The sequence below is a fragment of the Netta rufina genome (genome assembly GCF_964035555.1).
Source record: "Netta rufina genome assembly, chromosome: 1".
Lineage (NCBI taxonomy): Eukaryota > Metazoa > Chordata > Aves > Anseriformes > Anatidae > Netta > Netta rufina.
In genome coordinates, this window is record NC_140123.1 from 126,451,599 (window position 1) to 126,594,685 (window position 143,087).

The 143,087-nt window shown below is 45.8% G+C and overlaps 5 protein-coding genes across 5 annotated transcripts in view; 2 read left to right on the top strand and 3 right to left on the bottom strand.

Moving 5' to 3' along the window:
- Positions 1-7,749: 7,749 nt before the first annotated feature.
- Positions 7,750-24,431, top strand: NRIP2 (nuclear receptor interacting protein 2; the record flags this gene model as incomplete). Its single annotated transcript, XM_084291923.1, has 6 exons — positions 7,750-7,980; positions 14,020-14,196; positions 20,487-20,569; positions 21,456-21,580; positions 23,522-23,574; positions 24,339-24,431. The coding sequence occupies 6 exons, from the start codon at positions 7,750-7,752 to the stop codon at positions 24,429-24,431; spliced, it is 762 nt and encodes a 253-aa protein (XP_084148049.1).
- A 3,719-nt stretch (positions 24,432-28,150) lies between these two features.
- Positions 28,151-43,164, bottom strand: ITFG2 (integrin alpha FG-GAP repeat containing 2). Its single transcript, XM_084291282.1, has 12 exons — positions 42,984-43,164; positions 42,397-42,492; positions 41,928-41,969; positions 41,051-41,222; positions 39,681-39,820; positions 39,175-39,323; positions 37,840-37,934; positions 35,276-35,329; positions 33,040-33,131; positions 32,415-32,532; positions 31,651-31,824; positions 28,151-31,503 (listed from the first exon to the last, which is right to left on the bottom strand). The coding sequence occupies exons 1-12, from the start codon at positions 43,077-43,079 to the stop codon at positions 31,358-31,360; spliced, it is 1,374 nt and encodes a 457-aa protein (XP_084147408.1). The 5' UTR covers positions 43,080-43,164; the 3' UTR covers positions 28,151-31,357.
- A 2,461-nt stretch (positions 43,165-45,625) lies between these two features.
- On the bottom strand, positions 45,626-60,890 carry FKBP4 (FKBP prolyl isomerase 4). Its single transcript, XM_084282160.1, has 10 exons — positions 60,422-60,890; positions 57,864-58,008; positions 56,432-56,574; positions 53,634-53,754; positions 52,935-53,091; positions 51,521-51,611; positions 51,091-51,174; positions 50,155-50,340; positions 48,759-48,998; positions 45,626-46,507 (listed from the first exon to the last, which is right to left on the bottom strand). The coding sequence occupies exons 1-10, from the start codon at positions 60,503-60,505 to the stop codon at positions 46,409-46,411; spliced, it is 1,350 nt and encodes a 449-aa protein (XP_084138286.1). The 5' UTR covers positions 60,506-60,890; the 3' UTR covers positions 45,626-46,408.
- An 8,121-nt stretch (positions 60,891-69,011) lies between these two features.
- TCAF2 (TRPM8 channel associated factor 2) lies at positions 69,012-83,807 on the top strand. The gene is made up of 8 exons (XM_084305908.1): positions 69,012-69,653; positions 70,270-70,903; positions 72,608-73,578; positions 75,484-75,578; positions 76,582-76,795; positions 77,583-77,822; positions 80,704-81,041; positions 82,666-83,807. Exons 2-8 carry the CDS (start codon positions 70,287-70,289, stop codon positions 82,909-82,911), a joined length of 2,721 nt encoding a protein of 906 aa, XP_084162034.1. The 5' UTR covers positions 69,012-69,653; positions 70,270-70,286; the 3' UTR covers positions 82,912-83,807.
- A 56,567-nt stretch (positions 83,808-140,374) lies between these two features.
- Positions 140,375-143,087, bottom strand: part of LOC311216964 (C-type lectin domain family 4 member D-like) — a gene marked incomplete at both ends in the record, with an annotated part of 7,707 nt that continues 4,994 nt past the window's right edge. Inside the window, 3 exons of the mRNA XM_084298665.1 lie at positions 140,375-140,522; positions 141,265-141,398; positions 141,625-141,776. Coding sequence (XP_084154791.1) covers positions 140,375-140,522; positions 141,265-141,398; positions 141,625-141,776 — 434 coding nt within the window. The remainder of the gene's footprint in view (positions 140,523-141,264; positions 141,399-141,624; positions 141,777-143,087) is intronic.

Here is a 143,087-nt window from a genome sequence, read left to right on the forward strand (position 1 = left end):
GACAGATAGCTTGATACACAGTTTACCAATACAAAATAACAAGCAAAAGATTATGCAAAGCAGATTCAGTTCCATGCCTCAAAGTTTGTGAGAAGTCATTAAATAGAGCACAATGATTAATTGCATTTTTTAAAAAACTTGGAATTCCAGGATTCTGACATTACATGCTTGTCTATGCATGATATTATTTTGGATCATAGAACAGTATGAAATTCCAATTGCAATTGCAATTTCTATTTTGGATAATGGCTGTATATTGTTAATCTCTGAAACACTTGATATAGGTGTAATTATATGACCTCTGCAGTATAATCTGTCCAGAATTACCAACATGTGTTTTCTACTTTAAGCTTCTGTTTTGAAAAGATTTTCTTCAGGGCAGTTAAAGTTTTGTCTGCCTAGCTTCTCATACACATACAGATAACGAGAGAAGGAATTGTGTCTGGCATTGTCAAGACAGCAGTAACCGAAACTTTAATAAAAATACTGATTTTCAAGAACTCCAACCTCTTAGGGCCACTTTGGGGAGGCTGGAAGTGACCATATGTGCTCTATACTTCTGCTGTCTCTATATTTAGACACCCCTCTGTTCTGTCTCTTGTTTAATGTGTTTTTATGTGTTTCTATGACCATACCCTATTTCCTCTTTGCTCTGTGTTTGCCTTCTCCTTTACTTCTCCCTCTCTTGAAGTGGGGAATGCTACAGGTTAGTGTTCAGATGCTGGGAACATCTGTGATGTCCCATGATCATCAATAGTCCAGCCAGTTCTCTGAAGAGGGCTTTCAGGTTTACAAAGTTTCTGTTGGGAATAGTCTTACAAGAGAGCAGCTGGCTCTACATTTCCCTCTGCAACCCCACCACCAAGACGATCCCCAGCCTCCAGCCCCTAACCTGTCATCTAGATAACTTTGGTGCATACACTTGCTTTTTATAGAACTACACCACGTCTTCTCATGCCCTGTTCTCATTTTCTATGCTTATTAATCACTCTCTTTTTCTTTTTCAAAGGCTACTTGGGACCTTTGTCATTCCTTCATGTCTATAAATAGCAATATTGCCTTAAAACTTTGGATAGTGTTTGATTTATTTAGGATCCAATAATAGGAGGGGGAGAAATGTCAGGAATGCAGCAGAATTGACACCATAAACTCATCATCTGCAGGGTGTTAGATCATTGAAGATGCTTTTGGCATCACTGTGCTTTTCCAAGTGTTTACAAATAATGAGATCAATGTCACTGAATGGTCTGATCTTACAAGCTCCACCCTGTAACTATTATTTGATAGCAAGCATTCTGCAATGCATACCCATGGGACTGACACATTGCAGTGATAAAAGCGTTTCTACCACTTCCCATAAACGAATCTCAGTTTTGTTCGTTTTGCTGTTTTTATTAAAATCCCAATTGCTGGAGTTAGGAGATCATAATATAACCTTTGCTGTCATTCAAACCATGCTATGGCCTAGCCATCAAGAATGCAAAAACCAGCTGGATGGCATGATATACAATTGCAGCCTAAAGGCTAAGAAATGAAAGGAACATGGTATTTAAAATCAAATTTCACTGTTAAACTAACACTGTTATCCATCAAGTCCTTGGGGTGATGACACATACCTCTGCCTTCCAGCCACTGTGTGCGCATTATCTACACAAAACTGGCTCTGTACTAGCAACTACCAAGGTGGGTGATTCCATCACAAAATACTGAATTATTTGAGCAGAAAATATCCATACAGTCTCAGGCAGATTTATTCTTGTTCTACTGGGGAAAGAATGAGAAGGGAACACAGGGAATTCAGTTCAAACAACCCAATTGCTTCTATAATTGAAAGCAAAATAATGTTTTGCTTAGGTTATAAAAGCATTTAATACCAAACTTTTTGTTGAAAAGATCTACTTCCTGCTGTGCAGTAAATGCTTGAAGTTTATCAAGGTATCATTCTTGGGTTGGATGTATTCCTTTTTTTTTTTCTGAATTTAATGAAAAATTTCCAATTTTTGTCTGAGTTATAAGTCCTCTAAAAATCTATTTCACATCTTTAGAAGAGACATAGGTGGCAACTAAAATCTGAGATTTTTTCAGTATGGATTGTGCTTCAGCACAGACATGCTGAGGTGTATGGAGATTTTTTTCTGACCTGACTCTTCATGACTGCCAGGAGTTAAGCATGAGAACATGAGCTCTCTTGTGTTGCAGGGTCTTCTGCTGGTCTTTAAGGAGTGGGTGATAGGAAGGAAGACCTTGTTGAGAAGTGATTCAAGTAGCCTAGTACAGATGGGAACTGAGAAACAATAAGGAACAGGAGGAGTTGGATAAGGGCTACACTGGTCACAGATTCAACAGTCGTCCAGATTAAGGCTTTGGCAAAACAATCAGTCTTAAGGGATGGGTTTTACTAATGTTTGAAGTATAAGCCCAGCACCCAATACCCATAAATAGAATACACAATGGAGAAAAGATGATGATTCACTGAGCAGGGCTGAGGTGCTGTTCTCAAACCATCCAAACAGGATAATGCAGTCATGTCTTTGTAGATTTAGCCATTGAGCACTAAGACTTCAATTTCTGTATTTCTAGATGAAAGTCTGCCTTAAAAAAAGCTTGTGCAGGCTGTAACATCCTTTAGAGTGGCTCACTTTCCCCAGACTGGAGTGTGAGTGTCTGAGCAGTCCGATAGAACTGTTACGGTCGAGGTGTTCACAAAGCATCACAGTGCAGGAACCACAAGGGTGCTACAGGTGCAAATATACTTGGCTTAAACTGTGCATACCAACAAATATACCTGGTTAAAGTGATTACAGTTAATATCAGCAAGTTATACTGACGACTGATCAAGAATCTGATGGATCTCAATTGCTTTAAAATACAAAACAAGCTATTAGAAACATCACAGGAAACACTGCAGTAGTTCTAGCAAGTGTTGATAGCAAAGTTTTACAGAGTCTGCTGGTGAATTTTAATAGTAACACCTGTCCCCAAAGGAAAGGAGCCTGGAGGCAAAGATAGCCAAAGAAGAGATGCTTTACCTTGAGGACTATATCCAAGACTAAACTGGGACTGATAAGGACTACGCTGGGCTTCATTTTGAGCAGAAGATATTTGTTCTTTTTCTACAGGTAGCTATTACACAGGGGGGGGGGAAAAAAAAGTACTGGTATTTTTCATTTATTTTCCAAGGCTTCATAACTGCTTTTGGTAATACACTCACACATTAAGCTTGCTGAAGCAACTTTAACAGTGCTGTGGATTTATTTTTATTTTTTTTTTCTGTGTGGGTGTTCATCTTTTAGGACATTCTTTGAAAGGATCCTTAATGATGTAAAAAAATATTTATTATTATGGCTGGATGTAGAGACTTAAAAAAAAAAAAAATCCGTGTCAGAGATAAGTGAATTCTTAGCCTTAGATGAAGTGGATAATGGAAATGTTATTCTCCCTACAGATGGGAAGCAGAGAGACATTGAAATGAAAGTGAGTACTCAGAGATGTACACAGGGGACATCTTTCAGACTGCATGTTTTCAACTGCTGGGCTACTGGCCTTAAATTTGCAATTATCCTTGATCTCAGACTTTTGCATCCTTTTACTGGTGAACATATTTGTACCAGAAATTTTCTACTTTAAACATCTTCATGAGCACAGAGAAGCCCTAACCTGTGCAAGACTGTAGCCACAGTAATATGCATTAGAACTCTTTAATAGAAGAAGATATTCTTTCCCCTTGTGAAAACAAAGCCAAGTCATCTATTGTAATTAATGTAGCCATGTAACAGAAGGTGGAATTTTGTATTGCCTGCTGCATGATCAGTATCTGCTCTGTGGCAGCACTAATTATTCTAACCAAACAAAGAAGGTCTCTTTGCATACAGCTTAGTTCAAGCAGTGAAATCAATAAAGGCAGGACACAACTCATTGCAAGCAATATTTATACAGCAGGGGATATTCATATTGGACAATATTGTATGAAGTTTGCCTCACTGTTTTCATAAAACCAGCCCCTGTGTCAGATGATTATAGACTTGACCATAGAGGTATACCTAGGCAAACTGAAGTACTTTCTGAATGACCTTACTGATAGGACACACTTTGCTGCAGGGCAGCTGAGCTAAAATGTTACATATATTTGAGATCACAATTATCTCAAGAAAATTTGCCAGACATTCACAGACATAAATACTGTAACAGGTTACTCATTACTTGAAGAATAGGAATATATTTTGTTATCCAAATTGACAAATTGGAGAGAATTCAAACCAGAAGAAGCATTTTTCATGCCTTTTTGTTTGTTTCTGGAGATGGAAAGAGAGAAAGAAACACGCATAATTTGCCTGAATAAAATTTGTGCTCTTGTTCTTCCTCTGCACCATCTGTGCATCCACAGATTGTGCACAGGTTGCAGACAGAATACTAGAGGTTGAACAGAAAGTCTTCTCATAGAGATTTTATACTGGGCCACCACAAGGAGTCTGCTGGCCCTGGCATAGTTGCTTAACCCTGTGGCACTACCACAGTAACTTGCAGCTTGCTCTACCAAACTGAGACAGTGCCTTGGAAACTGGTGTAATGTGGAAACAACCTCTGGGCTGGCTACATTATGTATGGGCTGTTGTTGAGCTCTGTAACAGCCCTACTTGATACAAAGGAAATGTAAAGCTCTTTATCTACAATCCACCCTCCCAAATACACTGTGTTGGCTCTACAAGAGGACAAACTAGTAATCTCCAAATTGTTGAAAGAAAGAAAATTCAAAGTCAGAAATAAATCTCTAAGAAAGTGACAAGTATTAGAAGCTTCAAAAGCAGCAGAATACTTTAAAGAGGAGCGATTAGGTTAGGTAAAGCTTCCCAGAACTGAGATACAAAAAATATCTGTGGTGAAAGACACTCAGCTTGTGAAATTCAAAGTCAAACCATGGAAAGTCTTCAACACAGCAGCTCTTCAAACAGCTGGGATATTCCCTAATGATCCTGGCAGTGAGATGTAAAGTCTTAATTTTGTGTTTTTATTTAATTTGGGAACTACACCTTTCAGCAAAGGAATCTATTACTACCCTTCAATATTCCAGGCAGTATTCATTGGTTGATTCAGCAACGGTATAGCTGGTTAGAATATTACCCTTGTTGCTTGGATGCAAAAACTGATTTTTCAGCTGGCTACTGGAAAATTCTGTTTTCCAGTGCCTTTCTTCAGAAATATGGGCACCAGTTCTGAATTCTTCAGCATTTCCAAGGGAAAGGCATAGCCACTGGGAATAAACTTAAGTTTGCTACACTGTGGTCTGGTTCTTCGTTAGAAAACCTTTAAGAGTGTTGATTCTGGGAAAAAAAAAAAAAAAAAAAAAAAAAAAAGAGAGAAAAGCTGAAAGTACCTAATCTACTTAACAATCAGGCTCTTTTTAGCAAGAATGGGATGGAAAAAGTGAAAAGCTGAATAGAAAAAGCCAGAGATATAGAACCCAACATGCCTCTGAAAGGAGAAGATATAAACATAGATGAGTCCACCTCCATAATAATGCTAGGGTTTTCTTTGCCAGATCTAGGAACCAGCACATCACAGGATACAAAAAGTCAAGTGACCCACACTTTGGAGCAGAAGGGATGAAGGAGAGGAGAAAGCTTTAAACAACATTTGAAGAATTTTCCCCTATGAGGGACTAGGAGAGAAATAGTTTCTGAGTTAGGGGACAAGGTTAGGGGTCTAGACACTGAAGCAGGAATACTCCAGCAATAGCAATTGCAACAGCTGCAATGCAAGACAATTTTAACTGGGCTTCACCAAAGCACAGAACAAGAATAAGTTATAAAAGGGTGGGATATGTCCTACTTGAAGCATATAGCTAGCTATGAGGAGGAACTGGGGCTTGGAACTCTGAGTGCCTGCACACTCTTCCAAGGTGGTCAAGGATCTTATAGGAAGCTGTGTAACTCTGCCCATAGGCTTCAAGGCAGGGACTGGGGGGGATCTGGCTGTAAGATGTTATATTCTACTTTGCAGTTTTAAGGCCCGTTCTGAGGCTTTAAGAAAATTGGCACTGCCATTTCTGCCAGCAGAAGTTGAGCTACCTAGTAGAACATATTTCTACTCCCGTTCCTGCTAAATCTAGTTCTGTCAGTTGGTGCTGAGGGAACCATGACAACCTGTGTGAAACAGCATACTGGGAAACAGCAAGGTAAACCTGTTCAAATTTTAGAATTACTCTAAAAATGACCAGCCTCCCTTGGAACATTTGAGGACCAGGGATCCCAAGAGAACTGCTAACACTGTGATAACTACCAGGGAGCTAAAGGTATGCAATGTGGTTTGTTTTGCACTGGGGCAACTTTGCAGTTTATGTGACCACGGTGAGGTCTCACAGTGGGTGACTACACTCATCTCTTTACACGGACTTTTGGATTTATTTCCTAACATTGTATAGTCAGTGTTATATTTTTATACACAATCAAGAACATCATAGAAATAATTGGTATCAGTAATGTTGCAGTGTTACATATAACTAAGCTGGAAAAAAAATAGACCATCATAAAATCTCCTTTATCTTGAACTTTCACATTCTGTTGCTGCTATTCCTTCTGTGTGTATGCAAGAGCAGCACCCCTCACTTGCTAAATCCAGCTGTTCATTCATGGAAATGTAATGCTATGCTCAGCTTCATAGCTAAGTAAAATGGTTTCCTCCTCAGTACATGGCATCAGAATTAGTGCCGACTGGGGTAAGCTACGGTATCAATCAGGACAAAACGACAATGTGGAGGCAGACGACTGAGAAAAGGATTTCTGTCATGTCCTCTCTCCCCTGAGAGAGAGACACAGCAGCAATGTCAGCATAGTTTATTCAATGTAAATGGGGAGACAAGTCCACTGGTCTCAGCAATACAGTAATCTTAGTCTTATGCATCCTTGGGGGAGCCGCTTTAGATGGAGAAGGGAAAAATGGAGGCGGAGTCAGGCCCAATAAATTTGCCCTGCCCAGAAGCAAAAATCAGGCCTTCAGCATTTCATTCAAGCTGCACAGTAAAATCCTTCAGCACAGCCTATCTGAAATTCATGATGACACTCTCTGCAGAAATGAGACTGGGCATGCCTGCCGGGAGCCCTGAGGTGGATGCTGTATCCCATTTACCAAGGCACTGCATCATCTCATAGACTGAACCTTGCTTTTGCCAGTATTTACAGATTCACTGAGATGCGTCAGCGTTCCCCAGCAGACACTGAACTGCACAGCCTGCCACAGATATTTACTGTCTCTTCAGCGTATCAGTGGGGAACGAGGCGGTGTATTCTCTCTCTCTTTCTCTCACACACACGCACACAGACACTGAGGGAGGTAAGTCCAGCCCCCAGCAGTGGGGCCATCCCTCTGCTGCTGGATTTTTCCAGCCAGAGCATCTTGCCAGCTCTGCTGTAATTTATGGAGATTGGTTTCTGATGTGGGGCTTCTTCTGTTACGACAAGGACCTACTGCCTGGCGGGGGGAGAGCTGCAATCAGGGCAGGAGAAGAGAAGGAGAAGAGGTGAAGAACAGGAGAGGACAAAAGGAGAAAAAGGCACATAGCATTTAAGAGATGGATGAGTCTTAACTAAGAGAGGAGGAAGGAAGGCAGAGAAAGGGAGAGGAGGACAGCTGTGGGGAAGGGAAACAGAAGGGAGTTCAGAGACTGAGTCAGCTTGAAAAGCACAAACACCAGGAAACAAGTGTAGAGAGCATCCCAGCATACAAAGAAGGACCTGTTTTACCTGAGTCTTCACTATGAGCACAAGAAAGAGCTGCCCCCTGTCACCGGAGCAAGAAGATGGGGAGCAAAAACTGAGTGAGGGTACTCCTGACCCAGAGCGACAGGACTGTGAAGTGGAGCTGAGGAACAAAGCTATTCTGCAACAGAAGAGGCGCCTTAAACAGGCCACACAATTTGTACACAAGGACTCTGCTGACCTGCTGCCCCTGGATGGCTTGACAAGGCTTGGCACCTCCAAGGATCTGGTGAGTCCACTGGGAAACCTTTTGGGTGTGGGTCCTCATCCTAATAGCTCCCTGTCTCAGCTGGGAAATGCTGCCAGGCTTGTCAAAGGATCACAGGTTCAGCAAAAATTAAAGTGCCCCTCAGCATCACCTAGAAGCAGGTTTGAGTGGAAAGAAAGAATAAATCCCCTACTTTTTGCATTCATCTTCCCATGCATCCCCATAAGGAATAAACTCTTCACAGAGGCAGGCAGACATGGAGTGCAAGGACTCCCCAGAATCCAGCTTTCTGCTCACCCTGTATATAAATATATTCATCTAACATTTACATTTTCATGTGGGACTTTTCTGAAAAGTTCCACATGTTTCTGTATGGTTCACCTCAAAAGCAAACACACTCCTTCCTGGACTCAGCTGGCAGGGAAGCACAGTTCATAAAATTCCTTGAGGATTTTGTTTGACCTTGTCACCTTTTTGTATTTTTCTCTTTCCCCCTACTCTTTGGATTTATGGAGGGGTAAGCACATGGCAGGACTGATAGCCTGGAGTGCAGGCAATTTGAGTGATAAGCAGCTATGGATGACATCTGTGGGGAGGAGGCATGGGAGTGAGGCCTTGGGACATCTCCCCGTGGGGATGTGGAGCAGGAGGCATCAGGGAGGGATCTGCTCCAGGAGACCAGGCAGAATCTGTGGTCTGGAGGGTCTTCCCCAGGGAAACATGGCAATACAGGGATTCAGTTCCTGTGGAATCTCTTGATAACTTCACTGCATGCCCATGGGTGGGCCAGGGGCAGGCTCAGTGTCAGGAAGTTCCCTTATTTCAGCTATGGCAGAGGGTGCCCCTCCTTATATCCAGTGCTTTCTTCTGTATTCTTAAACCATTGGAGCAACATCAGGCTTGCTTGTGTGTGTCTGTCCTCAGGTCATTTTCCTTCTGTTTTCCCTGCTCCCTTTGCAGGCCACACCACTGCTGGCAACAGGGCACTGCTTAGCACTAGGGCACAAGTCTGTGGGACAGGCAGGGTCCTGGGTGTGTGGGTCTGAGTGGAAGTCATCCCCTCTGCTGAGACCTGAGACCAGTAGCTCTGCCACATGCAGGTGAGGGGTCAGTGCTGTGGGCTCTGTGCTGTTAGGCTCTCCTATTCCCACCACACTTCTCACATCTGCCCCAGCTGCTGATGAAATTCCCTGGTTCATCTGTTGCAAGGGTGGCTCCTTAAAGTCACCCTGAGACTTCACTGCATGCTGTCCCAGCCTTTCAGAGCAGCATATCCTGCTTTCAGCATTGCAGAATGGTTAAGACTGGAAGGGATCTCTGGAGGCCATCTGGTCTAACTCCCCTGCTCAAGCAGGGACACCCAGAGCACATTGCCCAGGATCATGTCCAGACAACTTTTGAAGATCTCCAAGGAGGGAGACTCTACTACCTCTCTGGGCAACTTGTTCCAGTGCTCCATCACCTGCACAGTGGCAAAGTGTTTCCTGATGTGTAGAGGGAACTTCCTGTGTTCCAGTTTGTGCTCATTGACTCTTGTCCTGGCACTGAGCACTACTGAAAAGAGCCTGGCTCCACCTTCTTTGCACCCTTCCATCAGGTATCTATAGGCATTGCTAAGATCCCCCTGAGCCTCCTCTTCTCCAGGCTGAACAGTCACAGGTCTCTTGGCCTCTCCCCATAGGAGGGGTGCTCAGTCCCTTGATCATCTTGGTAGCCCTCTGTTGGTCTCTTTCCAGTATTCGTATGTTTCTCTTGTACTGGGGGCTCCTGAACCAGACACAGTGCTCCAGGTGTGGCCTCACCAGTGCTGAGTAGAGGGGAAGGATCACCTCTCTTGACCTGCTGGTGATACTTTGCCTAATGCAGCCAAGAAAGCCATTACCCTTCTTCTCAGAAAGGGCACATTGCTGACTCATGTTCAACTTGGTGTTCACCTGGACTCCTTTTCAGAGACTGGTCCTTTCAGAGACTAGTTATGAGTATGCCTCAGGGTCAGAACACAGTCACTGCCTGAATTGTAACAGGGGAGTCACAAAGATGACCCACTGGCAAGGAACAAGGCCTTTCCTGCCCTGTGGAGATGCAGATCCAACCAAGCCGGAGTCTGGAATGCTCTATCCTGTCTGGCAGCACAGGCAGTCTGTCAATGACCCTGTGCATAATGCAGTGCTGCAGCTGGATATCCAGACCACATATTTCACTGTTCCTTGTACAGTTTTCAGCAGGGAATGGGTTGGGGAAAATTTGAGTGTTCTACTGCATGTTTGTTTAGCCCAGACCCAAAAGCAGAGAAAAACATGTCTATCTGCTTTGCTTTGATATCGACTCCTACCACAACATGCCCCAAAAATGACAACTGTGTTGCCCTGCATATTAGAGATGACAGTCTTGGTGTTAGGATACTGGCAGCATAACATCTGAAGTGCCAAATACTTACCCTAGTGAGACAGGCATTGTTAGAATTTCCTATTATAACCAGCTTTGCTGGTTAATCTTTAATCTATACATAATCTTTTTAGACATGAAAATCTCTCACATGTGAACAACAGTCAGCCACTCAAAAACACAGCATATTTCATGCATGGTCTGTAACAGAATGACTGAAACATTTTTACCATGGACCTAGCAAGCAGTAAATAAAGCGTAACATCTTTTATGCTACGGAAATTTACCACTGGTGGTAGAAGGCACAAAATAAAGTGTGATACCTGCGCAAAGTTCATGCACATAATGCAATACCTGGGGTGAATGTGGTAACTGTGTTACCTCCATTTCTGCCTTGCCTTGAAGCAAGAGAAGAATCAGGCTTTAGATTCCCAAGAGCAGTGTCCCGCATTCAGCAGTCCCTGCAACTTGATGGGCCACAGTGATATTACTGACATTTTGGGGGCTGAAAATTAGAATCCAAAATTCTTCTGTTGAGCTCATGAATACTGTAGGCTTTATAAATGATCTTCATATTTTCTTCCCCTTTCGCACTTGGAGAAAATGTGAAATAAAGGGAGATTGCCCAAGGTCACTCCACAGGCCTCTTTCAGGACCAGAAATAGAGCTGAAGTCCTCTTGGTCCAGTGCTCACTCCTGCCACAGTCTCTGCCATATCCTGCAGGAATGATAAAAGGCAGTGAAGAGTCTTCTGTCATATGCTAGTAACCAGAGCCAGAGGGCTCTTAATAGACAAGAGGACAGAATATGCTTTCAAACACTCCATCAGTCCCATGCAAAACTCCCCCCTGTTGCCAAAATTCATCTGGCTCCCTTCTGGATGAAAAGAAGGAAGCACTGAACACAGAGCAGCAGCATTACTGGAGAAGTTGATCTTGGGGGGAGTGAAAAACACCCTGGAGTCCAGTTGCACTTGTATAGGGAAGTGATTTTAATTTCCCAAAGCATGTCTCCATTGACAATGTCAGAGACTCCTGCTGTGGCAGCATTCCAAGTCCTAAAATCAGGCCCCCAGTCATTTCAAAAATGACATGTTTTCTTATAAACACAGGCGGTTATATTTTTTCCAATCTTTTCTGTGTATTGAGGTTGTGCATTCAGGTTATGCAATGCATTCAGCAGTGTCTGGAATTTGATGCAACCATCACATCTCCAAAAAAGAGAAATTATACTTTTCAGTGGAGACCTCACATTTTCAGCTTTATCACAACTACATGTGATTTTTTTTAATTTATTTTTTTTTTTTGGTGGAAAAAAATAGCTGCATGAATTAAAATATTTTGAAAATACTAAGAAAGTCTGAAGACCTAGCTTCTCCCCTCCCCAAAATCAGGACCTCCAGCTCATATCACTTCACTAATCATAGCAGTGTCTTGAGATTTTACACTGGAGAGGCTGAAAATGATGAGTTGCACTGGGAACCTCCTCCTATCCTCCTGAGAGTCTTCAGAGGGTATCCTTTCCTGCTGTCTGCCACAACTCCCTTCACATCCTCCCTCATCACCCTCTTCATCTCATAGTTCCTTACCAGCTCAGGAGAAATAATGTTCTCCATCTCTCCATCTCATTGGTGATACAGAAGTCAGGGAGAGCCCCAGAAGTCTGCTCTTGAATTAAATGTCTTTCCAGTCCCTAAGCGTATCTACTCCCCATCAGTGCTTAGCCTCTTCCCATCCTGAGTGACAAGAAAGGGACAGAGAGATCAGCTGCAAAGGGCCTGCTTTTTCTGTGGGAAAGGTTGCAGGGAAACGGGAAGGTCATTCACATGCCAGAATGTGAGAGAAAACAGAGGAAGGAGTATGGAAATTTATAGAGCTGCTGGTGATTCCCTGCCCTTTTCCCATGGCCCAGACATTAGTTGGCAGCCCAGCTGGCACTGTGCTCGGAGTATTTAAGGAGTGCAGTTCAACAGCCAGATGTGCTGTGGACCTGTGCAGTGGGCTGGGAAAAGACCAGGAAGAGGAATAGAGGGATATCTTTGCTTCACTTTTTCAACTATTACATTGCTTCTCAAGCAGAATGTGAATGATCTGGCTCTTGCCCCTTGGGTGGTGGAGAAACAGAAGCACAAGGGACTTAGCACCTTGCAAAGAGTCATGTTGAACGTGACCAAAAAGCCTCTAACAGCTGCTCCAACCACTGGACAAAGCTGACGAATCAGTGTGCAGTTCAAGTTGCAATGCATACACTTCCATGGCCTCATCACTCTAGCCAAGTGTAAAGGTAGTCTGAAGCATACACACCCTGCAGGGTTACAACAGCCCAGCCCATTGGTAGGTCTGGTCTGGCTCAGATGTTTTGCCTGCACATTGATAAACTCCTACATCAACCTGCTGCACCATCTGAGAACTGATCTTTCTCTGTTTCTTTCTCTGTTTCTCTATTTCTCTCTTTCTCTCTCTCTCTTTCTCTCTCTCTTTTTCTTTCTCCCTCCCTCCCTCCCTCCCTCCCTCCCTCCCTCCCTCCCTCCCTCCCTTCCTTCCTTCCTTCCTTCCTTCCTTCCTTCCTTCCTTCCTTCCTTTTTTTCTTTTTCAAACAATAAAAGCAACTGATTATGCTATAGCATATTATTAGCCGCTTTAGATTCATTGTCTTTCTTCACATTTCTGCTCAGTTGCTCTGAGAAAACAGAGAGGGTCCTAGTACATGGAGAATGGACCAAAACTAGCTCCAACACGTATGATTAATTGATGCTGCCTGTTGTTGATTCCCTGTGTTGCAGGGACTGGAGGCATCGGAATAATATCAGGAAAAATTAGAGCATCAAAGGGAAATTTATTTCCAGAGCAACACTTGGCTGCGTATGTATGCAATGTCAGAACAAAAAGGTTTTCACCATTTTCCTTCCCTTTTCATGCATTGCCCCTTTTTCAACCCAGTAGAGAGGAAGGTGAAACAGCTACTTCTACATGAGCTAGGAATAAAGCAGATCCTCAGCTGTTGATCTGGTTGGTGGCACTCCCTGTAGCTATGAACAACATAGGGCTTAATAGATGCTCTCCCAACTATGAAAGGAATCAAAATAATATCTCTTGTGATGGAAGAAAACAGAGACAGACTCTGAATTACATTAGAGGCTAGTTTTATTTTCCTATGCAGTGAAAAATTCCTGTTTCACTACAAATAAATGCTTGTACACCTAAGGTTTCTGGAATCCTGCCTTCTTATCACAGGTGCATTACACACATGCTGTCATTCATCCTCCTTTCCCCCCATTAGAAGGTGTGAATGTGTCTGGTTGGGTGTCAGCATACACACACCAGGTAGTGTATTTGCATACCTGCACAGGTATGAGCATGCAGAGTGCATGTTCAGCTGAAGGAACAGATATATGTGGGGAAAGCATACATGAGATGTTCTTCTCCTTCAACAACTGCATCCCAGAGACCTGCCTGTCACAGACAGTCCAATACTTTAAAATCATCATAGGGGCTGCAGAAAAAAACAAAATAAATAAAAATTGGGATTTAAAGAATATTTCTTGGGATAATCCTGTCATGAATAAGGACGATCAGGTGGGCCAAACATTTGCAATCTGCTTTCCTGGGCTAGCAAATGTCCTAGTCCTTAGCACTATACTTAGCTGGGATTTCTCTTTCTTTGTGATGGAGACAGCAGCCGCATAGTGTGGTCCAGCGGCGCCTCATGGAAGGCAATCTGAACAAGCTGCGGGGCGAGACCAGGGTTCGGTCTGCATGGGTTCAATCTCCACTGGCAAAAGACCGGGATGAAAAGATGGAAAAGGGAGAGGACAGGACAAAAGAGACCTCAGCCCTGCTAATACAGTGCCAGGTAAGGCAACAACACGGTGCTGCTGATTTCGTAGTGATGGCAAATGCTCACTGAGTTCCCACTCCCAAGGGCCATTCCAAGTTATTAATAGCAAAGCCAGTTGAAGCTGATTTCCCATGTGGTCTCTCCTAGAGCTCAGATCTTGTTCTTCCAGCAGACACAGGAAAGCATTTCTACCACATACATTCTGGTTGTCCATATTTGAAGATAAAAGAAAATAACTTCTTCACATCTCCTTGTTTGGTGCTCAGCTTTCCTGTGATATGAAGTGTTGCATAACTGCGTACAGAAACAAGGAATGTCTCTTTATCACTCTAAGACAGGTGCCCTTAGATGATTTACATGGACTGGATCCAGTCTGGTTAGATCCTCACTGGTGTCAAAGGACCTTCAAAGAAAGTGACTAACAGTATTTTGAATTAGCACTGTTGGATTTATCAATGGAAGCAGTATTTTTATCTCCCTTTTCTTCTTATATCCACCAATACAGCAGAATACACACTTCCATGACCCCTACAGATAAAAGAGCATGTCCAAAACCTGTGTCTCATAAAAGTGGGTTTTAATGCTGCCTGATGTGCAGATATGAGACTCATCAAAGATATACAGAACACTGACCTGATATAAAAATCCATTTTATAGCTGTGTCTTTTTCAGTACTTTGTCCTAAAAAAAATTATCACATGGTAGACTGCAAAGCTTTCAGCGAAAGCATATACACCTTTAAAAGTTCAGCTGGCAAAATTAGTTATCTTATGAACACATCCTGATGCTTTCTGACATGTTCAGGTCTCAGGTCTCAAAACCATGCAAAATTATTGCATAGTTTTTTTTCCAACCTTTACTGTTGCAAAAAGTCATTGCTTACCCTGGGTTTTAGACCCTGGGGTAGCTAGGTTAACATACTTGGAGTAGGATGAATGGCATTCAGTACAATTTCTCCAAATAGCTAGTGTCTTTTTTGAACAAATGAAAGTGTTTCTTTTAATTTAGTCAACCCTCTACATTGCTCATGAAGAGGAACATCAGTGATAAATGGTGTTTTTGTCAGGCATGTATCTCAAACAAGGACAGCCAGGCATAGGCACAGGAATCACATACCAATGGCAATAGAGTCAGAATCCACTAATCATTCCTCTTTTGTGATTCTAAGGACTATACCTGTGCTGTCATACACATTACATGTTTCTTTATGGAGGTAGGTTAACACACATCACAGTTAAGGAAATAGGTCTAATATTTCACTTAACTCTCCCTGAACTAAATACCTTTTGCACAGGTGTTGTCTCTTTTCCTGCACTTCTCTTTTTCTGCCCTGGACTATTCTCACAGAGCTTCCCACTTCCCCCCTCCCTCCCCGCAACACCCCCCCTTGCTACTAAACCCTTGCCAAGACTGAGTGTTTTCACTCCAACAAGTTGTAGTTTCCCTGTGCCTAAGGCCTTTTATACTTCCAAAGATCACAGATCACAGTCTGTAATAATTTTATTGCAGAGTTGCTCACCCTCTTTACTTAGGTAAGCTACTCACCTGGTACTTCAGCGGTATACCTATTTTATGGCATTTTTTGTAAAGCAGTTTGGAAAGCTTGTCACATGAGTGCCATCTGCACAGTAGAAACAAGCTGTTATTTTTATGGTGGAGCTTGTGTCTTGACTTGGAAATAGATGCTGAAAGATTCCACTGCTTCCCAAGGCTGCTTTTCCTCCATGTGAAAGTAATGTGGGGATTAACCAATATTAGTTGCTAAAAGCAGTTTCTTGACCTCAGAGCTGACATTATTTCAGAAAACTGTTTATAAATGATGATCCTTACTGATTCCTCTCCCTCTTTATTTTTTGGAAATCTACTCAGTTGACCTTTAAATAAAGACTAATGGAAACTGGTAGTAACAGCCTAAAACTTCTGGGGGAGGAGATTAGAGTAAGCAATGTGATGAAAAGTCCTATTAGTCCAGGAAGGCTTACGGTGCTCATGACTTCATTGTGTACGCCTTACCTAGTCTGCATCACATTTCTGGTACACTGGGCCAAGAATTCTCCTCAGTCCCCAGGTGAGTTCTCTGGGTAAATGATTAGTGGTGTAATAGGAAGGTGGACAGCTTTCGTGAGGCTGCTGGAGCTGGTATCTGCAGGGCTGCTTGCCACCAAATGGGAGGGTCTGAATTGTTCTTTTCTACAGAGTAATCACTGTCCTGTTATATCCTAGCAAGTTTTTATCTTGCAGCTTTCCCAGCCTGCTTTGGAGCAAAACACAGGAGCCTGCCTAGTGATACAGTTCAGGTTATTATCACAACAATGATAACAGCTCATCCATCTCAGTTCTGCCTGCTCCCACATTTGTTAGAAATTGCTGCTCATACTCTGGGTTTTCTGTTTTGGAAGAGCTGATTTAATTCCTTTTCTGTAGCTGAGCCATGTAGAGTTTGCCTCTGTGAGCAATGGGAATGGTCAACTCCTTCTCAGTAGAATCCATTTCTGTTAATGAGAAAGTGCTAATTCAGCTGGACACCGTTGGCAGGCTGTAGTCTGGACAGATGCAGCAGCATGCCTGACCTCACACTCATGACTAATATGCCCATTCAGATAATGAGGAGGCACAGGACAGAGCAAGGAGAAAGATGTATCTTAGCATCTGCAGTTTATGCTTTATTCTGTGTCTCTTAACCCAGCTGTAATCCTTCCAGGCTGGGCTGGTATGTCTGTGAGGGTCAGGCAGCACAGACATTATAGAGCTCCAAAAGTAGACAGAAGAGGATACATTTTGTCCTCTGGGTCCAGTCCATTTCCAGACTGTTCTCTCTCTAAAAGCCTGAGTTTTGTATTACTACTTCTGCCACAAACAGGTGCTGTCATGAGGTGAGGTGGGATATTTCCAGTTGGCCTTGGGGATCTCTATGGGCAGGCACAACTCTTAGTCCAGATTGTTTAAACTCAACCTGCCAGACAGCCTGGAGCCGTGATGGGTATTTTTATTTAATTTTTTCTTAAGCAAGCAAAAGTATTGGCAAAGTCAGTAGTTTCTAAATAGAGTGCTTTGGAGCTGGTCCCCTTCTGTGAGGCTCTAGCATGCTCCCCCACTTACATAAAGCATATTTGTGCCAAGAAGCAGGAGGCATGTTCATAATAAAGAGCAACAGAATGTGGTGTGTTCTGGGAACAGGCATCAGCTGGTCTGTGTCGCCTACTAGCTAGATCATGCGTGATTTGTATTACCATGGGACAGCAGTTCAAGCTGCTCAGGAGTGCAATAGGACTGCTCATTTGTGAAGGAGCTGGAAAGAATATTCCTGTGCGAATGTGCAAAGAACTGCAGGGAGAGCTGCTGGGGGTTGGGTTTTCTGTGCTCTGGTTCTGTTTCATGAATCTTCCAGCTGGTATGAGGTCATTTGAGTTCTTCCAATGTATGACTCTGTAGGTCTCTGGCAATTTCCATATCATGTGCCAAAGAACACCCTTGAATTGAATGTAGCTGATAGTATGGCTGAGATGGCTCAGATTGTGGGGAGGGTGCATAATGGAGAAGGCACGGTACTGGCAGCCAGAAGTTTTTGAGATCTGTTCTGGTTTCACTTTGCTAAGTATTTAGCATTACCTGCTAGCATTACCTGCCTTACTTTTGTGTTGTAAGGAGTCCTAAACGTTTGCAGCCAAATGGGTTTGTTAACCAACTGGACATAATACCTTATGAATAAGATATGTTTTTTTACATTAAAAAGGAAAATGTATAATAACCAAAGTAGGAGCTGTTGAAATATATGTCTGTGTAGATACAACTGAGTACTGCCCTCCTTGTTCCTGGATGAGACCACACGTGGCAAATGCTCATCCTTCTAAAACCACCAGCATTTTTTAAATACACATCATAAGTACATCTATGAGTCTGACATGATTCTTGGTGAATTCTATAAAACAAAATAGCTCAAGATCTCTAGCTCCAGTGGCCTTGCAGTTACCAGAGTGATGACTTTCTCAACTAAATGACCCTTCTAAGAATGTGGTTCAGGATGATGAAATTCTCTATGCTGATGTACTACAGATGTGTCTGGGCATTTAGATCACAGGAAGAGCTCCGAGGCAAAACAGATTTGAAGTTTCCAGCATGTAACCTTTGAGGTTTCCTTGAGTGCAACTAGCACTCAAGCTACTAATGGCATTGTGTGTTTGCAGCATTACAGTATCTCTCACAGGAGGTGATTTCTCCTTTCTCTTTGTAATGACTCACCAACAGAACACTGTTGAGAATAAAACCTTGGAAATACTAGATATAGCTCTTGCTGATGTAATAAGCATAAACATATTTAGTTAAGAAATCAGGAAATTTAGACAGTTTCCTTGACCCTACTGATGATGTGTTGCGAATCTCTGCTAGCCATACTGATCCACTTAAAGCATTTAAGCTGTTTTCAGGAGTGAGCATAAGGGGGGGGGGAGCTATGACAAGTGTGTTGCTGCTTCTGAGTGGCTCACAGCACTGCGTGCCACAGTGGCTGGAAGAGAAGCAATCACATGCAAAACATTAACAACAGCAGTAGGATAATAAGCCTCCCAAGAGGAAGATGCTACTTCATTATTTTAGTATTGGTGAAAGAAGACAGAGCCTTGAAGAACTGAGACATTAAGAATACATATGGTTAGGCACTATAAGTAGGTGCAAGACATATTTTGCAGGTGGCAGTTACTCCATCTTTTCCAGTTCCTTTACTAAGTCATTTTCCTCCTTTTTTTTTTTTTTTTTTTTTTTTTCCCCCCCCCACTGAATATAACCCATATTAATGTATTTGCCAAAACTATTTTTTCAGGCTTCTACCATATATGAAAGCTGCTGTTAATTCAGCATCTCTGGCCTGTCATTTAGGACCTCCTTGCAGAGGGGACAGAAAATAGATAGTATCCATATTTCCTGTTCTCTTTCTACTGCAAGTGGGTGAAGAAATAAATGGACAAGGCAGTGGGGATTGTTCCAGTAAGATCATGCAGTCATGACTTTGCTGCATGGCATTCAGACTCTCCTGATCATAGATCACAGTCAGCTGTGAATATTGAAGCTGTAGTGCTGCCTTGTTTTAACCTGGCAGGCAGCTAAGCACCACACAGCTGTTCACTCACTGCCCACCCAAAAGTGGGATAGGGGAGAGAATCAGAAGAAAAAAAAAAAGAAAAAAAAAAAAAAAAAAAAAAAGGTAAAACTCATGAGTTGAGATAAAGGCAGTTTAATAGGACGTAAAGGGAAAACATTAATAATATCATATATATATATTATTTTTTTAAATGGTGCACAATGCAATTGCTCACCACCCACCAACTAATACCCATCCCATCCCTGACATCCCTGAGCAGAGGTCCCTATCCCTGGCCAACCCTCCCAGTTTTTATTGTTCAGCATGATGTCATAGGGTATGGGATATCCTTTTAGCCAGTTTGGGTCAGCTCTCCTGTCCTATCCCAGTTTCTTGTGTACCCACAGCCTTCTTGCAGCCTTCTGGCAGTATGAGAAGCTAAAGTCCTTCACTTAGTGTAAGTACTGCTTTGCTAGAACTAAAACGTCAGTGTGTTATTATTATTGCTTTTCTCCTAAATCCAAAACAAAACACATACCAGCCACTATGAAGAAAATTATCTCAGCCAAAACCAGGATAAGTGCTTGTGTCGTGTTTCCTTAAAGATCAGTCTAAGAACTTAAGTCTCATACAAAATAGACACCTCTTGATCAGATTGTTTCTTGAATTCAGGAATCATGGGTGGGCCAATTATCTTGTGAACTGCCTTAAATTTGGGGATATTTGTCTGGATGCTTCTGCTTCTCCAATGGACATCTTCTGGAAGATGGAACCCCAAAATACTCAACTGAGAGCAGACATTTAGCCCTAGAACATTGTGCCCTGTGACACCAGACGAAATGGAGAGAGGAAGCCTGTAAAGGATGTACCACATGGTTGTGTTTATTTAGAAGCTTTCATTATATCAATTATTGCTCTGCTAATAAAATCCATGCATGTTTTCTGAACAAAATAATAAGTATGTTTTTCTTGACTGGAATGCCACTAAGTTAAAGTTGCTAATAACAGTTAAGTGCCCGGGCAGATATTTGCAGAGCACCATGGAGACTGTCATTGCCTTGGATGAGTCTCCTGCCTTCTGACTACTGCCTAAACACCACACCTTTGGCTGTGCTGCTAAGGAGAGTCTAAGGGATTGTCACACTGTTGAAGGAGTGTGTATGTCTACTTTGAGCCTGAAGTAATTATCTGGTTTTATGTGTTTTTTTTGTTTTTTTTTTTTTTTTTCTAGTGCCAAGGTCAGGTATTGAAAGCCACTGTTAATACTGGATGTCTGCCAAATCTCATCTCCAAGAGATGTTTATACCAGTTGGGGTAAGTCTCTGCACACCAGAAAAGGAGAGATGGCTAAAAACAAACACAAAACCAACCAACCAAAAAAAAATAATCACACAACCACTTGAAAAGGACTTAGGGTACCCCTGATGCCTAATCCTATAATGATAATTACTAGTAGCATTGCATGTTGTGGTGGTTTTACCCATCTGGGAAGCGGAACTTCACCACAACTGTTCTCACTCCTCCTCAGAAGAAGAAGAGGGGGGAGAAAATACAATGTAAAGGGTTCAAGGGCTGAGATAAGGACAGGGAGATTGCTCAACAATTGTTGTCATAGGCAAAAAAAAATCAGCATAGGGAGATTAATATAATCTATTACCTATTACTACCAGAATATAGAGCAGTGAGAAACTAAAAGCAAACTAAAAACACCTTTCCCCAATCCACTCTCTTCTATGTGCCCCCGCTGAACAGGGCAGGGGAATAGCGACTGTGGTTAGTCCCTGATGCTTTGGCTCTGCTGCGCCTTCACGGTCACTCTCTGTTCCTGCTCCCTGTGGGGTCCCTCCCACGGGATGCCATCCTTCCCGAACTGAGCCTGCGGGGGCTGACCCGATAGGGCAAGGCATCAGAAGCACTCAAAAAGTTGTGTGCAGACCCCAGACTAGAAGGAGGAGCTGTGTCATTCTGTCTGTGTGCACTGCATGGTAAAGCTGACCAGCTAATATCAGCCTTACTGGGGAGGAACCCAACTGGGTACTGCATTATAATCTTTTTTTTGGAATCTGCCTACAGACATGCTGCATGAAAGATTCTTCCTCTTGTGGGATTGTTCACAGTGAGACCAAGCACTGCTATCAGTGAGAAGTCCTGTTTCTCCTTTTTCTCCAGTTGCCGCAATAACTCCTCTTGTGTCCCACAGGCTGGAAGTGTCTGTCAAGGACTGTGGAGACCTTTCTCTTCCCATCCACAACATTGTTGGCCGAGTAGAACATATGGAATTGCAATTTGGCCTGGAGAAAGTGCTGTGTTCAGCACTGGTTGTAGGTGAGAGTGCCAGACCCTGCTCTCTCTCCCCCAGTTTCCCATGTTCTTGTTGCTCTGCCAAGGGTATTTAAATGAATCTCTAGGAAAAAGGTAAGGTGGTAGAAGGTTGGTGACATGGTAACCTCCATTGCTGGCTAAGCTCATTACATTTGTGAGTCCCTTTCAGCTGAGGATATTCTTTTATTTGTTTCTATCTGCTGTGTATATCCTCAGCATAACCAAAGGCAAATTATGTAAGAAGAGTACAGGGAAGAGTCTGATGTTGAAAGAGGGGAGAACTTTGGTGCTGTTTGGTCTCAACCCAGGATGTGGAAAATTATCCATTTATTTTAGGTCTCTAAAATGGACCTTTCATAGATTATCCAGACTGCTTGATAAATTCTCTGGTGCCCTTTGTTCTCTGTCTCAATGGGCACTTGTGCCCTTGGCTGGATGAAATTATCAGAGAAACTGGCAGAGGATACAGCTTATATCTCAGAGTGTTTGTCCACGTGCTCCTCTGCCTCTGAGGCAGGTGCTCTGCAGGGAGCACCCTGGAAGAACCAGAGTAGCTCCAGTGTGCTGAGTCTCCCCTGTTGTCCTGAGGCAGGACCCTTTGAAGGCAGGAGCTGTAGGAGAAAATGTCCCATCAGTAGCCACTGGCACACATCCAGAAAACAGCCTTTCCAGATGCAGCAAAGACCTCTTCCTACTCACTGACAAGATCAGCTTTAAGTGTGCTATCAAATTACAAAAATAAACATACATGCATTCAAGATTAAATTAACTGGGGAAATACGAACACACCCAAGTCTTTATACTTAGTGGCTTCTAGACCTCTCATACATATGCTTGTCCTCTCCAGGTGCTGGCTTATAAAATTCTGGGCCCTGTGACCCTGGTTACAGCTGACACTCTGAACTCTCCTGCATGAGAATCTCTCCAATTGCTGGCACCTAGCTCTACAGGCCCTGTGACCCATAGTCCCTTCTCCAGTTGCTGGAATTCAGACCTTCCACCACACATCACAGTTCTCCCAGTTGCTTGCATCCAGGCCTACGCTCCCTTCCATAGTTACCAGGCTATAAGCCTTCCTAATTTCTTCGAGGTTCCCTTGTTTTCCCCAGTTTAGGACTACACCCAGACCTCTCTTACACACTGGTGTCTCTAGTAGCTGACACCTGGGCCTATGGGCCCTGTGAGCTGTATCCCTTTCTTGCAGTTGCTGACACCTAGACCTATCGGCCCTTCGACTTACAGCCTCTTCTCCACTTGCTGGTACTTAGACTTGCAGCGCTCGCGCATAGGATAGTTATACAAAAAAAGGGTATTTAATAAGAAGATAGGATAGATTGCAATCACCAGGGGCAGGGCTCAGTCAGACAGGTGAACTGACAGATAGCCTGCTTACATATGACTCGTCCCCATATCCCTGCATCCCTCTCTCCATTTTCCCACTCTTGTTCCTCCCTGATTCACCCTGATTCCTACCGTCTCCTGCCCTTGGCCCTTCCACTAAACATCCCATAGCAAGTTTTACATGAACCAAAAAGCCCTTTCTACCTTTCTGGTATCTCATAATGAGTTTCAAACAATCCCACAAGCCTCCTCAAATATTCTATAATACTTATGTTAATGGTAGTTCCCTCTTATCAGCTACAAAGTTCATTTTGAGCCTTTACAGGGCTATGTCTAAGTTACTCCTTTAATGGCTCAACAGTCAGTGGTAGAAAAGTGTTGATTTTTGGTTTTGTTACTGTTACCACCTTCTTGTTAATGTTTGCATGTTTAATTCATCATTTTCTTTGATATTTGTGATTAAGTTTATACTAAGAAGTTCTTAACCATATAACTTAATGAACCAGATGCTCTCATATTTCACTTCTAGTAGGAGAGGGATACTTTCTTTAGAAGGGCAGTGTCCATAGTTTTGAGCCTAATCAGTCTCTTCTTTCTTCTTAGATGATGAAATGCTGGAGTTTTGCATTGGTCTCCAGACTTTGTTGTCTCTCAAGGTAAGGAACAGCTTCTTGCAGGCCTCCTCTCACTGAGTCCTCCAGATTTGGTTGCTGGAGGCATCAAAAATTCTCATGGTCAGGCCTTCCAGAGTGCCACTCGCAATGCTTGTTGCACAGTTACCAAACACACAAGCTGCAAATGGGAAGAGGAAAATGAAGAGGAAACTGGGAAAGGCAGGGCACACTATACCACTATATGTCTATGACTATATGTATATGACTATATGTGTATGTTGCCTTTTGAATACAGACGGGAACAAGCCTTGTCTTTGAGCCAAGTGAAGCTGTATTGCTACATTCAATAGACGTTAGCTGGGCACAGATGGAGAGAGTCCTCTCCTTTTGTCAGCTCAGAGCTCAAGATCAGCGCTCTGCTGAGCTTGGCTTCTGCGCCCCTCAGAACATGGCTGCAGGAAGCTTGTGCCTGCCTGTCAAATACCATGGAGCCACATGGTTGGATGCATAAAGCAGGAAAAGCACTGGACTGAAAGGCTGGGTGATGTGAGGACGTCATCTCAAATGAGGTCAGATGAGAAGAAGGAAGGTGGACAGGTGGCCCTGTGAAGGGTTTAGAGTTGAACTAACTGGAGGGAATAGGAGCAAAGAGGCTGCACAGGGAACAGGGAGGGGAACTGTGAGGTTGCTACAAATCCAAAGTGGGGTGCTTGATGGTTATACAGGTTTTCCCCTGTCAGACATCATAAGACTGAGGTACTTGCTACCGGGAATGTCCAACAAGTAACCAGCTTTCCCCTTCTTAGTGTTGCATCGACTTGGAGGAAGGAGTCCTGAGATTTAAAACACTGAATCAAGATTTGCCTTTTCTACATGCTTTTGAAGAGCCTGGTCAGTGACTGACTGCATCCCCCGTGTCTGGGGCTGAGAAGACTTGCTGCCATATGAGAGAGATGAGGGTGAGGCTCACGTGCCCCTAACCTTGCCAAATTCTGGGTTGATGCTTTCACCGTGGAGGGAGAAAAAGACAAATGGGTGCTGGGAACTGTTGTTACTGGGAGTGTCTCACCTTGAGAGAGCTCTCCCTACTTTCATTAGACCTTCTGCTTGTCCCCATGTGCTGAGTGGGCTTTTCCTTGTTTTTCTATCTGTCCCTAGTCCCCTGATTTCTGTTTCTCTCTACCCTTTTAATGACTTTTTTTTTTTTTTACAATACCCTCTGTTCATGAGACAAGAGAGTCACTGTGAACAGTCTGCAGTTGTTCTATGGACAGGACAGTGCTTTTTCCAGAAGCTTCCAAAGATTGCTGTGTATGTTTCCCTTAGCTCTTTTCCTTAATGTGAACACACTCCACTCTCCTTTCTTTGTGGGAAGGGCTCTGTGGCCAGTCCCCTCACCTGCACTCTGGGAAGCTGGATTTTGTTACTTCTTCGCTGGCTCAGAGCAGAACAGGATTTTATTCGGGGAAAAATTGCAGCAAGAGCACTTTTAGAGTTCTTAATTCTAAGAAACCTTTGAAAAAAAATACTGAACTTAGATTTGTAGAGTATGGTAGACACCAATGGATGCTTGGGCTTTATTACTGCATCATTGGCTACTAGGCTATATTGTGTGAACAGCAAAGCTACACATGGTAACCAGGCTGCTCCTCTCTGCAATTCAGCTCCGAGAGCTATATTCCTATCACCTCTGCTGTATCACCAGTCTGCAAGCCTACCACTCATGTTAAATGTTAAGATGAATTATAATACCCAGTCTTCTGCTCTGTTAGCAACTTTCTTTCAACATCAGATCTAGTGATTGGACATAAATACATCATCAACCTCAAGTCCTGGCATTTCACAGCCCATCAACTTTGCTACTATTGCAGGAAATGAGAACTAGACTACTATGCAGAATCAGCTCAGATCAGACAACTCTGAACTCATCTGGGATGAACAGTGGTTATGAGTCACTTCTTTTTTTCCATTTGCATCCTAGAGCATAACTGTATGATAAATTCAAAGTCTATTCTTTATTAGCTATAGGAAAGATGTACCACATCGGGGCTTGTTCCATCTCACAACTATCTATTGACTATCCAAACTTCACCATGTCCCCTCATCTGCCCATAGAATGTCATGATATCCTCATTTTGCCTATCCTGCTGGTTAAACACCACTGGCTCTCTTCCTCTCAAACACTTATAGAATCACAGAATCATTAAGATTGGAAAAGATCTTCAAGATCATCTGGTTCAACCATCCCCCTACCACCAATGTCACCCACTAAACCATGTCCCTAAGCACCATGTCCAACATTTCCTTAAACTCCCCCAGGGATGGTGACTCCACCACCTCCCTGGGCAACCCATCCCAGTGCCTGACTGCTCTTTCTGAAAAGAAATGTCTCCTAATTTCCAAACTAAACCTCCCCTGGTGCAATTTGAGGCCATTCCCTCTTGTCCTATCACTGTGAGAAGAGGCTGACCTCTTGTCCTATCACCTGTGAGAAGAGGCTGACCCCCAGCTCCCCACACCTTCCTTTCAGGTAGCTGTAGAGAGCGATAAGGTCTCCCCTGAGCCTCGTCTTCTCCAGACTAAACACCCCCAGTTCCCTCAGCCGCTCCTCACAGGACTTGTGTTCCAGGCCCTGCACCAGTTTCGTAGCCCTTCTCTGGGCACACTCCAGGGCCTCGATGTCCTTCTTGTACTGAGGGGCCCAAAACTGCACACAGTACTCAAAGTGCGGCCTCACCAGAGCTGAATACATGCATTTCTGTGTCTGTTTTTTGTTGTTGTTGTTTGTTTGTTTGTTTTTCCCCTGAACCAGCTGTTGGATTCTGTAGTTTAACATAACACTATAAACAGTGGAGTTACAGCCTGGCAGATACAACTTGTGACGTGTTTACCAGTATCAGTTGGCATGACTGGCAAATACTTCTCCTACAAACATTAGGCTAATGACTTCTGTCATTAGTCACCATATCTTGCAGCTTCAGATCATACTTCTTTGATATTCTTCTACTTGTGCATCTGATTATTTCTCGCTGTGAACTGCTTTGCATGAATCTGCTGAATGACACCAACAGTTTACAGTATTCTCTCACTTATGTCAGGACCAAGTATATTTGATGATCCCTTCTTAAAAAGGGCATCCACATACACATACATGGTTATTTTTTAAGAATCTTTTGATGTCAGGGAGCACATTAAGTCTTTTTTTTTTAATTGGGTTGGAAAGGCTTAAGACTGTTTCAATTGTAGTTTCATTTGGAAAATACAAACTTCCCTATTCCCAACTCTAGTCATCTCTATTCCTTTGGGGGGCAAAGGGAATGAAGGAAGTCTTTCACAAGAGAACAAAACACACTAAAGTAGAAATTTAGTATGAACTGCCACCTTAGAGCAGGACTTAGGCATATCTTGTGTGGCCAACACTGGCTTCTTCATGACAAGTCCTACCCCTTCAACGTAGACAATGGCATTTTAGGGAGAATCCCTTTGAATTGCCTTGGTGGTCAGCTCCTGCTAAGGCTACTTTTCTGTAGAGTGTATATAACACTTGCAAAACTGTCTGCAGGGAACTATCAAAACAAGTCTGTGGAACAGAGCAGCAGGTATCACATTTCGGGCATGAGATCCATGTGGCTGACCCTGTGATAGGGAAATGGGCTGTATGACTGTATGAGGCCCTTCCAAGCCTTATGTGCAAGAGGTAACACAATCCACAAAACGTGCACCATCCTGAAGCCATAATCACATCAGTTGTCTTGCCAGGAGCTTGGAGGCACTTGGTTTTGAAAGGAATGGAAGCCCTCTAGTCATCCATATTCCCAGAGGCTCACTCACTAGCAAGTGAATTATGGAACTGAATAGCACTGAGATGCTACATACATTTCTAAGCAAATACCAGGATACACCTGAAGAGTAATCGAAATAACTGCATTCAGCAAAGAGATCACAAAAATGGGAACAGGGATGGCCAGCAGCATTATTATCTCTCAGGTAAACCAAACAAACCCCTCCCTTTATTTTCTTGATAGTAAATTGAACCTCACAACCAAAGCTGTGAATAGTTTGTCTACAAACATCCCCATTGTCTGAGACTGTTGGACTCCTCACTTGCTGCGTGCTGTAACTAGGACACACAAACATAGCTTGCAAATCATGCCCTGTTACCTGGTACCAGTTACCTGGCACCAGTTGCTGCTGAGCAGGATGCAGCAAACAACATTTGCTGCTGCATGGAAAGGAACAACTAATTCCAATGCTGTGAATTGCAGTGGCTGGCAAGGATGAACAGGCAATGAGTTACAATGAAAATATAACTGCACCACTCCAGAGACAGAGCATATGTGGCTCCTTCTCTGAGCAGCTGTACACTTCACAGAAAGTTGACAGCACTGGAAATAGTCTGAAGCATTGACTGTAGCTGCCAGTCTATTGATTGTCACTTTGAGGGTTCAGGGCATGAAAAAGAACAGAGAAGTCATCTTTTGCCCAAGGAACAGTACAGAAGTTCCAATTAACTCTTTTGTAGAGGTTTCATTTTATTTTGTGCACAAAGGGAACAGGAACAAAACATCTGCAACTCATGTACTGTACACAAAAAAAAAACTGTCAGAGAAAACCCCCAAACACTACTGTCTTCCTTCTCAGATGCTTTCACGATTGGATGGTATATAATGCCCATACCTTCTGATCTCTGTTCTTCCACAGTGAAGCATGCCTGGGCTTGCACAGCACACAGCAGTGTTAACCAGCAGAAGAGGGCTAGGCTGTACGGGTTTGCCCTGTCCAACATTACATGTTTTGTCCCATTTTCTTTTAAAGATGGTTCCTAGGAAAATACTGTTTTTCTCCACTAACACTTTCCTGTTTCAACTAAAATAAATCAAGTTTGACTTACTTTCTTCCTTGGAAATCATTTGACCTGTAATGCAGTTTGTTTGACATAAATCAGTTTCAGTCATACAACTATTTGTGTCCCCTTTGCGCTTGTGTTGCTAATAAAGGTTTCCATTTGGCATGGACTGTGAGCATTGAGTTGTTCTCTGTTAATGAGTGTAGGCAATCCTGTTTTGCTGTTAGGCCTTGGGAAGGAACTCCAATGCAGTAGCACTGCACTAGCCTGTAAAACCCAGCTAACAGATCTGCTGAACCCGGCCCAACTCTCAAGCAAATGAAGTGCTCCAGGCAATTGCTTGCAGGAACCTCTGGGATCCCAGCACTGGATCAAGCAGAGTAATTTGTGGAGAATGCCTGCGCTACCAAAGCCAAACAAGATGCTAAGTGGGGCTACAGCAGGCACAAGTTGTGGTAGAACTTCAATTATATTCATCAAAGCACACACAGCAAAAAGAATCCAACACCTCTGCAGCAGTACACATACCAGGTTGTCTATGCCATGACCAAGAACTCAGGCACTGATACTATTTGTACTCATACTGGTTCTGTCCCCAGTGTGGAAGACAGCAGTCACAGTACAAAGGGTGTGGGGGTAAAGGACAACAAAACACACAGCCCAAAGTAGATGAAGATCCGCATTCTGTTTTCAGGACAGAACAGCACGTGTCAAGATACATGCTCTTTGCTCAGCCCAGGGATAGCTATAATGTCATTTTGTTATTTATTTCTGGAAATCTGCTCTGCAGAGCCCTGCTCCACTGTGGTCCCTCTCAGTGTCAGGTCCTAATTCTGAAGTGCAAGATTAAAATCACGTAGCAACAGGGCTAGAAAAGTACCTCAGAATAGAGTGAAACCAACCTATTCACCCCACCTGTACGGTTCTCTGCTTCTCCCCAACTCAGCTGGGCCCCCAGAAGAGGAAAGAAGGGTAGTAGCTGCTACTACTTCACCTGAAATTCTGAATGAGAAAAGTGAAAATACTCATTTGTTCTGGTGATCAGAACAGCAGCTCTAGGTCTGGGGAACCACAAACCTCAAAGTGGCAGGAAAACAATTTACTGTGATCTAGTTAATAGCCAGTACAGGATTCATCTTCATTAGGAAAGCAAAATGATAAATGAGAGCCCACAGTGTCACACAAACTAACCACCAGCAGCTATGTTCTGTAAGGTGATTGCCCAGTGGGACAGGAGGCTGTATATCCCAGCATCATGAGAACTGCTGGAATTTCCTGAGGTTACTTCACAAGCCCAGAGATGACAAGCCTCAAGACCACTCCTTGCTTTATCCCATCAGTAGATGGTCCTTACACTCTCCATGAATGACAAATTCAAGCCTTACTGCTCCCAACTTCCAGTAATCTGACCAACACTGTCACCAAAGCACTATCATGATTGGAGAGTTCTTGCCTTGAGGGTCTAGTCAAACACAAGCACTTAGTATTACAAGGGAACATGCAAATATGTTTCTCAGAGGTCATGAAAATGGAGAGAAACTTCCACTGTAGTTACAGAAGCTGCCCTCTGTAAAGCTTTTATACACCTGTGAATGGGAATTGCAAGGAAAAACTACAAGCCCTTCTCCCACATAGGGCCTACTCCAGCAATGGACCTTTTGACCCAAATAGCAGGACACTTCTTTCCTCCATACAAAGTTCATTCTTCCTGTTAGGGCTGCTCTTGGATGTTTTGCAGAGCATCGCACACCAGCCTTTCACAAAACAGCCTGCAAGACCTTTAAATGTCATTTACTAACAGAAGACCGCTGAATTAGTTTTATTTGCTCTCATATCCACCCTCTTAGGATGCCATAAGGGTGAAAGACTGCTCCATCCATTATACACAACCAATAAAACATTACAAAAATGTGAAAGGGTAATAGATGCAACACAACAGGTTGTTCCCATCCTAATAAGCTGAAATAGGCAAGAGGCAAGCTGAGGGGAAAAGCAGAACACCAGCAACATGTGGAAAGACACCCCTGTGCCTCTGAATATGAGCAGCCTGGGTGAGCAATAGCCTTTTCTAGATTCTACATGTACATGCAAGCAAGTAGAACACACCTCACTCCAGGCCACTTCCTTCATTTGTGCAGGACTCAAAAAATAGCACTGCACTCTCCAAAGACAGAAGAAAGTTTCACATTCCCACTGCTATGGAACAGACAAGCCATCACAGCACCACAGATTCTTCTTATTACCCAGTTCACAGGTGTTTTACTAAGTCACAGACATCTCTGTAGTCATTCTGCCCAAGAGAATGGAGGCAAGCAAGGCTTCTTGAGTACAGCTGTGGTTTGCTGGAGCTGTTCTCTCTTGACACTTTACATGTGCAATTTGTGGTTCTTCTCACTCATGTCCCTAGCTCCTCAGAACAGGAGGTGGTTTGTGAGCAACTTTTTAATAGGACAGCAGCAGAGCAAAAGCAAACAATGCTTGGGCCTACCTTAAAGACAAACCTAATGGTGGAGAAGGGAAAAGCCCCAGCCTGCTCACTCCCTAATTCAGTTCCTCAGTTTGCAGCTCTTTTTATGAACTAAGAAGTAATCACTAAAGCAGTTGTAAGAATAAGCCATAACCAAGATGGAGCTTGGCCATTTTCTCCTATAAATGTCCTTAGTACTCCTCCACAGTCACCCATAATGGACTTTCATTAGTAGAGAACATGGAATCTTACTACAGAAGGCCAATGAGCAACACACTAGATTCCTGCTGTCCTGGTAGCTTTCTCAGCTAAAGTCAAATCAACTTGCCACCTTCACTGAAGCCTACAGCCAAGCGCTTCCCTCCATTCAACCTGGCCTGTACACCCTTTGCTGAGCAGAGGCCTTGACAGAGGGAAAAAGAACAGTCTAATCTTCCTGAGGTGTGAATATTCGATTCCAGTCAGAGAAGAGTTTGTGTTGGGATGGAAGATGTTAATCTTTATGTGACTTGTTATAAGGAATCCAGGAGGGCAGTGTGGTAGGCAGAGTCTGTTCCAGCAGGGTCCTGACACTGTGCGGAGACATTACGCTGATAGTGCTCAGGAAAATACAGTGTTTTGTGAATCAGATCTTTCACTGCAGAAACGTCATCTTTATCTACAGAAAAGAGAGAAAATTAATTGTCAGGGATTCTCAAGAGTTAGTAGCCCCCCTCCTCAAGAAGTACCTAGAACCCTAGTTCTCAGCATCTGAGAACTTTCATCTTTTTTTTTCCTGTACACCCCTCACCCTTTCTGCACTCACCCACACCTAGCTCCTTCAGAAGACTGGCAAACTCTGGGTCATCCTCCAGGATTTTTAACAGGTTGGTGGACTCCATTCTCTCCAGCTGCACATCCCAGTAGATGTAGATCTTCTGATTGAAGCTGACATAAACCAGGCAGGGGCTGTTGCATCCTCCTTTGCATGCATAGAGGCCTATGAAAAGCAGAAGTATGGAGAATGTGGCTACTGCCCACAATACAGAGAAAGCAAATATGCAACTTCTCACGATGAGAGAACAAAGATGTTAGCATAAAGCAGTGAGCACCCTGGGGGGAGAAGCAGAGGCATGGACTTGGCTATGTTAAGTTGCTTTGAGACAATCCGAGTAGGTGTCTCTAAACTATGTTATTAATGCATAGAACCTGGGGATTTGTGAGCTGCTTCTTGCAAGTCTGAGAGAAAGGAATTAGCAAAGTCAAGATTCAGGCTGGTTCCATGGGGTTCCTTATCTTCACCTGAGAACAGCTTAGAAGACCACAAATTAAAAAGCAGTGGGGAAGAGAACACTGTAGCACTCAAGTAGGACAAGAAAAAAACAACAACGCTAAACCAATCAGAGGCATACCCCTGCTCACCCCTGATTATCCTAGATCCCATCAGATGGAAGACTGTCAGGGCCTCATGCAGTATACACACCCCAGGGAAATTCCTCTGCCGACAAAGGATCCCAGGTTCCCCAGAGGACGTCAGTAGCTTTGATGGAGAAATGCTGTGAGGGCTGTCTTTGCCACCAGGATCCTCACCTGCACAGAAGGCACTGACATTTTCATCTGCTTGAAATCTGGCAACAGTTCGATTGTGGTCAATGATGTACGTCTGACCATCCCATGCACAGGCAATCACCTCCTCGTGCCCATTGCCCTGCAGGAACCATAAAATCTCTTATTAGCACAAACATCAACAATTCACAGAGACAGCCTGGAATCTTTCCTGCTTGTTCAGAGACAGAACACTACTAACTGAACAAGTTACATCATTTTTCATTTTCTTGGAGACCATCTCCTCTCTATCATAAAGATTATGCATCCTAAGAGCCTGCAGACAAATTGGGGCATTGGCGGTTTGCAAAACCATTCACCTTTGAAATGAGACAAAAGAGCGCTAGGGGATGTAAAAGTTCATAGCAAGGTGCTGGGTTCACTAGGTCATACAGGCAGCCACAGCTCAACCTCTTGCAGGGAGACAGACTGACATGAGTGCAGAATGCACTGGCACAGTCAGAACCACTCTGTGTCACCCTGAGATAATCCCAGCAGTTCTTCAGCTGAGTCATGCTCCCTCTGCCCTTTCTAAATTCACACACACAAAACCATGTTGAGTTTTTGTCTTCACTCCTTCCCTCCCAGACCTATTCACAGAGGTACTCACAGTAACATCCAGCTTTTCCAGAGCAAACAGCTGGTGATCAACCTGCACAGACCAAAGCAGCTTGTCTGCCCCTTCCATGAGTTTCAGTGTCCCTGAATGGGGAAGGAAGAAAAAAAAAAAAAAAAAGATTGCCTTGAAAATATTAAAAGGTAGCACAATTTCTGCTAAAATTAGGTCCTCCACACTCTTCCAACACTTGAGGTCTGTGTATGGAGGGGAGGGCATGGTACCGACTGTGGCTGATAACAGACAGTCTCATTTCTGGGAAGGATGGCAGTCTATTATCTTGTCTGCAGTAACAGAAAACAGAAAGGAAAAATGGAAGCAGCAGCCCTGATAACTGGATGCTTTCTAAAACAATAAAATTGTCCAAAACAACCTCTCCCTGAGTACAATATGCCAACAAGTCTCACATGAGACTACGTGAACTAGAAGCTTCTCAGCATGTCCCACAATTTCAAGAGAGCAGGTAACAGCTGAAAGGTCACTGAGTAATAGTATACACACATCCTCTTAGACGCTAAAACCATGCTGGACACTTAGATCATACAATTTTCCTACTACCCAGAGATTCTGTGATAGTGCCAGAAAGTGTGTTGGAGGGTGGGGGGAAGTGTGTATCTGTGAGACAAAGTCTCATATAAGATAAACACCAATCTATCCTCACAGTGCCCTCCAGTCTCATTAAGGCTCGTGAAAGAACCACAGCCACAAAATAATCAGAAAGTTCCTAGCAGGACAACATATGGCAGGTGGACATCTAGCCTGAGCAGGCCAGCCTGTCTGTCTGGGAAGAGACAAGCACAGCACCTTGACTCCACACAGTTGGACAGAATCCCTCTGTTCAGCTCATTAGATTAAGTCTGTCCTATCACTGGGGAAGGATCTGGAACACAAATCTTAGGAGGAGTGGCTGAGGGAACTGAGATTGTTTAGTCAGGAGAAGAGGAGGCTCAGAAGAGACCTTTGACAGTTGGACCAGATGATCTCAGAGGTCTTTTCCAACCTTAATGATTCTACGATTATTGTTCTCTACAATTACCTGAAAGGAAGTTGTGGGGAGCTGGGGGTCTCTGGACTGCTGGAGCGGCCTCTTCTTGCAGATAACTAGAGATAGGACAAGAAGGAATGGCCTCAAGCTGCACCAGGGGAAGTTTAGGTTGGAAATTAAAAGACATTTATTCTCAGAAAGAGCAGTCAGGCATTGGGATGGGTTGCCCAGGGAAGTGGTGGAGTCACTGTCCCTGAGGGTGTTTCAGGAAAGGTTGGGCCTGCTGCTTAGGGACATGGTTTAGTGGGTGATATTGGTGGTAGGGGATGATTGGAGCAGATGATCTTGGAGGTCTTTTCCAACCTTAATGATTCTGTAATCCTCAGTCAGTGACACAGCATGAGAACTTGGCTCAGGTTTGTAGTCAGCCTACATGAGGCCAGCTCTTCTTTACCAACACTTGAGTTCCAGCATCCATTTCCTTTACTGCTTTTGGAAATAACCCAAGTCTCTTCAAGTACAAGGACACATCTCTGCTGTGGTTTATAGGCTCTTGTTTACATGAATGGCACTGCTGAACTGGCATCACAAACAAATGTTTAAAGTAAGCAGGCAGCTTGAGAGTAAGCAGATATACATGTAAGTTCTAGTCTCACCCTCCACCTCAAGCATGCCTCCACCTCAAAGCATGCCTTTGGGCCAATGACCTAACCTTTTCATTCTCCAGCCTGCTCACAGCAGCAAGGCTTTAATAGTTCTATCCCCATAGGCCATGGGGCCAAATGAGTAATTAATGTTTGTAAAATGCTTTGGAATCAACAGAGGAAAGCACTGCAATAGGGAAAGAAAAAGGCAGATACTAACAGATTGAAAAAAACAAGAAGTTTCCCAGAAAGCACAAGCCTGTGCAACATGGGACCCAATTCAATAAGGGACAGAAAGACATGCTCAACTTGAAGATGTTTCATCACATCCTCAGATACAGGCATGTGATCACACACCTGGTTTAAGTGGGGGGCTTGCTTACAGTGACACTCTTACATTCCTGTCTTTGCTTTCATGCCTAAAGCATGTCAGCTAAAGGAGCTGTGGTAGAGTCTCTTGCCTGCCTCAGGAAGCACTTCTGAAGCTCTGTTCCCTCTCCTTTCAAAACCAAAAGGGCTGAGCACCTGTCTCCTACCTGGAGTTAGTGACAGGCCTTGGCTACCCCACAGGCCCACTTTCCAGGACAGTGGTAGGACTTACCATCCAGAGTACAGAGGGCAAAAAGACCCGAGCCACTATTCTCACTGGAGCAGCCTGCAAATACAAAAGAGAATTAAAGGAGTTGATACCATTTTAAGAGCATTGTCCCCTCCCTCTCTTGAAAAAAGATCCAAAACAATGAGCTGACTCATACTGCCTCCTTTTTTACCCAGCCTGGACATTTTGCATAACAGATATCTGCAGTCTTGCAACCCATCCTGCCTCATGATAGCTTGTATTTGTGGGGCACTACTGTCTCAAAACCCAAGAATCTAAACTCTTTGGTTTGCACTGACATAGGCATATCTGGCTCTGCTGACTGCTTCTGCAAGTCTATCAATGCCATGCATGTACTTCCAGGCCCTTGGCAGTTCTGATTGTACTGAACGGCATCACATCCTCTCCAGGCTCCAAAAACACACAATCAGAGGCAGGACAATCACTAAAGTACAACATGGAGAACAGCCTATGTCAATTGAGTGTTACACCTGTATCCTTACTGTTTTCTTCAGGGGCAGGAATGTGGATTTTGGCTGTTCCAGGAAGAAATGCAGAGGAAAAAAAAAAAAAAAAAAAAGAGAGAGAGATTCTGCTAGGAGGACTACAGATCAGTCACATTAGCACAAAAGCACCTCCTTTGCAACTCCCGAATGAGACTGTGGAGATGATGCTACAAACATTATTGTTTTCACTAGAACAAAATTGCGCAGAAACTGAGGTCCATTCTCACCAAACACTGGTTAGATGCTACAGAGCCCTTGCTTCATGAGCAGGTTAGACATCTGCTTCCATGCTCACACATCCAGCCCTGGCTTTACTGGGTTATGCCCCTACAGCTGTGAACTTCCTGCAAACAGTATCCTCTCCAAGACCTGTAACACACGCAGCTGGGTGCAGGACAGCACCAACAGATGTGACTAACTGAACCTGAAGGAAAGACTCCCCTGACCACCACTTCAATATACTCTTTACCCGTCCACCAGTAAGAAAAGACACGGAAGGTCAGGTTTTGAAATACAACACCCGGTCGGGGAAGATGAGCTGTATTCAACTACAGCTGCATTTTATCCTTGGAGTGACAATGTGGAAGGAAACACTGTCTCCCTAAGATCTAAGATCTTCCTACACAGGAAATCTGTCAGTCAGGGGCAAGCCATCAGAGCTGAAAGCAGCTTAGTGCTTTCCACAGGCAGTTTCCTCAGAATGTCACTATTGCAAACTTACCTCTGCCCATGCACAGCTTCAGGCTACACCCTACACACTCCCAGAACACAGACTACCCTATTTCTGCAGATGAACTTAAGGTGAACAGTTGGATTGTTGGGTGCTCTATTACCTCTAACTAACATCTATCCAGACAAGCTCTGTTCCAAAAGATCTGCCGTGCCTCCTTTACGAACTGGTCAACATTGCACTCTTTAGTTGCTTCACTACTACTGGGCCCAGCACTAAGGGGCTTTTCATAATATTTTCCTCATCCCTAATTCTGCATGCCTTCATTTTTTACAGGCTTCTCTCATTACATGCAAGGTTTTGTATGTGTGAAATAATTGATTTCATGCTCTGTGACTACGGTGCTTGTAACAGTATCTGAGATGCTGAAAAAATGACAAGCTTAGGAACTGGGTAAGAAAGGTACTCTGGGGAGGGGGTGAAAGGCGGGTTTTCAGTGGGTTGTCCTTCTTCCCCAGCTCTAATCACATTGGACAGCCTAAAATCCTCCCCAGACAGCACTGTAGGGGATAATACTTGGACAGAACAAATGCAGCTGAATTCTAGCCAGCTGCAGACAAGGACGGAAAGTGATCTGTGCTTGGAATCTTCTTCTTCCTTGCATTATGCTCCAAGCACGGGGTGATACCTGCATTCTCCATAGGTATCAAAACAGGGTTCAGTATGTGGGCCAGGCACAGGCCACGCCACAGAGCAGTTGCACAGGGGAAGTGTTGGCAGAGTGTAAGACATGTCTGGATGTAACAGCAGTGTGTTAGGGCTGAGAGAAGACAGCAGCTGTGGAGACTTTAGGCATGATAGCTGAACAGAATACATTGAAAGGAGACAGAGGACAGTGATATAAATGAAATATGGAAGCAGCTCTGCAGGGGTTAGGACTGCATAGATAAAGGAAGAGCAGGATCTAGCTGCTGGAGGACAGGTAATTAGGAATCAAGTGCTGTAAAGCACAAAAGCAAGAATTAAAATTAGGCTGTGGAAAGAAAGAAATGCATCTAGGGAGTAAGAAGGGTGTAAGCTGCAGACATGCAAAAGCAAGGATCAAGGACAACTGCAGGGCATAGAAGCCATTCAAGATGAATAAATGAAAGCCAGTGGAAGCTGCAGAGAAACTATTGTGCTGGATGAAGAGTAAGCTAGGGAAGGACAAAGGCTATAAAAAGCTCAAAAGCAACCATTTGGCTGTCCTTTGGAGGCTGGCCTCCTGTTCTTGCAGCTACCTCTCAAAGTTATTACTTTTCAGCCACAGGCTGATTTCATGATGGACTGACGTATTGAAAAAATATCACAGACAACTGTTGGGCTAAGATCCCAAGCTTCAAGCCTCTCACCTCGGCCAATGCTACCAATCAGATGAGTAGAAACATTCTTGTTGTGAATTCGGCCAGATGTTTGGTGGAGAATGACATCTCGAACAGGGGCTTCCCTAGGGAGAAAAGCAGCAGGCATCAGGAAAGGTTAGGGAACTGTGCGGGGGAGACTGTACCAGAACAATCTCATGAGCAGTGTACTCCAGAGCTCTCCAAGTCCAGAGATGGATTGAGTCTGTGCATAGGCTAACAGTTCAATGAAATACTCAGAAATAATCTGCTATCCCAACAGGAAAAAATGACAGAGATTGCTCAAAGTGGCAGCCATTTTGGTCATTAGCAGAGCGATTATTTGCTGGGAAAAATCAATGAAAAGAATGCATGCCACCTCAGGAATGAAAGACAGTTGCTAATGCTTGAAAAATAAAACATAATGATTTGATGCATCAGCAAACTGAAAAGAACTCAAAAAAGCCAATAAAACACCTATTCCAACCAAGGCAAAAAAAATGTGTTTTTTGTTTGTTTGTTTTTATATCATTACTGTCACACAAGCCTGGCTGCTATTCATTCAGGAAAACTGTCTGTGGTTGAACAAGTAGGTCACAAGTCATGTATGGGCCTGGGTCCTGGCTAGGAGGGTACTCATGTTCCACTAAGGTCTCTGCGACATCAAGGAGACTAGCTCCTGTTCAGTTGATTTTCTGGTTCTGCCTTAAAGTTTCAGAAAACAGCACAGGAGCACCTGAATTCCCCACACTGATCCCTCTAGGGCTAAGGAAAATAACCTCACTGCTCATCCTGCCTTTTATGATTGTGATTTACAGCTCTGGCTGCCAGGGTCTCATTAGAAAATCCTACAATCCTACCTTACTTGGAAAAAAAAAAAAAAAAAAAAAAAAAAAAAAAACAGTGAACAAATCCTAATTGTAATTCTAGGGATTCAGATTAACTGGCCTTGTCTCAGCCTTTCATTAACCACCCTTCCCACCATTAGACAAGTCCCCAAACTGCCTACTCCTCTTTCTCTGGAAATAAAGGTCACTGTCTTTCCTGTTTTAGTCCTCCAGTACAGCCCCCCTCAGTAAACTGCTTTTGCTATCTCTCTTTGTCCAACCCAAGGAGAAAAGAGTGAGACTCAAGGAAAACAGCAGTATTCAACTCTGTGATAAAGAAGTGAATTCATGGGTGCAGGTGGGCTTAGTCATAAACTCCCAGCAGCACACAGCAAGTCAGCAGGCTTCACCAAGACAGGTAACACCATCCCCTCTCCGAAGGCTGGTGTGGTGGTGCCCCCTTGTGACAGCCACATACAGCGGAATCTCTGCATCCACCACGTGCAGTTAGGCTGTTCACCTGCTCGAGGCAGAGCTCTCCCGTCCCTCGGCTGCAGGCTGCTGCTCCGAATTCCAGGTGCAGAGCAGAATGGCATAACCGCAGCCCGGCTGGGACACCATCATCTCCGGTGAGCCATCAGGGCCTGGGTTCACAGAAAGGCTATCGACCTGTGGCGGCACAGGATAAACACGGACAAAGACTGAGAACCTTACACAACCCCAGAGCTCTCCACTGTGTTTGTGTGGATGTAGCAGATTTTCTGACAGAAGCTGAACAAATACAGATAGAGGCAAAATATCCAAGTTAAAGTAAAAGGTATCTTCCCTACAAAAAGCCACTTAAGAACAGCCTAGACGAAAATGCTCTCTGGTTAGGTGAGAGTAGCTGCCCATTTCCCAGACCACCCCATGAGCTTCCCTGCAAGCACAGGACAACCACGGGGCAAATCTCCTTTCAGGCCATCAAGACGACAATCTCCGTGTTGATAGGACTGAAATTTTGTGCCTCTTCCCCAGTTTCCTTACCTGACCTTCTAGCAGCCATTTCTTCAGCAGGATCAGCTGCCCAGAGACATGGTCTGAATTCTCCGACAGGTCCTCCCAGCGGAAAGCACGCACCACCCTGTCAGTGTAACCTACCACCAGCTCACACTTCCCATCTCCATCTGCAGGGGAGACAACAAGATAGATAGACTCTCTCAGGCCTTCATAACCACAAGACTCCTAATATTCAGAAACCACTGTGCTGGTTTCCATCAAGTAGCATCCCTGAGGATCCCAATCCCGTTAGGAGAACTTGCACTACAGGAAAATTTAGAATCATAGAATCATAGAATATCCTGAGTTGGAAGGGACCCTTAAGGATCATCAAGTCCAACTCTTGACACCGCACAGGTCTACCCAAAAGTTCAGACCATGTGCCTAAGTTCACAGTCCAATCTCTTCTTAAATTCAGACAGGCTCGGTGCAGTGACCACTTCCCTGGGGAGCCTGTTCCAGTGTGCAACCACCCTCTCTGTGAAGAACCCCCTCCTGACGTCCAGCCTAAATTTCCCCTGCCTCAGCTTAACCCCGTTCCCGCGGGTCCTGTCACTAGTGTTAATGGAGAAAAGGTCTCCTGCCTCTTGACAACCCCTTACGAGGAAGTTGTAGACTGTGATGAGGTCCCCCCTCAGCCTCCTCTTCTCCAGGCTGAACAGGCCCAGTGACCTCAGCCGTTCCTCGTACGTCTTCCCCTCCAGGCCTTTCACCATCTTCGTAGCCCTCCTCTGGACACTTTCCAACAGTTTCATGTCCTTTTTATACTGTGGTGCCCAGAACTGCACACAGTACTCGAGGTGAGGCCGCACCAGCGCAGAGTAGAGCGGGACAATCACCTCCCTTGACCTACTAGCGATGCCGTGCTTGATGCACCCCAGGACACGATTGGCCCTTCTGGCTGCCAGGGCACATTGCTGGCTCATATTCAACTTGCTGTCTACCACGACCCCCAGATCCCTCTCTTCCAGGCTGCTCTCCAGCGTCTCATCGCCCAGTCTGTACATGCAGCCAGGGTTTCCCCGTCCCAGGTGCAGGACCCGGCACTTGCTCTTATTGAACTTCATGCGGTTGGTGATCGCCCAGCTCTCCAACCTGTCCAGATCCCTCTGTAAGGCCTTTACGCCCTCATTTGAGTCCACAACTCCTCCAAGTTTGGTGAAGTTCTCACTCCTTTTTTCTGAAGTTCTCACTCCTCTCCTCAAGGACTTGTCTGTGTTTGTTAAAACATCTGTTTCAGCAAAGTAGTCATTTTCCTTCTGTGAGTCCTGCACACTTTCTCTCTCCCCTGTCCCAACTCACACCCACAAATTCCTTCACCCTGCACCCTGCACTCCCACCCCAGCTGCCCTACTCACCAATGTCACTGATCAGCATGACCTTGGTGTTGGCAGGAATATGCTGCTTGAACACTGGCTTCTGCTCTTCTGCCAACTCATGGTGGCCAGAAGCATCTGGGTGTTTTGAAGGTGGAGAAGTTAAGTCAAAAAGATGAAACCAGCCTTCTGCACTCACTGCCACTACAAGATTCTAAGAGAGAAAAAAAAAAAGTCAATTGATTTTATTTCTCTTTTAGAAACTATAGAAGCTGTCACTCAGCTGGGCAAGGGAAGATATGAGGGTGAATCCATCAAGATCAATGACTGCTACAGGGGAACAGAAGAAGATTTTTGGCCAGCATACAAACCACTCAGGTTCTGTAGGGTCCAAACTTCTTGCTCATTCTTATCAGAAGATTAGGATATCAAGACGATGTGTGTATGCAATCCCCAGTGTACGGCTTCCTCAATCCTCACTTTAGCTATGCTCCACTCTAGAGCGTGCACAGCTACAGCATTTTAGGCAGGGTGCCTAAACTAGGAGCTTTGGTCATGGGTTTAACTATCAAAAAAACAGCAAACCAACAAAAGGAGTTATATAAACCCAGAGAAATTTACTTGGAAGTCTGGACTATTCTGTGGCTCAGTCTTGTTTAGGTGACCTTAAACACACACAGACAAGTAGCAGAAGGGCCATGACCACAGCGCGGATCAGCGCAGAGCAGGATAAAAGCCACTGAGGAAAGGGAGCAACCCTCAAACCTCTGAAATCTTGTGGCACTCGCATAGGGAGACGTGCTAATCAGTAATATTTTCTGAAGATAGGATGTATTTCTTTGCTCACTAAGACCTGCATATGGATCACACTGCCCACATGCCCCACAGACACAGCTGGGGACAGTTTGGCTGCTCTCACCTTTCCTTTATTGCATACATCTCCCACACCAACGCACGTGAGCTGCAAGAGAAAAGAAGACCTTAAGAGTCCATCCATGAGAGAAGGCAATGCAAGGCAGCACTTTCAGATAAACCCCTGCCCCACCCCCTCCTCTCCTCACGAACAGTCTCTTTAACAGCTTCTTCAAAGACAAGATAGCATAGCCAAAGACAGAAACACATCTACCACACAACAACCCAGAGCTCTGGAGCAAAACCCACAGTGCACAGGAACAGGGTCAATGTAGAAGCCCAGTTCCTGTGTTCATTCAGTGCTCGTCATCTCTAACCACAGGGCTAGCTGTAAGCAAACGCAGGGTCTTTCATTACCACATGAAAGGCATCAGATCCAGTTCTTGCTGCTACTCCTCTCTGGTCTTCAAGTTCCCAGGCAGTCAAGGACCCACACCAAACAGCCCAACCATTTAAAGTTTTGCCAAAAAACGAACCATTCCTTGGCAGGATCGCATAGTCCATGGTTTGCTGTCATCGTTCTTGTACACATAGAGCTTCCCATTGGTGTCTCCTACCACCAGCTCATTCAGCTGTACAAGAGAAACGGGTTAGCAGGTAGGAATTCACAATTAGAGCAAGGCAGCACTCCCAGCACAGTGAGAATTACAGCGATCATACATTAAAATCACTCAGTGGGAAGAATCGGCAAAGCAAAACAAGAATTAGAGAGAGGCTTGAATCAATACAGAAGGTCTGGGGAAAAAAAATGAAAAATGAAAGCCCTGATTTTACTCTAGCAGGTAAAACAGCAGGAGAGTGGCTCCTTAGAGCAATGCCTGATTATTCACTTCTTCTCCAGGCATTGTTTCAGAATCCTGCCGCTGCCTGTTTAATGCCGTGCATTAAAAATAAACAACCACCACGACTCCAGCCTCCACCCTTTTAAACTGCGTGCATTTCCACGCTCCCTGCGCCCACCACCCCACACAACACCCATCCGCACACCCATCCCCGCGACACCCAGGCAGGGCGACCCCCAGACCCCTCTCCCCGGACCCCCCCGGTCCCCCCCGCCCCGCACCGTGTCGTTGTCGGCGTCCCCCAGGCAGATGGCGTGCGGGAAGAGGCTGCCGCCGAAGTCGAGCGCCACGCGGTGCACGTAGCTGACCGAGCGCATCCCGCCGGCCTCGGGGGGCTCCGGGGGGCTCCGGTGGGGGCTCCGGGGGGTTTCGGGGGGCTCCAGCAGCACCAGGCCGCGGCGGAGGGAAGGGGCGGTGTGAGGGAGGGAAGGGGCGGTGCTGGCAGGGGCAGGGCCCTGCTGGAGGAAGGCTGGCAAACCGAGAGAGACAAGAGGCGGGGGTTTGGCGGAGGCAGTGCTGTAATGGTTTATTTCGTGGTGTTTTTTGTTTTTTTTTTTTCTGTAAGAGCGTAAGGAATAGTTAGTGCTTGAAGCTTACATGCAGAACTTCGGTTATAAATGCTAGCATGCTGTTTTCTGCCAGCAGCCAGGCGCATTTTTTACAGATAGCATGGAGCCTCCTTTCCACTGCCCGAATACAGCATGCTCGCTGGCCTGGTAAATTTACATTCTTCAACACTTTAGAGTTTCATACGGAATAACAGTGAGGGCAGAACGGCACTTCCACACCTGCTCACATCCAATGCATCCATCACCGTCCATAAAAATTCCTGGATACTTCTACTTAACACAATAACCCTGCTTTCTGCTTTCAAAGACCCCTTGCTTTAAACTGTCACCCACGTGAGGTTGTTTATTTTGTTTGTTTTAAACTGTTATTCAAGAATTAGAAACTTATTAGGATTTTACCCTATTCTTGCTTTCCCAGCAACAACAGTTTCAGCCACAGCTCCCATTTCTCATAAAAATTGTAAGCAGATCAAGGCATCCCTGCTGGAGAAAAAGGGCTCTTGCTTGACATTCCTGCTCCCCGTTCTTGTAGTCTATTGTTCTGTATTCCTGTCTTAAGAGTAACTCTACAAAGCACTTCTTTAAGTTGCCTGATTCACAATACAAATTAAAGCGCTTTATTTTCACTATTAGCATTACCAGCTACAGCTGAAGCTTGGCAGCTTTTCTATTTCCTTGCAAGCGGTATACCTCATAGGAAAGAAATCTCTATGGCTCCTCTATCATCTAAGAGATGAGACAGGAACCTGACCCAGTTTTGTTACTGTTTTTCTCAGTAAGATTCTCCACGTGTTTCGCAGTCTCTCTCACACATTGAATTTGTTGAAATGATTCTACTGAGCTATTCAGACTTGTTTACTACCGTGCAGCCAGAAGGGCATGCCTTTTGCTACTTTTATAGACTGCATGTAAAGCTCCTGTAACAGGAGGTCACTGGCATGGATTTTTCCATCTTGATTCAGTCTAAAGAAACCCATGTATTAAATATTGTTTTTCCTTTTTCCTGGGTAGTGACAGGCATTATCAACCCATTAGCTTCTTTTGTAGGACTGGAAACGATAGCCTTTTTCTTAGCTTGATTCCCATCGCTGTTTTTGTCTTGAAATCCTCTAACTTCAATGGACAAGATGCTCTTCACAGCTTGTTGTAACCTAGTTGTAACGTTCCCTTCAGAGGTAGCTGTATTTTGGTAGAAAGCAAAGCTTTCACGTATGCAGAACTGATGATGCTACAGAGTCAGAACTCATGAAAAGTACCTACATTATCTGGTGATTGTAACTTTCCTAAATAACTAGTCTGTGATAGATAAAGTCAAGGAAAACAGCATTTCCTTAAGTGTGATGACCTACCAAGCACATATCCTGCTGCTTTCTCCTACCTCTTCCCACCCTGAAGAATCTTAGGGCATGCAGAAAGCAGTGCAGTTTGCAGATCCCTAAGCTAGCTCCAACCCAGCAGCAGGTGGTGGACTTCTCATCTTTAGACTGGGGGCAGGAGAGTAATTTAGGCTTACCACTTTAGTGGTAGTTAATCATACAGGTCCCAGGCCCAAGCTGTCTCTTCTGCAGAGGCAGGTGCTACAACCTCCAGTCCTATAGGAAACCCATGAATGAATGCTCCCTTTTTTTCTCCCCCTCAGGAAAGGAGACCAGGAATTCAAAACAAGAATTCAGATATAATCAGATTTAAGACACGCATATTCTTTGCAATGTACAAACAAATCCAGCCCATTCCATGCCATGGGAAGACAAGACATCCTTCTCAGTGCAGAATTCCATTACCTGAAAGGAACGGATAAAGCTACCTTCCTTCTGCAAAGCAGGCAAAAAAAATAGTCCCTGCTGCTAGAAGGTTTTGGAACAGGACAGTAGAGATGCCAAGTTTAGCATTACATCACAAAATAAACAACAAAGTTAAGTTTGAATACTCCATTCCATACCTGCAGAGAGGGGAGGGGAAAAAACAACAAAAAAAAAATACCCAACACCTAAACCCCACATACTTCCCCCATTCCCCACCTCCAAAAAACAAAACAAAACAAAACCCACACCACAAAACCACTAGCAAAAAAAACACCCAACATACTATATAAAGAAGCAGGAGGATACCAAATAGCTTCCGTGTGAAATGAGGATCATTCAGAAGTTTGTAGTTCATCAGGAATTGTAAGCATTTGCAACACATTTCAACTATTATCACATTTTCTCCTTAAAGACAGTTATTTTCAGGTATAAATCAGTATTTTCCTGGTCCAGTTTTACAACAAAAAGAGGAAAGAGGAATATAGCGATACAAACAGGAAAATAAACTTTATATGCATAGGTTACAGACATGCTTTGTGTACAATTTTCAGCAACATTTTTTCATTTGCAAACAGATTCTGTATTCATTGTGAAAACTTATGATAACAATAGAGGAAAACATACTGTCACTACTGTACAGCTACATGGATGAGAAAATGCTGAATGACTAGAGAACAATAAATTCAATTAATTCTGCGCAAATTCCAATAAAAACCCATAAAAGTTCTGTTTTCTTAAGTTTAACCGAAGCTTTATTTCTTAAGCTGTGACTTCACAGTCTTCACCTTCAGTAATTTGCAGAGGGGAGGCATACAAGGAAGGTTACAGCATTTAATGGGGGAATGGGGACAATGCCAAGGCAGAAGAACAGGGAGTGCTGATTTGTTCTCAAATCTCACATGAGGACTGTTGGAAAAGGTCATTAAAAAAAAAAAAAAATCAAGGAAATTAATCCCAGATTCTGCTTCCTAAATTTAAGTAAGCTGGAACCAGAAAGACAAACACAATGGCAAAATGCAAATAAACCAAGCAGAGTAAATCCAGACAGAACTCAAACAGTAACAGAGGCCGCATGAATAAATAAAGTCCCTAGGATTAAACCAGATTTATGCTGCCACTCAGCTTCTTTCACAGACATACAAAGCTGTAATTGACTATGGCATAGTGGCCTCAGCTTCTGTTCCTCTGAAGCCACTGTCCAACCAGGTAGAAAAATAAAGGTCTAATTCACTGGAAATTCTTTCATTTACAAAACTAATGGAATAGGGTTTGTTTTTATGCTTCTGTGTCAACTTCAGATTTATCTTCAACTCCATTCTGCTCATCTTTCATTTCTGCATCTTCAGTGTGGGTGGTTTGAAGAGTAGTAGCTGACTAAACAGAGACAAAAAAAGCCTCCATTATTCAAAATTGCTAAATTTGCAGACAATTCCACAAACACCATTTGATGTCTATCACTGGGAAACCTAGACTCCTTGCAAGACTGAATTACGATATTAAGACCTTCAGCTAAGAGAAGCTGAAAAATTCTTTGCGTTTTTTCCTGTATCAAAGTAACCAGAAGCAGTTTAGAGCAGGCTGAGAAGTAATACTAGTATTAGGTAGTTAAGATTCTTAATATGATATTTACATGCTTGCCATGTAACACTTTCTTAAAAGGTTCTTCTACAAACCAAAATTTATTTAGGAAGCCTCTACAGAGAACTCCTTTCTCCTGCTTATGTTTCAATGTGATTCACTTTCAGTGATTCCCATGCCCTGCCTTCTCTCCCAGCTTGTAAGAGGCACAGTTGAACTCAGGTTATGAAGAAATATTTCAGACAGCTAGTTTCATGAAAAGCAACTTCAACTCAACAAGTCACTTGGATGTCCTCTACAAGCTTACCTGGAAGAAAAATCTAATCTGACAAAGTGTCTGCTCTAAAAGTGCTCTTCTCCTTGCTCTTCCAGTCCACTTAAAAAGGTGTGGAAGGCAGAGCCACACAGTGATGGCCCTAAATCAGTTTTTACAATAGGACATAGAAAGGACTACTGATGCAATAGTGGCCGTCACACTTTAGCAGACTGTTTAGATATTGGATGTTTTGGACTGTTTAGATATTGGATGTTTAGATGTTAGGAATTTCAGAACCATACTGCACACTGCATTCTTAGGAGTAAGAAGGTATTAGCTAAACTAACCCTCTTCTCTAGAAGTCTTCAGCTTCTCCCATACCTACTGTTGGAGTTTGAGTAAGACATCAATGAAGTTGCAGGAATACGTATTTTCTTGCAAGGAAAATCACCAAGACTGACCTAGGGACTAAGTGGCATTTGTTTACAGTTCCATATTCCATAGATCCATTTTCATACAAAATCACAAATATGAAATAGGCCAGATGGCTTCTGTTAAAAAATGTATGTATATATACAAACACATGCCAATTCCTGATACTATCTGACAGTGTATTGAGCAGAATGAACAAAGTTGATTTTTTCCTAAAGTAAATGGGAGAATTGGAAGAAAGCATGCTGTCTCTCTACAGCATCTTCAGTGATGTGCAATGGGAAGACCATGAATCTGCTTTTTGTGAAAATGACTCTACCAGCTGTCCTTAGGGACTGAGGCATACATTTTTAAAATTATGAAAACAGCCCCTTTCATACTTTTACTGGATATCAGTTGTTTCAGTGATCTTCTATGTATGGCAGATCTTGCAATACACCACACTTAGGGAAAGATACCAGACTCCTAGCAGCTGTGCTACCTGGAAGGAATCTGCACAGCATAGCCAGACAGCTAGCAATTAAAACCTGCAGTTTCACATGTGAAGAAGATTCCTACAAGTGAGGTAATTCTAGTTTGGTTGCTTTATCTTTATCTTGCTGAGATTTTTAAGATAAATGAATAAATAAAGACAATGGATGGGTATATGTGTCAGTATCTAAAAGGACAAAATAGCTTCTTCCCAAGATCCAGCAGGCAAGGGCCATTGCTGACATGAGGCTGCCAGGTATGTAACTACCCTGTTCACAGACAATGACACCTTCCTTGTAGAATCAGTGGGGAATGTCTGCATTTTTGTGTTTGTTTATGCTTCTCCATGAGAAGAAGAACCAAATCCAGAAAAATACTGCTACTCTTTGAAAACAAAAACAACAACAACAACAACAAAATCAAGGTTTTTCTCAGCACTACCTGTATGACAGGCATAAAGTTTCAGTAGATTGGTCATGTTGACACCAGAATAGACTATTCTTCAGAGATGATAGTTCAAGGACAAAAGTTTTTTTTTTTTTTGTTTGTTTTGTTTTGTTTTTTTTCTCCAGTTCTTAGATGTTACCATGTTCTCACTTCACCAACTTAAACTGCTTTCTGATCATCACTGCTGTTTCAAAATCAGTTGAACTAACTAAAAACATTTTGTGTCATATCCTTGGTACTGATAGTTGTCTTGTTCAAACAAGAAGGCTTAATCATTCTGAATGTTGCCTGCTCCATTATTTTTCCCCGGAGGCACCTACTTGAGTGCTTTCCCACTCATATGAGAAGTGGGTGGAAGAAGTAAGCTGAATACCCAAAACTCTATTTGTTGTCTAATATATGACATCACCTCTTGTGGTCTTCTGGAGCAGTGTTACTTACCTTTAAGTCTTTGTCTGCAAGCCTTTGGAACATGTTGGCATACATCTTCTTCTCTTTCTCATGCTGCTCGCGTATTTTTTGCTGACAAGTTACCAGTTGCACTTTGGCAGCTTTGTTACTCGGATAGAGTTGTATCACCTTCTGGAAATCTCCCCGGGCCAACTCAAAGTCATTGACAGCCAAGTGGGCTTCTCCACGTCGGAAGAGGCCTTTTTCATTGCTGCTATCCAATTCAAGTGCCTGCATTTAAAAAAGGAAGAAAATTTTTTTTTTTTTTAACTAACATGCAGTCAGAATATCACTAACTGCTACAAACTGAACCTTCTGATTTTCAGTCTTGTCGGGACTTACTAATAATTCTAATGTATTTGATTCCATTTAAGTAGAAAAAGATATAGTAGGCCACCTGACAGAGAACCATCAAGTCTGAGAGTTAGTCCTGGCTCTATCCCAGCTCTTTGTTGGACTTTTGCCAACATTACTATCTTCTTTCATCCACTTTGGTGGACAAAAAGCTCAACATGAGCCGGCAGCATATGCTCGTAGCCCAGAAGGCCAACTGCATCTTGGGCTGCATCAAAAGAGGAGTGGCCAGTGGGTCAAAGGAGTAAATTGTCCCCCTCTCCTCAGCCCTGGTGAGGCCCCATTTGGAATATTGCATCCAGGTGTGGAACACCCAGCACAAGAAGGATGTGGAGCTGTTAGAGCAGGTCAAGAGGAGGGCCACAAAGATGATCAAGGGGCCAGAGTACCTCTCCTGTGAAGAATGGCTGAGAGAGCTGGGGACATTCAGCCTGGAGAAGAGAAGGCTACAGGATGACCTTGTAACCTTTCATTACTTAAAGGGAACTGATTAAAAAGATGGAGAGAGACTCTTTGCTCAATCAGAAAATGACAGGACAAGGTAGAATGGTTTTAAAGTAAAAGAGGGAAGATTTAGACGGAAATTCTTCACTCAGAGGGTGGTGAGGCACTGGAATGGGTTGTCCTGAGAGCTTGTGGATGCCCTATCCCTGAAGGTGTTCAAGATCTGCTTAGATGAGGTCCTGAGCAACCTGATCTAGTGGTGGCGTCACTGCCTATGGAAGGGAGGTTGGAACTACATGATCTTTGAGGTCCCTTCCAACCCAAGCTATTCTATGACCATGTCTTCCTGTTTCTAATTTCTGAATGCTCAAATATTCTTAGTTAAATGTATCAGCAAGTTAGTAAAAGATATTCCAAATACCACTATGAACTTAAGGTGCTGGGTATTTTCGTTGTGTGTTTGCTACTACCCACCTGCCAGCTGATGATAAAGTTCAGATGCCACATGGCCTGACATTCCTCAATTATTAAAGCAAGAGATAAATTGTCAGACCACTTGAGCATAGTAAGAATGAATAAATCCTACTACCTTGTTGCAGTTCTCCAAAGCCTGGGAGTACTCCTTCAGTTTGAGATGGCACATAGCTAGATTAAGGTGGGCAGCAAGCCTCAAGCTCTTGGCTTTTGTATCCTCCTCCTCAGAGAGTCCTGATTCATGCTCCAGCCATGACACAATCTTCTTATACTGTAATGCTGCCCGTTTGTATTTCCCCTCCTGTAAACAAGACAATTTAATTTTCCACACAGCCCATCACAGTAACTTTCACCTCCCCTTTGCCTCTTCTGCTTACCTGAAGCAATAGATCTGAAATACTTCAGACTAATCAGAACAACTTCTATCATCAAAAGTATACTACTTCTGTCATAGTATATCACTACTGCATAGAACAGTAAATCTTAAGGAATCATACCACCTACTGGTTTCCCCACTAAAGCTGTGCACATTGGCCAGCATTGATACTTTACTCTCAACTACCACCTTGTGTTCAACTTCTGATACAAAACAAGATGGGCCTTTTTAAAAACAGTACAACTATCACAATGCCATGAAAATCATCGTAAAGTCTGCTTTCTGCTCATCAAATTGTCTGAAACACTGCTTCTCCACCCATCTCTACCCAAGTGGAAGTTGTTCATTCACAGCACCACCCCACAGCAGGAGCTTAAATACTGTAACCTTGCCACTACTCAATGTTTGCCCCAAAGTTATCTCTAGATACAAACAGCTCTGATACAGAGAACTACAGAACAGAACAGAGCAGCAAGCATTCAGACATTGCAACTCTGAGGCTTTTTTTTTTTTTTTTTTTAAAGACACCTTCTCCCCCCCTCTAATTCTTCCCTGTAAAATGACACAGAGAATACCAGCAAACACCACTCTAAAATGACCGAAGCTGTAGATCATCATTACCAGTTCATAACATGGACTAAGAAATGATACTATTATTTGGGGTTTGTAATTTACCTTGAAGTACTGAGTGCCTCTCTCTTTCACCATGCAGCTTTGTTCCAGCTTCTCTTCTGTATTCATTTCCCAAGACTCCTTAGCCTATCCAGTTAGGAACAGTTCAAGACAGCAATGTCATTTCTTGGGAAAATGTATGGCTACACTATTCATAACAACAGTACAGTAAAGATATACTTGGAAAAAGCAGTTTTACACTACTACTAGAAACTGAGCTCTAGAGCAGAAGAGACACTGACAGCAACAGACAGGGATCCAGTAAGGACAATTTAACCCAAGAGCTCTCAAAGTCTCATCACCACCTACTACAGCAACTTCCTTAATTCGGGTCAAAAGATCAAGGACACCATTGTCCTCGTTTAAGCTGCACCCACACTTCTTCCCCCTCCCCTCCTCCCAGTCTGTTTGGAACTTCATCTCCTATTCCCACCTTTTCAAAGCTCTTGAGTTTCACTTCATACTGTAGTTCTGCATCTGGAGGGATCTGAAATTTCTCCTTCCCAGCACTTCCAAAACCATAGCTGAAAGATTGGGGGAGGGGGGAAAGTTGAAAAACTATCCAAACAACCATGATCTCTTACACAGGAAGCTTGAGGCAAAACAAACAAACAAACAACATGCAAGTCTGCCTACATAGCATTACTGCAAGACAAAGGCTCAAACAATTCCAGATACTTTTTCAAGATTAGCAAGCACAAGATAGGGGAGAGTTGGAAAAAAAAGGGATTTATTTGTCCATTAAATGCTTTTTTCCCCTTTTTTTGAGCTTGCTGTTGTTTATGTGGAGGGAAATCAAGTTCAGCAAGTAAAAAAAACACATATACTTTGAAATTATACACATCCTGCTTTATATTCATAGTCCAAGACTGGTTATTTTCTTCATAACATCTGTATTCTATTCTAACTATTCTCAGAAAAGCAAAAACAGCAATACACAGATTAAGTAAACAGCTGTACACTTAAGATAGCATAAATCTGTTGATTAACAGTAAATGCCTGTAGAAAGGCCTTTCTGCCCTGAAACTCCATTAAGAAACTGCATACTAGCAGGAAAACCCTCAAGATAAGACTGCTTTGCTTTTTTTCTTCCAGATTCAACTCCAGTTAAAAAAGCTTAAAATAAAAACAAATAAGTTAGAGTTGGTGGAAATAATCAGTGCAAACTCCACTTATTTTAAATGTGTTCACACTGCAAGGGGAAAATTCTGCTTTTTTTTTTTTTAATAACATTTACTATTACAACATTATGCACTCATACCTCCGAGTTAGGGCTCTCTGAAACCGAGAACAACTGTGATGATCAAAGGTTTGGATATAAATTTGCCTTATGAAATCTCATGCCTCACAGAAATCTTGCGCCTGTTTTTCCAAACTGCTTAAAAATACCATTGAGCATTTTATAACAGCAAAGGGTTTCAGATACTCAGATACTCTTAACATCTCACTACATATCGCATAGGGCTGCTTGGAGGGCTTATCAGATCTTTTCCTATTCTGAGGCTGTTCTTTAATCCAGGTATCTTTATATGCACTTCTGTACAGTAAGTAGTTTCATTAAGAGGGGACACAAGAATGTCAGTTAAAGAAAGCAACAGTATCTGTTTTAATACTCACTAGGATCAACACTATAGACACTTAAGTCAATTTCATTTTGAGTGCTACTACTTCATAACCTAGTGGCTAAGTAACCTTAGCTTTGTACTTTCCATACATCCAATTTTCAGGTCTGACGAAGTTTGTACTACAGAACTGAGAAGATCTGAAGAACATTGCAACAGCATACATCATCCCTGCCAGATGTTAGGAATAAGCCTTCAAGTATAAGAAGATCAGGAACAGCTTACTTGGATTTGAGATAGAAAATAGATTCCTCAGATTTCTCCATTTTCTGTATTGCTTTCTCCAGACCATGAGGAAGATCATAATTATCACCTTCTCCAATCTCAAACTGCAGCTCCCGCTTGTCAAAAACACGATCTCCGTATCGGCCTTCAAACTGGACTGTCAACAAAAAACAGAACAACCCAGAGACAAATCAGAAGTTAACTGTGCATGGTAAGGGGTAGGTAGCACATGTAATACAGGTTATGCCAAAGCCTCCTCCTAACCAGTCTTTTCTAAGCGTTACAGATGTATAGTTAGCTATTGGTAGCAAATACAACTTCTGTTGCTGAAGTTAATAAACCCTCCCCCCTCATCATTCATCCAGGTTGTGTTGGATTTTTTTTCTACTCCCACAACAAATGCAAGAACTAATCTCCCCTCTTGTTCCTCTGCAAATAGAATTACTTTATTAGAATCATTTAACTTTTGTTATCAGATCAGCACTTTATCAGATTCAGTGTCTCTGAAGAACATAGTTGCTCCTTGAAAATGTAAACCTCTCTAGAAATAAAAGAATGAAAGCTTACCCTAAGTTATGTCACTTGGTAAAGGAGATAAGCTAGGTATTCCTCTCTCTAAGGACAAAGAAGTTGTAGGTAAGGAAAAAAGTTCTGCCTTCTCACACATAAAGCTATGTACTATTTGTATAATATACTTACTCTCTACAATAGCACCCTCATTGGGCTTGGAGTAGCCTTCTCCCTTCTTACGGATTCTTCGGATGATGCCACCGTCTTCATCATCAGTGAGGTCCTCCCCCTTAAACTCAAACAGCTCTATCTGTGTAGGGAAGAAAAGTCTTGCATTTATTCTCATCACGTCAACTCAGTAACCCATGGAATTTGTACTCCAGAGTTCTTTGAAACTATAGCTGTTCAGCCAATGTCTTAGTTAACATCCTGTAAGATATTAGATAGCCAAGACTATAAAGATGCTGTATTTAGTAGATAGTGAGTGGAAACCAACAGATGAGTTACAGATGATAATTCAGGCTTTTATGGCTTTTTTTTTTTTTCTCCAACAACTTTGATCTCCCAACAGTACAAATTAGATCCTTTAATTCAAATAACTGTGAGAATGGCTTTTAAGTTATACTTACATGAACCACAATACTTAGGGACTACTGAAAAAAAAAATAAATTCTTGGCTTCTTTAAGAGTTGTCCAAAGGACAGTAGTTTCGAGACTTCTGTATCATTCTTTCCTGCATGACTGAACATAGCTACTGTTCTTGTTTTATTTCTCTTGCATTCTCCCCTCTAGACTTGCCTTATCATTATGTATTATGAGTTCACAATTGATTTGCTTGGATTGTCACACTCAAAGAGTTGCAGTCAACAGCTCATTATCAAAGTAGAGAACAGTAACAAGCGCTGTTCCTCAGGGGTTGGTTTGGGACTAGCATTATTTAGTATCTTTGTCAGCAATATGGACAGTGGGATGGAGTGCACCCTCAGCAAGCTTGCTGAGGACACCAAGTTGTGAGGTGCAGTCCACACACTGGAGTGAAGGGATGCCATCCGGAGAGGGACCTGGACAGACTTAAGATGAGGGCCTGCACGAACCTCATGAAGTTCAACAAGGCCAAGTGCAAGGTCCTGCATTTGGGCTGGGACAACCCCAGCACAAATACAGGCTGGGCAGAAAATGGATTGAGAATAGGTCTGAGAAGGACCTCGGGGTGTTGCTTGACGAGAAGCAATGTGCTGTTGTATCCCAGAAAGCCAACCATATCCTGGGCTGCATCAAAAAGAAGCATGGCCAGCAGGTCAAGGGATGTGATTCTCCCACTTTATCCTGCTCTTGTGAGACCCCACCTGGAGTACTGTCTTCAGCTCTGGGGCCCCCAGCACAAGAAGGACATGGAGGTATTAGAGCATGTCCTGAGGAGAGCCACGAGGATGATCAGAGTGCTGGAGCACCTCTCCTATGAGGACAGGCTGAGGGAGCTGGGGTTGTTCATCCTGGAGAAGAGAAGGCCCCAGGGACACCTTATAGCAGCCTTCCACCAATATCTAAAGAGGGCCTATAAGATACCAGGAGAGGGACTCTGTTAGGGACTGCTCTGATAGTACAAGGGATAATGGCTTTAAACTAAAAAAGGGGAGATTTAGATTAGATATAAGGAAGAAATTCTTTACTGTAAGGATGGTGAGGCACTGGAACAGGTTGCCCAGAAAGGTTGTAAATGGATGTGTTCAAAGTGTTCAAAGCCAGGTTGGATGGGGCTTTGAGCAACTTGATCTAGTGGGAGGTGTCCCTGCCCGTGGCAGTGTGGTTGTAATTAGATGATCTGTAAGGTCCCTTCCAAACCAAACCATTCTATGATTCTATGATCATTCAGGGGAAAAAAAAAAAAAAAAAAAAAAAACTCCAAAAAAAAGACAAAGAAGAAGCCAGGATGACCAAACTCTTTAGTCACTGGAAATAAATATATTTGTAAAATACCTTGTTTACAACAGAAACATGATCTGTCCTCTACCTTTTATCTAGAATTGCTGCTGCAACAAATTGTTTACAATTTTTAAAAGCTGGTTTTAATGCAATTGACTAACCAGCCTGAAACTTCTTCAAATGGTCTTTCAAGTCTCTAATGAAAATCACAGTTTGAAGTGGGAGTACCAAGACAAGACAGAAAAAACACATCTAGTCACAAAAGAAACTTTGTCTAACAGCTACAAAATTAAGAAGATGTTTTGTTATCCCATCTTTGAGTAAAACAGTAGTAAAAACGACAAAAAGAGCAAGCCAGTCTATTCAGCATTGTTTATACTAAGTACCTTGTTTGAACAACAACAAAAAAAGGAAATTCAAAGCTATTGCTGTTGAGATTCATGACACTGAACTAAAGATACACGGAATGTAAAAGAAATTGAATATTCATCTGCACAAGGAGTATTTCCAGCTACCATTTTGATAGATATCTAATACAACTCTGGTCTTTCTATTCAGTCTGTCTGAAGCAAGCTAGATCACTTCAGAACATGCCACTGATAACATTACAGTTTTTCCCATTTCTTTTTTAACCACCAAGCCCTGCGCCAATATTCTACAGAATTATGAATTAAAAAGAAAAAAGGACATCCATTATTTCAGGACATAACCAAGAGACAGTCTCCAAATACTGATGTAGTGATGAGACAGCTACTAAATCTTTCAACATCAGTTTTAGAAGCAACCATGTACAAAAAAAAAAAAAAAAAGTGCTTTCTTTGTAGGACAATTTGTACACAATTTTGGTGCAATGATGGCACTTGCAAAGGAACCATGCTGGCATTGCTTTATTTATTAAATTTATTTTTAAACAATGTAAGAGAAAGACTAAAGAATGAGTGACCTTCACAGATTTTAAGTGCCTAACCCTCCTATTTAAAAAGATACTACATCACACAATTTCTACAGTGAAATATGACTTTCATTTGTTCTTTGAGTGTACAGTTTTAGCGTCTGTATCTCACCTCAAAGATCAGCGTAGCGTTGGGAGGTATCTTTGGTGGGCTCCCAGCTGAGCCATAGGCGTATTCTGGTTTACAAGTAATCCTACAAATTTCGCCAACCTTCATAGTTGCCACAGCAATGTCCCATGCTTTGATCACCTCACCTGTAGAAGTCAAATTTCAGTCGTGATTGCTAGGCACACATGAAAGACATCATCAACTCTGAAATCGAGCATTATCACTTTTAGTATACAAAAACTAAGACAGAGCAGAACTACTAAAAGACTTGTGCCCATTCTGCTTTACGTATGTCAGTTTTAACTGCAATCAAGTTACAAAGTTACTTGGGCACTCAAATTTGTGTACATTTCTTCATTCTAGATATAGTGATTCTTTTCCTCCCCTTGCTTCCTTGCCCACAGAGAATACAAGTTATCTAGACACAGACTATTCCTGAAGAGCCTGGCACAATCTCAAGTGTGGAGAAAATAACAATAAACTCTTTGGAGCAGAAGGTCTTAGGGTGAGAGATTGGTTGCTTGTATTTTGAAAACAACACAAAACAACAGCCTTTTCTCTCTGTACTTTATCAGTTGGCAAAGACCAGCAAAAGTGGTAACTAAAAGTTACATGCACTTGTAACAGAAGGGGGGGGGGGAGGCATAGTATCCCTTCTAACGAGAAAAGGGAACAGAAGCTGTCATCTCAAGTAACAAAATCCTCTTATTCAAGCTCTCCTACTCCTGCCTCCTTTAAACTCAATCAGACCCGATTATTTGAGTAAACTTGGTATCATCCCAGATTTCAGGACACTGCAGAATGTATCTCCAAAATAAAAGAGCAGCAGGTAGATAACTGCTAGTGAAAAAACACAGATTGAGTAGTAAGATTTGCTGAACAAGGATGTCTGGATTTTTACGTTCAAAAAATGAAGGCTTTTGATTATGACAGGATTTACTTCAACATTCAGATTTGGGTTAATTTGGGAATTTAGGGAAAGAAGGAGTACATTTCATCATTCTTCAGCTGCAGCTGACAGTTGCCCCTGTGCACCCTGCCCCAGTATCTGTGCACCCTGCCCCAGTATCTGGTCACAATTAAGTACTCTTGAATTTGAGTTGTTTGCAAAAGTAGTTTGCAAAAGAAAAAAAAAAAAATTCAACAAAATGTTATTTAACTACCCCTTATCACTCCGCTTCAGGGTGAATTCCCATCAGGTGAGTGTTTCCCCTAAAGGGCTTTGTCTGAGGCTCCATGAATTCTTCAGCAGGCAGGTATACAGCATGCACATTCAGAAAGATTTCAAAGTTCTGATTGTGCTGTTTTAAGTAAATAAACTTAAAACAGCTCTGGAAACACGTTTAAATAGTAACTTTAATATGGGAATGAACCACACACGCAAGGGAACTCCATCTCAATACTACCAAGGTTAAAACCAAACATAAAATATTACCTTTCCCCAAATCGAATGAAAATTTGTCTCTCCTGTCCAGACTGGAGTCAAATTTTGTGCCATCGAGGAGCCATCCTGTATAATGGACGGTCACTTTATCACCTATCATCGGCGACTCTGTCCCACTGCCTTCCCTCTTGACAACCTGAAAAAAAACAGTAAGCAACACTAAGATGATGAATATTACACCTGCCTATTGGACATTAATTCCGTTTACTCAAGGTATGTGCATTACTATCTTCAGCCAATAAGGGATTTGCAGGTTTGTTTCAGTTATCAGGAAAGGAACTAACTGACTAGAGTGTCTACAGACTAATAGTGTTTTAAATGCAGGAACCTCAAGATGGCTGTGCTGTGATACAACAATTTTAACTGGCAACAGTTGGCACCAGCTTAACAAATCTCTCCACCTATAGTTGCCAATGTCATTTAAACTTCCTTGACAATATTACGTATGATTTTTAAACTTACTCAGAAAAACCACCGAGCGGGTTTTTTTTTTTGGTCTGTTTTATTCTAGTATTTTCTTTGCCACTACTGTATCATTACCAAGAAGTTCAGTGCTCTAGGCAAAACACAAACAAGAAAACATCCTGATTCCTCTCATACGAGGTCTATTCCAATAAGTAATCTGAAATTACTCCAGTTAAACCTGACAGTTATGCAAAGCTCACCGGGGGGGGGGGGGGGGGGGGGGGAAGGAGGGGAATACTACCTGCTCAGTTTCCTAGGGAGGGAACACTGCGAACAGAGAGAGATGCCTTGACCTCACTCTGCACATCCTGCCCTTATCCTCCACCACTTCTGTGGTGCAGCAGTTACGAGCATCAGAGGTAAAATGAGATCTACTGATCTTCTTTCCTCCCAAAGAAAGCAAAAATTTAAGCGATCTCTTTAACGGAGAATTGAAAACAGGTATATGAAAATAACATGAATCTAGTAACCAACCTGAACTACATCATGCACAGACTTGTCTAGCAGCTTTAAAGCAATGAATCTGAAATCACTTTGGAAGAGTAACTGCGTTTACTGGAAAATTTACTAAGCATTTCCAAATGTCAGATTCTCAAAAGTGTCGTATCAGGTTATACAACATCAAACACCGATTATCTCATTTTCAGTATTTATACAACATTGATATTTTCCATTTAATTCATTTTCAGGAGACTCAAAATTGATTTCTCGTAAGTATGGCAGCCCTATTTTCAATAGCATTTACATTTCCCTTGCAGATGTAGGAACCTGATTTTTCTGTTCGTATTGTCATTGCAAATATATTTTTTTTTCTGTGCTTAAATGCTGACGCTATAAATAGTGCAAATGCATGCAGTAACACCAGGTGAAAACCTCTGGATACTGTTCTGATACGAAGCTAATGAAGAAATGTAAAAAAACCTCTCCTGGAATCAGTGCAATGATACCAGTACAAAACCGGTGTAGATTAGGTTCAGATTTAGACTCCTTGGTTTTAATAGGTGTATCCTGCAATCACTACAAAAATGAAGTCTGTGGAAGCTAGATTTCATGGTGTCTACAATCTTTTGCCTTAAAAGTTCATAATCCCACTCCTGTGGTGTTTTTTTTAGCATCGCCTGCTCTTCCATCAAAAGGTGGGTACTGCAGATGGATACTCGCATCTATATTTGCATCTATAGTGGATGGATACTTGCTGCCTTGTACTGTGTTCAAGCAGCCAAGATGCAAGAGAGCTCCAGGCAGCTCCCTGGGAGCTGTGTGTATGATATATGGGAACTCCATCGTTATACCGTGACACAGGCAAAATCCTGGAGCTCTAAGCAGAGCATATCGGTGAGAAACATGTGAAAGGGGATAAAACCAACCATTTTTCAGTGAGGTCCCCAGCATCCTTCCTGAAAGCGTCACCATGACAAACGCAGGACCTACACCAAAAGGCTCTGGAGGCTAAAAAGAGAATTTTGTCTTCGCTGTCCTGCTCCTTGTCATCTCCCCTAACGCTACGGCTCCGATCTCGCCGCGATTAAAGACGACTTCCAGCCCTTGCCGCGGGAAGTTTTTACGAGAGACGGGAGAAGTTTCTAGAGATATGGAAATTGGAAATGTTCGATGCAGGAGGAGGCCGCTCGCGCAACTCCCCCTGACGGTGTCAACTCCGCCACCCGCATCAACCACCCGCCGTGCGGGCACCGGGGCGAGAAGGGAACACCGGGGACGGGGGGGCACGACCACCGGCAGCTCGCCCAGCCCGGGGAGCCTCCCCGAGGGGCTCCTGCCGCCGAGCCCGGCTCCTGCGGGCCCCCAAGGCGCCATCTCGGGCTGCCGGAGCCGCTCGCAGCAAGATGGAGCGCCCCGGCCGCCAGCGCCCTGCAGCCGCCGCACGCACATGGCGGCGCTGCCCGGGCTCCATCTTCAGCCCCCGGCCAGCAACACGTGCTGGGGGCGGGACGGCCACGGGCCCCCGCAGCAGCGGGCACGGCTCGGCTCGGCTCAGCCCCGGCTCCGCTGCCCTGAGCCCCGCGGGGACGCGGAGTGTGCCCCCCCCCGACCCCCGAGGGGACCGCGCCGCAGCCGGCGGGTACCTTGAGGACGCCCTCATCCCGCTTCAGCGTGATGTCCACCCCCTCCAGGGGGGCCCCGTCCGCTTTCATCTCCTCCGCCGTCATCCCGCTCGCTGCTGCTGCTGCTGCTGCTGCTGCCACCGCTGCGCTGCACCGGGACCGGGACCGGGTCTGGCTCCGCGCTGCGCCGCGGGCTCCGCTCGCCGCGCCTCTCCTCCCTCCTGCCTTCGCCGCAGCGCCGGCCCCGGGTCAGCGGGAGGAGGAGGAGGAGGAGGAGGAGGAAGGGGAGGGGGAGAGGGAGGGACCGAGAAGTTTCTAGAGGCTGCCGCAGCGCGCTCGCCGCGCCGGGGCGCCAGGGGCCGGGGTGAAAGTGCGCGGCGGGGAGAGGGGCTGCGGGGAGAGGGGATGGCGGCGGCAGGCAGCGCCCGGCACCGGGCTCTCGGCCGCCTGCGGGGGGATCGAGGCGGGCTGGGGCCGTGCCCGGCCCCGCTGGGCAGCGACACGCGTCTGCCTCCCCCCTCGGCGGCGCCTCCCCGCGGCACCTTCCCGGCCCTTCCTGAACTTTCCTTCCCCGCTCGCCCACGGGCGCCGGGCGAGCAGCGCAGCGGCCCCTGCCGGCCCCCGGGCAGTCCCCCAGGGGGATACAAAGCGCAAAATGCGCAGATTTCCCCTCAAAAGCGTGCCCTCCAGCCCCAGGCAGGAACGCGATGTAGCGCAGCTTAAAACCTAGGGTGACCAAGGATGAGGAAGGGTGAGAGGGAAAGAAACAGTTTCTGGATGCAGTTGGTCTAGAAGCTTCTAGATGCTGATCGCAGTTCCCCATGGATGAGTTTGCAGGTTAAATCTGCAGCAGGTACCGAGCTGGTGCTGTGCGTGCCATAAACCAGACTGATCTGCTGGGGTGCATGGAGAAAAGCATCTGAGCTGCTTCTGGCCCAACAGGTCTTAGTGGAGGCAGCAAAAACGTGGAGGCACTTTCCCATCCTCCTCCGGCTGTTATATATGGAGTGGTAATTCGTGTCGAGAAAATGGTTGATGTTAATAAAGAAGGGGGAGATTTGGGAGTGTGGCCATGGGGGTTGGAAAGCCCCGTGGATGAGATAACATTAGACTCTTAACGATGAGGCCATCAGGAATATAAAAGAGTTTAGAGGGAACAAAGAAGGCTGATTCTGGAGACTCCATGCAGTCTCTGGTTTCTTGTTCTCCAGCCATTAAGGCATGGAAGTTTCTGGGTGTTTGCTGTTGTTGTTATAGGCAAAGTTGTTCGACCAATGAAAAGTTGGTTTGAAAAGAACTGCTGTGGAGAGAAGGGTATAAGAGGGGAGCCTGCCCTCAAGATAAAAAAAGCAATGTGATGTGATGAAGTTGTCATCAATAAAGAAGCAGAAAGAAGGAAAAAAAAGGAGCAGGCTAGCAGAACGGAGACCAGGACAGGAACAGGCACATTGATTGCCTCAATGAGATAGGTTCAGCCAAACTCAGCAAACTGCTCAGAGAAGCTCGTACAGAAAGTCGCTGGAAATAGGCTCACTGGAACTGGAGAGAAGCTCGAGCTGAGAGAAGCGGAGCCGCGCACACAACTGCCCCTCGCTGGTAAGCAGCTGCGCATTATGGGGAATCATACGTCCTTAGGAACAAAGACTGTCCTGGTAACCTTACAGCTTATTCTCCTTCTTCACGATCGGACAGTTTATGAGCCTGAAATATGGGACCAAACTGACGTCAAGGTGTGGGACTCTGCAACTAAAAACGACAAGGTTGCAGCAGGATTGCTCAGCACCCGGCGAGCAGTCTCTTGAGGCCTTAAAGAGCCCTGTGGGACCACAGTCAGACACGTGTGGTTTGCCAGACAGTGAGGGAGCTGCGGGCTCCTTTAGTGATCCGACTGCTACGCCATTGGCCCCTCTGCTGCTACAGCCATCAAAGGCTTTTGCTGTTATACCTTTTATACCTTTTATAAGTATAAATATTACAAAATTCAGATTGAGTTGAGACTTCATTTATAACATGGCTAATGTGCCTTCACAGTGCTAAGTGTTCTTGTTGGGCAATGCAGTTTCTGTTTGGTACCAGTATTGCTTGAGCAGTATGTTGAATTCTTCATGTTCCAGTTAAAAACTGGTGTGTAGAAATGGTGCCAAATTAACCACAGTTGCCAAATACGTCTCACTTTAAGTTGTCAAGCAACTTGGTCTTCGGGCCTTTTGTATCCCGTTCTTCCGGGATCGAAGAAAAATATATCCATCTCCTTTTCAAGGTCAAAAGGCACGTCCAGGTCACCAGGGGGCGTAACAGCAAAAGCCTTCGATGGCTGTAGCAGCAGAGGGGCCGATGGCGTAGCAGTCGGATCAGTAAAGGAGCCCGCAGCTCCCTCACTGTCTGGCAAACCACACGTGTCTGACTGTGGTCCCACAGGGCTCTTTAAGGCCTCAGAGACTGCTCGCCGGGTGCTGAGCAATCCTGCTGCAACCTTGTCGTTTTTAGTTGCAGAGTCCCACACCTTGACGTCAGTTTGGTCCCATATTTCAGGCTCATAAACTGTCCGATCGTGAAGAAGGAGAATAAGCTGTAAGGTTACCAGGACAGTCTTTGTTCCTAAGGACGTATGATTCCCCATAATGCGCAGCTGCTTACCAGCGAGGGGCAGTTGTGTGCGCGGCTCCGCTTCTCTCAGCTCGAGCTTCTCTCCAGTTCCAGTGAGCCTATTTCCAGCGACTTTCTGTACGAGCTTCTCTGAGCAGTTTGCTGAGTTTGGCTGAACCTATCTCATTGAGGCAATCAATGTGCCTGTTCCTGTCCTGGTCTCCGTTCTGCTAGCCTGCTCCTTTTCTTTCCTTCTTTCTGCTTCTTTATTGATGACAACTTCATCACATCACATTGCTTTTTTTATCTTGAGGGCAGGCTCCCCTCTTATACCCTTCTCTCCACAGCAGTTCTTTTCAAACCAACTTTTCATTGGTCGAACAACTTTGCCTATAACAACAACAGCAAACACCCAGAAACTTCCATGCCTTAATGGCTGGAGAACAAGAAACCAGAGACTGCATGGAGTCTCCAGAATCAGCCTTCTTTGTTCCCTCTAAACTCTTTTACATTCCTGATGGCCTCATCGTTAAGAGTCTAATGTTATCTCATCCACGGGGCTTTCCAGCCCCCATGGCCACACTCCCAAATCTCCCCCTTCTTTATTAATATCAACCATTTTCTGGACACGAATTACCACTCCATATATAACACGTATCAAAGAGTATCTAAAACAGCCTTTTATTGCCTGATCAATAAAATGTCCCAAACCAACTAATTGCAGCGGGACTCTGGAACAGACTTGTAGGAGGTGATGCCTGGCTAATGCTGGTCTGCAACTTGTTATGTTTATGAATAGGTTTATATAAAGACTTGCTATAGATAACAAAGTTTGTACATAAAGCCGTTAGAAGGTGGGCAGAGAGCAGCACAGCTAAGATGTAGCTTATACTAATTTAAAACTAATACAAGAGATCAGCTTGTAGTACCTCTGCTTGGTGCATTATAAAAGATAATGGTGCATAATAAGGGGAAAATGATCAGTTTATTTGAATTGTGCTTTGCTGTTGATGTTGCAAGCACTCTTGAAGCCCACGGTAAGGTACAAATGTTCATCAGTCTAATCCTATGTTGCTAATTTGTGTGACACTTCATGTTAGGCCATGAAGGATGTCAGCCACTGCCTGCCAGCCAAGTTACACCTTATCCATTTGTCATTCTCAGATTCAGTGAGTTGTCCTGTTGTCCGTGCTCTCCCTTGTTCTCGATCGTATACAGCAAAACAAGTCCTGTGCTGTCATTTTAGTTTAGAAGAGAGAAAGTTGTTTCTCCTTATCCTTTACCACATTACTGCAGACAGCAGTAGATTGGCATGGTCCACACCAAAGAGCATTTGACACAGGTCTCTTTTCACATGAAGAACTCTGGTGTTACACTCATCCCCTGCTTCAAAACCTAGTAGCATCTAAAGGGAAATAATCTGAACAGGCATAATGTAGCAGGCATGCAAATGAGATCCAACCCCTCCACTGTGGGATTGGAAAAGGGCTCTGTATTTGCAACTCTGAGATTTGTAGCTGTTCTTTTCGTTTTTCACCAGCAGATGTCAGCACGGTTCTAAAACTACAGGCCGTAGGACTTTGATTTAAGTTCTCATTTTCAAAGTTATTTTCTATTAAGGTTATGGTTCCTTTTCCTGTGCTTCTGCACATAAATACTTGATGTTATTTGGGAATTTCATTTATGTGATACGTGCTGGCCTTTTTGGATCACAGAGATTTTAAAAGAGTAAGTAGGACATTTTTTGTATAAACATCTCTGGCGTCTGTGTCTTTACTGGTCATTGCCCATGAGCCTACTTTCAGTTCTTAGGAATTTAGTCAAATTCAATTTTAATTAAAATTGTAATTACATTTTCAAATGCAAAATTATTTTAAAACACACAGGCAGATGTTATATATATACTTTCATTTTGTTCTTTCCTTATCTTTAAAAAGTAATCGAGATTGCTGTTCAGCTGTGTGTTTAGACTCTAAGGGTTTCTATTTCTTTGCATTCTGTTAGACAGTGAGTAGCCCTAATGCGTGCACGTTAATATCATCAGAAAGAACAGGCAATCCCTGTTGTTTTTTTCTGTAGGAAAATACTACCAATAACTAATTACAGGTGGCAATTGCCTGATAGATTCTGCTACACCTTTGCTGAAAATTGTACTGTATTTCTTTTCAATTTGTTTTCTAATAATTTTAATACTATTAAAAAAATAGTAACTTCCTTTAGTCATTGCTTTCTTGGCCTTGTCTTTCTTAACCTGGTTCCATCAGTCTGTATGGATTACATTTTTTCTCTGTATGGCTTTTATCAACAGCCACCTTGGGAAGGTATAAGCTATTGGAGGATTTTTGTGATTATGCTTTTAACTTTTATTTTATTAAATTAAAAAATATATATTAAATTTTTTTTTATTTATTTAGCTTTTATTTGTCACTTTAAGAGTTGTTACTAATTTCACAACCTCACCTACTTCTTGTCTTCCTCAATTTTCGTTTGACCTACTAAGCTTTGTTTCTTTGACTTTTTTAATGTAACACTATGGTGGTTTTACCCTGCTGGGCAGCTAAATTCCACCACAACTGCTCGTTCACAGAGTTGGGGGGAAGGAGGAAGGTGTTGGAGGGAGTCTTGATGCTGTGCCAGCTCTGCTCAGAAATAGACAAAACATTGGTGCGGTATCAGTGCTGTTCTAGCTATACAGTTCTTTGCACCTGGATTTATTGCTTTTCCTTACAACCTTTCTTACACTTAATTTGATCTTTCCGTTTCATGGCTTATTGCTTTAGCCTACCCTATTGGTGGTTTCACGGTGCTTATGCTTTCAAAAGGTATTGAAAAAGGTGGAAAAACATGCAGGACATATCTGAGATGTTCAGTCCTGAGAGTTTTTGTCCCCATGTTTAGATTAACACAAATTTGAGCCTATTCTGAAGTGAACCAGCCTCACAGTTTTGCTCTAAATGTTTTTCATAGCCTGTCAGAAACCAAGTTCTTGATCATCTGGCAGGGCAGAGCTTGAGCGTGTTACAGTCCTAGCAGCAGCCCAAGCTCTCACTTGTATGCTTAAGCCAGCTGTAGTGCCCACTTAGTCTTGCAGGGTAGATGTTGGCTTTCTTTATAAGAATATCACAGAACTTTTAAGTACATTCTGGTTTTCATGTATGTTAAGTTTGCATTTATGCTACACAGTGCAAAAATCATGTTGTGTTTTTTTTTTGTTTGTTTGTTTGTTTTGTTTTGTTTGTTTGTTTTTTCCCTTGTTAAAAAGAGCATTGTCACACAGCTCAGACAATCTTATGGAGAAGAAATAAATCTTCATGTGTATTATATGTCATCAGCTTTCCTAAACACTTCAGATTATGACCTCTAGTTTGTTTTGTTTTGTTTTTTGACAGTGTTGACATAAATGTATCATCCTTCCTGTGTCTTGTTGCCTTTATTTTTTTTAAGTTATTGTGCCCTTGCAGGTCACTGCTGCCATATGGATACTGGGACTTGCCATGGTACTGGTCATTCTACAGGGCCTAGGAGGACAACATTCTCCTGGTTTCTTTGGTCACTCTTCTTTGTTTCTGTCCCAGCCTAATGAGAATGCATGTTGTAGGCTCTCCGTGGAGGTAAGGACTTATGATGCAGATAATGTTTGCCTTTTTTTATTGCAATTTGGAGTGTAGATGAGCAGGAAATAGTTGAGTCGATAATTTCAAGATTGGCTGGATAAACGTCTGGGAGGACCTTTGAGGACCTGCTCCACAATGACATAAGAGGCTTATGATATTCTCCTGTTCTGGGTTCAAAGCTGCTTCTTACAGTCACCTGGCAGAACGTGGAATCTCAAAGTTCCAGCTGTGAGTGTTCATCCAGCATGCCAAAGGGCATTGCTCGAGGCATGAAATTTGTGTTCTAAGTTAGCTATTCTGGGACAAAACTCATATAAAGGCATTTCTGGAGCCCAGTGTCATTTCAGTTCTCCATATAGGCCTTGAACCAGTGACACTGGCTTCATCTAGTTGGAAAGGACTACATTAGAGCTAGTTGCCCTGTGCTCCCTTTAAAATTAGGAGAGATCCAGTCACTAGATTATATAGCGTGATCCATTTCACCCTAAAGAAAAGTTTTAAAGCAGGGCAGATGGCTTTTTCCATCCAGCTGCATGTTTTTCTCCACTGGTAGAAAACAGAGCTCACAGTGACTAGCTCAGTTTTAAACATCTGCATTTTGAAAGGTCACATCTCCCTTCTGCTTTGCAAGTCTCTTAGCTGTCCTCAGAATAGTTTTGCCTGCCTGAGATTTTTTTTTTCTCAGAATCTACTCCAGCTCTGCCCCAGACTGCTAATGGTTTAGTCATTAATGTACCTAGTCTCCTTCTTCTCATTTTCCCAATTAAGTCAGTACTCACAAAATCAAATCAAATAAAAATCCAATGTCGATGATGAACAGACATCATGGATATAAGTACTTTTGTCTCTTCAGCAAATGCCAGATGTTGGCATTCATCTCCTTGCTCACTTTGTTGATAAACGTGTTAAAAAGCAAGAGCCCACCAATTCCTTACTACATGCATACCTTGCAGCTTACTTGATGAATAGTTGTGCGGACAGCTAGACTGTAAAGCTGAAAGAGGAAAGAGTGGAAACTGCAAGAGTCCCCCCTGATTAGGAACAGCAGCCAAATTGCTAAGAATCATGTCTCTCTCTCACTTAGGCTGCCTGTGTTCTTAACAAGTGATTTACCTCCAGTGACTGTCCTGTGCCTTTTGTCCTCCCCCTCTCAGATACTACACATTACCCTACGTTTTACCCATGACAGGTTTTGCAGCAACCATTAAGGACTTGCTCCACAGCGACTGAGCACTTGATATGAAGTCTGTTCCCATATTTACCCTTAGAACTCCCTCCTAGTCATGTGTCTCCCAGAGGTCTTCCTAAATGGACCCAGCGGTTTTCCTGCCTCCACACCATGTCCCTTTTGCCTGGGTATTCTCTGTGCTGACTGTGATGGCTTTTGGACAGAAGATGATGGAATCTTAAGTCTGCATTTAATGAACCCACCATACCTTTCTGTGTAATTTTTGTTCCTTTTCCACAGAGAGAAGAAAGCCTGGGACTGGTCATCTGACAGGATTTACAAATGCTCCAATCCCTACTCCTAATAGTCTCAGCTCTATAGGAAAAGGAAACTGCCTGGAAGTGAGAGGTGGAAAGGGGCAGGACTGAGGACAAAGAATTGAGTCTTTAACTCATTCCAGGCATTGCTGTGGAAAATTTGCATTTTCATGTTAACAAGGGAGGCAAATGGTAGTCAAGATCTTCCTCTTCCCTCTGCAGTAGCCAGAGCCAATTTTTATTTCCTCCACATTCACATGTCAGACACACATCTGTTTTCTACAGGTTCCTCTAATTCTCGTTAGACCTCCGTGTTCTCTGTCCCTATTGTACCTTCTACTTTCTCTGTCTAGAAAGAGGGATTTGCCCGTAGTTGTTTGCACTGGGTCTAATGAGTACAATTCGTTCCTCTTTCCACGGTCAACTGGTTAATACAATGTTAAGGGAGAAATCGTAAATACATAGAAATTGGGAATTCTGTTGTGTGGTGGTCATTGTGTCCTGTAAACATAGAATTTATGTTTGCATAACAAGAAGACAGCCATATCTTTTTCTGGCTAAGTGCCAGGAAGTACCCATCCTTTTGTGGGATCAGAGCCCAGGATTTTGGCTTCCAAATCTTGTGATAAGAACAAAAGTGGGTGCTAAGAAGTAAGGGCTGTTTTATTACTGAATTTACTTCAAACTGTAATCCTGGAGGGTAGTCCTCAGGTGGAGTACCAGTTACTGAAACTGAGTGACTATTCATCTGATTTTCCTCTCCCTTATGCCGTAGTCAGTGTACCAACATAGCTATATTAGTTTAAAATCCACAGAAGCCATCAGAAAGAGACTATTATTTTCCCAGGCTGTCTTAATGCTTCATTGCATGATTCCTGGCAAACAACCTAAATTACCTAGTATTTGCCTTTAAATGTAGTGTTTATTCAAACCCAGGGAAACAAAGCTGGAATTCAGACTAAGCTAGCAAACAAACACTAAATTTCTGGGCAATGTTAATCAGCAACTTTCACTCAGAAATCATGTATAAAACAGCAGTCAAGTCTTAGGAGAGTTTATGTGAAAAACTCAGAGCTTCCAGGCTTGCCCAGAGGGTGGGCAAGGGGAATGCGCTGTCATTCTTGATCCGCTTGCAGTTTTTGAGCACCTCGGGGCTTACGACGAATAAATCTGTGTCAAGGATTCCGCTTCTCCAGAACTTCTCTATTTTCCTGTGTTAGCGTGCCAAGGATTTGGTTTCAGGGTAGCCAAATCTGAAATGTATGTGAAGACCACAGAGACCAATGTTGGCACAGGATGCTGCCCGGGAAAGGGCAAAGTCTGCCCCAGAACAACACCTTCTCTTATCATAGGTGTAGTGCTCGTCAGCCTTGTGAATTCGGAATGACACGAAGTGGGTGGGACTTGGTCAAACTCTCCTCCTCAAAACTCTTCCTGTCTGCACAGTCACAGGAGCCTCAGCTCAGCAGGAGACGATTTTGCTGAAGAGCTAGTCCAAACTTTCGACCTGAGGGAAGCTAAATATAGCACGTGTCACCCAATAGACTTCAAAGGATTTGGCAACAAAGGTCAGTACCATTCTCCTCGCTTCATAGATGGGAAAAACAAAGCTGCAAAAGAGGGAAATTATTTCCTTGGTATCTTGTGGCAGTTTAGAACAGAATACTAGGGCATGAAAATCCTGTGCCCAGACCTGCTCTGCTAGGTCCCATGTGGCTTAAACTGTCAGTTATGACAGGGAACTGATTGTCTCTATTGTTTCTATCAACCCTCTTCCTCTTCACATCACCTAATACTTCTTGCTTTTAGTGTCTGAACAGGTAGAAAAAGTGCATCTTTGGAAACTTATGCCACAGCAGGCATGTGTATTTCTATACATACCCAATTGGGAAGAAAATTGGAAACTGCATGTTTGAATGACGGCATGTATTGTGCTGATCAGGTCTTTTTATTGTCTGTCACCTTCCATATAAGCCACTTCTACCAGGCAAGTTCCTAGTAGACTTCTTGGAGTTTCTGTCATTCTCCCTCTTCAGTTGTTAATGAGAATGTATTCATCCTTATTTCCTTGTTCTCCTCTTTGATGCACAGCAGAATTTGTTAAAACAGTCGCTTCCTTTAGCAGTTTAGCAGTTCTGTATTGTTGAGCCATGCTGCAATGAATGTTGCTCTTCTCTCCATCAGATTAGAGTGGCTTGAAGATGAAACCCTCTGCTACCTATGAGCTGTTAGTAGACAGTGTTGGAGAATGGGACTTCACTGGTGGTTTTGTTCCTTGTGAGCTGCTGCTTGTTGGAGAGGATGCCTACCCTGTGCTTCTGAGCGCTGAGAAGCAGGTTCTGATCGCTGTTTCACGGTATGGGAAAGGCAAGATGGTGGTTATTTCCCACGAGGGAATCATGAAGAGCTCCAAGTTTTCCCAGTTCCTCAGAAAAGCTGTGGAGTGGCTCAAACCTTCCCCCGCGGCCCTGGTTGGGTCCCATCACCGGTTGGATTCCCTCTCCCAGCTGCTCCTCGGGGCTGGCATCAAAGTAGAGGCTGGGGTAGCACTCAGCACCCACCATGGGGTGTACTGTATGGATGCCTATGACAGCACGCAGGCAAAAGACGTGATTTGCTTTGTAAAGGAAGGTGGAGGCCTGCTCATCGGAGGCCAGGCTTGGCACTGGGGTAGTCTACATGGGAAGGAGAAGGTGCTGTTTGAATTCCCTGGGAACCAGGTGACCAGTGTGGCCGGTGTGTACTTCACAGGAAATCCTGTAGAGAAAGGGATCTTCAAAGTTGCCAAGAAAATTCCAAAGATCCCCTTAACTGTTCCGTGAGTATCTGAATTGTTTTGTCTATTTAAACAAGTTATGCAAATGAGATGTTTACAGAAGATCCTTGAGGTAAGAGATGAAGATGTTTGAATGCTGGTTCTTTAATAGCCAGGGTGGCATGCAGCTGTAGTCTTCAGATGTAAGAGGGAATCTCCTTGCTGTTTGTAATCTGAAAGAATGATGAGTTTGCTTCCAGGGGAGTGGGTTAGGACATTCATTCAGGGTCAAGAAATGAGTGCAGCCATGTTGTAGAGCTGTCTCCCTGACCAGCTGTGCCTGTGAGCACCACACAGCAAGCTGGGGAAAGGAGGAGCAACTCCCCAGCTCCTATCCCATCCTTTCCCCCAGGGTGGGTATGTTCAGGCCAACTTTCCCACAGTTCAAAACCAGACTGGAGATGGAGCACCTCACCAGCACTCTGGGCTGGACTCTGCCTGACAGCTGCTAAACCTGCTTAACCTGCAAAAATTTCCTTTTTGCAAGTGAAACCGTTGGACTGATGCTGAGCTGAGGAGGCAGGCCTGGTGCCACCTCCCTTCTCCAGGAGACACAGGCTGTTAGCAGGAACCTGCTGTGCTTCAAGTTAGTTTGGGATTCTAGCTTGACCTTTTGGTCTCAGAGCCGCAGGTTGTGAAACACTGAGCTGTTGTGTCTTGTATCGCAGAGCAGACAGCAGTGCCCTGGACTTTGCCCGTCTGTCTTCCTCCACTTCCCCTTGCCATTGAGCATACCGGACTGTGCCTAGCACCACTTCCTGCTCAGTTAGGGAAAGTGCCATGGGATCTCAGTGGAGCAGGAGTGGTGCTATGCTTCCTGTGTGTGGCAGTTTCACCTCACTGCAGTGGAAGTTGCAATGACAGAAATAAAAATCCCAGAAAGTCTTTCATTTACTTCACAGTGTCAGTAAAGTAAGAATCAGAAGAGAGGTGCAGTTTCCTGTCCTATGGGTGTGCACAAGGGCAGCATGTTTTGTTGTAAGTGAGCTAGCTGCAATGGCCATGTAACAACAGATTCTTTTCAGGTGTCAAAGAAAAATTGTGCTTGCCCAAATGGAGAAAATTACATAATTGCAACCGATTGAACATGTCTTTCTCCACAGTGTCATATAGCCGCTATAAGGAAATAGCAAAAATACAAGAGCCTTACATGGTAAAAGCTCCACAAAGATACTGTGGAGGATAACTGGTAGGAATTTTGGGGTCTCTCTTTTGGGGTCTATCTATCCTTTCTTCATTTCTCAACAGAACACACAGAGAAATCTTTTGGGCTTGTCCAGTTTATGATACTTAGGGTGGAGTAATTCGAGGAAGTTTTTGCTACAGGAGATATGCTGATTTCCCCATCATTTGCAGGTTAAATTTGCAAAAGACTTGCTTAAAAAATACGAAAGCTCCTTTGACTTTTGAGATCCCGCATTTGGATTTTCAAGCTGCTCTTCAAAGTAACAGGCCTGGAAACTTTTCTTTCTCTTCATTTGTAAATGAGTGCTGAGACTCTTACAGATTTTGTTGACTGCAAAAACTGAAACTTTAAAAGAAAAAAAAAAAAAAGATTGATGGATTTTATTTTATTTTTAAAATGAAAGAAGTGGCAACATGATGTACTAGGGTGAGAGAGGAAGAAGAGGCAGGGACAGACATGGCAGCTGTTTAAGCAAAGGATTCTGGAATGGGGGCTAACTTGAACCTCTCTTGGTTTTGCAGACACCAGGCCAATCTTGGCCTTGATTCTGCTTTTCTCCTGCGTGGTGTGTCAGAGCTGGATATGGTGACAGGGGGCACACCCTCCATCTTGCTGGTGCATGGTGTACTCTCCTTCCCGCTCTGCCTGGACAGCTCGCACCGCTGCCTCTTAGCTGCAGCACGCTATGGCCGAGGCCGTGTTGTGGTGGCAACCCATGAGAGTCAGCTCTTCTCCCCAAAGATGGCCAAATTCCTGCTCAATGCTGTCCGCTGGCTAGATGCTGGGAGAAAGGGGCTGGTGGGTGTGGATGCCAGCCTGAAGAAACTGTGTGGCCTCTTCAGTGAGGAAGAGGTGAAGTCACAGGTATCAGAGCTGACAGGCAACATGAGCGTATACTGCTGTCCTTCTTACAGTGACAAACAGGTGGAGACGATTCATGCTTTTGTGGCAGAAGGGGGTGGCCTACTGATTGGAGGCCAAGCCTGGTATTGGGCTTCCCAGAACCGCAGCAAAGCTGCGGTGGCAGAATATCCTGGCAACAAAATCCTCAACCGCTTTGGGCTGAGCATCCTGGGGCAGAGTGTCCAGGCAGCAAAGCTCCCAGCCACAGCATTTGGGGAGCACTACCACTTTCGCAAGGCACTCTCTCTTTTCAAGAGCCATGTAGACAAGGCTGAGGATCTCAAAGCTCCCCTGAAAGACTGGCTGCCAAGGCTGGCACAAGACTGTGCTGCCTTTCTGCGCATCCCTGCCCAGGACTGCCCCGCATATGCCTCGCTGCACCGCATGCTGGCCAAAGTACTTCGCCAAAGTGGGATCCCGCACGTCAGCAGGCACAAGCCTGTCAAGAGCAAGTCCAAAGAGGCAGCCCTGCTCTGCATGGCAACTGAGCTGTCATACACCATGACAGACTGTGCAGCCCTAGTGCAGAAATCTGACACTGGGGTCTGTGCCCTTCCTGTTACCGTGGAAATCGATGGCACTAATCCAGGTGAGTACCATATCTCCCTTCCTCTTGAGGTATGCTGGCGCTGGGATCAGCAAGGCACTTGCCCTCTGTGTGTATGTCTGAACATGAGGACAGATGTCCAGTTTCACTGTGGGCTTGTGGGGATGCTGGCCTCTGTGTAGTGGCAGGCAGGCTCCTTTTATGTCTGGCACTGATTTTAGCACTCTGAAACATGCCATGGAAGTCTTGCATCCTCATAATTGGTACACAGGCACTTGGAGAAGAACCAACTAAAGAAGCTCCTGAGGGTACTTGCACAGTGCAACGGCTTCCTCAAGAAAGCTTTAAGTTCCTCAGGAACTCCAGGCTCTGCTCTACCATTTGTTGTCCCACTAGTGTTCTGACAGAGCCATCTTTGAGACCATCCTGTGAAAAGGTAGGAGTTAGGAACAAAAGTTTTATTTTTTTATCTAGGTAATTTCAGTCTGAGTAGTAGCGGTCTCACAACTTCTTGTATCAGCAGAGCTGATGGAGTGAAGTTGTGGTTTTGGGGTGAAAACAAGAGACTGTGAGCAGGAACTTCATGGGCTGACACCATCACTGAAGCTATGGTATTTGGTAATTACGTCCTGAATCATTTGTCTAACGTTAGGCTTTGTAACTATATAATTTTGAGATTCCTGGTACTGATATATTTAGACTTTAAGTAATTTCACTAGTAAGGTATTTTTCCCTGGACAGATAAATCTTGAATTTTTGAATTTGAATATGATTGAGAGTTGTTGTTTGCAAACTATTCTAATGAGATAAAGAGGACAGTTCTGGAGTGGCAATGTCTTGAGTGCAGAGGGAGTTTAGAGACAAGAGTTGTGGAATAGTTGCTCACTGGTTGTAACACTAATGAGTCAGGGCAAAAGGGGAAAATTGTTAGGGTTGGTTGGATTGAAAGCATTGAATTGAATAGTGGGACTGTTCAGAATTTGTGTAATTCCACATAAAAAAAGAAAAGTGCTCGCAACCCATGATTTGAGATTAAACAATTTCAAAAATGCCATTGGTGTACGTTCAGCAAAATTGAGATGAATTGGTGAAAAGTTATGATATTATGTCTATTTTACATTTTTCCATGGATTAGGTTTTGCCTGACAAAATTTCTTGGAGGACAGGGAAGGTTGTGAATGAGGAGCCTTAGGATGGTCCAGCTCTTCTGAGGATTTTTGCTGTTTGTGCTGAAATATGCTTGAGTAAACTTTGTCAGAACCAATGAGTGTATTTTGCCTGATCAGTGCAGTAGAGATGGATCAGTTTTGCAGTGTGTATCAGAAGTGTCTACTGAAATCTCCTAGGCAGAAGAGGCTTTAATTTCCATGGGAAGGCTGTCTAGAGGCTTGCTGAATTTTAGTGGTGTGGTAGGGTACCCGTCTTATGCCTTGGCTAGGACAGTCCTCTAGGCTTTCTCATAACTTCCATCAGCTTAGAAATGGGAATTCACGTGGGCCCCAGCTTGTGCTGACTAGTCAGTTGGGAAAAATATGATGTCACTGTCAGTCTGTTATTTAGGAGATGTTTGATGACGTTCAACTATGTCTAATACCACCACAGCATGCACCTCTGAGAGTAAGAGGATCTGAGTGGAGGAGGAGTTGTTTCTTTTTTAATTATTATTTTTTGTTTATTTTTTTTACAAGTATTAATAAGTACATTCGTCATTCTTGGAATTTTAAGTTTGGGTGGGCTTGCTTGCTAATTGTATGATGATCTTGTTCATGCCAATACTCTTTCCCTTTAAAGCTGTATTTCCAACAGATTGGATAAAATGTGAGACAATTGTGCATGTGTAGAGACAAGGGCAGAAGATTCTTTTACTGCAGCTTGAAATCTCCAGAATCCATAACATCAGGCTGAAGAGTTTCTGACTGTTCAGATCTGTGTTCTCTCACATTTTAGGTAAGACTGCCTGGAGGAGTACAGGACTCTATCTCCCTGAGGGTCACACAGCCATTATAACATTGCCTTGTCGGCTGGTCGGTGCTGGTCTGCAGGTGAGCCCTTACTAGTTTGGCTACTGCTTACACAATGTCAGCTGGGCACTCGAATAGAGGTCTTAGGCCTTGTCAGTCCTTTTCTTCTGCTGCCACCCTGTGGCACTTTCCATGCATTGTCATAATTTTTCACCTTGTTTCCACTCCTTGCATTCCTCGTCTGTGCGCTGGCAGGATAATTGATTGTGGCTGCTGCCTGGAGACTGCTTGCTGTACCTGTTTTGTTGCCGTGCAGAGAGAACTGATCAAGGTGATTCTAGGCCCAAATAAGTACTTGGGTGGGCCCTTCTAATCACGAAACTTAGTTCTGTCTCTTTCCAGAACTCTCCTAATGTACTTCCACAATGCTGCTACTGTTGCTCTCATAGATGTATCCAGATCAGATATAAACCAGTTAACTGGAATCCTGTTCTCATCAAAGAACAAAGCAGACAAAAGCTCACCTGCTTGGGTATGTTTTGCAGTAAGCTTCCTGCAGCTGAAACTCAAGATTAACTCAGGTATTTTTGTATAATCTTGCAGCCACTTTCTGTCTGTTTTACTGTATCAGGGCCGAGGAAGAGGCACAATAAAACAACCCAGGAGTGATCACACCTCTCCACCTCATATGTTATAGGATGTGACTTTGATGCTGGTGCAGGGTGAAGAAAAAATAAATACAAGTAAAGTACAGTGGAAAAAAAAAACATTGCGATTCTGTGAACTGCCAATGAAGGATATAGCAGACCCCGGTAAAAATAGGAGCAGAGCTGTAAGACTGTCCGAGATAGAGACAGCACTAAACTTTTTTTTTTTTTTTTTTTTTTTCCATTTGTTTTGCTGCTTCTGGCCACCACAGGCTGAACACTTGAACAATTCTGGAGCTAGAAAGCTGTTTCTGCACATGTGCCCTGCAGGAACAGCGCTACAGCAGAGGGCTCAGGGTGCTATAGGTGGTTGGCAAAGTTGTACTTGAAGCATTTTACCCAGCTGCTCACAAATCACCCACCCTTCTGTTTGCCAGGTGCAGGTTGGGTGTCATGCGGATGACCTCTCTAATGCTGAAGAGCTGAAACGAGCCCCAGTGGTAATACGCACCTGTGATATTACCTGCCAGAAACAGTCAGTTTCCTGCCTCTGGGGTGGCCTCATTTACATCATAATACCAGAAAGGAGCGTCCTGGGGAAAGTGCCCATCACTGTAGAAGGGGCAGTCAGAGCTCCTTTCTTCAAGCTTGGTAGGTTTATTTACCTTGGTGCCTTTCTTAGTGCTGCTCATGATGCCATCCCTGTGACTGAAATGAAAGATGCTGCCATACTTAGGAGCACCTAACTGTGTTTAGTAATGTCTAGACTCAGTTTCCTTGGTTTGTCTTGCTCTGGGATTCCAGGTAATTCACATATTCACTCTGTGCCTGCTTTCACATGAGGGAGGTGAGGGAGCTGTCACAAAAAGGCAGGGTTTGTCTAAACCAACATTTCTTATTGGTTGAAATTGTCATTTCTGGTGAAAACCACGTGTTGATGGGAGTGTTCTGTCACAACAAAGCTTATCTTGCACTCTGTGTGCTTTAGTGTGGTAAATCTCTGTGGTGAATTTTCCATGTTTTCTGTCAGTTTCTCTTTCCTTGTGGTATGCAACATCTTGTTCCTCTATGAAATTAAACAGAAATCAGTGTTGTTAGACGGAGAAAAAATTCCATTGGAGAAGAGGAAGGAAGATCATCAAGTGAGACTGGAGAAGCCTGCTTCTTATTCTCAGAAGGAAAACAGAGATTTGTTCTTGCCATGCTAACTACTTTGGTATATGCCAGTTTGCTCCCATCTGTCTCCCATCCATAGGAGCCTGAGGCTTCCCAAGTACAGGGTGAGGATTAACTAATTAACAGCCACCTGCAGTCGCACAACTACCACGTACTGTTTTCCAAGAGAATTTCTCAACTGTGATCTGTTTCTCCAGCTTGACTTCTGGGAGTGTGCTCAAAAGTTTGAGCTGTGGTTAACTGATTTTCTGTGTTGATGTAGGGGAGACCTGTGAAAACCAGTGGAAAGCCAGTATCCGGCACTACCCTGCTCCCTGGGCAGAACTGGCAGCTGAGAATCTCATCCTGACGGTACCAGCTGACAGCATCCGCCACTTGGAGAACCCAAAACCACTGCTGACCCTGTGGAATGAGATCATGGTGGCAATAAGCAAATTGGCAGCCATACCAACAAAGTTCCCAAGGCCAGAGAGGATTGTAGCAGATGTCCAGATCTCGTGTGGTAGGTGCACTGACAAACGGCATTTCTCAAGTGGCTACAAGGCAAGTGGCCTCTAGTAGCAAGATCTGTTCCTGCAAAGTCACTTCAGTAAAGCCGGACTGGAAACATATGTAAAGGGTCAAATGATCGTGATCCTTGCATAATTGTGAGCTACTCAAACAGTATGAAAATACAGTAAGACAGTACTTATAAAAATTAAATAGACCCTTTCAGATGCCCCTCTGTCTAAACCAGCATTGTCTCACTCAGCTGTTCAGCTGCCTGGATGTGTTAAGAGGCAGAGCTGGTGACTGCAGGGGCTTTTTTCTCATTCCTGAATATACTGCTGAATCAGTACAGCTGGGAGACAGTGATCTAATTTCTGCTTTTTTTCCTGCCTCAGCTATAGGATTGTTTGCTTACATTCAGTGATAATTGTTATACTCATGTGTACCTACCTGCTGGAGACAGGCTGTGCAAAGGTTATTGTGGGCAAACCTTAGTTGGAAAAGATGTGCCTGATGTGATTGCAGTGGAGAAGGAGAAGCAATACTACCATTAAAGCCCATGAGTTTGTAGTTTTGCAGCTGGTACTCCATGACTGCAGCTTTTCAAGTTGTGTACTGAGTGTATTTGAATGAGTCAAGCTAGATGATAAATTCAGAACCTTGTAATACTATTTTTTCAATTGGTTTTGAAATCACGTTGGTGAAATTCATTATCCCAAAATGAGGCAGGGTCTTGGCACAAACCCTGATGTCCTAATCCTTTGCTAAGGCACATGGGAATAATTTGTTACACATTTTGGAAGTGATAAGTTCAGCTATGCTAAGCAAATGCCAATTAAAAAGACCATTGGCTGCAAACACAAAATTCCCTCCTGTTTTGGGTGGAGTAAATGGTTTCACTCACATTTCTGGACCTGAATTTTTTGCATGCCTATGGCTTTTAATTACACGAATCCTTTTTATTAGAAATTGGGGAGCTCAAGATCTTAAATAGTTTCTGCAGGAAGGGGGTTGTGATTCATGTCCTCTCACTAGAGTACTATACAGGCTTATTGTTCAGTTAAAGCCAGCTGTGTAGGCTCCCTACATGTATGTAGTGAGAATAAGGGCTGTTTATCCACTTCTACGATAGGTGTTTGATTTTGGGGAGATGATTCTTTTATGAAGCTTTGGGAATCTTTAAGAATAAGGACAAGTCAAGGATGAAAACACCAAGGAGACTTGGGAAAAATCCCTTGCAATACAAAATTCTTGCTTTGCATGACACTGGGAAATTATTTATAGAACAGCTATTCTGTGAGGTTAAGAGCTGACTTCAGCATGACAAGTTTTGCAGCCCTCAAGCATGGCAAACTGTGACATCCATGTATGTTGTCTACACTGCTAACTTCTGGAGTGCAGACATGCAGGATCCACACTCTACACAGGAAGGGTCAAACTCTGCCAGGGTGCTGAATCACGTTATTGCACGTTTGGGTAGGCGTCAGCTGTGCTTGGTTTGTAAGCATTCGGGGATATTCTGGGCAAGAGTCAGGAAAGAAAGCCTGCCCCAAACCTGAACCTTCCTTCAACCGAAAATCTCATCCTCAGCCCAACTGTGAGTGTACACTTACATATAAAAAGGGAAAGTAGGTGAAACTGTACTTAACTGATAGTACTGTCTTTATCTCTTCTTTGATACAGTGACGCTTGTAGTATTTCCTTATCTCACGAAAAGGGAAAAAAAGTCACTTATGGTAATCTTAGAATGATAGAATGTTTCGGGTTGGAAGTGACCTCAAAGATTATCTAGTTCCAAGCCCCTGCAATAGGCCGGGACGCCACTGCTAGATTAGGTTGCTCAGGACCTCATCTAACCTGTCTTGAACACCTCCAGGAATGGAGCCTCCACAACCTCTCTGGGCAACCCATTCCAGTGCCTCACCACCCTCTGAGTGAAGAATTTCCTCCTAACCTCTAATCTAAATCTCCTTTCTTTTAGTTTAAAATCATTCCCCCTCATCCTGTCAATATCTGATTGAGCAAAAAGTTGCTCTCCATTTTTCTTTTTAAGTGCCCTTCAAGTACTGAAAGGTTACAATGATGTAACCTCACTCCGGAGCCTTCTCTTCTCCAGGCAGATCAGCCTCAGCTCTCTCAGCCTTTCTTCACAGGAGAGGTGCTCCAGCCCTCTGATCATCTTTGTGGCCCTCCTCTGGACCCACTCTAACAGATCCACATCCTTCTTGTGCTGGGGGCCCCTCACCTGGATGCAGCACTCCAGGTAGGGCCTCAAAAGGGTAGAGCAGAGGGGGACAATCACCTCCCTTGACCTGCTGGTCACCCCTCTGTTGATGCTGCCCAGGATGCAGTTGGCCTTCTGGGCTGCAAGCACGCACTGACAGTTCACGTTGAGCTTTCCATCCACCAGAACCTCTATGTCCTTCTCTGCAGGGCTGGTTTCAATGAGTTCTTCTCCCAGTCTGTCCTCATGCCTGGGACTGCCCTGGCGCAGGTGCAGCACCTTGTGCTTGAACTCATTGAACCTCATTAGGTTCACATGATCCCACTTCTCAAGCTTGTCCAGGTCCCTTTGGATGGCATCCCTTCCTTCTGTTGTATCAACCATACCACTCAGCTTGGTGTCTTTTGTGAACTTGCTGAGGGTGGACTCGATCCCATTGTCTATGTCGCTGATAAAGGTATTGAACAGTACTGGTCCCAGGACAGACCCCTGAGGTACACCGCTCATCACCAGCCTTCACTTGGACATAGAGCCATTGAATACAGCTTGTAATGTAATTGTAATACAGCATGGTTTGTGAGATGGAGGAAAGGTGCTGGAGAAATGAAAAAGAAATACAGTTACTTATGTTTAAGAGGCACTGGGGTAAGTACTTATGTTTTTCTTGCAGGCTGGATGCATTCTGGCTACCCCATCATGTGCCACATCGATTCAGTGAAGGAGATGATAGATGTGAAGCACATGAAAACTACTGGTCTTTGGGGTCCTGTCCATGAGCTGGGACACAATCAACAGCAGCAAGCATGGGAGTTTCCACCTCATACCACAGAGGCCACCTGCAATCTCTGGTCTGTCTATGTGCATGAGAAGGTGCTGGAGATTCCCAGGCATCAGGCACATGGGGCACTTAGGTCACAGTGCCGGGAGGAAAGGATAAGAGAGTATCTGAAGAAAGGTGCTCAGCTAAAGGACTGGAACGTATGGACTGCTCTGGAGACATACCTGCAGGTAACTGGGAAAAGCGAGTATATTAGTCACTGCACCAAACCTGTCTGCATTTAAGAAGCGATTGGACTGTGCACTTAGCCACATGGTCTAAACTTTTGGATAGACCTGTGCAGTGCCAGGAGTTGGACTTAATGATCCTTATGGGTCCCTTCCAACTCGGGATATTCTATGATTCAGTAATTGGTGAACCCTGTGTCAGAAGGATGTCTTTAGCCTGGTGACTCCAGGTGTCATGCCAGTGTTTGTTTACAATCCGGATTCGTCATAAGTCCAGAAAGCACTTAAGAGATGCAGACGTAGATTGTGTAGTGCTAGCATCTCCTGTTACCCTTCCTTTGAAAGACTGGGGCTTAACTGCTCAGTAACAGAACTTAGTACAATATATTAATCTCTATCCCTAGAAGAGAAACAGGAACTGCTTGTTATATATAACTATATATATATAGTTTTATATATATATATACATATATATATAGTTATATATGTGTTATATATGTATAATTATATAGCATATATTTATGTTTGATTATATGGTGTGGGAAAAGGATGATCATTGGTCCTTTAATCTGCTGCAAATTTCCTGTGGGACATTGAGTTAGCTGGCAAAAAAAAAAAAAAGTCCATTACGATGACTTAAGCTACTGACTGTTTTGAGGTGAATGTCCCTCAGCCCCCTTGTCTGGGAGCTCTCACATCTTCTATGAATAACAAAATATTTATTGAAGGAGTAGTGATCCTGATTTTTCCACGTTCCAGAGTGGAAAATCAGTGAGCCTAAATCATCAAGCTAAAGATATTGCCTAGTCCATAGCTAGTCTCAGCACCAGGGGTTTCCATGGTAATAGGGGATTATGAGACGTAGATAACCTGTCTGCCTGTACTTCCTAATGTAGAAATGCTGTCTGCTCCTGCTTAGCTGTTCCGGCATGATGGTGGATTTGTAGAACATGTTTTAGTGTCAAACTATTTAGTATCAGGAAGTGAGATGCAAGTCATGGCTTGGTAAAGAACTAAAGATATTCAGTAGATATTCTGTATCCTGTCATGCTGTTTCAAGTCAACTCTTCATATTAACCTCATCTTGAGCAACAACATAGGTTTCCTCTCCCTCTTTACTTTAAATTTGTTACTCATACAAGACTATTTTTTTTTTAATTTTTTTTTAATCTGAAACTCCTGTGTTCTTATTCCTAGCCAAAACTCATGCTCAGCTCACAATCTCTCCTTCTTGTTTTCTGATCACACCTTGTTCTCCTGTCTTCCTTCTGTCCAGGTTATCTGTCAGCATCCTCTTTGATACTCCTTTTGTTGCACAAGAATCTTTCTTCCACACAAATCAACAACTTGTATAGATGATTGCTGACATTTCTAGCTCCTCCCAATGCATCTTTCATCTCTGTTTGTGCTTGCAAGCCAGTGTAATGGGAAGGTGTATTTTTCTGTACTCTAATACTCTAAGTTGTGCTCTGAAGCCTGAAAGCTGGATGCCTTCTTCTAACTTTACATTAAATCCAAAAGACACTAGAGAAACAAGGGGTGGGAGGGTCACTCTACTGTTTTTAACACAGGAATAATGTCAATGAAACGAAAAGTTCATTGTTTTTACACTGTTCTTCTCCCACAGCTGCAGGAAGGGTTTGGCTGGGACCCCTTCACTCACCTCTTCTCTGACTACCAGAAAATGTCTGCTATCCCAAAAGACAACCCTTCTAAGATGAATTTGTGGGCGCAGAAGTTTTCTCAGCAGGTGAATAGGAATCTGGCTCCTTTTTTTACAGCCTGGGGATGGCCTATCAAGAAAGAGGTGTCTGAGGAACTCTCCTCTTTACCCACCTGGGAACAGGACCCAATGAAGTCCTATATATCATGAAAGAAAAACATCTGAACTTTGATTCTCAGATAAGGTACTGCCTATGTTTTAGGCCTTGTGTACTGCATGATTGCTCATTGGGCACTTGATGTTACATTAAATTCTTTAGCTTGCTAGTTTAGAATGGAGGTTAACCCCCAACAGGTGTTCAGCAGAAACTTGTGTGTTGCTCCGCACCCATCTAAACCACCTTCTGAAGGCTTGAATAATAAATAAGCTTGGTTCTGGGTTCTTCACCTCAGGAGGAATGTAATTCTGAGTAGATGTAGTTCCTGCAGAACCTTTATCTGATAAAATGGAAGTTTGCTCCATCCTGAAATCACTGGAGTGGTCTCAAGTACAATACCAATAGAATAAGGGTCTCTAAAGCAAATAGTATCCTCTACAATGTTGTATTCTTCAGCTGTAATCTCAGTAATATGAGATGTTCACTATGGACATGAGTACCTATAAAATTCTTTATCTTTAATCTCCCTAACTATGCAGAAGGTCCACGCCTACTATCATGAAATTGACCTTATAATGCTTATATACAGCTTATGTAACAGCTGATACTAAAATGTTGTAATTTCTTCCTGCTTTATATTGTGTGACCCAATGTCCAGCTTTGTGCAAGTAAGTCAATGCTGAGTGGTAGCCATCACTCTCACTGTAGTCTGTGAGCAAGATACAAGCCATGAAATATATCAGCATAGAAACAAAGAAGAGGTGACTTGCTTATAGTTAATAGCGATCCAACTCCTGGACTCATCAGAGATTAAAAACCAGGCGATGACGTGACAGCCTGAAGGAGCAATCAGGAGCAGGACAGCAGCACAGCCAGCATTTTCGGAGGACCAACAGACATTAATGTTTCCCTCACCTCATTCATGATTGCTTGACTAGCACAACACACTGGTGACTACACAGTGCTGACAAGTGTTTTAATGCTTCGTCTAGTAGCATACTGGTCTGGACACCCTTCTTGTGTATCAGCAATAAATAAGACAATTCTGGATTTTCAAACTGTGTGTGGTCCTACTTTCAAGTGTGCAGTTAAAAAAAAGCCTAATTAGAAGTGATCCAAAAATTTGTTACAGCAGTTTTTCATTTTTGTTCTTTTTCAGATGTAGTTCTGGCTTTTCTGTGATTCATTGGCCTAATATTTACTTTGTCTTTCAAACTTTCTTTCTGTTCTTATTCACTATCATTGTAAGTTGTTCTTCCAATAAAGTATATGCAGAGGCTAATGATAGCTTAGACAGTGGTTCAGTACTAGTTTAGTATTGAACTAGAGTAGAGTACTAGAGTGCTTTAGACTAAAAGGAAGGCTTTCATAGTGGAAAGGTTTAGATTTGACCCTGTCTACGGAAACAGATTTCACCCCTACTGAGTTTATGAGCAAAAGCTGAGTTCATGTACATTTAAAAAAATGCTGAAAATATTATTGGTTCTGTTACCTGAGTATGGCAGGATTTGTTTTTTGTTTTGTTGTTTTTATTGTTGTTTGTTTTTACATGAAAGACACAACAAAATGGATCTTAAAGTGTTTAAGAGAAAAAAGGCTAAAGAAAAAGGTGATAGGCTGGATTCTGAGCTAGAATGGACTAGTCCAACCACAGGGATTCCAATGGAAAAGCTACAATTTACACCAGCTCTAAATGCAGCCTGAAATATTTAGGCATATGTAGTACACAAACTCAACATTAGACTAACTCAATTTAATGTCACCCTTAGAATGTTATCTGTTCTTCTTTAGTGGAAATAACACCACCACCACAAAAAAACAAACACACGAAAAAAAAACAGCAACTAGGTGGACAGATCATAGAAAAGTTTTGACACATTTATGAACTGATTTCTGCACTTGCTTTTCCACTAGTTATGGTGCATACTGGAGCAGCCTGTCAAAGCAGAAAGGCCAAACTGAGACCGCAGCAATAAAAAAAAAAAGGGGGGAGCACAGAGACAGTCTGCAAAATAACACATGGAAAATTTAATCATTTCTGTAAAAATGTAATTCAAGCAGCAGTCACAGAGAAATTTAGCTTGAAGTCTGGGAAAAACCTAGAACACAGCTGAGACCGACCTGAGCAGTAGCTGAAATAGAAAGGAAAAAAATAAAATAGATTTGGAGACCATAAGAGCCTTAGCAAAAAAATAAACCAGGAAACATGCTCTAATCAACTCTGAGAATGAATGGGTTAACTAGTGATGTTTTCATATTGCATACAGATTTTCTGGCTTCATTTATACAGTAAGCTTTCTTTAGCAGAAAGTCACTTGCCATTGCTATACACTGACTTCATCTAGTAGGGAGCAGGAAGCTGAACAAAGATCTGACAAACTTTCCTTTTATTATCAGTACTAGGGTGTAAAAATGTAAAAAAGATGAAAACATGTAATATGAATTTGTTGCTACTATAGCTGAACTGAAGTTTGATCTCCATAGCAGAACAGTGAGGTACTAGGGGTCCAGGAAATTCTCGGAAAATAGGAATGGGATTAAAAAGAAAGGAAAAAAAAAAAAAAAAAAAAAAAAAAAAAAAAGCTGATTGATTTAATACTTTGCCAAAGACTACACAAGAAAGAAGAGAAGCCTTTTTTTGGATGGAGAGAGTTTGGACAGTCAGATGGAACTCTGGAGAGTGAAAGCTGTGTGGGTGAACCAAAGTTTGAAAGGGACACAATGTTCCCTAAATAAAAATCTTCTGGGATACAGAAACAGTTCTTTTCTTTGAAGAAATAATGTTCATTTTGCACCGTAAAGCAAATATTTCTGGTTGGTTTAGAATTAGAATAGTTCAGTTGAAAAGTGGTCACTGGTTGCACCAGTGCTAGATATGGCAGGAGAATCACCTCTTTTGACTGTCTTGCTATGCTGTGTTTACTGCACCCCAGGTAGTTTGCCATCTCAGCTGCCAGGGCACACTGCTGATTCATGTTGAGCCTGCTATCAATCGGCACCCCCAGATCCTAGGGCTGCTCCCCAGCCACTCATATCCCTTCTATACCTGTGTCTGGTATTACTCTGCTCCAAGTATAGAACCCGACATTTTCACTTGTTGAATTCTGTGCCACTGATGATTGCCCATACTTCCAGTTTACCTAGAACCTTCTGCAAGGTCTCTCATCCCCTGAGTCAACAGCACCTCCCAGTTTAGTATCGTTAGCAAACTTGCTGAGGATGCACTCCACTCCTGCATACAGATAGTTGATAAAAATGTTGAAGAGAACTGGCCCTAGAATCGAGCCAGCCTGATGTAGGCCCATTCAGTACGATTGTCTGGGTGCTACCATTCAGCCAGTTCAACACCCAGCATAGCGTGTACCTATTCATCTCACAGTATGTCCAGAAGGATGCAGTGAGGGACGGTACCAAAGGCCTTACTAAAATGCAGAAAAATTACATCTACTGCCTTCCCTTCATCCAATAAGTGGGTGACCTTATCGTAGAAAGATACCAAATTATTAAAACAGAACTTTTCCTTCATGAACCTATGTTGACTATGTCTAATAGCCTTCTTCTTTAACTGCCTCTCAATAGCATTCAGGATAACCTCTGTAAGTTTTCCAGGTACTGAGGATAGACTGTTAGGTCTGTAGTTTCTTTGGTCTTTTCTCATGCACTTCTTGTACATTAGTATAACATTAGCCAGCTTCCAGTCAGCAGGGTTCATCCCAGACTCCGAAGTCCCTTGGTAAATTGTTGAGGGGAGTCCAGTTATAACACCTGTTAACTCCTTCAGTACTCCAGGGTGAATACTGTCAGACCCCATGGATTTCACAGAATCACAGAATCACAGAATTGTCTAGGTTGGAAGAGACCTCAAGGTCATCGAGTCCAACCTTCAACATAACGCTAACAGTCCCCACTAAACCATATCCCTAAGCTCTACATCTAAATGTCTTTTGAAGACTTCCAGGGATGGTGACTCCACCACTTCCCTGGGCAGCCTGTTCCAGTGCCTCACAACCCTTTCAGTGAAGAAGTTCTTCCTAACATCTAACCTAAAACTCCCCTGGCTCAACTTAAGCCCATTCCCCCTCGTCCTGTCACCAGGCACGTGGGAGAACAGGCCAACCCCCACCTCGCTACAGCCTCCCTTGAGGTACCTAAAAAGAGCGATAAGGTCACCCCTGAGCCTCCTCTTCTCCAGGCTGAACAAGCCCAGCTCCCTCAGCCGCTCCTCGTAGGACTTGTTCTCCAGGCCCCTCACCAGCTTCGTCGCCCTTCTCTGCACCCGCTCAAGCGCCTCGATGTCCTTCTTGTAGCGAGGGGCCCAAAACTGAACACAGTACTCGAGGTGCGGCCTCACCAGAGCTGAGTACAGGGGGACGATCACCTCCCTAGCCCTGCTGGTCACGCTGTTCCTGATACAAGCCAGGATGCCGTTGGCCTTCTTGGCCACCTGAGCACACTGCTGGCTCATATTCAGCCGACTATCCACCATCACTCCCAGGTCCTTCTCTGCCTGGCAGCTTTCCAACCATTCCTCTCCCAGCCTGTAGCTCTGCTTGGGGTTATTGCGCCCCAGGTGCAGGACCCGGCACTTGGCCTTGTTAAACTTCATGCAGTTGACCTCAGCCCATCGGTGCAGCCTATCCAGATCCTCCTGCAGAGCCTTCCTACCCTCAAGCAGATCGGCACACGCACCTAACTTGGTGTCATCTGCGAACTTACTGAGGGTGCACTCGATGCCCTCGTCCAGATCATCGATGAAGATATTAAAGAGGACCGGCCCCAGCACCGAGCCCTGGGGGACGCCACTAGTGACTGGCCTCCAACTGGACTTGGCTCCATTCACCACGACTCTTTGGGCCCGGCTATCCAGCCAGTTTCTAACCCAATGAATTTATTGAACATTTATAAATGTTCAATTGATACAACTTGTCCTTTTAATTTCAGTGACCACAAATGGAAAGTCACTGCTCCACCAGTCATGATCCTTCAACTTAAAGGACCTGACAACCCACCATCTATCATTAATACTGAAAATTGAGGCAACAAAGATGTTAAATATCTCAACCTTTTCCTCATTCTCACTTGTTAGGTGACTATCCAGTGTTTTCCTTGGACTTCCTCTTGCTTAACATACTTTCAAAGGCCTTTTCTTTTTTTTTTTTTTTTTTTTGGTTGTGTGATACTGCATTGGCTAGGATCAACTCAAGATAAGCTTAGTTTTACCTTGATTTCTTCCTACAAATGTGAACTGTGGCTCTATAATCTCCCTGTGAACCCTAACCTTGCTTCCAGAGATCAGGTACTTCTTTTGCCCAGGTTCCAAGAGGAGTTCCCTGTTTAGCCAAGCCAATATTCTGCCCCACTTGTTTGACTTGCAACATGGTGCCTGCTCCTGGGCTTTTAAAAGGTGGTTCTTGAAAAGTGACCAGCTTTCAGGGATCCCTAAATCCTCTTTAGAGCATATTCCCAGGAGACACTGTTAACTAGCTTCCTTAGTAGCTTAAAGTCCAGGGTGACAGCTCTGTTGACGTTTTCTCGTTACAACACAAGTTTTAAACTAATATTTCATGATTGCTGTGGCCAAGATAGCCACCTACATTCACATCTCCCAAAAGGCCTATAGTCTCAAACAGCAGGTCTAGGAAGGCATCTTTCCTAGTTGGCTCGCTAAATATTTGTGACAGGATGTTGTCTTCAAAATGCTTTGGCAATTTCTCAGACTTGTCAGTATTCCTCCAGTTTATACCTGGGAAGTTGAACTCTCCCAGAATGGTGAAGACAACCAACCAGGAGATTTCTCCTAATTGCTTATAGAATAGCTCATCCATGCCATCATCCTGGGTGGGTGGTCAACAATAGACACCTACAACACCCACAACAAAATATATTTGCTTTGCTGTCCATCCCCTTAATTCTCACCCAGAGGCTCTCTACCACATCCTGCCCTAACTACAACACCAGATGTACACCAAGTTTTGCGGATGACACCAAGTTGAGGGCAAGTGTCGATCTGTGGGAGGGTAGGAAGGCCCTGCAAAGGGACCTGGACAGGATGGGTCGATGGGCAGAGGCCAATGGAATGAGGTTCAACATGGCTACAGGCCAGGTCCTGCACTTTGGTCACAACAACCCTATGCAATGCTACAGGGTTGGGGCAGAGTGGCTGAAAAGCTGTGCAGAGGAAAAGAATCTGGGGTGTTGGTCAATGCTTGTCCAAACTTGAGCCAGCAGTGTGCCCAGGTGGCCAAGAAGGCCAACAGCATCCTGGAATGTTGTTCCTGTATCAGGAATAGTGCAGCCAGCAGGACCAGGGAGGTGATCGTCCCCCTGTACTCTGCTCTGGTGAGGCCGCACCTCAAGTACTGTGTGCAGTTTTGGGTCCCTCGCTACAAGAAGGACATTGAGGCCCTGGAGCGTGTCCAGAGCAGGGCTATGAAGCTGGTGAAGGGCCTGGAACACAAGTCCTGTGAGGAGTGGCTGTGGGAACTGGGATTGTTTAGTCTGGAGAAGACAAGGCTCAGGGGAGACCTTATTGCACTCTACAGCTACCTGAAAGGAAGGTGTGGGGAGCTGGGGGTCAGCCTCTTCTCACAGGTAACTAGTGATAGGACTAGAGGGAATGGCCTCAAGTTGTGCCAGGAGATGTTCAGGTCAGAAATTAGGAGACATTTCTTCTCAGAAGGAGCAGACACTGGAACGGGTTGCCCAGGGAGGTGGTAGAGTCACCATCCCTGAGGCTGTTTAAGGAAAGGTTGTACGTGGTGCTTAGGGACATGGTTTAGTGGGTCACATTGGTGGTGGGGATATGGTTGGACCAGATGATCTTGGTGTGATGGCTTTAAACTAAGAGGGTAGATTTCTACTAGATCTAAGAAATTATTTACTGTGAGGCAGGCACTGGAACAGGTTGCCCAGAGAAGCTGTGGATACCTCCTCCCTGGAAGTGTTCAAGGCCTGTTTGGATGGGACTTTGAGCAACCTGATCTAGAGGAAGGTGTCCCATGGCGGTGGGGTTGGAATTAGATGACCTTTAGGGTCCCTTCCAACCCAAGCTATTCTATGATTCTATGACTATGATGATGATTTTGATTTGAGTCATCTAAGATGTTTTTCCCTCCCAATATCTAACTCATTCAGAATACAGCAAAGATGGGCAACCAGGCAGTATTAAAGTGGAATTGCTGTCTTAAATCTGCCAGCCTTACTTTTTGCAACTTGCCAATGCACAGCTAAAGCCTGTGCAGGTCTAGACAGAAACATGCGTCTTGACATCACAGAATGGCCGCAGGGGACTACAGATGTTTGGGCTGCTCCAAGGGAGCTTCCTTACCTGGCAATCATCATACCAAATTACAGCATTGGTTTTTAGTCTCACCTTTCATAACACTGTGCATCTGAGTAATACGCCTTCCAAAATAAACAGTATTCTACAGAGTATTCTTATAATTCTTATAAGTGTTCTCTGTTCTTTAGAAACAGTGCAATACACCCTGGGTGACATACATTTTGATAGTTCACATTGCTTAACATCTGTGTGCTTTCATTAAACTGTAATCTACTATTTAGGTGAGGCTTCTTTTCAGTAGTGGATTAAATGAATCATATTCTTTAGTATCTGATATTATCTTTCTTGTACACAGTGTTTGACTACCTTCCCTTTTTGGATCTGCCTTAAAAAAGGGTAAAAATGGGAAATTTCTGCATTTGCTTCAACAGACAAAATTATCCCTATTGTGTGACATTGAATTAGATACTGCATCACCAGTACCTCTGTACCTGGATGGAATAGGAAGAACAATTTGTAATTAATTATTACAAATAATTAAAGGCCCCTGAAAGGCCCTTGCTAAAGGAAAAAATGCAAAATAATATTGGTAGCTGGCTGAGAGCACAGGTGCTCACAAATCAGAAGCCTTTTATTTGTGCAGTGTGGCCACTGTTTGGGGTGAAAGGAGTTGGTGGAACAAGAGCCCAGGAGGTAAAAATGTTAATAGCCATCGGGTCGGTACTCTCCCATGATATGGTTCCTTCATGTGATTGCATGCTACTTACGTATTTGGAACTATTTCTTCTTCCAAGTCCTTATGAGCAATGGGATCTGAAGGTTCAGTGTCACTGACAATGAGCTCAATATGTTGACCACCTTTATTGTTTTCTTTGGAAGTTGCCTGCAGGCATTGATCTATTTGTTGTTTTCAGTGCACTGATTTTAAATGAGACTGAATGCATCACTCTTCTCCATTATATCAGTGAAGTCAAGAACCTCTACACAAAATAAAACTGAAATACAAAATTTGGCCACCCAGAGATCCATAATCAGGAGCATAGAATGGAAGTCTATAAGTATAGGTGCGGAACTGATGTGTGACTGGTACACATACTCTATTTCAGTGCTCTGGCTTTCAAATAGAAAGCTGCCGTGGTCGAGATGACCCATAAGCAGCAGAAGACACAAAGATAAACAGGATGACAAAGATGTATGGCCAAGCATTGTTGAATATCACCAAGAGTACTTAGCAGTTACACAGTATTTGGTACTGGTTAGGAATATGGCCTTACCAGCTTGGTGGTAAATAGACCTAGGCAGAATTTAATAGGGCCCTGCTCATGGCAATGGGTTGAAATTGTACCTGAAAGCCTAAAGAGCTAGGGTGCATGGCGTTCTGCTATTTTTCAAGTGGAAAAATATAAAAACAGGCAGAGAATTAGGTAGAACCTGCTGCTATTTTTGCAGAATGCAAAAGGCTTTTGTAGGACCTACAATTTCTAAACTGGGATCCAGCTCCCAGGGTTAGATTAGTTCAAAATAAAACCATGTCCAGCGTGGGATTAAATAGTGTATTTCAGTGTCCTGTAATTTGAAATAAACATACATATGTGGCTGCAAAACAGAGAAAATTATCCTACAGAAACTTCAGAGTAGCCAATGGTTTAATCTTCTGCTATTCCATACAAAAGCATTTTTCCACACACTGACCAATTGTTTTTTGAAACAGAGCTCCCCGAATCTCCCAAAATACATCAAAAAGAAGTAACAGGGCCATGAGCTCCACAATGGGTTAAACTGCTCCACGAAGGAGTAGTGTGCAAGTTCAGTGCAGAAGGGAAGAAGAACCTTATAGACCTCTGTTCATGGAGATGTATATTAGCTGTACTTTGAGATGCCCCAGAATGCTCTCATCGAGGAGAGGTTCCAGGATGTAGTTAAGTCAGGCACCCACCAAACTTCTGTGCACTGAGAGGGAGGAAATGCTTGATGCCTGTAACAGGGGACAATAGCAGTGTCAATAGGGTGCCAGGTGGCTTAAAACATAACAAATGATTAGGCATGTCAGAGCAAATTCCATGTGAAGCAACCTGCTGTTGGTTCCTCCCAACTGAAACACATGGTTGTATCTGTAAATCCAAGTCCAGAAATGGCCACATCTCACACACTCACAGACTCCCTGATTCCAAATGAGCAGGAGTGCACTTAACGTAGAGATGGCGTTGGTCCCCTGGTCCTCTCCACAGCAAACCACTGGTGCACTTAGGACCCTGACATTCAGCTGAAACTGCCAACAGAAAAACATGCATGGTGGCCAATATATTCTTAGCTTCTTGGGAAAGGGTTTTAGATTAGCTAGTCACTTCACTGGGGTTGTAAGAAGCAAATATTAAATGTCTGGAGTTTCTAGTTACTCCTGCCTGGGATAGATTTGCAACAGCACTCTATTTCTTCTACCCATATCATTAGGTCTCTGCCATGTCCCCTTGACACAGGAAGGCACCCAGTATATTGCTAGGTTAGCTTATGTAAGAAAGTGGCACTGGGTGTATGACTAGATTAATATATATATATATATCTGTAAACACAGCTTTACCATGTTGGTTAGTTTCTTTGTCTGGATAGGTGGAGAGAGATGTAGAACCTGTTACACCAGTGTAGCCCCAGAGGGGGTTACAAATGGACAGTTATCTATCATGGTCATGAAGATGAATGGGGATGCAATGAGACTGCATTACTTATGCCAGAACATGTATGCCTAAACCCTCAGCCTTGTGAAAGCATGGATCTGTCTAATTATTCAGCACTGGATACTTGATGTTCTGGGAGTGGTTCAGTCTTCTCTGTTGCCCAGTAAATGTCTTGTTGCTATTGCTAGTGGTAAGCCACAGGCCTTGTACTAATTTAATAGCTCATGACTCACCAGTAACAGTTCTGAGTATTCATAGGTCTATTTTAGATGTACCTGCAGGATTTTGTAAGTGTCAGGAGAAGGCTGGGAGGCCTACCTCTTATTGCGTAACACTGAATCTGTCAATTTATCAGATATAGTAGAGATCAAACATTACTAAATAGTCACTGTGTAACTGACCCATGGTCCAGTAAAAAACAGACTTCTTAAGAAGTATAAAAATAACCCAAAGAGGAGCTAAGATCAAGGAGGAAGAACTACCCCCTCCTCCCCTCCATTGAATTCCTCCTAGCAAAGAACTCAGGACGACTCACTGCAAACCATCTCTTCTAAAAGACTAGCACCACGGAACAGCATAACCCAACAATGGTGAAATGGTTAGATACTTGCGTCCATGTGTGTCCATTTCAACTGTACCATTACCAGGATTTCGCAATAATTGAATAATTTGTATTATATATGTTAGTATCATTTTAACGGGGTGCATATTTCTACGGTATTGTAATTACCCTGTGAAGACACTAATAAGACTAATGTTAAATTCCTGACTCTGTGTATAAGGTATGTTCCTTTAAGTCTACACAATTTTCATTGTGTTGTGGTGATTTTACTCGGGTGGGGATCCAAGCTCAACCACAGCTGTTCTCTTACTTCCCCACCTCAAAGGAAAGGGGGAGAAAATACGATGCAAAGGGTTCAAGGATTCAGATAATGATGGAGAGATCACTCAACAATTATCATGACAGGCAAAACAGACTCAGAGTAGGGAGATAGTAAGATTTATTGCCTATTACTAACAAGCTAGAGTAGTGAGAAACAAAGGAATTAAACCAAAAATGCCTTCCCCCAACGCACTTTCTCCAACCTCCTCCCCCCCGAGTGGTGCAGAGGAATGGGGAATGGGAGCTGTGGCCAGTCCCTAGCGCTTTGTCTCCAGCACTTGTTCTCAGTCATTCTCTGCCCCTGCTCCCTGTGGGTTCCCTCCCACGGTATGCCATCCTTCCCAACCTGATCCTGCGTGGGCTTCCCACAGGCAGCAGCTCTTCAAGAACTGCTCCAAGATGTGTCTCTACCACAGAGCACATCTCTCAGGAGCACACTGTTCCAGCACAGGTCCCCCACGGGCAGCAGCTCCTGCCAGGTCACCTGCTCCTGCGTGGCCTCCTCTCCAAGGGCTACAGGTCTGGACTGGAATCTGCTCTGGCAGGGGCCCTCCACAGGCCACAGCCTCCTTCAGTCCAGGTACACCTGCTCCACTGTGCCCAACTGTAACCCCATTTATTCTAACTCTTTGTGCCCAACCCATCAGCCCTTGTACTATGTATTTTTCTAGCCAGAGGCTGTATATTTAGTCCAGAAGGATACTGTGAGAAACAGTCTTGACAGCTTTTCTGACAACTAACAAGATTACATCAACTGGCTTCCCTTGGTCATCTACCTGGGTGACCTTGTAATAAAAGGAAATTCACTTCATTAAGCAGGACATTCCCCTCTTGAACCCGTGTTTGCTGTGACCAACGTCTGCATTGTCTTTCAGGTTGTTTTCAGTAACTCCCAGAATAACCTTCTCCATAATTGTACCAGGCACTGAGGTGTGACTCTCAAGCCTGTTGTTATCAGGATCTCCTTTCTTGCCCTTCTTGAAAACCAGCATGTTTGTCAGCTTCCAGTCAACTGGCACCTCCCTCTCCAGGTTCCCAAGGCCATTGGAAAACGATTCAGAAAGGTCTCATGATTACGTCAGCCAGCTCGCCGAGTCCCTGGGGACAAGTCCCACCAAGCCCAATAGACTTGCATGCATCCAGCTAGAGCAGCAAATTCCACCTCTGCTTTGTCTATGGCCCTGTTTGTGAGGTGAACATCCTCATCAAGTATCAGACCAAGGTTTTGTCTGGTCCTCCTTTTGCTGTTAGCATATCTTACAAAACTCTTTTTATTGTTCCTTGCAGTACTGGTCAGCTTCAACTCTAATTGGGCTTTGGCTCCATGAATTTTCTCCATACAACAGCAAACAGCATCTCTGTAGTCCTCCCATGTCACCCGACCTTGCTTCCAGTGGCCATGCACTTTCTTTATGCACCTAACCTCTAGAAGAAGGTCCCTGCCCAGCCAAGCTAGCCTGCTTCTCCACCTGTTTGACTGCCAACATTTTGGAATTGCCTTCTCCTGTGCTCTTAAGAGGTGGTACTTATACACTGACCATCACTGATGGATCCCAGTGTCTTCAAAACCAGTCTTTGTTGGTGCTTGGATCCCTCTCGGGTCTTTTCCATCCCAGTTCAAGCGGCAGTTTGCCTGATAGAGAGCCTCTAAAACCAGGCACTTTTGATGCTCCCAGCATGTTGTTTTCCATGTTGCCACCTCTCAAACAGGAGGTGCATTTAATTCCCTATGTGGTTAGACTATGCAGAAAAGCTGATGAAGGTTTCATTTCCAGCTTTGGGCTTTCAGCTTCCCAGACCATGAGTACCTCTGAGGGAAGCTGCATTCTGTGGCTCCTCCTGCAGTCTCTAGTCATGCAAGACCCCTGTCGCTGCAGTATTTTCTTCTGTTCACATCCCACTGATCTTGTTTGTATCTGTGCTGTTCTTTTTGACTCTTGTCTGTACCATGAGGGTCTGCGAAAGTAGACTCAAGACTCTCGAGAGCCTCCAACTAGCATTTTGGTTCAGGGACAGGCACGAGAAACCCTAGCAACTCTGCCAGGTTGGATCATCTATAATCAGAGTTGGGTGCCATTGGCAGGCATTCAGCTGTCATTCCTGGCAGTAAGGGGTACGGCAAGTACACACCCACAGCTTCAGCAGATGCATGTGCCCTTGAGCTTCCTCAGTGGCCTGAGGGTCAGCAGACTGCATGAAGTGGTGTGGACGCACACAGAACCTGCACCAGCAGCAGGAAGCCCCTGTAAACAGGGGAACCCACACGCCCAGAAAAGAGGATGTATAACAGTTCCCTACCCTCTGAGTTCTCCTTCCTGATCAGCCACCCTCATCACACCTCCCAAATGCACAAGTCAGGCATATTACAGAGCAAGAACAAACAGCACGCATTCTCATTTTGGGGCATGAGTGGTACAATTCATCTTTGTTACCAAGCTTTGTTCTAAAATCTCATTTTAGAATCTCTCACTGTGCTGTGAACCCAGTAGCAAGTACCTTATAGTAGTTAATTCCTTCTAGGACAATACCAGCAAGCACGTTTATGGACTGTCTTTCCAATGCAACAGCGCTGTTGGCATGGTCTGAGACTTTTGTGCACATTTTCTACACACGGTTTAGGTTTGTCCTCATTTATCACCAGCTGTGTGCCCTGCCCTTCTGAGCCTTTGATGCTCATGTTATTAGCTACCCCATTTCTTCCTCGGTGCCTGCATGCCTGCTTCTTCACAGGGAGAAAGCTAACTGATGGGGTGTGGAAGTGCAGTGTCTGCATGCCCACAGCACTCAGTTCAGAGCGCAGAGAGGCCCAGCAGGGCTTCTTTTTCCTTAGGGATGTCCTTAGGGATGCTTACATCCTCCAGAGTTTTCAATCAATTCAGCCCGAGCATTGCTACAAGCACCATGTGTGCCTCACGTAGTGGTGACAGAGTAAAGTTTCTTGATCTGTCACAGGCAGGGATGCTGACATGATCTGGTGATCCCTTCTGATCTCCGGCTCCATATCAGCAAGTCACGTGCCCTTGAGTGTGTTTATTATAATTTAATTTGCTTTGCTAGCAAATACCAACAGCACAGGCATTTTCACACACACTCTCTCTCACCAGGGAAGGATAAAAACACCACTAATGTGTCTTGTGATGCTGCTTGAAAATGTGCAGAAGGGTATGGTCTGAGCGGCAGTGGTTCTGGTCTTCATCTATTTTCCTTTGCCTCTGTGAGTTTCTGTGGTGCAACAAGCCTCTTGTGAAACGTCCTGACAGAGAAATACTGAAAATTTGCCTATCTCTATGTGCTGTGAGAAATACCCTGGCTATGGCTCTGTCTGCACATCAGATCAGTCCGTGCAGACTGCCCGGCACTGTGGGAGCTGCCCTAGCTCCTCCTCCTGCAGAAGGGCTGAGCTTGTAGCCGTACTGGTAACGTGGACGGACACTTAGTGAAGAAGTGCTGTGGCAGTGATTATGAACCAGCAAGAGAGGGTCAGTCCTGGGACTGCAGGTAACCATAAAGCCTTCCTTTCTGTCCTCCTCCAGGAGAAGGACAAGGTGGGGGAAAATATGGGGCTGGGATATATAAAGGGCATGGTACCGTGGCTGGCTGTGTACCAGGAGAAAGACCCAGTGCCCATTCTCAGGGTAGAAACCATCTCTTCTGCGTCTCTACCGCCACAGACACTGAGCTGGACTGTCAGTCCTTTGAGTAAGTGACTACTCACTGTTGCGTAAAAGATGCTGGGGGACAGAGCCCAACTAAGAGTTGGGAAGCTGAGAGAAAGAAGCTCCAGAGAGAGGTGAGGGGGAGGGAGGTAGAGAAAGAGCATTCAGTGAAACACAGGGGGAAGGGAGGGCAACCAGGACGGTGTGCAGGTCAGGAAAGAGGTGTGACCGGAGAAGTACAGTAGTGCAGCTTGGGGAGAGCGCAGGCTTGGCTTGTGATATGAAGCAAGAGGGCAGTCCCCGTGTTGCCCTACGCTGCAGGTGTGACCCACTGCCAGTGACAGACAGCATGAGCTGGTTACAGCGCCTGCGGGACCTGCCAGGCCTTGGGACAGGGTTATCAGCAGGCTGTCAGGGCACGCAGCCCCTTGGATTATCCTGCCCCCCAACTCTGGGCCGGGGATTTCCACTCTGGCCTTGTGTTTTTCAGCCCCAGCAGAAGGGAGCAGCTGTTCCCGCCTGAGCCCCTGGGTCTTCCTCGTTTCTGCCCTTGCCGTCAAAACTGCCCTTATGACCGTCGGCCTCGGTGGGTGCCAGGGTCCCTTCACTTCCGCGGGGAGGAAGGGAACGGGGCCTGCAGTTGCCTGGTGTCAGGTGGAAAAAGAAAACCCCAGCCTCTTTGCCAGCAGGAGACTGCCCTGCACCCAAACAGCCTGTTCTGCTGCCCCTTTCCCACGCTGCCTCTTAGCTGGGGAGCAGCGTCCCTTGCACAGTTAGCAGGTAGTGTCCTGGCAGGGCCTTCCCACAGCTCCTCTCACTTCCCAGCTGCCGAATACAGCCAGTCCTGGGTGAAACCCATCAGTTCCTGCTCTCCCACTGCAACAGGGCCGAGAAGTCTCCTTAGTGCCAGACAACATCTGAGCAGGTTCCCCGAGGGCTGGCTGTTGGCTCTCAGTTCTCCTGGCCGCATTTGTGGTCTCCCTCAGAGCTCCTCATGACCCTGTTGCAGCCGAAGAGCCAGCATGATCTCCCTGGACATCCTGCTACCAGGTCTGCCCACGGTTGAGCAGAGTGAGGTGTAATTGCACCAAAAATGCTCCAGCTGAATCCCACCCACATCGCCTGGAACAAACAGAAGGGAAATATGTTGCGTGTAGTGTCCTGGAGTATTGTTATTGCTCTGCAATAACTCTCCTGTGGTGTTTGTTGGGTATCCCGACCGAAACCCCGAGACAAACAGACAAGACGACCAGCGTTCTGTGCCGTAAGCCAATTTATTACTGCGTGACATTATCTTATTTAGTGTCAAAGCGTCCCACCCAAGAACCCAGGACCCCTCCCACTGTGCTCGCAGGCACCCCAGACCCCTCCCTTCGTGCACGCAGGCACAACCCAGAATAATCCCACAGTGTTCAACTCCTTTTGGTGAGGCCTCAGCACTCAGCAGTTCTTCCCCTTCTTGGTATGCGTGAAAAGGGTGCTCTAAAGCTGCAGAACACAGGCAGATTAAGAGGGAATGCATATTGATATTCCACCTTTACTAGGATGATCTTACAATTTCTTTGACGTTTTCCTGACCCCATCCTCGAAGGGTGTCTTAGCTGGGCTTTGTTGGCTGGGAAAATGAGTCTCAGCCAGCTGAGAGGGAGGTTCATCTGATCATTGTTTGCCCAAGGGAGGGAGTGACCCGTAGTGGGGAAAGCTGTCTGCTCTTTTCCTTCAGGATACAATTTTCAGAGCTTGTTGGTGTAACCGAGTCTCTGAGGGAGCTCTCAGCCAGAAGGTGGATGGCAGGACAGCTTGCCCATGAGTGAAGATGAAAGGATGACAGTAGTGCCTTCCTTCTCTTTCCTCTCTTCCCAGTTGTTCTTTTTCACAGGAGCTGTGGCCAGTGCAAGACTCTGCCCCAGAATGCTCCAGGGTGGCACTGCATCCCCAATGTACCTGCAAGCCAAAGTGAGTAATGCTAAGAGCCTTGGGAGTGACACTAAGCACATCCCTCAAATTTGTTCTGGTGTAAGCCAGCCTTTGAGTTTGGGAATGGGATTGTCAGCCAGAGCTGGATTGCCCTAGGGAAGGAAGATGGAAACATGAGGAAAAGAAAATGCTGTGTTTTACAGTCTGACTTAGGATGCTCTGAAAACATGTCCTGGGCCAGTGGAAGAGGGTGGCTTGCTCCAGTTCTACCTTGTGATCACTCGTCCCATTCTCTGCCCACATACAGCCCCTCAGCTCCAGTCCAGTTCACAAATCTAGCCAAAAGCACTTCATCCTTTTGTAAGGGATGTCTCAGACCTGTGCTCTCCAGTGCCAGGGTTTCTGTTTCTACAAATGTAATGGTAAACATTGATCTAATACAGAAGAACACAGGTAAATTAACGTGTTTTTTTTTTTCTACTTCTTCCACTCCCTGGACTCTTCACTCTCTCCATTTGGTGCCAAAAGGGAATCTGAGACAACCGCTTTGACCCTGATTAGATTTAAACTGTGTGAAATGAGCAGCTTTTCATTTCACAGAATCACAGAATTGTAGGGGTTGGGAGGTACGTGAAGAAAGCATTGGGTTCAAACTCCCTCTGCCAAAGCAGGTTCCCTAGAGCAGGCTGCCCAGGTAGGCTCCAGGCGTGTCTTGGATATCTCCAGAGAAGTAGACTCCACAACCTCCCTGGGCAGCCTGTTCCAGTGCTCATTTGAGCAGATGAAAATGACAGTTTCTCTGCATTGTCCATGCTGATCAGCCAACATCAGCTCCCCTCCAGTATGCACATAGCCAAGTGTTTTCAGAGCACTGGGTTTTGGTTCCTCTGTGGTCTTGCTTTGGACAACAGCCTCCTGGGCCTCTCCTCCCTTCCCTGTTCCTTTCGTTTTTCTGGCCCCATATCAGCAGCAGCTGGTTACAGCATTTGGCAGTCCTACCTTGATTGCATAGATTAGTATGGAGAGCCCCTGGAGAGCTCCTGTGTGGGGAACCCAAGAAGACAGTCCCTGTGAGGTCTGGGATTCAGGGCAAGCATCTTCAGCTCTGCTCAGTGTACCAGAGTGTCTTTGTTGGTTGACTAGACTGGAAGGACTTGTTTGGTGGACATGTTCCAAATTGAGCTATATTCTGTGTGTGATAGAAGCAGCTTACAGATAGAGGTATATAAGCTGAAAAAAGATAACCTCGTGCTTAAGAGAATGTGCCCATGCTTTTCAATCCATCATGCGACTTTCTGCGTGTATGGCAAATTTCTAGGAAAACATGCATGGCTTGTGTAAGAAACTCCCAGTGTTGGCAGTGAGGCTGCCAGACTAGTTTACTGTGTGTGTTTGTTACTGTGTATGAGATGAGAGCTAATCACTTGGACAATGCCTTTCTGATGTCAGTGTCCCCAGAGGAGTGCTGCCAGCTACTTCCCATCTCACTTCCTCAGGAACGGTGAGGCAGAAAGTGCCTCTCCCCAAGCAGAGCTTGAATGGGCAGATAGAACAAAGGAAAAAGCTCTTCAAGCAGGGGCCCCGTGACAGCAATCTGTCAGGCTGTCAATGGTGCTGCTTGTGGAGCACAAAAGAGAGCATTTACCACTGTCCAAAAAAGAGGTGCAGTTCAAACCCCTTCCCTGATACTTGGGGTTCTGCGCTGAGCTCACTGAGAAGAGGCACAGCGCATCTTGTCCAACACAGGTCTTTCTTCCCCTACAGAGGACAGCTGGAAGTGCTGTCCAGAGGGCTGGAGACCCTTTCAAGAAAGCTGCTATTACTTCTCGGGTGATCAGATGCCCTGGGATGAGAGCCAGCAGAACTGCAGTGGGATGGGCTCCCAGCTGGTGGTGATCAATACAGAAGCGGAGCAGGTAAGTGCAGGGCTGAGAGAGGGCCAGAGCAGCCTGGAGACAGGAGTGCCAGGCCTGGAGGGGCCTCAGAGCCCCTCCTGGCTCCTGCAGTGGAGGGGGGATGTCCTTGCTGCATCCACTCAGCACTGGCTCCAGTCTGCCACCAGCTCCACCCCACTGGGACTCCTGCTACCTCCCTCTGTTCAGTCCTGAACCTCATGGACGTTGTACTCTCCCTGATTTCCAGGATTTCCTCTATAAGGAAATACAGATGAAATACCGACAAGAAGGAATCAATTCATACATTGGTCTGCGGGCACAGAAGGTGGGCCAGTGGCGCTGGGCAGACCAGACTCCCTATAATGAAACAGCAGCGTGAGTATCCCATGATGGAGAGGGTTTGGTGTGATTCCGGGTAGTACAAGAGGGTGGAAGAGATGTGAGGGTGTCTGATGAGCATGGGAGGGATATGCCATGGCTGTCTGTGAGAGGACAATGATGAAGCCGGCAAGGGCTTTGTAGGATACCAGGTTCCCACCGATCCATCCATGCTGGTTAGTGGTTAGCAATAAATTATCTGTGACATGGCCATGGGTGCTGTAGGCAGAGAAGAAGCTGCATTTTGTGAGGAGAAAGAGTCCTTCATACAGGACAAGCCTTGCCTGACCTCCGTACTGCCCCACCACGCACTTGTGCAGGTGTAGGCACATGGTATACGTTCCTGTAGGTGTGCAGGTGTAGGCACATGCTGGGCCAGTGCTGTCATGCTGCAGAAGTGATGGGGTGCTGGAGAGATCACCAGGGCTTTGCTTGCAGATGTTTCTTCTGGAAGAGACGCATCCCCTGCTGTCTGTGAAGTGCCTGGGGTGAGCTGCGGTGAGCAGCTCTGCCCACCAGGACTGAACAGCTCCCTGCTGTGTTGGTTCTAGGAAGAGGTCAGGTTTGCATGTAAGACTGCTGCCAGTGGGATTAGCAGAGTGCGAGGAAGGCTACGACTTCTGTCCATCAAACTGCATCTGGAGTGTCTCCCCTCCAAGCCTTGTATTCCAGGCGTGGCCTTTTCCAGCAATGTGCTTGCAGGGTGCACTGAGAGTAACATGTCTCTTTCTCTCTCAGGTTCTGGAGGCCTCAGGAGCCAAGTGATCAACCTTATGAGCTGTGTGTTGTAATCCATTACCAGAAAGATATTTTCCAGAACTGGAATAATGTCCCATGCACAATCCATTCTTATCGGATTTGTGAGACTGCAGCAGAAACAATATGATGGAGGAATCCTCATCCTGAGATTAGCAGCGAACTGGGAACAGCTGAGCAATGTGTTGGGAGGGATAGGAGAGCCTTGGAGCATTTATCTTGCCTCTGCTGGTGGGATGATGAGACTGGGAGTGATGTTGCTCTGCACCCAGTATCCCCTGTGCTTGTGTATTTCTGAAGGTACCCCTGAAGTGGAAACAATAAATGCTAGAAGAACTCTGCCTGTGCTTTCTCAGGCTGACCATCCCATCCCACGGTCAGTGATGACAGATTTGGCAATGGAAGCTCCAGGCAAGCATGGCAGGTGAAGGGTCATGTCTGTATGGGAAATGGGCCAATGCCTTTCTTTCAATGCCATTGCCTCCATGGGACTGACACAGGAGGGTTCAGGGTCATCAAAGCAGTTCCTGGGCTCTTCTGTCAGTCATCCTCTTCTCTCTGTGTGGGTCTGGCAGCTGCTGGCTGAAAAGAGCTGGAGCTCTCCAGAAGGAGGAAGATGCAGGAATGCAAGAAGGATGCTCAGAGCTGCTGTTCCCTTTGTCTCCTTGAGAAGAGGTGTCTGCTTCTTGCTGGGTCATAGAGAGTCCTGTTCAGCATTAGTTTTGCTGAACAAATACTGATTTCCTGTAAAGCAGAAAATACAATATTACACCGATGAAAAAGGCTCTGGGCTCACTCTCCCTCTCTCTCTTTCCCTTTCCCTCTCTAAGCTGAGGTATTTTGCACATGCACGTGCTTCATACCAAGCATGTTGCTGTGCAGGAAAGAGCCAGAGATGACTACTGCAGTAGAAGTTGCATACACCCAGTGAGTCTTAACGCTTCAGAGATAACCTGTGTGTAATGGTCCTGTCGCACACAGCCAGGGCTCTGGGAGAGAGCGGGCACAGGAAACCAGCTGTGGGGGTTTCATATGTTGCCATGCTGAAGGTCTTACCTGAGAGAGAAACAGGAGTGTGTGCCAGGAGTCTAGCCTGCACACGGTTGACCAGGTATGAGGACATGGCCCCAGCAGCAAAATTATTAGGTCCTTTGGTCACCCCTCCCACCTCAGAGCTAATCCTGGACTCAACAGATGCAGCGGGCGTCCTGTGCGGCTGACACCGCAGTGGGCCCTGTCAGGGCACACCTGCCCAGGCTGGACGATGCTGGAGAAGAGGCAGAGAGAGAAAGGGTGGTTGCTGCCCATGAGGGCCCCTCCAGAAGTGCAATGCATATTGCCTTCACTTCCACCCGAGTCTTTGTGCAGACCGTGTGCCCCTGTGGCTCCCATCCTCCTCCACCCCCTTCTGTTTCCTGGTCCCTATGCCCCCACCTCTGTTTGCCTTGGGAAGCATCATCTGCCTCGGTGCTCCCAAACAAACCGTGCCAGTTCCCCATGCAGCGCCGATGTGCATCTCCTGGCTGTGTTGTTCTGTCCTACCTATAATGTGAGCCGTCCCTCTGTGTCCCAGTGCAGGGGAGAATTTGTACTGGAGAAAAGGTGGCTGACCAGGAGAGTTGGCTTCCTAAACCCATCCATGGGAGTCGTGTGGCTGGTGGCAGAAGCTGCCGAATTACATAGCCCAGCAGACGCAAGGCGGCTGCATTGCCATGTCCCTAGGTCCAGGCTGTAGCGAGGCTGAGTGTGTTCACCAAACAGGCACAGCTGCACACATTCACACAACGTGTACGTTTACTAACTAACGTATAGTTACTAACACCTATGAAACAAAATATTACATGGGCCTGTCTGCTCACAATACTGGGCAATGGCAATACGTGGATCGGACTCCATATAAGAAGATGGCCACGTGAGTATCCCGAGTGAGTGAGGGAATTCCTGCAACTCACACCCTTAGTCTAAGGGACCAATGCACAGTGTAAGGCAAGGGCTGTGTCATTGAGGGGTGTCTGTCCCTAACTGCCCTGAAAAGTCAGGGAGACACAAATATTTTCCTTTGCCTTTCCCAATCTGTTGCATTTTTGTTCATTTTGTTTTGCACAACCATTTGAGATGACTTCACCCCAACTGTCATGCAGGCCAATGCATTCTCAATAGGGGAACTTTCTTTTACAGGTTCTGGAAACCTGGAGAACCCAATTTGCTCTTTGCAGAAAAATGCGCTGCAATTCATGTCAAGGGAAACACGGACTCCAACACATACAGTAACTGGAACAACATCCTTTGCTCTACAAGATGCTACCGAATTTGTGAATTGGCAGTCAAATTTGTCTGAGGGAGGTGTCCTGGTTTTGGTTGGGATGAAGTTAATTTTCTTCACTGTAGCTGGTATTGTAGTGGAACAAACTGTCCCTTGGAAAAGAAGAGGTATTGTCTAAGTTTATTTAAGGATCCCTATAATCAACAATCATTTATGTAGCACAGGACAAAAAATAATCTATATTCAATGTTTAATCTAGACTGTGTTTGATCAGGGGCAAAATGCTCTTTCTGGAAGGAAGAATGGAAAGGAGGCAACAGAAAGTAGCCTGAAGTTGTCCTTAGGTGATGTGACCACATATGGATAAAAAGGGTTAGGGTACTTCATCAGGGAAAACCACTGAAGACCACCAACTATATATGTATTTATTGGTTGCAACATAAAGCTTCCTTGAGATGTTCTGATATGACAGGTTTGTGAAATTATACTGGTTTCTCTTGCAGAAGCATAGAAGAGAATCTCCTGATCCCATCTTCCTGATTACATATGCACGTACAACAGGCACAAACCCATTCTTTTGCATTGGTTGTATGATACATGAAATGAAGGTAGACATAGGCATTTGTCCCTATCTCTGCTTCATGCAGCCAGTCTTGACGGATAAGTTGTGAAACTCTGAGTAAGAGTTTCAGCCGTGTGTCCTGAAGACAATACCTTTGAGTAGTTCAGCCCAGTAGCAGTATCTGGAGTTTAGGCATGGTTGGACTCGGTACTCAGCTGTCTAACATTAGGACTGCCCTTCTACTTGCTCCCTAGCTGCCAAGCACTGGTCTTCTGTGATGGGCTGCTCCCACAGGCTGCCAGCAGAAATGACCAGGGACCACATCTCAGTCACGCTCTGTATTACTGATAGTCCCAGGCTCATTTTTGTTGAAGAGGCCTATGTCGCAGCAACAAGCATTAGGATGTGCCAAAAAGCATCGGGAGGCATTGTATTAACCGCTAAATCCCACCCTGGGCTGGTGTCATATCTAGCACAAGGCCTTGGGGAGGGTGTGGGGGGGTGTTGGTTCTTATGAATCGGGTGTGAGAAATGTGGCTTGTAAGCAGCGAATTTAACAAAGCTGTAAGACACAGGACACTGTACTTATGGCCACATTCCCATTTCACAAAATGAACTTCACTTGCTTTCACATAAAAGGATGTCAAAAGAAACCACATCCTTTTTTATAAGACATAAATGATCTGATATGGGAGACCATGTAACAGGAGAGTGCAGAGGTATGAAAACACCCCCGGGTCCTTCGAGTGTAGTGTGATGGCAAGGGCATAAAATGTTGAAATTGAGCAACATAACACCCTGAGGTCCTGTAGTTCTTGGTAGAGGCTTTATTTGATAACTGTGAGATTGTTTACCAAAAAGTCCCTCTCTGCTCTGCACAGCTTTTTGTTTTGTATTTTCTAATCTTTCAGCTGTTTGCACTCAACTCTTTTTAGTCTCCCATTCATGTGTCTTTCCTCAGTAACCCTCTTCAATCAGACCTTTTTTTTTTTTTGGGATATGGAAGAGGAAAAAACAATGGCAACAGGGCTTACAGGCTGGCTGCATTTGAAGTTGGGTATGTGTGGTGGTTTCACACTGACAGCTAGCTGAAGTCCACCACACTACTCTCTTACTCTCACTCCTCAAAAGAACAGGGACAGAAAAAAAAGAGAGATTTAAAAGAAAAAAGCCTACAAGTTGAGAGGGGGACAATTTAATTAATTAAAGGAAAATAATAATAATAATAAAAAGCAAAGGTCATAATAATAAAAAAACAAAGATAATGCAGAAGCAAAGGAAGAAAAAAAACATTCTCTACTTCCCATCAGCAACAAATGTTTGGTCGTATCTTGGGAAGCAGGGCCTCAATGTATGTAGTGGTTGTTTAGGGTTGGCGTTTTCATAATGAACACCCCTCCTTCCCCTTCCTCAGTTTTTGTTTCTGAGTACAATGTCATATGGCATGGAATATCCTTTTTATCCCTTTGGTCAATTTAGGTCAACTGCCCTTGTGATGTCCTCTCTCTCCACCTCTTCCCCTCTTCCCTGGCCTACTGGCTTTTGGTATGCTGGGGTTGGAGGTGGGTGGGATTGGAGAGACAGTCTTGATACTGTGCCAGCCCTGCTTAGCAATAGACAAAACATTGGTGTGATACCAATGCTGTTCTAGCTACGGGTACAGAGCACAGCACTATAGGAGCTGCTAGAGGGAAAGTTAACTCCATCCCAGCCAGACATGGTACCGTATTTTGTCTACATGCAATAGGAGGTCTTGCTACATCCCTTTCATTGTGCTCACATTAGGAGAAGATTGAGACTGTATACTGTGCATATGAGTACCTATCTTGTCTCCCACCTGCATGTTCTCCCAGATGTACCATTTATTTCACTAATATTAGAATGAAAAAAAGAGGATAATACAGATAACCTTACGTCCCATCAGATGTTGGGAACCCCAGGTTGTGCAGTACCGGACTGAGTTCCATTCAGGGCATGGTATGAGGTGCAGATCCTGTCAATAGAGAGGCTCTGCAATGTTTAGAGCACTTGAAGGACTAAGAGCTGTTACAAAACTTTCTCAGAAGAAAACAATCACAGAATCATAGAATATCCCAAGTTGGAAGGGACCCATAAGGATCATCAAGTACAACTCCTGGCACTGCACAGGTCTATCCAAAAGTTTAGACCATGTTACTAAGCGCACAGTCCAATCGCTTCTTAAATTCAGACAGGCTTGGTGCAGTGACTATTTCACTGGGGAGCCTATTCCAGTGTGCAACCACCCTCTCGGTGAAGAACTTCTTCCTGATGTCAAGCCTAAACTTCCCCTGACTCAGCTTAACACCATTCCCGTGAGTCCTATCACTGGTGTTTACAGAGAATAGGTCACCTGCCTCTCCACTCCCCCTCGCGAGGAAGTTGTAGACCGCAATGAGGTCCCCCCTCAGCCTTCTCTTCTCCAGCCTGAACAGGTCCAGTGCCCTGAGCTGCTCCTCATAGGTCTACTCATCTAGGCCCTTCACCATCTTTGTCGCCCTCCTCTGGACACTCTCCAACTGTTTAATGTCCTTCTTGGACTGTGGTGCCCAGAAATGCACATGGTACTTGGGGTGAGGCCACACCACTGCAGAGTAGAGTGGGACAATCAGCTCCCTCAACCAACTAGCGATGCCGTGCTTGATGCACCCCAGGGTACGGTTGGCCCTCCTGGCTGCTAGGGCACACTGCTGGCTCACATTCAGCTTGCTGTCGACCACAACCCCCAGATCCCTCTCTGCAGGGCTGCTTTCCAGAGTTGTCACCCAGTCTGTACATGTGGCCAGAGTTGCACCGTCCCAGGTACAGGACCCAACACTTGTTCTCATTAAACTTCATGCGGTTGGTGATTGAACAACCCTGTTCAGCATTTACATTGCCAAAGAGATAAGAGGTTCACAAGAGAACACGTTGCTTCACTTTAGATAAAGGCAAGGAAACACAGATGCAGACCTGGTTTGCAACTTCATCTCGAACTACTAAGCCAGCACTATCTATATTTTAGCCAGCAACATCTGATGTGGATGAGAAGAATAATTTTGCATTCAAATTTTGTATCTCAACTGAATGACTAAAAATCAATTCTTCACAGATTAATTTAGCCTATTAACAATCTACCCCTCGCTCTCTCACAGGATAATACACTCTACAGAGTGAAGGACAAAGGCTCGTATTTGATAGCTGATGTAAGAGGAGATAGAGTCTGTATTTGTGAAATCTGATATATCAATCATTGATGTAATAAGTCTCCCTAAGAATTCTGGAATTCATATATTTATAGGTATTTACAATAGATATTCAAATGTTCGATATGTTTACCCCATATTATTTCCTCTAAGCAGATTTTTGGATTCCTAAAGAGCTGCTGAATCCTACATGGAATCCCCCACTCTCTCTGTACAGCCTTGCAAAAAGGGAATGGAGTATCCCAGTATTTCCACAGAAATAGGAAAAGGCAAAAAACTGATGATTAGTATACTTCATTATAGTATCTGCAGTCCTGTTTTCAGGTGAGCATCTTGGCCACATCCCAACTACCTGTGAGGACAAGGCCCGGATGCTGGCACATTCCCTTCTCTTTTGGAAAGGAGCTCAAATTTGAGAATGGGGAATGAATCACAGTGACATTCAGTTCTACACCTATATGCACTGTAGCTGAGAAACAGTCTGACTGCAGAAAAAAAAGAAATCTGTCTTCGTTCAAACATGAATTTGCCTCTGATTTTCCTCAGGAAAGATAGACTATATCAATTGATTGATTACTTGGCAAGAGACAGAAAGAAAATGCCAGGCATCACTGAGGAAAGAAGGAATCAAGAATGGGGTTGACCGTTTAGCTTACAGTTGGTCAGGCATGATTTCCCTTTGGTAGGTCCATGCTGACTACTCCTGATGATTGTCTCTTACTTCATGTGCCTGGCAATGTTTTCCAGGATTAGCTGTTCTATCGCCTTCCCAGTGACTGAGGTCAGGTTGACTGGCCTGTAGTTCTCTGGGTCCTACTTCTTGCCCTTTTTGAGCATAGTGATGATACTTACTTTTCTCCAATCTTTGGGCAGTTCTCCCACTTGCCATGATTGAGCAAAGATTATAGAGTGGCCTCACAATCACATCTGCTGGCTCCCTCAGCACTCATGGGTGCATCCCATCATGGTCCATGGACTTGCAAATGTCCAGTTTGTTCACGTATTCCTTGACCCAATCCCCTCCCACAAAAATACATCATCCTTGTTCCAGCTATTGAACCTGGCCTCTGGAACCTGGGATTCCTGAAGGCCAGTTTTGCTGGTAAAGTCTGTGGCAAAGAATGCATTCAGTACCTTGGCCTTTTCACTGTCCCATCTAACCAAGTCTCCTGTTTCCTTCAGGAGAGGGCCCACATTTTCCCTAGTCTTCCTTTTGTCACTAGGTAATTGTAAAAGCCCTTCTTGCCCTTGATGTCCTTGCCACATGCAATTTTATCTGGGCTTTAGCTTTCCTAACTTTATCCCTGGCTGCTTGGACATTGTATCCTCCCTGGCTATCTGTCCTCGTTTCAGCTCTCTGTAGGCTTCCTTTTTATGTCTGAATTTGGCCAAGATCTCCTTGTTCATCCATGCAGGCCTTCTGCTGTTTTTGCCTGGCCTCCTCTTCATTGGCATGCATCATTCCTGAGCTTGGAGGAGGTGATCCTTGAATATTAACCAGCTTTCTTGGCCTCTCTTCCCTCCAGGGCTTTATCCCATGGTACTCTACCAAGCAGATCCTTGAAAAGGCCAAAGTCTGCTCTCATGAAGTCCTGGATTGTGAGCTTGCTGTTTCCATTTGGACATTGAGTCACTGATTGCTACTCTTTGAATGCAACCATCCTGCCAACTCCTCATCCCCTGATAGTCCATCAAATCCATCTCTCTTCAATTGACAAAGATGTTGTGTGGAACTGTGTCAATGGCCTTACAGAAGTTCAGGTAGATGACATCAATCATTATCCACCAATACAGTCACTCCATCATAGAAGACCACTAGATTAATCAGGCACAATGTGTCCTTGGTGAAGCAATATGAGTTGTCTCTAATCACCTTCCTGTCTTTCATATGCCTTTACATATCTTCCAGAAGGATCTGTTCCATGAAAGTGCAAGAAAGAGAAAGCAGAAGAAAGTAAGAAAGAGCTCAAGAGAGGGTGAGGGGGATACAAAAGAAAAGAGGGAGATTGGGAGGGAGGGAGAGAGATGGGGAGAGATAGGAAGGGAGAGGGAGAGAGATAGAGAACCCAAGTGACACACAACACAATTGCTCACCCCTACCTGACCGATGCCCAGCGAGTCCTTGAACAATGGCAGTCCTCCCATTCCTGGCCAACTGCACCAGCTTTTATTGTTGGGCACGATGTTATATGGCATGGAACATTCCTTTTGTCCATTCGGGTCAGCTGTCCTAGTTGTGTCCTCTCCCAGCATCTTGTAACCCCCCAGCCTCTTTGCTAGCCAGGCAGCATGAGAAACAGAAGAGTCCTTGACTCTGTGTAAGCACTGCTCAGCAACTACTCAGTTTGTTGTCAACATTATTTTCCTCCTGAATCCCAAATGTGTCAAAATACTGTAATTCCAAAAATGTGGATCCTTTACCTGCTGTTCAGTAAGTCAATTCTCACACAGTCAGGAGAGATAGTGCTTTTATTCAGGCCTGGGTACTTGATAGATTTTCCATAACTCAAGCACGCCCACTGCTGGTTTCTTTGCTACAGTAAATTCATGCATATTCTCTCTATTTAATACATATTAATGCTAATCTACATGACTTCCATAATCCTGTGACATCATTCTTCTTGCCACCTTTTCAGACCCTTCTACTCATACATTTTTCTTTGGGGGCCCTTGGTGGTCTTCAGTGGTCTTCCCTAACCCTTTTTATCCATATGTGGTCACATCACCTAAGGACAACTTCAGGCTACTTTCTGTTGCCTCCTTTCCATTCTTCCTTCCAGAAAGAGCATTTTGCCCCTGATCAAACACAGTCTAGATTAAACACTGAATATAGATTATTTTTTGTCCTGTGCTACATAAATGATTGTTGATTATAGGGATCCTTAAATAAACTTAGACAATACCTCTTCTTTTCCAAGGGAAAGTTTGTTCCACTACAATACAAGCTACAGTGAAGAAAATTAACTTCCTCCCAACCAAAACCAGGACACCTCCCTCAGACAAATTTGACTGCCAATTCACAAATTCGATAGCATCTTGTAGAGCAAAGGATGTTGTTCCAGTTACTGTATGTGTTGGAGTCCGTGTTTCCCTTGACATGAATTGCAGCGCATTTTTCTGCAAAGAGCAAATTGGGTTCTCCAGGTTTCCAGAACCTGTAAAAGAAAGTTCCCCTATTGAGAATGCATTGGCCTGCATGACAGTTGGGGTGAAGTCATCTCAAATGGTTGTGCAAAACAAAATGAACAAAAATGTGACAGATCAGGAAAGGCAAAGAAAACTACTTGTGTCTCCCTGACTTTTCAGGGCAGTTAGGGACAGACACCCCTCAATGACACAGCCCTTGCCTTACACTGTGTATTGGTCTCTGGGACGAAGTGGTGTGAGTTACAGGACTTTCCTCACTCTCTCGGGATACTCACGTGGCCATTTTCTTATATGGAGTCCAATCCACCCATTGACATTGCCCAGTTTTGTGAGCAGACAGGCCTATATAATATTTTGTTTCATAGGTGTTAGTAACTAGTCCTTTCACTGAGCTGAAGAGGAACTCCTAGAAAAAAGAAAAAAAAAAAAATCTACATGAGTAACAAAATTGAACAGAGGGCGGTGGCTGGAGTCCCAGTGGGGTGGAGCTGGTGTCAGACTGGAGCCAGTGCTGAGTGGATGCAGCAAGGACATCCCCCCTCCACTGCAGGAGCCAGGAGGGGCTCTGAGGCCCCTCCAGGCCTGGCACTCCTGTCTCCAGGCTGCTCTGCCCCTCTCCCAGCCCTGCACTTACCTGCTCTGCTTCTGTATTGATCACCACCAGCTGGGAGCCCATCCCACTGCAGTTCTGCTGGCTCTCATCCCAGGGCATCTGATCACCCAAGAAGTAATAGCAGCTTTCTTGAAAGGGTCTCCAGCCCTCTGGACAGCACTTCCAGCTGTCCTCTGTAGGGGAAGAAGAGCCTGTGTTGGACAAGATGCGCTGTGAATCTTCTCAGTGAGCTCAGCGCAGAACCCCAAGTATCAGGGAAGGGGTTTGAACTGCACCTCTTTTTTGGACAGTGGTAAATGCTCTCTTTTGTGGAGGAATGGTTAAGTGAAATAGGACACGTGGATGTTGGGCAGTTAAGAGGCAATGGGCTAGTGAAGTACCGTACTCAACTCACATGAGTCTGGCACGTACACAGCTGGCTGAGAGCCAATCAGGCTCAAGGACACGATGCCCTTGAGCGATGGGGACAGTCCCTAAGGCGGGACGGTGGCTAAAAGAAGGAGGAACTACCTGAAAAGAGCGGGAAATGTTAGCCAATCCTGAGCTTAGTTTTTGCAATATGTATGAGTTGATTATGTTCAAACTAGATAAAAGGCGACTGAGCTATCCATTAAAGTTGAAGTTCATTGTTCACTCATATTGAGCGTCTGTGTCTTCCTTCCGTCGACAACAAATTGGCGCCCGAACAGGGACCAGTCTGAACGGGATTTGGACACTGCTGGCAGTGATCCTGGGCCACGTGTTCGACGGAATAAGGGAGGAACTGGTCCTGCAACGCAGCCCAGGAGGTGGAAGGGACAAGAATCCCCGCACCCGCGTCGGGAAGGTGAAAGGGACGTGGAGTCCCCGCACCCGGGAGAGGATCCCGACGGTCACGCGTCGCCAAGGTCTGAAAGGTGAAAGGGACAGGAGTCCCCGCACCCGCAGCTCAGAAGGTGGAAGGGAGTCCCCGCACTCGGGATGAGCCTATAAAGGGTCCTGCCGGAAAAGCGCCGCCGAGGTCTTTGGAAAGGCTGTAACTGTATATATAAAGGTATGAAAAACAAGCGGCGTATAATTTGCTCAGATGCTTTTTAGAAAAGCGGAGTATTTTAGATATAGATTGTAGAAAAAGATTTGCCAGGGTTATTAGCATATGCAGTAGCGCAGGGTTGTTTTACAAATCCTGATACAGTTTTTTGAACAAACAGAGTGGCGTAAATTTGGAGATAAATTGTTTGGTGATGTTATTAATGATATTAAGTCTGCTAAAAAATTTATTGAAGCCTTGGAGAACAGTCACTAGCGCTTTAGCTACACATCAGGCTGAGCAGAGAGTCGCTGTTGCCGCTACAGAGCGACTGGGATTGCCGGGAAGTGCTGGAGCTGGGCATTGCCCACTGCCGCCTTCAGAGAGAATGATAACGCTGCCTTGGGGCTACGGGGCAATGGGAGCCTCCCCACCCCCCTCAGTCACCGCCACGAGCAGCGCTGCACTTGGAGTTCACCGTGTGGCGAGTCGGCACAGAGCAGAGGGACGGACATCAGGACCCTGCAGCCTGTCTGACGTAACCATGGAAGCAGCGGCGGCTGTGCTGCTTCTCTCTGGCATGTTTTTGATCTGTGGAGACCGTGCATGGCAAGGAGTACCAGCCAATGCTTTTGGAGGACCGTGTTACCTAGGGCGACTCACACTTTTCACTCCAGATTTACACTCGTGGCAGAACTCGACAAGGAGCAGAAGAATTAAACGAGAACTAAAAACTTTGGGTTCTGACTGTAATGATGATGTAGAATTGTGGGGTCCAGCAGAAAGATTCTTTGCTTCTTTGGTGCCTGGTGTGGGAACTGCACACGCTTTGACTAACATTAATAAGCTTGCTTGTTGGGCTGTTAAACAATCAAATGTAACAACACAAGTTCTTTCTGAAATGTCACAATATATGGAGAGTCTAAGACATGCTGTATTGCAAAATAGGGCCGCTATTGATTTCTTACTGCTGGCTCAGGGACATGGGTGTGAAGATGTAGAAGGAATGTGTTGCTTTTATCTTTCCGACCATGGTTAGTCAATTCACGACCAGTTGAAATGGTTAAGGGATCATATGCAAAAAATTGTAGTACAAGATAGTTGGTTTGAAGGTTGGCTTAAATCTGTTTTTGGGAACATGGGTGGATGGGTTTTGTTAGTTAAAGAGGGACTTCGCTTTCTACTTATAATTATATTGATTATAGTTGCTGCACGTATAATCTTTAACTGCCTAACTAAGAAACTAGAGCAACTCACAGAGAAGGTATTTGTAGCGCAAAATAAAAACGGGGGAATTGTGGAGGAATGGTTAAGTGAAATAGGACACGTGGATGTTGGGCAGTTAAGAGGCAATGGGCTAGTGAAGTACCGTACTCAACTCACATGAGTCTGGCACGTACACAGCTGGCTGAGAGCCAATCAGGCTCAAGGACACGATGCCCTTGAGCGATGGGGACAGTCCCTAAGGCGGGACGGTGGCTAAAAGAAGGAGGAACTACCTGAAAAGAGCGGGAAATGTTAGCCAATCCTGAGCTTAGTTTTTGCAATATGTATGAGTTGATTATGTTCAAACTAGATAAAAGGCGACTGAGCTATCCATTAAAGTTGAAGTTCATTGTTCACTCATATTGAGCGTCTGTGTCTTCCTTCCGTCGACAACACTCTTTTGTGCTCCACAAGCAGCACCATTGACAGCCTGACAGATTGCTGTCACGGGGCCCCTGCTTGAAGAGCTTTTTACTTTGTTCTATTGTGCCCATTCAAGCTCTGCTTGGGGAGAGGCACTTTCTGCCTTACCGTTCCTGAGGAAGTGAGATGGGAAATAGCTGGCAGCACTCCTCTGGGGACACTGACATCAGAAAGGCATTGTCCAAGTGATTAGCTCTCATCTCATACACAGTAACAAACATACACAGTAAAATAGTCTGGCAGCCTCACTGCCAACACTGGGAGTTTCTTACACAAGCCATGCATGTTTTCCTAGAAATTTGCCATACACGCAGAAAGTCGCATGATGGATTGAAAAGCATGGGCACATTCTCTTAAGCACGAGGTTATCTTTTTTCAGGTTATATATACCTCTATCTGTAAGCTGTTTCCATCACACACAGAATATAGCTCAATATGGAACATGTCCACCAAACAAGTCCTTCCAGTCTAGTCAACCAACAAAAACACTCTGGTACACTGAGCAGAGCTGAAGATGCTTGCCCTGAATCCCAGACCTCCCAGGGACTGTCTTCTTGGGTTCCCCACACAGGAGCTCTCCAGGGGCTCTCCATGCTAATCTATGCAATCAAGGTGGGACTGCCAAATGCTGTAACCAGCTGCTGCTGATACGGGGCCAGAAAAATGAAAGGAACAGGGAAGGGAGGAGAGGCCCAGGAGGCTGTGGTCCAATGCAAGACCACAGAGGAACCAAAACCAGAAGCAAAGAATTCTTGTCCAGCAAGAACCACACGAAAAGCAACAAACCTGCCTGCCTCCAATGCTTCTGCCTGGGCAGGTGCTTAGTTCTTCCAGTTCCTACAGGTATATAGAGCAGTTGATTCTCAACTACTATGTGACTATATCCCTTCCACGCACACATTCTCACCCAGCAGAGTGAAGATGCAGGCTTCAGGGCTCACACTCTTCAAAAGCTCCCAGCTTCGATGCATGAGACTGTGGAGTCCCTTTCTCTGGAGATATTCAAGGCCCATCTGGATGCCTACCTGGGCAACCTGCTCTAGGGAACCTGCTTTGGCAGGGGGGTTGGATCTGAATGATCTCAGCATTTTCTTTTCCTCATGTCCCCATCTTCCTTCACTAGGGCAGTCCATCTCTGGCTGACAATCCCATTCCCAAATTCAAAGGCTGACTTACACCAGAATAAATTTGGGGGATGTGCTTAGTGTCACTCCCACTCCCACTCCTTCAAGGCCCACCTGGATGCCTACCTGGGCAACCTGCTCTAAGGAACCTGCATTGGCAGGGGGGTTGGATCCTATGCTCTCTTCACATCCCTCCCAACCCCTACAATTCTGTGATTCTGTGAAATGAAAAGCTGCTCATTTCACACAGTTTAATCAGGGTCAAAGCAGTTGTCTCAGATTCCCTTCTTGGCACCAAATGGAGAGAGTGAAGAGTCCAGGGAGTGGAAGAAGTAGAAAAAAAATGTTAGTTTACCTGTGTTCTTCTGTATTAGATCAATGTTTACCATTACATTTGTAGAAACAGAAACCCTGGCACTGGAGAGCACAGGCTTGAGCCATCCCTTACAAAAGGATGAAGTGCTTTTGGCTAGATTTGTGAACTGGACTGGAGCTGAGGGGTTGTATGTGGGCAGAGAATGGGACGAGTGATCACAAGGTAGAACTGGAGCAAGCCACCCTCTTCCACTGGCCCAGGACATGTTTTCAGAGCATCCTAAGTCAGACTGTAAAACACAGCATTTTCTTTCCTCACGTCTCCATCTTCCTTCCCTAGGGCAATCCAGCTCTGGCTGACAATCCCGTTCCCAAACTCAAAGGCTGGCTTACACCAGAATAAATTTGAGGGATGTGCTTAGTGTCACTCCCAAGGCTCTTAGCATTACTCACTTTGGCTTGCAGGTACATTGGGGATGCAGTGCCACCCTGGAGCATTCTGGGGCAGAGTCTTGCACTGGCCACAGCTCCTGTGAAAGAGAACAACTGGGAAGAGAGGAAAGAGAAGGAAGGCGCTACTGTCATCCTTTCATCCTCACTCATCAGGCAAGCTGTCCTGCCATCCACCTTCTCACTGAGAGCTCCCACACAGACTCGGTTACACCAACAAGCTCTGAAAATTGTATCCTGAAGGAAAAGAGCAGACAGCTTTCCCCACTACGGGTCACTCCCTCCCTTGGGCAAACAATGATCAGATGAACCTCCCTCTCCTCAGCTGGCTGAGACTCATTTTCCCAGTTGACAAAGCCCAGCTAAGACACCCTTAGAGGATGGGGTCAGGAAAACTTCAAAGAAATTGTAAGATCATCCTAGTAAAGGTGGAATATCAATATGCATTCCCTCTTAATCTGCCTGTGTTCTGCAGCTTTAGAGCACCCTTTTCACGCATACCAAGAAGGGGAAGAACTGCTGAGTGCTGAGGCCTCACCCAAGCGAGTTGAACACCACAGAAGAGTTACCGCAGAGTAATAACAATTCTCCAGGACACTACACGCAACATATTTCCCTTCTGTTTGTTCCAGGCGATGTGGGTGGGATGCAGCTGGAGCATTTTTGGTGCAATTACACCTCACTTTGCTAAACTGTGGGCAGACCTGGTAGCAGGATGTCCAGGGAGATCATGCTGGCTCCTGGGCTGCAACAGGGTCATGAGGAGCTCTGAGGGAGACCACAAATGCGGCCAGGAGAACTGAGAGCCAACAGCCAGCCCTCGGGGAACCTGCTCAGATGTCGTCTGGCACTAAGGAGACTTCTCGGCCCTGTTGCAGTGGGAGAGCAGGAACTGATGGGTTTCACCCAGGACTGGCTGTATTCGGCAGCTGGGAAGTGAGAGGAGCTGTGGGAAGGCCCTGCCAGGACACTACCTGCTAACTGTGCAAGGGACGCTGCTCCCCAGCTAAGAGGCAGCGTGGGAAAGGGGCAGCAGAACAGGCTGTTTGGGTGCAGGGCAGTCTCCTGCTGGCAAAGAGGCTGGGGTTTTCTTTTTCCACCTGACACCAGGCAACTGCAGGCCCCGTTCCCTTCCTCCCCGCGGAAGTGAAGGGACCCTGGCACCCACCGAGGCCGACGGTCATAAGGGCAGTTTTGACGGCAAGGGCAGAAACGAGGAAGACCCAGGGGCTCAGGCGGGAACAGCTGCTCCCTTCTGCTGGGGCTGAAAAACACAAGGCAAGAGTGGAAATCCCCGGCCCAGAGTCGGGGGGCAGGATAATCCAAGGGGCTGCGTGCCCTGACAGCCTGCTGATAACCCTGTCCCAAGGCCTGGCAGGTCCCGCAGGCGCTGTAACCAGCTCGTGCTGTCTGTCACTGGCAGTGGGTCACACCTGCAGCGTAGGGCAACATGGGGACTGCCCTCTTGGTTCATATCACAAGCCAAGCCTGCGCTCTTCCCAAGCTGCACTACCATACTTCTCCCGTCACGCCTCTTTCCTGACCTGCACACCGTCCTGGTTGCCCTCCCTTACCCCATCTTTCACTGAATGCTCTTTCTCTACCTCCCTCCTCCTCACCTCTCTCTGGAGCTTCTTTCTCTCAGCTTCCCAACTCTTAGTTGGGCTCTGTCCCCCAGCATCTTTTACGCAACAGCGAGTAGTCACTTACTCAAAGGACTGACAGTCCAGCTCAGTGTCTGTGGCGGTAGAGACGCAGAAGAGACGGTTTCTACCCTGAGAATGGGCACTGGGTCTTTCTCCTGGTACAAAGCCAGCCACAGGACCATGCTGTTTATATAACCCAGCCCCGTATTTTCCCCCACCTTGTCCTTCTCCTAGAGGAGGAAAGAAAGGAAGGCTTTGTGGTTACCTGCAGTCCCAGGACTGACCCTCTCTTGCTGGTTCATAATCACTGCCACAGCATCACTTCTTCACTAAGAGTCCGTCCACGTTACCGGTACGGCCACAAGCACAGCCCTCCTGCAGAAGGAGGAGCTAGGGCAGCTCCCACTGTGCCGGGCAGTCTGCATGGACTCGAATCTGATGTGCAGACAGAGCCATAGCCGGGGTATTCCCCACAGCACATGGAGATGACAAATTTTCATCGTTTCCCTGTCAGGATGTTTCACAAGGGGCTTGTTGCAACCCAGAAACTCACAGAGGCAAAGGAGAACATATGAAGAACTAAACCACTGCCCTCAGACCATCTCCTTCTGCATATTTTCAAGCAGCTTCACTAGACACATTAGTGGTGTTTATCCTTCCCTGGTGAGAGAGTACGTGTGTGAAAATGCCTGTGCTGTTGGTATTTGCTAGCAAAGGGATAATAAACACACTCACAAGGGCCTACAAAAGCAGCCAGAACACCACAGGAAGGCCCATGTGTGGCTCAGCCTGGGCAAGTCCCCATGCAAGGCCCAAGCCCAGTAACCCAGAGCTCAGGAACTTGCCAACATGGTTTCTGAACAATTGCTGAGGAAACAAGGATGGTGCTTGGAGCAGAGAGGAGGGGTTGCATGTGACTTGCCGAAACGGAGCCGGAGATCAGAAGGGATCACCAGATCATGTCAGCATCCCTGCCTGTGACAGATCAAGAAACTTTACTCTGTCACCACTACGTGAGGCACACATGGTGCTTGTAGCACTGCTCGGGGTGACTTGATTGAAAACTCTGGAGGACGTAAGTATCCCTAAGGATATCCCTAAGGAAAAAGAAGCCCTGCTGGGCCTCTCTGCGCTCTGATCTGAGTGCTGTGGGCATGCAGACACTGCTCTTCCACACCCCATCAGTTAGCTTTGTCCCTGTGAAGAGGCAGACATGCAGGTGCTGAGGAAGACATGGGATAGCTAACAACATGAGCATCAAAGCCTCAGAAGGGCAGGGCACACAGCTGGTGATAAATGAGGACAAACCTAAACTGTGTGTAGAAAAACATGCTCTTTTTATTGTGCACAAAAGTCTCAGACCATGCCAACAGCGCTGTTGCATTGGAAAGATGGTCCATAAACATGCTTGCTGATATTGTCCTAGAAGGAATTAACTAATAGAAGGTACTTGCTGCTGGGTTCACAGCACAGTGAGAGATGCTAAAATGAAATTTTAGAACAAAACTTGGTAACAAAGATGAATTGTACCACTCATGCCCCAAAATGAGAATGTGTGCTGTTTGTTCTTGCTCTGTAATATGCCTGACTCTGTGCATACCGGAATTTAGCTGAGGGTTGCTGATCATGAAGGAAAACTCAGAGGGCATGGAACTGTTACAGGGAAAATCTGCTCATATTGCACAGCTTAAATCTAATCAGTCTTGAGACAGTACATTAATGACACATAGTTAACTGGCGATCCCTATATTCTGGATCAGTATCAGGAATATTATCAGGAATAATATTATCAGGAATAGTATCAGGAATATTTGATATGGGAGGCAAGGTGGTAGTGGTCTACTACAGGTCTCCAGGTCAGGAGGAGGAAGTCAATGAGGCCTTCTACGAGCAGCTGCTAGTAGCCTCACGATCACGAGCGCTGGTCCTCATGGGGGACTTCAATTACCCAGACATCTGCTGGGTAAGCAACTCGGCCAGGCACGAGCAGTCCAAACAGTTCCTACAATGCATTGAGGACAGTTTTCTGACGCAGGTGGTGGAGGAGCCAACGAGGCGGAGGGTGCTCCTGGACCTCGTTCTTACTAACAGGGATGGCCTTGTTAGGGATGTGAAGGTTGGGGGCAGCTTGGGATGCAGCGACCATGAGATGGTGGAGTTCCAGATGGGACTAGGCAAAGGAAGTAAGGCTAAAAGCAGGATTGCTACCCTGGACTTCCGAAGAGCCAAATTCGACCTCTTCCAGGACCTGCTTGGGAGTATCTCATGGGCTAGATTGCTAGAAAGCAAGGGTGCTTGTGAGAGCTGGGCTACATTTAAGCATCACTTCTTCCATGCTCAGGATCGATGCATCCCGAAGAATAGGAAATAGGGGAAGGGGGGCAGGAAGCCCACATGGATAAGCTAGGAGCTCATCAATAAGATCAAAAGGAAGAGGATGGTCTATGAAATGTGGAAAAAGGGCCTGTCCTCTTGGGAGGAGTATAGCTGTGTTGTCAGGGCCTGCAGGGACGCAACGAGGAAGGCTAAAGCCCATCTAGAGATGAGGCTTGCGAAAGAGATAAAGGATAATAAGAAGGGCTTTTTCAAGTATGTAAACAGCAAGAGGAAGACTAGGGATAAGGTGGGTCCCTTGCTGAATGAGGGGAGTGTCCTGGTCACGGGGGGACTCTGAGAAGACAGAGATACTGAATGTTTTCCTTGCTTCAGTCTTTGCTTCAAGGACACTCCCCCGGGACTTCTTTCCCCTGACAATAGGACAAAGGGTCTGGGATATGGAGGGCTCCCCCCTGGTGGATGTGGGAGCGGTTCAGGAGCGTCTGAGTGCGCTCAATGCACACAAATCCATGGGTCCCGATGGGATGCGTCTGCGTGTGCTAAGGGAGCTGGCAGATGTGATCGCCGAACCGCTCTCTATCATATTGGAAAGGTCCTGGAGAACAGGAGAGGTGCCTGAAGACTGGAGGATAGCCAATGTCACTCCGGTCTTCAAGAAGGGCAGGAAGGTGGATCCGGGAAACTACAGGCCAGTCAGTTTCACCTCTGTCCCTGGAAAGGTATTGGAGCAGCTTGTTCTGGATGCCATCTCCAAGCAATTGGAAGAGAATGTGGTTATGACGAGTAGTCAGCATGGATTCACCAAGGGGAAGTCGCGCTCGACCTACCTCGTTGCCTTCTATGATGGCATCACCAGCTGGGTAGATGGGGGGAGAGCGGTGGATGTCATCTACCGTGACTTTAGCAAGGCTTTCAATACTGTCACCCATGACATCCTACTAGCAAAGCTGAGAAAGTGTGGGATAGATGAGTGGATGGCAAGGTGGGTTGAGAATTGGCTGACTGGCCGAGCTCAGAAGGTTGTGATCGGCGGAGTAGAGTCTGGCTGGAGGCCTGTGACTAGCGGTGTTCCCCAGGGGTCGGTGCTGGGTCCGGTCTCGTTCAAATCTTCATCGACGACCTTGATGAGGGAATAGTGTCTGCCCTCAGCAAGTACGCCAATGACATAAAGCTGGGAGGAGTGGCTGACACGCCAGAAGGCTGTGCTGCCATTCAGCGAGACCTGGACCAACTGGAGAGATGGGCAGGAAGAAACCAAATGAGGTTTAACAAGAGCAAGTGTAGAGTCCTGCACCTGGGAAGGAACAACCCGAAGTCTCAGTACAGGCTGGGGGACGACCTGCTGAAGAGGAGCTCTGACAAAAAGGCCCTGGGGGTCCTGGTGGACAACAGGTTGACCATGAGCCAGCACTGTGCCCTGGTGGCCAAGAGGGCCAATGGAATCCTGGCGTGCATTAAAAGAAGCGAGGCCAGCAGGTCAAGGGAGGTGATCCTCCCCCTCTACTCTACTCTGGTCAGGCCTCACCTGGAGTACTGTATCCAGTTCTGGGCTCCCCTGTACAAAAAAAGACAGGGATCTCCTGGAAAGAGTCCAGCAGAGGGCCTCAAAGATGATACAGGGCCTGGAGCATATGCCCTATGAAGAAAGGCTGAGAGACCTGGGTCTGTTCAGCCTGGAGAAGAGAAGACTGAGAGGGGATCTCCTCAGTGTATTTAAATATCTGAGGGGTGGGGGACAGAAGGATGTAGCCAACCTCTTCTCAGTGGTTTGTGGGGATAGGACAAGGGGCAATGGCTGCAAGGTAGAGCACAGGAAGTTCTGCACTGGCATGCGAAAGAACTTCTTCAGGGTGAGGGTGAGAGAGCATTGGAACAGGCTGCCTAGGGAGGTTGTGGAGTCTCCTTCTCTGGAGATATTCAAGGCCCTTCTGGATGCCTACCTGGGCAGCCTTCTCTGAGGAACTTGCTTTGGCAGGGGGGTTGGACCCGATGATCTTTCGAGTTCCCTTCCAACCCTTACAGTTCTGTGATTCTGTGATATAATGGATCAATGACATATTAATAAACAGCTATGGGTTTCTGAACAGCTTTCTGCAACCACACCCCAAAACTCCAGACCCCACAAGTGGTCATAGACACACTTGCACAAGCTCCTGACCCTGCCCTCACTCCTGCGGTGGGAAGTGCAGCTTACAAGAACACATCCTCTTTTCTGGGTGCGTGGGTTCCCCCGTTTACAGGGGTTTCCTGCTGCTGGTGCAGGTTCTGTGTGTGTCCACACCACTTCATGCAGTCTGCTGACCCACGGGCTGCTGAGGAAGCTCAAGGGCACATGCATCTGCTGAAGCTGTGGGTGTGTACTTGCCCTTACTGCCAGTGTACTTGCCCTACTGGCAGTGGGTACCCCTTACTGCCAGGAATGACAGCTGAATGCCTGCCCATGGCATCCAACTCTGCTTATAGATGCTCCAAACTGGCAGAGTTGCCAGGGTCTCTTGTGCCTGTCCCTGAAACACTGAAGACAGTGGAACTTGGTTTTAAAAAGTTCATTGCTAGGAAATGCTAGTTGGAGGCCCCGGACAATCTTGAGTCTACTTTCACAGACCCTCACGATAAAGATAAGAGCCAACAAGAGCAGCACGGATACAACAAGATCAGTGAGACGTGGAGAGAAGAAAATACTGCAGCAACAGGGGTCTTGCGTGACCTTGCAATCTAGGGTCCAACTACTGGATACTCAATGACTAAGCCTAGCTCCTGGAGGGATCCATACCGCATATATGTAAGCTTATATTTTCAGCTAACAAGCGTTCACCCTGAGCAGTCAGAGAGGGCAGTAGGGTGAGGCCGCTGGTGCTGTTTGTGTAAGTGCTTTTCAGCAGTGCTCATCTGTCTGATGAGCACACTGTGAATGTGTGCAGCTGTGCCTGTTCGGTGTACACACTCAGCCTCGCTACAGCCTAGACCTAGGGACATGGCAATGCAGCCGCCTTGAGTCTGCTGGGCTATGGCATTCGGCAGCTTCTGCCACAACCCACACAACGACTCCCATGGATGGGTTTAGGAAGCCAACTCTCCTGGTCAGCCACCTTTTCTCCAGTACAAATTCTCCCCTGCACTGGGACACAGAGGGACGGCTCACGTTATAGGTAGGACAGAACAACACAGCCAGGAGATGCACATTGGCGCTGCATGGCGAACTGGCACGGTTTGTTTGGGAGAACCAGGGCAGATGATGCTTCCTGAGGCAAACAGAGGTGGGGGCATAGGGACCAGGAAACAGAAAGGGGTGGAGAAGGATGGGAGCCACAGGGGCACACAGTCTGCAGCAAGACTCAGGTGGAAGTGAAGGCAATATGCACTGCACTTCTGGAGGGGCCCTCACGGGCAGCAACCGCCCTGCCTCTCCCTGCCTCTTCTCCAGCATCGTCCAGCCTGGGCAGGTGTGCCCTGACAGGGCCCACTGCGGTGTCAGCCTCCCAGGACGGCCACTGCATCTGTTGAGTCCAGGATTAGCTCTGAGGTGGGAGGGGTGACCAAAGGACCTAATTATTTTGCTGCAGGGGCCATGTCCTCATACCTGGTCAACCGTGTCCAGGCTAGACTCCTGTTTCTCTCTCAGGTAAGACCTTCAGCATGGCAACATATGAAAACCCCACAGCTGGTTTCCTGTGCCCGCTCTCTCCCAGAGCCCTGGCTGTGTGCGACAGGACCATTACACACAGGTTATCTCTGAAGCGTTAAGACTCACTGGGTGTATGCAACTTCTACTGCAGTAGTCATCTCTGGCTCTTTGCTGGCACAGCAACATGCTTGGTATGAAGCACGTGCATGTGCAAAATACCTCAGCTTAGAGAGGGAAAGGGAAAGAGAGAGAGGGAGAGTGAGCCCAGAGCCTTTTTCATCGGTGTAATATTGCATTTTCTGCTTTACAGGAAATCAGTATTTGTTCAGCAAAACCAATGCTCTCTATGACCCAGCAAGAAGCAGACACATCTTCTCAAGGAGACAAAGGGAACAGCAGCTCTGAGCATCATTCTTGCATTCCTGCATCTTCCTCCTTCTGGAGAGCTCCAGCTCTTTTCAGCCAGCAGCTGCCAGACCCACACAGAGAGAAGAGGATGACTGACAGAAGAGCCCAGGAACTGCTTTGACGACCCCGAACCCTCCTGTGTCAGTCCCATGGAGGCAATGGCATTGAAAGAAAGGCATTGGCCCGTTTCCCATACAGACATGACCCTTCACCTGCCATGCTTCCCTGGAGCTTCCATTGCCAAATTTGTCTTCACCAAATCTGTCCCAACCATGGATTTGGATGGTCAGCCTGAGAAAGCACAGGCAGAGTTCTTCTAGCATTTATTGTTTTCACTTCAGGGGTCATAGTACTTTGAGAAATACACATGCACAGGGGATGCTGGGTGCAGAGCAACATCACTCCCAGTCTCATCATCCCACCCAGCAGAGGGAAGATAAAGGCTACAAGGCTCTCCTACCCCTCCCAACACATTGCTCAGCTGTTCCCAGTTCGCTGCTAATCTCAGGATGAGGATTCCTCCATCACAGAGTTACTGCTGCAGTCTCACAAATCCGATAAGAAATTGTTGTGCACGGGACATCATTCCAGTTCTGGAGACTTTGTGCCTTCTGATGGAATACGACACACATCTCTACAGGCACATTACTTGGCTCCCCAGAACTCCAGAACCTGAGAGAGAAAGAGACATGTTACTCCCAGTGCACCCTGCAAGCACCTTGCTGGAAAAGGCCATGCCTGGAATACAAGGCTTGGAGGGGAGACACTCCAGATGCAGTTTGATGGACAGAAGTCGTGCCCTTCCTCTCACTCTGCTAATCCCACTGGCAGCAGTCTTACATGCAAACCTGACCTCTTCCTAGAACCAACACAGCAGGGAGCTGTTCAGTCCTGGTGGGCAGAGCTGCTCACCACAGCTCACCCCAGGCACTTCACAGCCAGCAGGGGATGCGTCTCTTCCAGAAGAAACATCTGCAAGCCAAGCCCTGGTGATCTCTCCAGCACCCCATCGCTTCTGCAGCATCACAGCACTGGCCCAGCATGTGCCTACACCTGCACACATACAGGAACATATACCATGTGCCTACACCTGCACACGTGCGTGGTGGGGCAGTACGGAGGTCAGGCAAGGCTTGTCCTGTATGAAGGACTCTTTCTCCTCACAAAATGCAGCTTCTTCTCTGCCTACAGCACCCATGGCCATGTCACAGATAATTTATCGCTAACCACTAACCAGCATGGATGGATCTCTGGGAACCTGGTATCCTACAAAGCCCTTGCCTGCTCCATCATTGTCCTCTCACAGACAGCCATGGCATATCCCTCCCATGCTCATCAGACACCCTCACATCTCTTCCACCCTCTTGCGCTACCCGGAGCCACACCAAACCCTCTCCGTCATGGGATACTCACGCTGCTGTTTCATTATAGGGAGTCTGGTCTGCCCAGCGCCACTGGCCCACCTCCTGTGCCCTCAGACCAATGTATAAATTGATTCCGTCTTTTTGATATTTTATCTTTCTTCTTATTTCCTTATGGAGGAAATCCTGGAAATCAGGGAGAGTACAACGTCCATGAGGTTCAGGACTGAACAGAGGGAGGTGGCAGGAGTCCCAGTGGGGTGGAGCTGGTGGCAGACAGGAGCCAGTGCTGAGTGCATGCAGCAAGGACATCCCCCCTCCACTGCAGGAGCCAGGAGGGGCTCTGAGGCCCCTCCAGGCCTGGCACTCCTGTCTCCAGGCTGCTCTGCCCCTCTCCCAGCCCTGCACTTACCTGCTCTGCTTCTGTATTGATCACCACCAGCTGGGAGCCCATCCCACTGCAGTTCTGCTGGCTCTCATCCCAGGGCATCTGATCACCCGAGAAGTAATAGCAGCTTTCCTGAAAGTACCTCCAGCCCACTGGACAGCACTTCCAGCTGTCCTCTGTAGGGGAAGAAGAGCCTGTGTTGGACAAGATGCGCTGTGCCTCTTCTCAGTGAGCTCAGCGCAGAACCCCAAGTATCAGGGAAGGGGTTTGAACTGCACATTTCTTTTGGACTGCGGTAAATGCTCTCTTTTGTGCTCCACAAACAGCACCATTGACAGCCTGACAGATTGCTGTCACCGGGCCCCTGCTTGAAGAGCTTTTTCCTTTGTTCTATTGTGCCCATTCAAGCTCTGCTTGGGGAGAGGCACTTTCTGCCTCACCGTTCCTGAGGAAGTGAGATGGGAAGTAGCTGGCAGCACTCCTCTGGGGACACTGACATCAGAAAAGCATTGTCCAAGTGATTAGCTCTCATCTCATACACAGTAACAAACACACACAGTAAACTAGTCTGGCAGCCTCACTGCCAACACTGGGAGTTTCTTACACAAGCCATGCATGTTTTTCCTAGAAATTTGCCATACACGCAGAAAGTCGCATGATGGATTGAAAAGCATGGGCACATTCTCTTAAGCACGAGGTTATCTTTTTTCAGGTTATATATACCTCTATCTGTAAGCTGTTTCCATCACACACAGAATATAGCTCAATTTGGAACATGTCCACCAAACAAGTCCTTCCAGTCTAGTCAACCAACCAAGACACTCTGGTACACTGAGCAGAGCTGAAGGTGCTTGCCCTGAATCCCAGACCTCCCAGGGACTGTCTTCTTGGGTTCCCCACACAGGAGCTCTCCAGGGGCTCTCCATGCTAATCTATGCAATCAAGGTGGGACTGCCAAATGCTGTAACCAGCTGCTGCTGATATGGGACCAGAACAATGAAAGGAACAGGGAAGGGAGGAGAGGCCCAGGAGGCTGTTGTCCAAAGCAAGACCACAGAGGAACCAAAACCAGAAGCAAAGGATTCTTGTGCTGCAAGAACCACATGAAAAGCAACGAACCTGCCTGCCTCCAACGCTTCTGCGTGGGTAGGTGCTTAGTTCTTCCAGTTCCTACAGGTATATATGTGACCATGTCCCTTGCACTCACATATTCTCACCCAGCAGAGTGAAGATGCAGGCTTCAGGGCTCACACTCTTCAAAAGCTCCCAGCTTCCATGCATGAGACTGTGAAGTCCCTTTCTCTGGAGATATTCAAGGCCCACCTGGATGCCTACCTGGGCAACCTGCTCTAGGGAACCTGCTTTGGCAGGGGGGTTGGACTTGATGGTCTCTTGAGGCCCCTCCCAACTCCTACAATTCTGTGATTCTGTGACATGAAAAGCTGCTCATTTCACACAGTTTAAATCTAATCAGGGTCAAAGCAGTTGTCTTAGATTCCCTTCTTGGCACCAAATGGAGAGAGTGAAGAGTCCAGGGAGTGGAAGAAGTAGAAAAAAAAATGTTAATTTACCTGTGTTCTTCTGTATTAGATCAATGTTTACCATTACATTTGTAGAAACAGAAACCCTGGCACTGGAGAGCACAGGCTTGAGCCATCCCTTACAAAAGGATGAAGTACTTTTGGCTAGATTTGTGAACTGGACTGGAGCTGAGGGGCTGTATGTGGGCAGAGAATGGGACGAGTGATCACAAGGTAGAACTGGAGCAAGCCACCCTCTTCCACTGGCCCAGGACGTGCTTTCAGAGCATCCTACGTCAGACTGTAAAACACAGCATTTTCTTTCCTCACGTCTCCATCTTCCTTCCCTAGGGCAATCCAGCTCTGGCTGACAATCCCGTTCCCAAACTCAAAGGCTGGCTTACACCAGAATAAATTTGAGGGATGTGCTTAGTGTCACTCCCAAGGCTCTTAGCATCACTCACTTTCGCTCGCAGATCCATTGGGGATGCAGTGCCACCCTGGAGCATTCTGGGGCAGAGTCTTGCACTGGCCACAGCTCCTATGAAAGAGAACAACTGGGAAGAGAGGAAAGAGAAGGAAGGCACTACTGTCATCCTTTCATCCTCACTCATCAGGCAAGCTGTCCTGCCATCCACCTTCTCACTGAGAGCTCCCACACAGACTCGGTTACACCAACAAGCTCTGAAAATTGTATCCTGAAGGAAAAGAGCAGACAGCTTTCCCCACTACGGGTCACTCCCTCCCTTGGGCAAACAATGATCAGATGAACCTCCCTCTCCTCAGCTGGCTGAGACTCATTTTCCCAGCCGACAAAGCCCAGCTAAGACACCCTTAGAGGTCAGGAAAACTTCAAAGAAATTGTAAGATCATCCTAGTAAAGGTGGAATATCAATATGCATTCCCTCTTAATCTGCCTGTGTTCTGCAGCTTTAGAGCACCCTTTTCACGCATACCAAGAAGGGGAAGAACTGCTGAGTGCTGAGGCCTCACCCAAGCGAGTTGAACACCACAGAAGAGTTACCGCAGAGTAATAACAATACTCCAGGACAATACACGCAACATATTTCCCTTCTGTTTGTTCCAGGCGATGTGGGTGGGATGCAGCTGGAGCATTTTTGGTGCAATTACACCTCACTCTGCTCAACCGTGGGCAGACCTGGTAGCAGGATGTCCAGGGAGATCATGCTGGCTCCTGGGCTGCAACAGGGTCATGAGGAGCTCTGAGGGAGACCACAAATGCGGCCAGGAGAACTGAGAGCCAACAGCCAGCCCTCGGGGAACCTGCTCAGATGTCGTCTGGCACTAAGGAGACTTCTCGGCCCTGTTGCAGTGGGAGAGCAGGAACTGATGGGTTTCACCCAGGACTGGCTTTATCTGCACAGCTGGGAAGTGAGAGGAGCTGTGGGAAGGCCCTGCCAGGACACTACCTGCTAACTGTGCAAGGGACGCTGCTCCCCAGCTAAGAGGCAGCGTGGGAAAGGGGCAGCAGAACAGGCTGTTTGGGTGCAGGGCAGTCTCCTGCTGGCAAAGAGGCTGGGGTTTTCTTTTTCCACCTGACACCAGGCTACTTCAGGCCCCGTTCCCTTCCTCCCCACGGAAGTAAAGGGACCCTGGCACCCACCGAGGCCGACGGTCATAAGGGCAGTTTTGAGGGCAAGGGCAGAAACGAGGAAGACCCAGGGGCTCAGGCGGGAACAGCTGCTCCCTTCTGCTGGGGCTGAAAAACACAAGGCAAGAGTGGAAATCCCCGGCCCAGAGTCGGGGGGCAGGATAATCCAAGGGGCTGCGTGCCCTGACAGCCTGCTGATAACCCTGTCCCAAGGCCTGGCAGGTCCCGCAGGCGCTGTAACCAGCTCGTGCTGTCTGTCACTGGCAGTGGGTCACACCTGCAGTGTAGGGCAACACGGGGACTGCCCTCTTGCTTCATATCACAAGCCAAGCCTGCGCTCTCCCCAAGCTGCACTACTTTCCTTCTCCCGTCATGCCTCTTTCCTCACCTGCACACCGTCCTGGTTGCCCTCCCTTACCCCATCTTTCACTGAATGCTCTTTCTCTACCTCCCTCCTCCTCACCTCTCTCTGGAGCTTCTTTCTCTCAGCTTCCCAACTCTTAGTTGGGCTCTGTCCCCCAGCCTCTTTTACGCAACAGCGAGTAGTCACTTACTCAAAGGACTGACAGTCCAGCTCAGTGTCTGTGGCGGTAGAGACGCAGAAGAGATGGTTTCTACCCTGAGAATGGGCACTGGGTCTTTCTCCTGGTATACAGCCGGCCATGGTACCATGCTCTTTATATATCCTAGCCCTGTATTTCCCCCAACCTTCTCCTTCTCTAAGAAGAAGACGGAAAGGAAGGCTTTATGGTTACCTGCAGTCCCAGGACTAACTCTCCCTCGCTGGTTCATTATTGCTGCCACAGCATCGCTCTTCTCCACCAAGAGTCCGTCCACGTTACTCGTACGGCCACAAGCACAGCCCTCCTGCAGGAGGAGGAGCTAGGGCAGCTCCCACAGTGCCAGGCAGTCTGCACGGACTCTGATCTGATGTGCAGACAGAGCCATAGCTGGGGTATTCCCCACAGCACATAGAGATAGGCGAATTTTCACCATTTCTCTGTCAGGATGTTTCACAAGAGGCTTGTTGCAACACAGAAACTCACAGGGGCAAAGGAAAACAGATGAAAAACAGAACCACTGCCCTCAGACCATCTCCTTCTGCACATTTTCAAGCAGCATCACAAGACACATTAGTGGTTTTTTATCTTTCCTTGGTGAGAGAGAGTGTGTGTGAAAATGCCTGTGCTGTTGGTATTTGCTAGCAAAGCAAATTAAATAATAATAAACACACTCACAAGGGCACGTGACTTGCCAAAACAGAGCTGGTGATCAGAAGGGATCACCAGATCATGTCAGCATCCCTGCCTGTGACAGATCGCAAAGCTTTACTCTGTCACCACTACGTGAGGCACACATGGTGCTTGTAGCACTGCTCGGGCTGACTTGATTGAAAACTCTGGAGGATGTAAGCATCCCTAAGGATATCCCTAAGGAAAAAGAAGCCCTGCTGGGCCTCTCTGTGCTCTGATCTGAGTGCTGTGGGCATGCAGACACTGCTCTTCCACACCCCATCAGTTAGCTTTCTCCCTGTGAAGAGGCAGGCATGCAGGTGCTGAGGAAGACATGGGATAGCTAACAACATGAGCATCAAAGGCTCAGAAGGGCAGGGCACACAGCTGGTGATAAATGAGGACAAACCTAAACTGTGTGTAGAAACTTGCACAAAAGGTTCAGACCATGCCAACAGTGCTGTTGCATTGGAAATACGGTCCATAAACATGCTTGCTGGTATTGTCCTAGAAGGAATTAACTACTATAAGGTACTTGCTGCTGGTTTCACAGCACAGTGAGAGATGCTAAAATGAAATTTTAGAACAAAGCTTGGTAACAAAGATGAATTGTACCACTCATGCCCCAAAATGAGAATGTGTGCTGTTTGTTCTTGCTCTGTAATATGCCTGACTGTATATGGGAGGTGTGCTGAGGATGACTGATCAGGAAGGAAAATGCAGAGGGCATGGAACTGTTACAAGGAAAATCTGCTCATATTGCACAGCTTAAATCTAATCAGTCTTGAGACAGTACATTAATGACACATAGTTAACTGGCGATCCCTATATTCTGGATCAGTATCAGGAGTATTATCAGGAATAATATTATCAGGAATAGTATCAGGAATATTTGATATGGGAGGCAAGGTGGTAGTGGTCTACTACAGGTCTCCAGATCAGGAGGAGGAAGTCAATGAGGCCTTCTACGAGCAGCTGCTAGTAGCCTCACGATCACGAGCGCTGGTCCTCATGGGGGACTTCAATTACCCAGACATCTGCTGGGTAAGCAACTCGGCCAGGCACGAGCAGTCCAAACAGTTCCTACAATGCGTTGAGGACAATTTTCTGACGCAGGTGGTGGAGGAGCCGACAAGGCGGGGGGTGCTCCTGGACCTCGTTCTTACTAACAGGGATGGCCTTGTTAGGGATGTGAAGGTTGGGGGCAGCTTGGGATGCAGCGACCATGAGATGGTGGAGTTCCAGATGGGACTAGGCAAAGGAAGTAAGGCTAAAAGCAGGATTGCCACCCTGGACTTCCGAAGAGCCAACTTCAACCTCTTCCGGGACCTGCTTGGGAGTATCTCATGGGATAGGTAGCTAGAAAGCAAGGGTGCTTGTGAGAGCTGGGCTACATTTAAGCATCACTTCTTCCATGCTCAGGGTCTGTGCTTCCCAAGGAATAGGAAATCGGGGAAGGGGGGCAGGAAACCCGCATGGATAAGCAAGGAGCTCATCAATGAGATCAAAAGGAAGAGGATGGTCTATGAAATGTGGAAAAAGGGCCTGTCCTCTTGGGAGGAGTATAGATGTGTTGTCAGGGCCTGCAGGGATATGACGAGGAAGGCTAAAGCCCACCTAGAGATGAGGCTTGCGAAAGAGATAAAGGATAATAAGAAGGGCTTTTTCAAGTATGTAAACAGCAAGAGGAAGGCTAGGGATAAGGTGGGTCCCTTGCTGAATGAGGGGAGTGTCCTGGTCGTGGGGGATGCTGAGAAGGCAGAGATACTGAATGCTTTCTTTGCTTCAGTCTTTGCTTCAAGGACACTCCCCTGGAACTTCTTTCCCCTGACAATAGGACAAATGGTCTGGGATATGGAGGGCTCCCCCCTGGTGGATGTGGGAGCGGTTCAGGAGCGTCTGAGTGCGCTCAACGCACACAAATCCATGGGTCCCGATGGGATGCATCCATGTGTGCTAAGGGAGCTGGCAGATGTGATCGCCGAACCGCTCTCTATCATCTTGGAAAGGTCCTGGAGAACGGGTGAGGTGCCTGAAGACTGGAGGATAGCCAATGTCACTCTGGTCTTCAAGAAGGGCAGGAAGGAGGATCCGGGAAACTACAGGCCAGTCAGTTTCACCTCTGTCCCTGGAAAGGTATTGGAGCAGCTTGTTCTGGATGCCATCTCCAAGCAATTGGAAGAGAAGGTGGTTATGACGAGTAGTCAGCATGGAATCACCAAGGGGAAGTCGCGCTCGACCTACCTCGTTGCCTTCTATGATGGCATCACCAGCTGGGTAGATGGGGGGAGAGCGGTGGATGTCATCTACCGTGACTTTAGCAAGACTTGCAATACTGTCACCCATGACATCCTATTAGCAAAGCTGAGAAAGTGTGGGATAGATGAGTGGATGGCAAGGTGGGTTGAGAACTGGCTGACCGGCCGAGCTCAGAGGGTTGTGATCGGCGGAGTAGAGTCTGGCTGGAGGCCTGTAACTAGCGGTGTTCCCCAGGGGTCGGTGCTGGGTCCGGTCTCGTTCAAATCTTCATCGACGACCTTGATGAGGGAATAGTGTCTGCCCTCAGCAAGTACGCCAATGACATAAAGCTGGGAGGAGTGGCTGACACGCCAGAAGGCTGTGCTGCCATTCAGTGAGACCTGGACCAGCTGCAGAGATGGGCAGGAAGAAACCAAATGAGGTTTAACAAGAGCAAGTGTAGAGTCCTGCACCTGGGAAGGAACAACCCGAAGTCTCAGTACAGGCTGGGGGACGACCTGCTGAAGAGGAGCTCTGACAAAAAGGCCCTGGGGGTCCTGGTGGACAACAGGTTGACCATGAGCCAGCACTGTGCCCTGGTGGCCAAGAGGGCCAATGGGATCCTGGCGTGCATTAAAAGGAGCGTGGCCAGCAGGTCAAGGGAGGTGATCCTCCCCCTCTACTCTACTCTGGTCAGGCCTCACCTGGAGTACTGTATCCAGTTCTGGGCTCCCCTGTACAAAAAAAGACAGGGATCTCCTGGAAAGAGTCCAGCAGAGGGCCACAAAGATGATACGGGGCCTGGAGCATCTTCCCTATGAAGAAAGGCTGAGAGACCTGGGTCTGTTCAGCCTGGAGAAGAGAAGACTGAGAGGGGATCTCCTCAGTGTATATAAATATCTGAGGGGTGGGGGACAGAAGGATGTAGCCAACCTCTTCTCAGTGGTTTGTGGGGACAGGACAAGGGGCAATGGCTGCAAGGTAGAGCACAGGAAGTTCTGCACTGGCATGCGAAAGAACTTCTTCAGGGTGAGGGTGAGAGAGCATTGGAACAGGCTGCCCAGGGAGGTTGTGGAGTCTCCTTCTCTGGAGATATTCAAGGCCTGTCTGGATGCCTACCTGGGCAACCTGCTCTGAGGAACCTCCTTTGGCAGGGGGGTTGGACCCGATGATCTTTCAAGATCCCTTCCAACCCCTACAGTTCAGAGATTCTGTGATTCTGTGATATAATGGATCAATGACACATTAATAAACAGCTAAGGGTTTCTAAACAGCTTTCTGCAGCTACCCCCCCAGAACTCCAGACCCCACATGTGATCATACGCACACTTGCACAAGCTCCTGACCCTGCCCTCACTCCTGCGGTGGGAAGTGCAGCTTACGAGAACACATCCTCTTTTCTGGGTGCGTGGGTTCCCCTGTTTACAGGGGCTTCCTGCTGCTGGTGCAGGTTCTGTGTGCGTCCACACCACTTCATGCAGTCTGCTGACCCACAGGCTGCTGAGGAAGCTCAAGGGCACATGCATCTGCTGAAGCTGTGGGTGTGTACTTGCTGTACCCCTTACTGCCAGGAATGACAGCTGAATGCCTGCCCATGGCATCCAACTCTGCTTATAGATGCTCCAACCTGGCAGAGTTGCCAGGGTCTCTCCTGCCTGTCCCTGAACCACTGAAGACAGTGGTACTTGGTTTTAGCAAGTTCATTGCTAGGAAATACTAGTTGGAGGCCCTGGAGAATCTTGAGTCTACTTTCGCAGACCCTCGCAGTACAGACAAGAGGCAACAAGAGCAGCACGGATACAACAAGATCAGTGGGACATGGACAGAAGAAAATACTGCAGCAACAATTGTCTTGCATGACTTTGCAATCTAGGGTGCAGCTACTGGATACTCAATGACTAAGCCTAGCTCCTGGAGGGATCCATACCGCATATATGTAAGCTTATATTTTCCGCTAACAAGCGTTCACCCTGAGCAGTCAGAGAGGACAGTAGGGTGAGGCTGCTGGTGCTGTTTGTGTAAGTGCTTTTCAGCAGTGCTCATCTGTCTGTCTGCATGCTATGCATACTTGTACCCGTATACGTACACGCTGTGTGAATGTGTGCAGCTGTGCCTGTTTGATGTACACACTCAGCCTCGCTACAGCCTAGACCTAGGGACATGGCAATGCAGCCGCCTTGCATCTGCTGGGCTATGGCATTCGGCAGCTTCTGCCACAACCCACACAACGACTCCCATGGATGGGTTTAGGAAGCCAACTCTCCTGGTCAGCCACCTTTTCTCCAGTACAAATTCTCCCCTGCACTGGGACACAGAGGGACGGCTCACGTTATAGGTAGGACAGAACAACACAGCCAGGAGATGCACATCGGCGCTGCATGGCGAACTGGCACGGTTTGTTTGGGAGCACCGAGGCAGATGATGCTTCCTGAGGCAAACAGAGGTGGGGGCATAGGGACCAGGAAACAGAAAGGGGTGGAGAAGGATGGGAGCCACAGGGGCACACGGTCTGCAGCAAGACTCGGGTGGAAGTGAAGGCAATATGCATTGCACTTCTGGAGGGGCCCTCATGGGCAGCAACCGCCCTGCCTCTCTCTGCCTCTTCTCCAGCATCGTCCAGCCTGGGCAGGTGTGCCCTGACAGGGCCCACTGCGGTGTCAGCCTCCCAGGACGGCCGCTGCATCTGTTGAGTCCTGGATTAGCTCTGAGGTGGGAGGGGTGACCAAAGGACCTCATTATTTTGCTGCTGGGGCCATGTCCTCATACCTGGTCAACCGTGTGCAGGCTAGACTCCTGGCACACGCTCCTGTTTCTCTCTCAGGTAAGACCTTCAGCATGGCAACATATGAAAACCCCACAGCTGGTTTCCTGTGCCCGCTCTCTCCCAGAGCCCTGGCTGTGTGCGACAGGACCATTACACACAGGTTATCTCTGAAGCGTTAAGACTCACTGGGTGTATGCAACTTCTACTGCAGTAGCCATCTCTGGCTCTTTGCTGGCACAGCAACATGCTTGGTATGAAGCACGTGCATGTGCAAAATACCTCAGCTTAGAGAGGGAAAGGGAAAGAGAGGATGGGAGCCACAGGGGCACACGGTCTGCAGCAAGACTCAGGTGGAAGTGAAGGCAATATGCATTGCACTTCTGGAGGGGCCCTCACAGGCAGCAACTGCCCTACCTCTCCCTGCCTCTTCTCCAGCATCGTCCAGCCTGGGCAGGTGTGCCCTGACAGGGCTGTGATATATGTTCATCTGATTCATGTCAGTATGATGAATATGACCTTCTGTCTTACATAGCCTTGTATAACCACAAGTCTAAGAAAAACAGAATGGTTAATGTATATAGTTCTTGTACCTTGCAAAGGAATATTTTAATAATTCATGTCAATAGAGAGCAGTTCTGTCTGACTCTGGGTCCTGCACTGGCAGTTTAATTCTTCCACAGATGTTGTTTCTTCCCTTTCCTCCCAGTGTCCCAGTCTCCCCCTCATTATAGCCAATTTATCAAATCTTCAGAAATATTCCTCAAATCCATGAGCCTATTTGCTTTTGTTATTCTGAACTCTTATTCCTAACAGTTACAGCCTTTTTGCCTTCTTTGTGGTTGATTTAGCACTGCTATAGATGTGACTGGAGTGTCCCTGTGAATGGCCTGTGAGGAATGTTTTAACAACACGTGAAGTGTCAATAGAGAGTTATCTGTATTTGTATGTTCCTTTCTTTGAAGTCTCTGATGTCTGGGGGTTTCAGAACAGCTGCTAACAACTAGTAACTGTTATGGCTTCTGAATGGGACACTATGCAAGCCCCTGATATCTGGCCAGGTGGCCAGGAGATTAAGGAGAAGAAAGAAAGAAGCTGAAGGACGGCTAGAAGACAAAACTTGAAGGGGACGCTGTATAAGCTTGACATGCTGCCAAGGAGTACAAAGGGGAAGGACAAGAAAAAAAAAACTAAGAGGAAGACTACGAGCCTTCACCATGAAAGACCCCCAGGGACCCCCAGGGGTACCACTGGAGACTGATGCGCATGCTCCAGTAGGAGGGTTTGGAACCCAGAAGATAATTGTAATAACACTTTTTTTTTTTTTTAGAAGTAGTAATGAATATGTATTAGCCTAGACGCATAAAAATCAGCTACTTGATGTAACTGGCGTGCGTCTAGGTGGAGCGGAGACTCCCAGCGCACCAAGCGCTGTTTGCTAACCTCTATTCGTTTAGTAAATTGTAAACTTTGATTATAATTCTATTTTGGGACTGAGAGATTTATAACAGGGCCCACTGAGGTGCCAGCCTCCCAGGACGCCCGCTGCATCTGTTGAGTCCTGGATTAGCTCTGAGGTGGGAGGGGTGACCAAAGGACCTACTAATTTTGCTGCTGGGGCCATGTCCTCATACCTGGTCAACCATGTGCAGGCTAGACTCCTGGCACACGCTCCTGTTTCTCTCTCAGGTAAGACCTTCAGCATGGCAACATATGAAAACCCCACAGCTGGTTTCCTGTGCCCGCTCTCTCCCAGAGCCCTGGCTGTGTGCGACAGGACCATTACACACAGGTTATCTCTGAAGCGTTAAGACTCACTGGGTGTATGCAACTTCTACTGCAGTAGCCATCTCTGGCTCTTTGCTGGCACAGCAACATGCTTGGTATGAAGCACGTGCATGTGCAAAATACCTCAGCTTAGAGAGGGAAAGGGAAAGAGAGAGAGGGAGAGTGAGCCCAGAGCCTTTTTCATCGGTGTAATATTGCATTTTCTGCTTTACAGGAAATCAGTATTTGTTCAGCAAAACCAATGCTCTCTATGACCCAGCAAGGAGCAGACACCTCTTCTCAAGGAGACAAAGGGAACAGCAGCTCTGAGCATCCTTCTTGCATTCCTGCATCTTCCTCCTTCTGGAGAGCTCCAGCTCTTTTCAGCCAGCAGCTGCCAGACCCACACAGAGAGAAGAGGATGACTGACAGAAGAGCCCAGGAACTGCTTTGACGACCCCAAACCCTCCTGTGTCAGTCCCATGGAGGCAATGGCATTGAAAGAAAGGCATTGGCCCATTTCCCGTACAGACATGACCCTTCACATGCCATGCTTGCCTGGAGCTTCCATTGCCAAATCTGTCTTCACCGACCGTGGGATGGGATGGTCAGCCTGAGAAAGCACAGGCAGAGTTCTTCTAGCATTTATTGTTTCCACTTGAGGGGTACTTTGAGAAATACACATGCACAGGGGATGCTGGGTGCAGAGCAACATCACTCCCAGTCTCATCATCCCACCCAGCAGAGGGAAGATAAAGGCTACAAGGCTCTCCTACCCCTCCCAACACAGCCCTCTGCTGTTCCCAGTTCGCTGCTAATCTCAGGATGAGGATTCCTCCCTCATAGAGTTACTGCTGCAGTTTCACAAATCCGATTAGAGGGGGTTGTGCATGCGATACCATTCCAGTTCCGGAGATTTTCTGGCTTGTGACGGATTACAACACACAGCTCATCATGCGCATTACTTGGCTCCCCACGCATCCAGAACCTGAGACAAAGACAGACATATTACTTCCCTGTGCATCCTGCAAGCACATTGCTGGAAAAGGCCACAGGTGCTCATCTGTCTGTCTGCATGCTATGCATACTTGTACCTGTATACAACAATGTACCTGTGTACAACGTACATGTTGCGTGAGTGTGTGCAGCTGTGCCTGTTTGGTGTACACACTCAGCCTCGCTACAGCCTGGACCTAGGGACATGGTAATGCAGCTGCCTTGCATCTGCTGGGCTATGGTATTCGGCAGCTTCTGCCACAACCCACACAACGACTCCCATGGATGGGTTTAGGAAGCCAACTCTCCTGGTCAGCCACCTTTTCTCCAGTACAAATTCTCCCCTGCACTGGGACACAGAGGGACGGCTCACGTTATAGGTAGGACAGAACAACACAGCCAGGAGATGCACATCGGCGCTGCATGGCGAACTGGCACGGTTTGTTTGGGAGCACCGAGGCAGATGATGCTTCCTGAGGCAAACAGAGGTGGGGGCATAGGGACCAGGAAACAGAAAGGGGTGGAGAAGAATGGGAGCCACAGGGGCACACGGTCTGCAGCAAGACTCGGGTGGAAGTGAAGGCAATATGCACTGCACTTCTGGAGGGGCCCTCACAGGCAACAACCGCCCTGCCTCTCCCTGCCTCTTCTCCAGCATCGTCCAGCCTGGGCAGGTGTGCCCTGACAGGGCCCACTGCGGTGTCAGCCTCCCAGGACGGACACTGCATCTGTTGAGTCCAGGATTAGCTCTGAGGTGGGAGGGGTGACCAAAGGACCTCATTATTTTGCTGCTGGGGCCATGTCCTCATACCTGGTCAACCGTGTGCAGGCTAGACTCCTGGCACACGCTCCTGTTTCTCTCTCAGGTAAGACCTTCAGCATGGCAACATATGAAAACCCCACAGCTGGTTTCCTGTGCCCGCTCTCTCCCAGAGCCCTGGCTGTGTGCGACAGGACCATTACACACAGGTTATCTCTGAAGCGTTAAGACTCACTGGGTGTATGCAACTTCTACTGCAGTAGCCATCTCTGGCTCTTTGCTGGCACAGCAACATGCTTGGTATGAAGCACGTGCATGTGCAAAATACCTCAGCTTAGAGAGGGAAAGGGAAAGAGAGAGAGGGAGAGTGAGCCCAGAGCCTTTTTCATCGGTGTAATATTGCATTTTCTGCTTTACAGGAAATCAGTATTTGTTCAGCAAAACCAATGCTGAACAGGACTCTCTATGACCCAGCAAGGAGCAGACACCTCTTCTCAAGGAGACAAAGGGAACAGCAGCTCTGAGCATCCTTCTTGCATTCCTGCATCTTCCTCCTTCTGGAGAGCTCCAGCTCTTTTCAGCCAGCAGCTGCCAGACCCACACAGAGAGAAGAGGATGACTGACAGAAGAGCCCAGGAACTGCTTTGACGACCCCAAACCCTCCTGTGTCAGTCCCATGGAGGCAATGGCATTGAAAGAAAGGCATTGGCCCATTTCCCGTACAGACATGACCCTTCACCTGCCATGCTTCCCTGGAGCTTCCATTGCCAAATTTGTCTTCACCAAATCTGTCCCAACCATGGATTTGGATGGTCAGCCTGAGAAAGCACAGGCAGAGTTCTTCTAGCATTTATTGTTTTCACTTCAGGGGTCATAGTACTTTGAGAAATACACATGCACAGGGGATGCTGGGTGCAGAGCAACATCACTCCCAGTCTCATCATCCCACCCAGCAGAGGGAAGATAAAGGCTCCAAGGCTCTCCTACCCCTCCCAACACAGCCCTCTGCTGTTCCCAGTTCGCTGCTAATCTTAGGATGAGGATTCCTCCCTCATATTATTTCTGCTGCAGTTTCACAAATCCGATAAGAGTGGGTTGTGCATGGGACATCATTCCAGTTCTGGAGATTTTCTGTCTGGTGATGGATTACAACACACAGCTCATCAGTCACATTACTTGGCTCCCCACGCCTCCAGAACCTGAGACAAAGACAGACATGTTACTCCCTGTGCACCCTGCAAGCACATTGCTGGAAAAAGGCCACACGTGGAACACAAGGCTTGGAGGGGAGACACTCCAGATGCAGTTTGATGGACAGAAGTCGTGCCCTTCCTCTCACTCTGCTAATCCCACTGGCAGCAGTCTTACATGCAAACCTGACCTCTTCCTAGAACCAACACAGCAGGGAGCTGTTCAGTCCTGGTGGGCAGAGCTGCTCACCACAGCTCACCCCAGGCACTTCACAGCCAGCAGGGGATGCGTCTCTTCCAGAAGAAACATCTGCAAGCCAAGCCCTGGTGATCTCTCCAGCACCCCATCGCTTCTGCAGCATCACAGCACTGGCCCAGCATGTGCCTACACCTGCACACATACAGGAACATATACCATGTGCCTACACCTGCACACGTGCGTGGTGGGGCAGTACGGAGGTCAGGCAAGGCTTGTCCTGTATGAAGGACTCTTTCTCCTCACAAAATGCAGCTTCTTCTCTGCCTACAGCACCCATGGCCATGTCACAGATAATTTATCGCTAACCACTAACCAGCATGGATGGATCTCTGGGAACCTGGTATCCTACAAAGCCCTTGCCTGCTCCATCATTGTCCTCTCACAGACAGCCATGGCATATCCCTCCCATGCTCATCAGACACCCTCACATCTCTTCCACCCTCTTGCGCTACCCGGAGCCACACCAAACCCTCTCCGTCATGGGATACTCACGCTGCTGTTTCATTATAGGGAGTCTGGTCTGCCCAGCGCCACTGGCCCACCTCCTGTGCCCTCAGACCAATGTATAAATTGATTCCGTCTTTTTGATATTTTATCTTTCTTCTTATTTCCTTATAGAGGAAATCCTGGAAATCAGGGAGAGTACAACGTCCATGAGGTTCAGGACTGAACAGAGGGAGGTGGCAGGAGTCCCAGTGGGGTGGAGCTGGTGGCAGACAGGAGCCAGTGCTGAGTGCATGCAGCAAGGACATCCCCCCTCCACTGCAGGAGCCAGGAGGGGCTCTGAGGCCCCTCCAGGCCTGGCACTCCTGTCTCCAGGCTGCTCTGCCCCTCTCTCAGCCCTGCACTTACCTGCTCTGCTTCTGTATTGATCACCACCAGCTGGGAGCCCATCCCACTGCAGTTCTGCTGGCTCTCATCCCAGGGCATCTGATCACCCGAGAAGTAATAGCAGCTTTCTTGAAAGGGTCTCCAGCCCTCTGGACAGCACTTCCAGTCTCGCCCTGTGCAGGGAGAGACCACGAAGCATGAATGCTAATAAAGAGAGAGATGGTCACTGCAAAGACCCCCTTGTTCTCCAGGGACAATGCTCATATTCTAACTTAGATCTTTCTTTTTCTTTCTTTCTTTCTTTCTTTCTTTCTTTCTTTCTTTCTTTCTTTCTTTCTTTCTTTCTTTCTTTCTTTCTTTCTTTCTTTCTCTCTTTCTCTCTTTCTCTCTTTCTCTCTTTCTCTCTTTCTCTCTTTCTCTCTTTCTCTCTTTCTCTCTTTCTCTCTTTCTCTCTTTCTCTCTTTCTCTCTTTCTCTCTTTCTCTCTTTCTCTCTTTCTCTCTTTCTCTCTTTCTCTCTTCTCTTTCTCTCTCTTTCTCTCTTTCTCTCTTTCTCTCTCTCTCTCTCTTTCTCTCTTTCTCTCTCTTTCTTTCTCCCTTTCTCCCTTTCTCCCTTTCTCTCTCTCTCTCTCTCTTTCTCTTCCTTCCTTCCTTCCTTCCTTCCTTCCTTCCTTCCTTCCTTCCTTCCTTCCTTCCTTCCTTCCTTCCTTCCTTCCTTCCTTCCTTCCTTCCTTCCTTCTATAAATTTTTGGAAGAAAAAGAAACAAGGATAATGCAGGTATTTCTTCAAATTGTTTTGAGGTATGATCAGAAGAGAGCTCTGTGTACACATGTCCATGGCAATCCTTGTACCATGCTCTCAGGTCTTGCCTTGACAAAGACAAAGCCATTCTGGTGATCTGTTTTGACTCCTCCTTGTACAGTCTCCCATAGGACTGTAGGTGCAGCAGCAGGGAATATTGCTTGTTTTTCTGAAGAGAGTTGCACTTTTATTATTGCTCCATTATTAATCTTCCCTGCGCCACTGTATGATACTATGCATTTTGTCCTTGTCAGTGTGTTCACACCCACCCTGCCCTCCCAGGACACTCTTAACATGGACCTATCCTCCCCCTAAGCTGCTAGCAGGAAATCCTTTTTCTCTCTGTCCCACATCTCTCCTCTGGAGCCTGCTCCTGTTGCTGCTTGCTGTGAGAGCAGACCCCAGCAATCACCATCCTCATAACGAAGACCTCCTGCATCCTTGCCAGCACGACTGACCTTTGCTTTGGGGCACCGCCAAGATGCAGTGCCACCCTGTGTGGTTCCGCTGTAGGGCTGCGGGCTTGTCACAGCTCTGGGAGACATGAGTGACTGGAAGGGGAGAGAAAAGTAGTCAGGGTTACCACTTTCTATGTGCTTCTCCCACACCGTTTTGTGCTTCACTTTTTTATGCATTTCCCCACCAAGCACTGACTCAGCATCACTGCTCCTCTGGCTCTCCCTT

Excerpts from the sequence above, each read along its gene's own strand:
- FKBP4 (XM_084282160.1), bottom strand. The coding sequence starts at position 60,505 with ATGACGGCGGAGGAGATGAAAGCGGACGGGGCCCCCCTGGAGGGGGTG. Across the intron at positions 58,009-60,421 it reads GGGATGAGGGCGTCCTCAAG|GTTGTCAAGAGGGAAGGCAG; the intron begins GTACCCGCCGGC and ends GTTTTTTTTCAG. Across the intron at positions 51,612-52,934 it reads ATTTTCTATCTCAAATCCAA|CTATGGTTTTGGAAGTGCTG; the intron begins GTAAGCTGTTCC and ends CCAATCTTTCAG.
- ITFG2 (XM_084291282.1), bottom strand. The coding sequence starts at position 43,079 with ATGCGCTCGGTCAGCTACGTGCACCGCGTGGCGCTCGACTTCGGCGGC. Across the intron at positions 42,493-42,983 it reads GGGACGCCGACAACGACACG|CTGAATGAGCTGGTGGTAGG; the intron begins GTGCGGGGCGGG and ends TCTCTTGTACAG. Across the intron at positions 33,132-35,275 it reads TGCCCTCTGTACTCTGGATG|GGACACTGAAACTCATGGAA; the intron begins GTAAGTCCTACC and ends TTCCCCATTCAG.
- TCAF2 (XM_084305908.1), top strand. The coding sequence starts at position 70,287 with ATGAAACCCTCTGCTACCTATGAGCTGTTAGTAGACAGTGTTGGAGAA. Across the intron at positions 75,579-76,581 it reads TGGTCGGTGCTGGTCTGCAG|GTGCAGGTTGGGTGTCATGC; the intron begins GTGAGCCCTTAC and ends TCTGTTTGCCAG. Across the intron at positions 81,042-82,665 it reads CTCTGGAGACATACCTGCAG|CTGCAGGAAGGGTTTGGCTG; the intron begins GTAACTGGGAAA and ends CTTCTCCCACAG.